Consider the following 144179-nt stretch of genomic DNA (forward strand, 5'->3'; position numbering starts at 1 on the left):
GTGTCCTAGCCAGTCTCCAGATCTCAACCCTATAGAAAACCTTTGGAGAGATGAAAGTCCGTGTTGCCAAGCGAAAAGCCAAAAACATCACTGCTCTAGAGGAGATCTGCATGGAGGGATGGGCCAACATACCAACAGTGTGTGGCAACCTTGTGAAGACTTACAGAAAACGTTTGACCTCTGTCATTGCCAACGAAGGATATATTACAAAGTATTGAGATGAAATTTTGTTTCTGACCAAATACTTAATTTCCACCATAATATGCAAATAAATTGTTAAAAAACAGACAATGTGATTTTCTGGATTTTTTTTTCTCAGTTTGTCTCACATAGTTGAGGTCTACCTATGATGTAAATTACAGACGCCTCTCATCTTCTTAAGTGGTGGAACTTGCACTATTGCTGACTGACTAAATACTTTTTTGCCCCACTGTAGATATGTAGATGAATATATATTACATAGATGCATAGATAGAAGAGTGGCCAGCAATTCTGCAGTCGTGTACTGTAAAATCAAAGCAGGAGCCAAAAGGATAGAATAGATGGATTACATACAGTATATATACATAGAATAGGTAGTTATACAGAGGTCAGAGACATATTCTATTAGTACACTGTGTGTGCAGCTTACTGTACATGTATTTAATAAAAGAATTTTTCTGAAAAAAATGGCGTGGGCTCCCACCTAATTTTGGTAACCAGCAGAGGGAAAGCCGACGGCTGGGGGCTGATCTTTATAGCCTAGAAAGGGGGTAATACCCATGGAGCTTCCCAGTCTACTAATATCAGCTCACAACTGTATACTTAGCTTTTCCTGGCTATTAAAATGGGGACCCTAAAAAAACTACGCAGGGTCCCCTTTAATTAATAACAGCAAAGGCTATGCAGACAGCTGAGGGCTGATATTAATAGCCTAGGAAATTGCCATGGATATTGCCCCCCCCCCCCATTTAATTGAAAGAATGACACAGACTCCTTTAATAAAATTTAATTAAACCATATGTATAACCTCGCCCATTTCCACTGACGCCCTTGTCATCTGCAAAAGAGTTAAAAATAAAAAAAAAACATTATTCCTCACCTTTCCGCAGAGATGCTGCTAATCCATTTGTCCCATGACGGGTCTAGCTCTGCTACATCTAGATGGTAGGCTGCATGGTTGCATGATGTGACCATACAGCTTGTGATGCAGCAGAGAGACTGAGCAGCGTGTTCTCAGTGTCTCCCTTTGAACTCCTACACACCTGGTCAAAATTGTTGGTACCTCTTGTTTAATGACAGAAAAACCCACAATGACCACAGAAATAACTTGAATCTGACAAAAGTAATAATAAATAAAAGATGAAAAAGAACAAATGAAAGTCAGACATTGCTTTTCAACCAAGCTTCCGCAAAATAAAAAAATAAATAAATAAAACTCATGAAATAGGCCTGGACAGAAATGATGGTACCCCTGAAAATATGACAAAAGGGACATGTTAAATCAAGGTGTGTCCACTAACTAGTAGCACAGGTGTCTACATTCTTGGAATCAGTGAGTGGGCCTGTATATAGGGCTACCTATACTCACTGTGCTGTTTGGTGACAAGGTGTATATCATACTCAACATGGACCAGAGGAAGCTAAGGAATGAGTTGTCTCATGAGATTAGAAAGAAAATTAGAGACAAACATGTTAAAGTTAAAAGTTGTAAGACCATCTCCAAGCAGCTTGATGTTCCTGTGACTACAGTTGCACATATTATTCAGAAATTTAAGATCCATGGGACTGTAGCCAACCTCCCTGGATGTGGCCGCAGGAGGAAAATTTATGACAAAAGAGACGAATAATATGAATGGTAACAAAAGAGCCCAGAAAAAACTTCTAAACAAATTAAAGGTAAACTTCAAGCTCAAGGAACATCAGTGTCAGATTGCACCATCCGTCGTTGTATGAGCCAAAGTGGACTTCATGGGAGACGACCAAGGAGGACACCATTGTTGAAAAAAAATCATAAAAAAGAGCCAGACTGGAATTTGCCAAATTACATGTTGACAAGCCACAAAGCTTCTGAGAGAATGTCCTATGGACAGATGACACAAAAATTGAACATTTTGGCAAGGCACATCAGCTCTATGTTCACAGACGGAAAAATGAAGCAAATCAAGAAAATAACACTGTCCCTACTGTGAAACATGGAGGAGGCCGTTATGTTCTGGGGCTGCTTTGCTGCATCTGGCACATGGTGTCTAGAATCTGTGCAGGGTACAATGAAATCTCAAGACTATCAAGGGATTCTAGAGAGGAATTTGCTGCCCAGGTCAGAAAGCTCGGTCTCAGTCGCAGGTCATGGGTCTTGCAACAGTATAAGGACCCAAAACACTCAGCTAAAAACACCCAAGAATGGCTAAGAGGAAAACATTGGACTATTCTGAAGTGGCCTCCTATGAGCCCTGACCTAAATCCTATTGAGCATCTTTGGAAAGAGCTGAAACATGTCGTCTGGAAAAGGCAACCTTCAAACACGAGACAACTGGAGCAGTTTGCTCTTGAGTGGGCCAAAATAGATGTCAAGAGGTGCAGAAGTCTCATTGACAGTTACAGGAATTGTTTGATTGCAGTAATTGCCTCAATAGGTTGTACAACAAAATATTAAGTTAAGGGTACCATCATTTCCGCCCAGGCCTATTTATTTCATGGTTTGTTTGTTTTTTTTAATTCTGTGGAAGCATGGTTGAAAAGCAATGTCTGACTTTCATTTGTTCATTTTCATAGATTTCTGTGACCATTGTAGGTTTTTCTGTCAACGAGGGGTACCAACAATTTTGACCAAGTATGTATTACCTATCTGTCGTCAGACAGGTCCTGCGAGTTCACAGCTAATGAATTAAAAATCGCATTGCACTCGGACCAATGTTAAGCTATGGGGCAGCTCCCAGCAGCCGACTTTTTGTCGGCCGTTTACCTCGGTCCGAGACAATCACAGCATGCTGCGATTGTCTCGGACCGAGGAAAACTCTCGGCTCACTCGCACCCATATAAGCCTATGGGTGCGAGTGAGACAGCGCACACCACTCGGATATCATCCGAGTGATGTGTGTTATAAGCGGACCCCAGCAATGGAGGAGATGGAGAAATTCATTTCTCCGCCTCCTCCGCAGCTGTGCTCCAATCCTCCCTGTGCGAGAGAATCGGAGCACAGACGCATGACACTCGGCTCCTGCTCTGCATATCGCATCCGATGATCTCGCATCGGATGCAATACGGTAGTGTGACCCCAGCCTAAGACTCGGTGTCTTGTGCCTCCTAATCAACTGCTCTATGTAACCCTGACCCCCCCACTGACTAGCAGCTTTCAATCAACGTAAAGTGTGCACAGAAAACTGCCAATCAGTGGTGTGGGCATCAGCGTATTTCCAATCTCCCAAAAACTGTGGGTCCAATTCTTCAAAGCTTTTACATCACAAAAATAAAAACTTTGAAAAATTGCTAAATTTTTGCACAATGCAGAGTTACGCAAAATTTTACAACGTGGCATTGTCGCCCAACTTTGGATCAGCTCTGCGGAAATGGGTTGTAGCCACAGTTGGGTCGTGGCTATGCCCCCCTGTCAAATTCTTCAAATCTGCCATTTTCTACACCAGAAATTCACAGAAGGGGACATGCCAAATTCATTAAGTGGTGTGTGCTTCTTAATTCGGTGCTCGAGTGCTCTGTCAAGGCTGACATAGTCCCCTGCATGTTTAAGACTACCCACCACATGATTAATGCTCAGAAAAGTCACGCAACAAAGACCATTTGTTTAACTTGTTTGCGACTTGCTGTCGTGTGACTATTTTGGTTCTCTGATTTTGCTGTATATAAAATATCAATTTGAAGGTAAGTCACATGTTGTTTGCAACTTGCATTAATGTGTATGGAAAGTAAGTCGCATGCAACCAACCAGTGCCACACATTGGAAACATTTGTGACTGTCGCAGGAAATCATTACATCCAAAATTGTAATGTGCTGCTGCGATTTCAGATGAACAGCATCTCGTATGTAGAGCTAGTCTTAGATTGCAGAGGGGAAAGAAGGATTAAAGTAAACTATCTGACCCATATCTGACCGATTTACACATCCATAATCTACTTCATACACGATTTCCCAGATTTCACTGGTAAAACATGAGCTGTAATAGATGTAATTCTATCTCCCTCCAATCTTACTTTTTCTTTTGAAATTCAATTTCTTTTTTTCAGAGCTAGAAAAAAGTACACAAAGAATGCATGGACCATATTTCTACTGGGAACATAATGACATGACCATTAATTGCTCCTTTAACAATTTGAACTCCAGTATTCAGACAGTGACTTGTTCAGGGGACTTTTTTTCTTGTGTAGTTTTCCTAAATAAAAACATGTGTAGGCCAGCCATAGTCTAGAGAACCGATGGAGGGAATTCTGTCAACCTCACGGGATTATGCTTACATCGCAATCCTCTAAATTGAAGGATCGGACAGGAAGGATTGTAGTATGCCCATTCCCTTGTAGTAACTGCAGCATCTCATTGCACGCTTCTTATTGAAATAAACTACTGGCTAATTTTTATGGCAATCTTAATACACATTTGTAAAGACGTCTTTGAAATGTACAAAGTTACGTCTTTCAATCGCTTTTAAAAACGATGTGTGTACTATCAGGTCTTGGTACAATGTCACAGACCAAGAACACTTTGTTTAATGACATAGGTATTCCTTAATGGCAGTGGCCGCCTTCAGCAGGATAATGAAGCCTCTCAGTGCAAAAATTGTCCCGGTATGGTTTATGGACCACAATGAAAAGTTCAAGGTGCAAGCTTGGGCTGCAATTTTTTGCCAGACCTCAGTCCAATCATGTATCTATGAGATTTGCTGGGGTAAAACAAACAAAAAAAAAAAAAAAATTCCAATCCTTGGAGACAGCACTTCGCAACTTCCAGGATGTAAAGCAGCTAAAGTTAACATCTTGGTGTCTTACCAGTGGACACTGTCAGTAAGGTGAATGCCTCGCCAAAGCACAATTGTTTTGGCAGCACCAAGGAGACGTGCACATTGTGATGTTAGTGTTATGTCTGATCAGTATGTGCTCAAAGTGATTTTCCTACATTGGACATAGATGACAACTATACGATGAGGGATTTCATTTTATTGTACTTGAAGATGTATTGCTGTACAGACATTTACATAAAACCAGGCATTTCAGTTATGTACAGTGACCGAACACCCAACAATGCATCACCGTCTTCCGCAAGATACAAAAGTATTTACAGTATAATTTTACAGTACAGTAAACACGACAGCAGTGAAATTTTTAACAATGCTGATTGACAAGTTGCAATCAAAATAAAAATATAAGTTATTGTAACTGTCACAATTTCACATTAGTGAATTAGTATCTTCCGCCTACAATTCAATATGGTAAAACCTCTACCATTTCACAATCTATATTAGTCAATATTCGCTTCTCTTCACAACGTCCCTCCTGACCTTCTACGACATACAGAAATCCCATCGAACTCACACGCTTGCCATAGGCATGGCCCATCAACTCTAGTCTCCTGCCAAAACACAGTATTCATTACTCTGCAGTGGCTGCAGCTCCTAAACCCTTCACTAGTGCCTACTTTTCTTATACACATCTACTTTCAAAACACCTTTTAAAAAAAATAAAATAAAAAAATAAATAAAAAGTGTCCAAATTTTCTTGAAGTCAACTGCCGCGTCTGGGGGGTGTGGGTGACTGCATCTGCGGAAGTTATTAGATGGTCTCTAAAAATCTTCAAACTACAATAAAATGGTCTTAAAAACCCTCTACACTACATAAAAAATTAAATACTTGTCACAAAAAAACCACATAAATGAAGGAATGTACAGTAAACAAAAGGAAAAAGAATTCCAGTAGGTAACATGGAAAACCTGCTAAAACAGAGTCTTTTTAAGGATTTGCTCAAACATGTTTCAGATGTAAAAATAACAAGGATTTGGGTATTTCTGACATTCTGAAAAAGTAAAGAACAAGTTACTGGCTCAGATTACAGTCTAAGTTTATTTCAAGACCTTCCAGCTGGAGAAATCCGAGGTGAAGAAAACAGCAAATATGGCCGCGGTTACTGACCTCACTTCACACTTGGATTCCCTCAACATTACAGGCATTATCTACCAAATGTACAGTCATGTAGACATTGTAATACCCTACACTTACATTTAAAACAGTTACTGTCGGGACATTAACCAAACATTACTTTGTAGTTGGTTTCTTATTCCCCTCTTACGGGGGTACGGTGGAGAAGACTCTACTTTAACAGTGTTGACTGAATACCAGTAGCTGCCACTGAAAGGGAACAAGGGGGAACAAATACAGTAGAATCCATGACAATCCCATTATACGCACATGGAAAAGGTTAAAAAAAAAAAAAATGTACATATCTATAAAACACAAGTCCAGCCGCCAACAGGCAATTTGCAAATTAAACCAACGTTTCTTTCCGCTTCATGCTTTGTTGTGTCTTCTCCCGAGTTTTCCGACTGCCTTTCTGTGTTTGAGTTTTGCCAGCCGTAGGATCCTCTGGCGAGTCTGCACTACAACTGTCAGCATTTGATTCAAAGTCCATGTCTACATTGCCGGATATGGTGGACGAGCGCCTCTGTACTTTGGCATTTGGCACAGGCGGGTGATTTTCTTCACATTCCTCATTGAGGTCGGGCAGCTCTTTTAATTCGGTTGGTGATGTGTGCTGGTATGGCGCGACCGCTGTTCTGATACAGTTCAGCCACTGCTGCTTGTGAAAGATGTCATTGGCTTGGAGCGTGTGACTCTGGCCGAGGCAAGCATCTTGAAACCGAACCCTGAAGATGTTTTTAGCTAAAAAGATAAAAGTTAAAAAAAAATTAATTATTTGCCTGTAAATGGGCATCTTATACATATATCGGCCAAAAAAAGAAAATTTGAGCCCACAGCTTAAAACTACTTTTACATATTCAGATCTCAAAACTGAGAACTGCATCAGTGGAACTGGCCTTCTTCAATTCTAGAGAGGACAAGAGGCCACATACAAGATATTAAATGACCGCTCTACAACCAGCACATTTATATATAGTTTGAATGGAGTCCTCCAAAGAGCAAAAATAATGGTGGTCACACACTTTACATAGCTGTCCCATAGACATGTATGCTTGGTGAAGGCTAGAAAGCATGGGTCTTAAGTGAGCAGAGGGGCGCCCAAATGTTTGGGCATGGGTAATTCATAATTAAAGCCTCTACAAAACAACATGTTGTTCAGGACAACAAAGCCTACAAGTGAAATACTAGAATACAGGTAAGCATACCTTTGTCAGAATTGGTGAACGCCCCCCTGAAGGAGCCTCCCATTCGCACATCACCATCCTGGAGGTCCTCTAACACCAATTCTTGGACAGGGATCGGCTGCCTGTAAACCTGGTAAGAGAGACGCTCGTTCCGTGTAACTGGGCGTGTTAAAACCAGAATGTCTTGAAAAAGGAACAGGTACAGTTTCTGCGAGGAAACAAAACACCAGATTAGATTATTCCTTTTCATGGGAAATCATTTCCTTCATCATAGAAAAATCACAACTATCCTCTGGACATCTACGTTGTAATTAGATTGTACAGCATATACTGAAGAGATTTTCTATTTTCTTGCTGTCGTATACAATTATAGCTTCTTAAAAAAACTGATGATCACCTCGCAGCATAAAAGCGTCGCTCATAAAGCAGGAGATAAAAATAGTTCTGAAAGTAAGCGAGAACTGCAAATATTTAATTTATACTTCCCGTCCTACAGTAATAATATACTAGCAATGCTAAAACTGCAGCCATTAGCCTGCCGTCCTGTCCTACCCACATGTGCAACATGTCATTTACATTGGTAAAACACATTTGAATGCGTGAGCTCATTGTTTACTTCTGTATTGTGAATGCCTCGCAGCAGAAGAATGCCACCCAGCCACATGGCATCATATTCGGTAGTTTCGAGGTGCAGTAAAGTCTCATTTCATTAGTAATTACGCTCTCAAAAACTTACATGGCCATTTTTATTCTTCAGTTCTCCATGACACAGTAGTGACTTGCTTGATTCTATCCGCAGGTCTCTCTGTTTATCGTCGAGGTACTCCAACTTGTCGATGTAATACTGGCATTCAGACTCGCCCTTTTTCAAGTTTATGTCTGCAAGGACACCTAGGATTAAGAAGAGCTGTAATGGAAAGAAAAGAAAAGTTAATTAAAATAAAATTGTAATCAAGCAGGGCAAAAAAAATGCTGGGAAGTAAAATGCTATCTAATCATCCAGAAGACATGAGTTGGATTGTAACACAGTAACTCAATGGCTTTTGAGGTCCACTTCCAGATTCAGTAAAAGGCACATTTTTATGTACAACACGTGGGCCACTTAGCAGACAAAACTTTACATGACTATCATGATGACTAGTGACATCATTCAGGGACTCCCAGCTAATCAGGAGACCTTCACCTTTAGTGATCCATGATGCTACACAACTTACCGCTTGCTCCAAACTCTTCACATCTGGATGGTCTTTGGGAGTGTGTCTCAAAATTTCCTTGAGTAGAAGGGGATACTTGACTAGACGGCTTCTTGGAATATCAAGGAAGCTCCACAGGTCTAACTTGCGACTGAAAGGGGACTCAAGACATCTCTGTAGAAAATCCTGAACTCTGCGATCGAGCTTTTTTTGATCTAGGAGAGCTTTTGCTGCCAACTGGTTACTGCAATAACCTTTATAAGCATTGAGTCGTGGCAACTAAAGAGAAAAAAATAAGAAAAACACAAAATTATAAAAATTACAATGATCTCTGGGTGGTATTTTTTCTTTACTATAATTGTTAAACGAAAAAAAAAATGATTTAGACAAAAAACTTAGCAGAACTTACCCAGTTCACAAGAATGGGACCAATGTGCTCAACCGTTCCATCCGGTCTTGTGGCTTCTCCTAGTTTAGTCAGAAGTTCTAAAATAAGAAGCATATGTATTAGAAATCAAATCCTAAAAAAATACTTGACAAAGGGATGTACTTTAGGTCGCACCAGAAATGGGTTCAGATGTACCTTCATGCAGGGGAATATAGGCATCCAGATCGCCAAATATGTGTGCCAGCTCTTCTTCAGACATAATTGATAACTTAAGCATTGGGTCATGGTAGGCTTTCCTTGCCAGCTTGAGGTCTTCAATAAGGTCTTTCTCTCCTCTCGTCATTTCAAATATAGCCTTTAAATACAGAAGAGAAAGGGTTTAAATATGGGGATTGCAGTCAAAATGGGTTTACCCTCTAAGCCCAGCTACACATTAATATATTTGTCTATCAGCTTTATATATGTATAGACTACAGATATATATTACACTTCAGGCTCAAAAATAAACCTGAAAGATCTCAAATTTGACTGGTTTCTCACTCAGACAACACATTATTAATACAGGATATATTATGCATATTTCGGGTACCTCTTGCCGTTTTATTTCCTTGGTGCTTAGAGATTCCTTCATGTTGACATCTAACATCTCAGACCATAGGACACTGTTTCTTCGTTTTGGAGGAGTTGGTGCAGCCATTTTGCTACAAGATTTGTGCGTACCGCCTGGAGACTTATTTTCAGCTCGCATTGCGAATGACTATTGGGGAGAAAACACAGGAACTGCTCAGTATTTGCAGAATTCTGGAGTAAATACTTTAGACACAGGCATATGGTCCATGAAGACATACTTTCTCATAAGCATGATGGCAAAAAACCGTATGCCACAACAAGGAAGCCTTATTGAGGTCAACGTTGGGGCAAAACACCAACGTGTCCATGTAACGTGAGTAATAACAGGGGAATACTGTGCAATTTATAAGTGTGACAACATAAATAAACTTAAACTTTGGAAAAAAAATAAATAAAGATCTTGTACTTGCGGGCATCTTAGCATATTTATTTACCTGGATAGTTTGGCCAAAGCGTCGGACGGCGCCATTTCGCACAGGAGATATTAGATTTGCGAGTGATGTTACACGTGCTAAAGGCCGTACTCTTTTATTGCTCGGCTCCTGAAAATGCAGAAAAATATATGCATTATAGTTAGCCTGAAGCCTTCCATTTTTTTTTTTTAAGTCTTGCTGCTACGTGAAGGCTATCAAATCACAGGCATTCTTCAACACAAAGCAAATATGAAATGCTAACTAGCATATACAGAGGAACCCGGACAATACCGGCTTACGTAGGTTGGTCTGTCTGCACGCAAGCTGCATTAGACAGAAAAACAAAGAGTAATCCAAGTAAATATTCAAAGGGCAAGCTCCTCAGAAATATACCGAGAGGGAGCAATCACAGATGATTATTTACCAGGGACTGCGCTAGTGAGGACTGGACTCCACTATGCCAAAGGCCAAAGCAAATCAAAACACTGATCAACCACTGATAAAGGAGACCTTTAATAGCCGAGACATTTTTTTAGATATGGGTCAAAAGTACTGAAGCCTGTAGCATATCAAGTTCACCTCATAAGCCTATATGAGCTTCTAGTCATTTTATGCAGCTTTGATGTGGCTGTGACCACCTTCCAGAACTCCATTGTTAAAGGCGTTGTCCGGTGAAACGTTATAATGCATCAATAGGATAGGTGGTATCTTATTGATTGGTGGGGACCCAAATGCTGGGACCTGCATCAATCGGTAGAACGGATGACCTTTATCCCAGTTATGGAATAGCACAGCAGCGCAAATGCTGCTCTAATCATTCTCTATGGGGCTGCTGAGCACTGTGTTTGGCTTTTTCCGGCAGCCCCATAGGGAACGAACAGTGCAGAGGTCGCGCATGCACACTATGGCTCCATTCTAGAGCGGGGATAAAGATGCCTTATTCTGCTGATCAGTGTCAGACTCCTACCAATCCTTAAGTGATCACCTATCCTGGAGATAGAAGGTAACTTATCTTTACTGGAAAAACACAGAAATCAGATCTGTGGGAACACACAAAAGCATCTGCTGACGGGTTTTACATTTCTCCACCCTGTATTAAACTAAGACGTTAATCTCATAAGGTGAAGCCATCACTTTGTGAACTTCTAGATATAAGTAATCGTCATCTGGAAGAAAAGCAAACCATCACCTCCATTCATCCCTCCACCACAGACCTCACTTCTACAACTCTTATCTTCATATTCTATCTTATACAATGAGTCACATCAGTATATGAATCGGAAAGGTAAAAACTTCCCTTCTGTGACCTGAGGCCTTCATCAGAAGTCAGAGTGAGGACAATAGGTTCCTATGTGCAAAGAATGGCAGGTGTGAAAGACATTATGTCTTCGCCTCATATTACAGGGCCACTGACTGCATCAGAAGTTAAAATGTGGCCACAGATGAAGGGACAATAGATGAAAACCAAGTGCCGGTGATGTGTAATCCATGTACTCACTATGGCAGTTTAGTGATACTGACAAACAGGTTATGCCAGAAAGTGCCGAGGCGCCAAGAGTCACCGCCTGCCTCACTGCAGTAAAGCCACCTCAATACGGCTACTATAACGTCACCTCACCTACAATGCTATGAGCGTAGGGCACACAGCTATCTGAGCTTACCAGCCATAGCAGCCTAGAAATCAGCAATCTTATCTGTACTGTTCTTCAGTGGGACAACCACACAGTAGTAGCCTGAAGGAAACAGCCCAGTGTGTCCTACGCTCCAGGGCAAAATGCCAGAAAATGCATTTACAAATCAGCATATAGATATTTATTCATCATATGCTAAAGACATTAGTCCCACACGCTGACCAGCACAATATCACACTTTGTTCTCTCCTGAAAGGATGCATTGAGGAAAGTCACTTCAAAAGATCAAATATACAAGAAGTGAACAGGAAGACAAACGGAGGAACAGATAAGGCTCAACCGTGGTTACAACTACAAAGAAGCGCTTCAGCAGCTCCTTTCTTGTAGGGCAAGCAGTTTTATTATAACTAAACCACACGGCTTCAGGCTCTTCATGGAAATGCGAGAGCGAACCGTGACTAAACACAACTCCATTATGTTATGTTGTAGGAGGGCCACTCATGAAGCACGAGGGGCTTAGCACCCTGGGCTGCTGCACTGTGGGGCCGGACAGATTTGTAGCTTTTCATAGCAATCCTGGATACAAGTCCGATACCAAGCATTGCTAGAAAAGTATAAAGAATGTAAGTAGATAACCATCAGCCAATATGAGGCACATACATGTATAACAAAGTCATATAGTAAACCATCAGAGCAGAACATACCTCTAATTCCTTGGATGCCTGATTCTGTACAGCTATCACCTGAATAGTCCTTTTAATAGGCAAGAGACCACCGATTTCATCATGAGCCACCATACTTTATAATATGTTCCTCACACGAGTAGTTACTAATCCACGTTAGATGCCCAGGCCCTTTAGGGGCTTCTGTGTTTTCATAGACGAGTCTCCGGTGTGCTAGGAAACACTCACAGCTCCTTCCCATACTGCATACTTCCCTTGCATCAAATGGAGTGAGCTTTCCAAAGTGCAGGGCAGGGGAGACTTAAAGCGGGGAGGAGCAGCCTCAGCTGCCAGGGGCGGCTCCTGTGGAATGCCAGCTCATGTGTCTGACAGCTGGGACAGAGAGAGAAGTGTGGGCCAGAGCCCAACATACAGCTGCCCCATGTACCCTATATCCCATTGGGAACTCTTACAATGTGCTACCCCAATACTTGGATGGAAGTGCTGTGAAAGAGGAGAAAAAATAAAATAAATTGTATAAGGAGACAAACATTTCAAGCAAAACTAAAAACCACAGACACAGGGCTCCTACTCACTTGTATGCAGCCGCACGCTCCGCTCCTGAGTGCCAGGTGCAGAGCTGGGCATTGCCGTGCGAGACTCATCCAAGAGTATGTCCCCCACCCACCCCAGGAGCCACCTGTTTGTAAGATGTGTGTACTACTAAGACAGAAGTTCCTATACATACATCATTGATCTTAAAGAGGTTGTCCACTACTTTTACACTGATGACTTATCCCGTGGATAGGTTATTAATGTCTGAAGGGCCGGGGTCTGACACCCAGCACCCTTGCTGATCAGCTATTATTGCTCTCAGTGGCCACCAGCAGAAAGTACTCACTTGTCGCGCTGCTCCGTCTATTTGTAGCAGCAGGGTACTGCACATCCAACTCCTATTCAAAGGCGATCATGTAGTACCCTGCTGCGGCCACTACAAATAGATGGAGCAGCTCCACTAGTGAGTACTATCCCTGAGGAAGGAAGCAGTTAGCTCCCAAAACGCGTCGGATTGAGACCCTTACATTACCCGATAGACCCGACCATAGGTACGGGAGTGACGCCACTACTTTATAACTAGTAGCGGTATCCACCGCATAGGTCAACTGGCAGCGATTCTTGCACGCTTGCCACCGGCCAGGGCAGCGTTCGCTCACCATCACTGCCCAAACAAAGCCCCATCTAGCACTTTTGAACTTCATCTCAATGGTCATCTTTGGACCAACATGAAGCAGGTAAGTGGATAGTATGTGCTGGAGTGATCGCCTGCTACAACCAGCAGCACAGTCATCGACACCACCACACCCAGCTCTCCACAGCAGTCTTCACGGTGTGGCTTTCCGAACAGCCAGTGCACCCAGCTTTTCCAACATTGATCGTTCCCCATTTTCTCTTTACAACCAACACACCACCAGCAGCACAGCCAGATCGCCACCACCACACCCAGCTCTCCACCGCACCCAGCTCTCCACCGCACCCAGCTCTCCACCGCACCCAGCTCTCCACCGCACCCAGCTCTCCACCGCACCCAGCTCTCCACCGCACCCAGCTCTCCACCGCACCCAGCTCTCCACCGCAGTCATTATGGTGTAGCTCTCCTCACAGCCAGTGCACCCAGCTTTCCCAACATTGATCGCTATCCATCTTCTTTCTACAACCAACGCACCGTGCCAGGAAAAACTTACATTGACTAAGGCAATTCCTTTATTGCAACCAATTGCATGGTATAAATATCGTTATTAGTAGTGGCACTTAAGGTACCAGATCATTGGAGGACTTAGGGACCTTATATATATTTTATCGGAGTCATTATATACAATTTTGTGTGTTCATTTTGTACTCCTGGAATTTCCCTGGACTCTTGGTGACACCACTGGCACACCGCTGCCCTAATCTATGCCTTTATTGTGTGGACCTAGTTGTTTCCACATCTTCCGCCATCCGGTGATATTGAATATACTTTCCCATAGCGTGGTTCCAAGAGCGGTATTTTCTTGTATACTGGCCCTCGGAATACTTCTATGTGAGGACACACGTTCTTTTTTTCTTGCAGGTTTGCTTTACCACTAGTGGCATAGCGACTGGTTTCTGAGCGCCGTTTCGGACTTTTACCATTTTTGGTTTAAGTTTTAGTTCATAAATCAATAGTACACAAGATATGTGACAAAATGTCTGATTTTCATATCGGTGAAATCTGCTTCTTTCTCTGCCAGGACTGATCATTTTCAAAATTCTCAATGTTGCAGTAAAATCTGTATTCAGGGAAGACACATTGTTACAATACTGAGATAGGAGATGGCAGGTACTATTGAGATGACCATTTTGAGGAAAGGGGAGGAGCTCTATCTCTAGCCCCTCCCTCCATAGAACCTTATTGGTACCAACTGTTCTCTTCCATCTTCACCGATGACAGATTGTACCCGTGAATTAAGAATTTTGAGACTGAATTATCAATCCTGGCAGTGAAAGGAACAGATTTCTCTGAGAAGATCTTACACAGTTGCATATTTTCTGTGTACTATTGATTTTTTAAATAATAATTGAAATGTCGGTTACTCATGTGGATTCTAACTTCTATTTAATTTCCATCTGATGTCACCTCATCAGGCAGGATGGGTGTTCTCAATTTAGATGTGGTAGCAACCATAACCCTAATACATGCATACACCATAAAGGTCTGACAAATAAAAACAAACTTTAAAGTGGGACTAATCATGCAATGGCACAGCAAGCTGAGTGACTCTGAAGGGCACAACTACCGTCCATCTTTATACAACTCTGCTTGGCTCAGTTATTTAGGTATTATTTTCAGTAACGCTCATTTAAAGAGGTTATTTATAACCACGGGTGAAAGGATTACTTTCTAAGCAATGGTATTACACACAAAAAGGCACACAAAACCCGACACACTCAGCACTGCACATGAACAAAGACGTGCTGTGGTCTAGTCAGAAGCAGCAGAACAAGGTTACTATCTGCCAGGCCTGCCTCTTACCAATAACCTCTGCAAAAACTTTAGGGCAAATCTCATCTATCCCACTACAGTTTGGCTATTTCTACAGATGCAATTGTATCCAATACGGCTCTGGAGACTCTACACCACTTTGTATCGGTACTAGAGAGATGAACACCTTGGGCAAAAGTGTCAGCTCAGATAAAAAAAAAAAAGTTGGTGGAGTGGGACATGCAGAAGTGAACCTGACAAGTTAATCAGAAATTTAGACCACAAATGAACAGCTGCACCTGTCTGGTGTACATTTCAGGCGATGGCGCACAACAGTTAGAAGATGCACGCCTATGAAATTAATTCATTTGGAGTATCCACGAGCACTAGATTAAAAGTATTGCACCACTTGCCTTTCAGTGTTTGCTTCCCTGCACAATCAACTTTGATGTGGTCATAAATCAGCTAAAAGGGAACTTAAACTGGAAAACAAAGTTACATTTTCCTTTTGAACCATCAGAATGAGCTGACTGACCAATTCTCAGTTAAGTAATTACAGGTCCTTCTCAAAAAATTAGCATATAGTGTTAAATTTCATTATTTACCATAATGTAATGATTACAATTAAACTTTCATATATTATAGATTCATTATCCACCAACTGAAATTTGTCAGGTCTTTTATTGTTTTAATACTGATGATTTTGGCATACAACTCCTGATAACCCAAAAAACCTGTCTCAATAAATTAGCATATTTCACCCATCCAATCAAATAAAAGTGTTTTTTAATAACAAACAAAAAAACCAACAAATAATAATGTTCAGTTATGCACTCAATACTTGGTCGGGAATCCTTTGGCAGAAATGACTGCTTCAATGCGGCGTGGCATGGAGGCAATCAGCCTGTGACACTGCTGAGATGTTATGGAGGCCCAGGATGCTTCAATAGCGGCCTTAAGCTCATCCAGAGTGTTGGGTCTTGCGTCTCTCAACTTTCTCTTCACAATATCCCACAGATTCTCTATGGGGTTCAGGTCAGGAGAGTTGGCAGGCCAATTGAGCACAGTAATACCATGGTCAGTAAACCATTTACCAGTGGTTTTGGCACTGTGAGCAGGTGCCAGGTCGTGCTGAAAAATGAAATCTTCATCTCCATAAAGCATTTCAGCCGATGGAAGCATGAAGTGCTCCAAAATCTCCTGATAGATAGCTGCATTGACCCTGCCCTTGACGAACCACAGTGGACCAACACCAGCAGCTGACATGGCACTCCACACCATCACTGACTGTGGGTACTTGACACTGGACTTCAGGCATTTTGGCATTTCCTTCTCCCCAGTCTTCCTCCAGACTCTGGCACCTTGATTTCCGAATGACATGCAAAATTTGCTTTCATCAGAAAAAAGTACTTGGGACCACTTAGCAACAGTCCAGTGCTGCTTCTCTGTAGCTCAAAAGTGGCTTTACCTGGGGAATGCGGCACCTGTAGCCCATTTCCTGCACACGCCTGTGCACGGTGGCTCTGGATGTTTCCACACCAGACTCAGTCCACTGCTTCCTCAGGTTCCCCAAGGTCTGGAATCGGTCCTTCTCCACAATCTTCCTCAGGGTCCGGTCTCCTCTTCTCGTTGTACAGCGTTTTCTGCCACATTGTTTCCTTCCAACAGACTTACCATTGAGGTGCCTTGATACAGCACTCTGGGAACAGCCTATTTGTTGAGAAATTTCTTTCTGGGGCTTACCCTCTTGCTTGAGGGTGTCAATGATGGCCTTCTTGACATCTGTCAGGTCGCTAGTCTTACCCATGATGGGGGTTTTGAGTAATGAACCAGGCAGGGAGTTTATAAAAGCCTCAGGTATCTTTTGCATGTGTTTAGAGTTAATTAGTTGATTCAGAAGATTAGGGTAATAGGTCGTTTAGAGAACCTTTTCTTGATATGCTAATTTATTGAGACAGGTTTTTTGGGTTATCAGGAGTTGTATGCCAAAATCATCAGTATTAAAACAATAAAAGACCTGACAAATTTCAGTTGGTGGATAATGAATCTATAATATATGAAAGTTTAATTGTAATCATTACATTATGGTAAATAATGAAATTTAACACTATATGCTAATTTTTGAGAAGGACCTGTATACCGCATGCAATAGACAGTGCAACACTAACCATGGACCTCAATTATAAATTATTTTTAATGAAAATAAATGCATTTAAGAAAAAATAAATGTGGCCTTTAATATTGACATATCAAATATTAGCCTTAGAGAATCGAGGTTTTAGTAGTTAACTTGGTCAGGTTTCGGAAAACCCCTTAAATAATTATACATGAAACATCACAGAAACTCTTTGGGGCAGGATTGTCACTCTGCAATATTCTTTTTAAATGGCAAAAAAAAAAAATCTGGCAAGCAAGGGTGGGACTTGCCTCTGCTTGCCGATGATCTCCTTTCAATGCACACTGACACTGTGCTCTCTTGCCAGCTGGTCACTTCTGATCATAGCCTGCGAGGGAGCGCACTGTCACTGTGCATTGAAAATACTGTACAGTGACAAGATCCTACTGAGCATACGTCAGAACTGACAACCAATGCATGCTCAGTAGAGTAGGGACTAGCCCAGCCACTGAAGCAAACATCACTGATGTCGCTTCATTTCAGGGTGGGGGCAGGGCCGGCGACCAAAAGGTAGTAGATAATAATAATAAAAAAAAAAAAAAAACACAACACGTAGTTAGATAGCGTAGTGCGTGAACGATAGGGAATTTTTAATTGAAGTATATAAAAAAAAAATAGATTAGGTCATTAAATAGACAGTAAGAATTAATTAAATGTTAGTTTCAGACCACCCCTTTAACGCCAGCTGTTTTTTTCCCCCATGTAAACAGATCCGTAACCGTATAATGACCAGGGAATTCCTTTTTTTGTGCTCTTTGGGTTAAGCTGCAGGCTAATAGTGTTAGGAAGGTGCAGCACCCAGGAAAAAATTTACTCTCTCCGAAGCTGTCAAAGTCCCAGAGTATGCTTACAGCCACAGTTCTCAGAGCTGTGAGCAGCGACTATAACCGCACTGGTATGCCTGTATGACTGAAGGCAGGCAGCTACTGGTAGATAAAACTCATTTTCTCCCAAGAGCACCGTGCTATCAGTATGTCAGTTGGTCACTTTTCTTCCCATTAACCCTATATCTGCATGTTAATAGCATTATCAGACCTGACAGGTTGCCTTTAAAGCACAGCAATTATAAGCAGCATGCTAGCACTACTGCCTTGCCGTATGTTGCTCGCTGGATTTCCTCTAGTAACAGACTGTAAGAAGCTGTAGAAAATATATTCAAGCAACAGGAATAAATAACCCCGTTAACAGAACATAGCCACAAAGTCAGACGGAGGGCATGGTGGGCAGGATGAATGTGACAATATGTACCATTACACTTCCTAGTGACGTTTGGACCATAACTAGTCTCTGACAATTCAAGAAAATTCACTATTTTTGCACATTTTTTATTACTTCATGTTACCTTCAGATCAAAGCTACAAAGGCTGAAAGTGTCGTCATCCTTTTCTTTGCGCTTCCTCTTCTGAAAGTAAAAAAAATAAAATACCAGTCAAAGTATCACTGAAAAACAGCAACTCAATAGTGCAAGATTAAAACACTAGTTCTCTACAGCAGTCAGACAGGCCCCAATGATATACTGTATAACAGGTCGCAAACCACTGATGAACATCCACTCACTATCACCCACCCATCATGACCTATAGCATCACGCTCTAGGTCAGTGAAAAAAAATCAGGGAGCACATGGAGGGCATCATGCCCAATAACTGGCATCCGTCTGCTGTCCGATATTAACATTGTAATGCATCGGAGAAGCTTTGCCATTCAATTATACAATTTACAGTGCCTTGCGAAAGTATTCGGCCCCTGGAACTTTTCAACCTTTTCCCACATATCATGCTTCAAACATAAAGATACCAAATGTAAATTTTTGGTGAAGAATCAACAACAAGTGGAACACAATTGTGAAATTGAACGAAATTTATTGGTTATTTTAAATTTTTGCAGAAATTCAAAAACTGAAAAGTGGGGCGTGCATTATTATTCGGCCCCTTTATCTTAATACTTTGTTGCGCCACCTTTCGTGTGATTACAGCTGCAAGTCGCTTGGGTTATGTCTCTATCAGTTTTGTACATCGAGAGACTGAAATTCTTGCCCACTCTTCCTTGGCAAACAGCTCGAGCTCAGTGAGGTTTGATGGAGATCATTTGTGAACAGCAGATTTCAGCTCTTTCCACAGACACTCGATTGGATTGAGGTCTGGACTTTGACTTGGCCATTCTAACACCTGGATACGTTTATTTGTGAACCATTCCATTGTAGATTTTGCTTTATCTTTGGGATCATTGTCTTGTTAGAGGACAACTCTCCGTCCGTCTCAGGTCTTTTGCAGACTCCAACAGGTTTTCTTCAAGAATGGTCCTGTATTTGGCTCCATCCATCTTCCCATTAATTTTAACCATCTTCCCTGTCCCTAGTGAAGAAAAGCAGGCCCAAACCATGATGCTGCCACCACCATGTTTGACAGAGGGGATGGTGTGCTCAGGGTAATGAGCTGTGTTGCCTTTACGCCAAACATATTGTTTGGCATTGTTGCCAAAAAGTTTGATTTTGGTTTCATCTGACAGAGCACCTTCTTCCACATGTTTGGTATGTCTCCCAGGTGAATTGTTGCAAACTTTAAACAACACTTTTTATGGATATCTTTGAGAAATGGCTTTCTTCTTGCCACTCTTCCATAAAGGCCAGATTTGTGCAGTGCACGACTGATTGTTGTCCTATGGACAGACTGTCCCACCTCAGCTGTAGATCTCTGCAGTTCATCCAGAGTGATCATGGGCCTCTTGGCTGCATCTCTGATCAGTCTTCTCCTTGTTTGAGATGAAAGTTTAGAGGGACGGCCGGGTCTTGGTAGATTTGCAGTGGTATGATGCTCCTTCCATTTTAATCTGATCGCTTGCACAGTGCTCCTTGGGATGTTTAAAGTTTTGGAAATCATTTTGTACCCAAATCCGGCTTTAAAACTTCTCCACAACAGTATCACGGACCTGCCTGTTGTGTTCCTTGGTCTTCATGATGCTCTCTGTGCTTCAAACAGAACCCTGAGACTATCACAGAGCAGGTGCATTTATACGGAGACTTGATTACACACAGGTGGATTATATTTATCATCATTAGGCATTTAGGACAACATTGGATCATTCAAAGATCCACAATGAACTTCTGGAGTAGGTTTGCTGCACTGAAAGTAAAGGGTCCGAATAATATTGCACGTCCCACTTCTCAGTTTTTGAATTTCCACAAAAATTAGCCAATAAATTTCGTTCAATTCACAATTGTGTTCCACTTGTTGTTGATTCTTCACCAAAAATTTACATTTGGTATCTTTATGTTTGAAGCATGATATTTGGGAAAAGGTAAAAGTTCCAGGGGGCCGAATACTTTTGCAAGGCACTGTATACACCAAAATTACTGATGGCAAGAAGTAACACTGACCGAACCAAAGTGAGCCATTTTTCGGGGTCCAAAAAAAGTTGATAAGGTGGTGTTCATACGCCGTGGCTTTTCCTACACAATTGCTTTAACCTTAATTCTGGTTAGAAGAAGTGACTTTGCAGAGTATCATGGCACTACGTAGCGGGCACTTCCACATAACATTATTAGTATTCTCCCTATCAATAGGAACAGATCACAATCAATTTTGTTAGGGAAACTTTATTGTGTTGTACTCTACTATAAAATAGCACAAGAAGTGTCACAGGGACAAAAAAAAAAGTGAACAAAAGGTCCGATAGTGCTGAACTAGACAGGAGAAAAAGAAAAGAAAAAAAAAAACAGCCTTGCTGCTGCAGTCAGACATCTGCAGATTCGGTTATGGGGAACAAAACGCTGATAGACAACATCTGGATTAGGTTTGGGTATTTAAAAGAATAAAGTGAGTCACTCCTGATGAGCGCCGTCTAGGATGAGGCTTTCAGCTACGGCGTACACATGTTTGCCATTAGGACACACACTGAAAGAAAACCCTTTCCAGGCCAGATTTACATGTATACAAAGCATGCGATCTCAGCACATCGTCTGCAGCGACTGCCACTAGCGTCAGAAAGTAAGGAGAATATTTACACGGTTGTTTACATGCAACAGATAATTCACCACAGAGATTAACGAATATACACACATTGCACACACAGATCTACATCAGTACTAACCAGTGTAAAATCCCATGGCGTGCTTGGAGTCAGAAAGGTGAAGGAGCTCCCTCTTTTGAGCGAATGGCTGGGAGAAGATACAAAGAAGCAGCAGTTTAGTAGTAAGAAGTAATGCTGGCACTTAGCAGAGAACAAGGTTTAGCAATCTTCCACATGAAAGTACTTCTCCGGGTGGATTAGCCATTTCCCACCTTCCTGTACAGGTTTTACTAATGAGAGACCCAGTATTTACGGTCAGTGAAAAAATTGTACTTGTGTGTACATGGTGAACATGGCAGGCAGATTTCTGCGTCTGACCCATTACTCTGAAAGGAGGTGGCAGAACCCATGTACAAGTTACAGACAATCCCATCAAATATTTGTACAAAGTCCGCCACTTGTGAGCATAGCATTACGGTCACTACATTAGTGCTGAAATTCATCCCCACCAGACAAACTTTAGGCCATGTAAACACATTGTGGGTTTTTGTTTTTTTGCTGCAGTTTATGCAGATTTTAAGCTGCGTTTTACAGTATCAGCAAAAGCTGTGACATTTCAGAAATCTCATGCACACACACTTTTTTCTCCTAAAGGTACCGTCACACTGAACGATATCGCTAGCGAACCGTGACGTTGCAGCGTCCTGGCTAGCGATATCGTTCAGTTTGACAGGCAGCAGCGATCAGGATCCTGCTGTGATATCGTTGGTCGCTGCAGAAAAGTCCAGAACTTTATTTCGTCGCTGGACTCCCTGCAGACATCGCTGAATCGGCGTGTGTGACGCCGATTCAGCGATGTCTTCACTGGTAACCAGGGTAAACATCGGGTTACTAAGCGCAGGGCCGCGCTTAGTAACTCGATGTTTACCCTGGTTACCAGTGTAAAAGTAAAAAAAAAAAAAAACACTACATACTTACCTTCCGCTGTCTGTCCCCGGCGCTGTGCTTCTCTGCACTGTGAGCGCCGGCCACCTGGAAAGCAGAGCGGTGACGTCACCGCTGTGCATTCCGGCCGCTGTGCTTACACAGTGCAGAGAAGCACAGCGCCGGGGACAGACAGCAGAATGTATGTATGTACTGTTTGTTTTTTTTTACTTTTACGCTGGTAACCAGGGTAAACATCGGGTTACTAAGCGCGGCCCTGCGCTTAGTAACCCGATGTTTACCCTGGTTACCAGGGAACCGGCATCGTTGGTCGCTGGAGAGCTGTGTGTGACAGCTCTCCAGCGACGCTGCAACGATCGGCATCGTTGTCTGGATCGCTGCAGCGTCGCTTAGTGTGACGGTACCTTAACTGATTTTGAAAACTGTTGCGCTTTTGAAAACTGCAGCTTGTCACTTGTGGAATGCATTAAAAATGATGGGATGCTTATGTATGCTTTTTTTAAAAAAAACTTTTTTTCCACAAAAAAACGACAGAAAAAAACGAGAAAAATCCTGAACGTGTGCACATAGCCTCAGTGTTTTTTCAACCATAGAAAGTAATGAGTAAAAACGCAGGGAACAGGTTTTGGTGCAGAAAACTCAGGATTTTGGGGGAGCCACTAAACCTTATCAGAATGTACAAGAGACAACAAAAACGCAACATGTGAACATAGCCTTACTGGGGCAGCCCTTCATTGTTCCTAGAGCAAGTGGAGGCCCGGAGCAGGGCTGACAGCAGGACACGGTGGAACGTTTCATGGATAAAGTGTGATCTGTTACATTCTATACACAATAGAAAATGTACATTTCTAATAAGCAGTCCTCCATTCACATTTTTATTGTATACTCTGGAAGATAGGAAAGTTTATAAATTGGAAAATGATAGTATTTATTACCGTCCTTCATTGCTATGGCGCCCCCTGATGTCGAGTTGAGCATGTGCGCTGCACCTTCCCTTTCTAGCAAGGATGAAGCTGCCCTGTTCTGTAAGTCGGTCAGTGGATGGACCCCACTGATCAATAAGTCACCACCCATCCTGCGGATCGTTGATCAAGGGGTTGTCCAGTGAAAACAAGTTAATAATCTGCACCGATCATTATTATTTAGCAGCTACCAAAAACACAAAGTGGGGGAGATTTATAAAGTATGGCTTAAAGTAAAGTCTTAATAAATCAGAAATGTCTTATGCCAGAGTGGATGTTCCTTAAGAAGTGCATGCCTTGTAATAAATCAGGTGCATTCAACAAACACAGATCTGCTCTGGCCATTGCCTGCTGTAGATTTGCCATTTTCTAGGAAAAATTATAGTACTTTTGCCACGTCACGTGCAGTGCCATCCATTTGTTTTCTCTCCCTATGTCATGAGAGGAGGAGAAAATAAAACTTGCAAATTACGCCATACATACGGCAAGCGCTAGTATTTGCAGCTTTGTTTTTTTTAACACACCATTGTCTAGATATAAATGTCCTAGTTTATGACTACTATGGTGCATCTTGGCCAATAGGCACTTGGCTGCCACGACTTCGTCCTGTAGGCACATAACTGGCACGGTCGTGGCTGTATACGGCTCACATAAGAAGGGTACCTAACTATGAACGTCTCGGACGCTCTCTATTAAGTAAAGACCCAACCTTTTGTCTTATGTTTGTTTTTAACTTGTGTTACAGTTTCAATAGCATCCCCTGGCGGAATTGCAAGTAACTTTATCCTATAAGGGTATTTTTTTTTGCTGCATTTTTGCCTTGATAATTTTATTGTCGCAACCAAGTAAAAGTGATTTCTGAAATCTTATGCACATGTTGCTTATTTTTTCCTTGCAGATATGAAGAACTATGTCAATTTTTTCACCTTTTTTTTTTTTACATATTCTAATCAATGCGAAAAACAACATGAGAAAATGCACCAAAAACATTTTTCTGCAGCGTTTTTTTCCTGCCAAGAGACATTTTTATCTAGAAATGTGGTCATCCCATAAGTCCTGTGTAACTGCAACATAATCTCTCACAACACAAAAGTGTTCTGCGCCAACCAAATACTGATTACAGTGAAACACTGCCATCTAGTGTCAAACAAAAGTACTACATCATGTAATGGGAAATCAATCACCTAAAAAAAATTGCCTAAATAAATTAGAATGGCTATTATGAATTGAACCAAAGTGATAACCAACTGGCCAGTATGAACAAAAAGATCAACAATGAGCGAGTGTTTGTTTCCGTATTCATCTTCAACAATTGTGGGACCCCATCAATCCACCGGTGAGACAATAAGTGTGCAGAGAAAAGCAGTCAGCATACAGAAAATTCATTAGGCGTTTCCACTTAACTACAATGACGGGCCCAGATAGATCTATATACATACACACACACACATATACATACATACACTAGATGGTGGCCAGATTCTAACGCATCGGGTATTCTAGAATATGCATGTCCACGTAGTATATTGGCCAGCCACGTACTATATTGGCCAGCCACGTACTATATTGGCCAGCCACGTACTATATTGGCCAGCCACGTACTATATTGCCCAGCCACGTACTATATTGCCCAGCCACGTACTATATTGCCCAGCCACGTACTATATTGCCCAGCCACGTTGTATATTGCCCAGCCACGTGGTATATTGCCCAGCCACGTGGTATATTGCCCAGCCACGTGGTATATTGCCCAGCCACGTGGTATATTGCCCAGCCACGTGGTATATTGCCCAGCCACGTGGTATATTGCCCAGCCACATGGTATATTGCCCAGCCACGTGGTATATTGCCCAGCCACGTAGTATATTGCCCAGCCACGTAGTATATTGCCCAGCCACGTAGTATATTGCCCGGCCACGTAGTATATTGCCCAGCCACGTAGTATATTGCACAGCAACGTAGTATATTGCCCAGCCACGTAGTATATTGCCCAGCCACGTAGTATATTGCCCAGCCACGTAGTATATTGCCCAGCCACGTAGTATATTGCCCAGCCACGTAGTATATTGCCCAGTCACGTAGTATGTAGTATATTGCCCAGTCACGTAGTATATTGCCCAGCCACGTAGTATATTGCCCAGCTACGTAGTATATTGCCCAGCTACGTAGTATATTGCCCAGTCACGTAGTATATTGCCCAGCTACCTAGTATATTGCCCAGCCACGTAGTATATTGCCCAGCCACGTAGTATATTGCCCAGCCACGTAGTATATTGCCCAGTCACGTAGTATATTGCCCAGCCACGTAGTATATTGCCCAGCCACGTAGTATATTGCCCAGCTACGTAGTATATTGCCCAGTCACGTAGTATGTAGTATATTGCCCAGTCACGTAGTATATTGCCCAGCCACGTAGTATATTGCCCAGCTACGTAGTATATTGCCCAGCTACGTAGTATATTGCCCAGTCACGTAGTATATTGCCCAGCTACCTAGTATATTGCCCAGCCACGTAGTATATTGCCCAGCCACGTAGTATATTGCCCAGCCACGTAGTATATTGCCCAGCCACGTAGTATATTGCCCAGCTACGTAGTATATTGCCCAGTCACGTAGTATATTGCCCAGCCACGTAGTATATTGCCCAGTCACGTAGTATATTGCCCAGCCACGTAGTATATTGCCCAGTCACGTAGTATATTGCCCAGCCACGTAGTATGTAGTATATTGCCCAGTCACGTAGTATATTGCTCAGCTACGTAGTATATTGCCCAGCTACGTAGTATATTGCCCAGCTACGTAGTATATTGCCCAGCTACGTAGTATATTGCCCAGTCACGTAGTATATTGCCCAGCTACCTAGTATATTGCCCAGCCACGTAGTATACAGCACAGAGCCACGTAGTATATTGCCCAGCCACGTAGTATATTGCCCAGCCATGTATGTCACAAGTTAAAAAATAAACACTCACCTTCCGATCCGAGGGCCCCTTGTAGTTGTAACATACTCACCTTCGGATCTGGCGCAGGCGATGAGCGTGCGGCTGCCGCCATCTTCCGTTCCCAGGATGCATTGCGAAATTACCCAGATGACTTAGCGGTCTCACGAACGGAAGATGGCGGCCGGCACGAGCGGCTCGGCGGACAGAGGGTGAGTATAGTAGGTTTTTTTGTTTTTTTATTATTTTTAACATTAGATTTTTTACTATTGATGCCGCATAGGCAGCATCAATAGTAAAAAGTTGGGGACACACAGGGTTAATAGCGGCGGTAACGGAGTGCGTTACCCGCGACATAATGCGGTCCGTTACCGCTGGCATTAACCCTGTGTTAGCGGTGCCTGGAGGGGAGTGTGGGTCATTCCATATCAAGTGATCCAAATATGAATATTTTTTTTTACCTTACGTCTTTAGATTTTTTTTATCTTTTGTTTTTTATGAAGTACAACTTTAATTACAAATTAAAAGTTTAGAATTTTTTTCTTCATCAGTCAATTTTTTACAGATTTTAAAAGTTTTGAAAAAGCGCAGATTATGGCCTGGTATGGCTTTACATTTTTAATCATATTTCGGGCTAGAATTAAGATAAAGAGGTGGGAGATGCATCATTTTTCTCAGAACGGTACCAGCTTTCATTTGATATGTCACAAGACTATGTTTCTTTATATTTTGTTTTGGAGAAATCAAATTAAAAATTTTGATGCGCAATTCTGAAAAAAACTTATGTTTTAAAATTGTGAAAACATGCATGTGTGTTACTCGTGTGCTTGTTTATATTTGTACAGGGATTCAACTTGGGATCTATCAAATTTGTATTTTTTTTTTTAAAGCCTTAAATCATCTGATTTTGTGTTTGTGTGAGTTTCTTCCTTTTTTCTATTCAAATTACAACTTATTGAATTCAATATTTATATGCAACAACAAAGAAACACAAAAAACAAATACCGAAGTGCCAGAATAAATCCATCTTAATCATAATAACACAACTTGCTCAGCATTTTCAACCTGAATTCTTTGAACAAGCCAAAAGATAAAAGGTGATCATATCCTCAAGTGTGATTTTCTAAATACAGTCTGATCCTAATTATATGTTAAAAGCAAGATTAAAAGAACCAATATTTCTACCACCTATTTATACATGGAACAATTTTTTTTCTATTATCACTAAACAGGTCATTTTTGAAGTGTTTAAGATGACTAGTACAGGAGTTAAATCCCCGTTTTATTAAATATGAACTAATCAAACAATTAATGGTAGGTTTTTACACTGGCCTGTTATCATCAATGTGTCCCTTCTAGTGGGTGAAATGTGATCTTGTCCATAAGCGCTTACTAGTAATGGCCATTTCCTTCTGTGTCAGAGTATGTGCGGCCGGTCATGGTGTCCGTCTCCACCTGAGTTATATCTGATTTTTGTAACTTTTACAATGACTGATTTTCTTGGATACACAAAGGACAGCGCTGGACGAGAAGCTGCATAAAAGTCACTTCTACGTCTTCATTTTCACAATCTTTGGAGAGTCCAGTAGCCGCCAGCGCCGATCATATTCACAGGTCACATAACCAGTTATGTCATCCATTGCCGATCTTGTGCCGCCTTCTACCACTTGATGGTCGTCACTGTCTATATTTCCACTACATGGGATGACAGTCCAGTATTGCTGAGTCCCTGTGATGGGTTGTGCTTCCTGTAACTGATGTTATAACAAACTCTCCTCCTCCTCTTCGTAGTCCTGGTTTGTACAATACATGAACTGGATGCTAAGAATATTTTTCTCCCTCCATTTGAGGAGTTGCATGGGTGATAAGATTTGGTGTGAATGTGGCCTCTGGAGGCTCGAGCTGCCGGCCGGTCATCTGACCAGGGGTAGACAGTGACTGCAGAGCATTCTCAGCCCTAACAAAGCTTTCTCCTCTGCCCTCTCCTGCTTCTAAGCTGTAACATAATAAAATAATACCGTAATATCTAAAAATCATGGATTATTTGGTAAATATAGACCCCACACTGAACAGATCTTAATTTGAGATTTTCGAACTGACACTAATATTTTTATTTTTTAAAATATGATCCCATCACGATCCCATCTTGTATTTTGGTACAGATGTGGCTAGGAGCGTAGCAGGCACATGTGCAGTTTTTGAAATCTTTAAATTAAACGTTTTTTTCGGAAATGCGTTTTAAAGTTTTGCGCTTGCATTCGCATAGGTAAAATATTATCAAAGATACTCTTGTGACATATCTGGTGAAAGCCTGTACAGTTCTGAGTAGAATGGTGTTTATTTTGTTTCTCTATCTCTTTTTTAGCCTGAGTTAGGGTATGTTCACACGTTCAGGATTTCCATCCTTTTTTTTTCAGGACTGTTTTTTTAAAAAACTGCAGCTCTTGGCAGAAAACGCAGGTCCTTTTTTTGGTCCTTTTATGATGCGTTTTTTGATGCGTTTTTTGATCCTTTTTTTTAATGCAGTTTTCTAACCCTAACCCTACCCCTAACCCTATTCTAACCTTAGTGAAAAAAAAAAAAAAATTCTTAATTTTTTTTATTGTCCCTACCAATGGGGGTGACAAAGTGGGGGGGGGTGTCATTTACTATTTTTTTATTTTGATCACTGAGATATAACCTATCTCAGTGATCAAAATGCACTTTGGAGCGAATCTGCCGGCCGGCAGATTCGGCGGGCGCACTGCGCATGCGCCCGCCATTTTGCAAGATGGCGGCGCCCAGGGAGAAGACGGCCGGACGGACACCGGGACGCCGGGTAAGTATAAGGGGGGTAGATTAGGGCACGGGGGGGGCATCGGAGCACGGGGGGGGGCATCGGAGCACGGGGGGCGGGATCGGAGCACGGGGGGGCAGCCACACTCCGCCCACGCACTTCCGCCCGCTCCCTCGCACTTCCTGCTGCAGCGGTTCTGCACATCAAATCGCAGTAAAACCCGCAGATATATTTTTGATCTGCGGGTTTTACTGCGGTTTTGACCTCACAATGGAGGTCTATGGGTGCAGAACCGCTGCGGTTCAGGAAAAAGAAGTGACATGCTCCTTTTTTGCCGCAGCTATTCTGCGCAGCTTTTTAAACGAAATTCCGGATCATGTGCACAGCAGTGACTGTTTTCCATAGGGTTACATTGTTATGTACCCTGCATGGAAAACCGCTGCGGAACCGCAGCGGCAAAACCGCTGCGGTTCCGCAGTAAAAAACGCACTGTGTGAACATGGCCTTATGGAGAGAAATGTAAAGACAGGCAACACCGAAATTTGCACTTTTTCCGAACTTTGAAAATCAATAAAAAAAAAAATCTAGAATTTTTTCTTCTTCACATTTTGCATTCTCTGACACACTGTTACCAAATAACAAAATCTCAAAAGAATTAAAAATATAGAGGTAAAAATCATTGGTTCACTTGACATGGAATGACCTGTATGCAGGCGCCGAGCACTGACTGCGGGGAGTTAAGAGCGGCCATTTTCTTCCGGACTGTGCCCGTCGCTGATTGGTCGTGGCTTTTTTTCCGCGACCGATCAGCGACTTGGATTTCCTTGACAGAAAGAGGCCATGACTAATGGATATCTGTGACAGACAGAAGGAGATATATATATATATATATATATATTATACATACACACGTGTGTGCATGTGCGTGCGTGTATATATAATTCTGTCAGATACTCAATACTCATTTTCTTCCTGAAAATGATGGCAAATACAAATTATTTGGTATTATCTTCATTTGTCTTAAATGAAAAAACACAAAAAGAATGGTCCTAAAGCCAAATTGGATATAATTCCACACCAAACATAAAAAGGGGGTGGACAAAAGTATTGGCACTGTTCAAAAAATCATGTGATGCTTCTCTAATTTTTGTAATTAACAGCACCTGTAACTTACCTGTGGCACCTAACAGGTGTTGGCAATAACTAAATCACACTTGCGGCCAGTTGACATGGATTAAAGTTGACTCAACCTCTGTCCTGTGTCCTTGTGTGTACCACATTGAGCATGGAGAAAAGAAAGAAGACCAAAGAACTGTCTGAGGACTTGAGAAACCAAATTGTGAGGAAGCATGAGCAATCTCAAGGCCACAAGTCCATCTCCAAAGACCTGAATGTTCCTGTGTCTACCGTGCACAGTGTCATCAGGAAGTTTAAAGCCCATGGCACTGTGGCTAACCTCCCTAGATGTGGACAGAAAAGAAAAATTGACAAGAGATTTCAACGCAAGATTGTGCGGATGTTGGATAAAGAACCTCGACTAACATCCAAACAAGTTCAAGCTGCCCTGCAGTCCAAGGGTACAACAGTGTCAACCCGTACTATCCGTCGGCGTCTGAATGAAAAGGGACTGTATGGTAGGAGACCCAGGAAGACCCCACTTCTTACCCCGAGACATAAAAAAGCCAGACTGGAGTTTGCCAAAACTTACCTGAAAAAGCCTAAAACGTTTTGGAAGAATGTTCTCTGGTCAGATGAGACAAAAGTAGAGCTTTTTGGGCAAAGGCATCAACATAGAGTTTACAGGAGAAAAAAAAAAAGGCATTCAAAGAAAAGAACACGGTCCCTACAGTCAAACATGGCGGAGGTTCCCTGATGTTTTGGGGTTGCTTTGCTGCCTCTGGCACTGGACTGCTTGACCGTGTGCATGGCATTATGAAGTCTGAAGACTACCAACAAATGTTTCAGCATAATGCAATGCCCAGTGTGAGAAAGCTGGGTCTCCCTCAGAGGTCATGGGTCTTCCAGCAGGACAATGACCCAAAACACACTTCAAAAAAAGTACTAGAAAATGGTTTGAGAGAAAGCACTGGAGACTTCTAAGGTGGCCAGCAATGAGTCCAGACCTGAATCCCATAGAACACCTGTGGAGAGATCTAAAAATGGCAGTTTGGAGAAGGCACCCTTCAAATATCAGGGACCTGGAGCAGTTTGCCAAAGAAGAGTGGTCTAAAATTCCAGCAGAGCATTGTAAGAAACTTATTGATGGTTACCGGAAGCGGTTGGTCGCAGTTATTTTGGCTAAAGGTTGTGCAACCAATTATTAGGCTGAGGGTGCCAATACTTTTGTCTGGTCCATTTTTGGAGTTTTGTGTGAAATGATCAATGTTTTGCTTTTTGCTTCATTCTCTTTTGTGTTTTTTCATTTAAGACAAATTAAATGAAGATATAATACCAAAGAATTTGTGATTGCAATCATTTTCAGGAAGAAAATGAGTATTATCTGTCAGAATTGCAGGGGTGTCAATACGTGTGTGTGTGTGTGTGTGTGTGTGTGTGTGTGTGTGTGTGTGTGTGTGTGTGTGTGTGTGTGTGTGTAATAAATTATATATATATATATATATATATATACAGTGGGGCAAAAAAGTATTTAGTCAGTCAGCAATAGTGCAAGTTCCACCACTTAAAAAGATGAGAGGCGTCTGTAATTTACATCATAGGTAGACCTCAACTATGGGAGACAAACTGAGAAAAAAAAATCCAGAAAATCACATTGTCTGTTTTTTTAACAATTTATTTGCATATTATGGTGGAAAATAAGTATTTGGTCAGAAACAAACAATCAAGATTTCTGGCTCTCACAGACCTGTAACTTCTTCTTTAAGAGTCTTCTCTTTCCTCCACTCATTACCTGTAGTAATGGCACCTGTTTAAACTTGTTATCAGTATAAAAAGACACCTGTGCACACCCTCAAACAGTCTGACTCCAAACTCCACTATGGTGAAGACCAAAGAGATGTCAAAGGACACCAGAAACAAAATTGTAGCCCTGCACCAGGCTGGGAAGACTGAATCTGCAATAGCCAACCAGCTTGGAGTGAAGAAATCAACAGTGGGAGCAATAATTAGAAAATGGAAGACATACAAGACCATGGATAATCTCCGTCGATCTGGGGCTCCACGCAAAATCCCACCCCGTGGGATCAGAATGATCACAAGAACGGTGAGCAAAAATCCCAGAACCACGCGGGGGGACCTAGTGAATGAACTGCAGAGAGCTGGGACCAATGTAACAAGGCCTACCATAAGTAACACACTACGCCACCATGGACTCAGATCCTGCAGTGCCAGACGTGTCCCACTGCTTAAGCCAGTACATGTCCGGGCCCGTCTGAAGTTTGCTAGTGAGCATTTGGATGATCCAGAGGAGTTTTGGGAGAATGTCCTATGGTCTGATGAAACCAAACTGGAACTGTTTGGTAGAAACACAACTTGTCGTGTTTGGAGGAAAAAGAATACTGAGTTGCATCCATCAAACACCATACCTACTGTAAAGCATGGTGGTGGAAACATCATGCTTTGGGGCTGTTTCTCTGCAAAGGGGCCAGGACGACTGATCCGGGTACATGAAAGAATGAATGGGGCCATGTATCGTGAGATTTTGAGTGCAAACCTCCTTCCATCAGCAAGGGCATTGAAGATGAAACGTGGCTGGGTCTTTCAACATGACAATGATCCAAAGCACACCGCCAGGGCAACGAAGGAGTGGCTTCGTAAGAAGCATTTCAAGGTCCTGGAGTGGCCTAGCCAGTCTCTAGATCTCAACCCTATAGAAAACCTTTGGAGGGAGTTGAAAGTCCGTGTTGCCAAGCGAAAAGCCAAAAACATCACTGCCCTAGAGGAGATCTGCATGGAGGAATGGGCCAACATACCAACAACAGTGTGTGGCAACCTTGTGAAGACTTACAGAAAACGTTTGACCTCTGTCATTGCCAACAAAGGATATATTACAAAGTATTGAGATGAAATTTTGTTTCTGACCAAATACTTATTTTCCACCATAATATGCAAATAAAATGTTAAAAAAACAGACAATGTGATTTTCTGGATTTTTTTTCTCAGTTTGTATCCCATAGTTGAGGTCTACCTATGATGTAAATTACAGACACCTCTCATCTTTTTAAGTGGTGGAACTTGCACTATTGCTGACTGACTAAATACTTTTTTGCCCCACTGTATATATGTATATATGTATATATGTGTATATATATATATATATATATATATATATATATATATATATATATATATATGTATGTATGTATGTATGTATGTATGTATGTATGTATGTATGTATGTATGTATGTATGTATGTATGTATGTATATATATATATATATATATATATATATATATATATATATATATATACACATATACACATATATATATATACACACACACCGTATATACTCGAGTATAAGCCGAGATTTTTGGGCTGAAAGTGCCCCTCTCGGCTTATACTCGAGTCAAGGTGGGTGGCAGGGTCGGCGGGTGAGGGCGCTGAGGCATACTTACCTGCTTCCAGCGATCCTGGCGCTCCCCGCCTGTCCCACGGTCTTCGGTGCCGCAGCTCTTCCACTGTTCAGTGGTCACGTGGGACCGCTTATTAGAGAAACGAATATGCGGCTCCACCTCCCATAGGGGTGGAGCCACATATTCATTTCTCTAATCAGCGGTAACGGTGACCGCTGATAGAGGAAGAAGCTGCGGCACCGAAGACCAGCTGTGTGGGAGAAGGAGCCGGACGCCGGGACCAGGTAAGTATAGCATATTTACCTGTCCCCGTTACAGCCGCCGGGCGCCGCTCCATCTTCCCGGCGTCTCTCCGCTCTGACTGTGCAGGTCAGAGGGCGCGATGATGCATATAGTGTGCGCAGCGCCCTCTGCCTGATCAGTCAGAGCGGAGAGACGCCGGGACTGGACGCTGGGAGCTGCAAGCAAGAGAGGGGAGTTTGTGTTTTTGTTTTTTTTATTGCAGCAGCAATGGCATTTTTGTGTTTAGATTTATGTGGAGCATCTATGGGGAAATAATGAACGGTGCAGAGCACTATATGGCAGAGCTATGGGGAAATATGAACGGTGCAGAGCACTATATGGCACAGCTATGAGGAAATATGAACGGTGTAGAGCACTATATGGCACAGCTATGGGGCAATATGAACGGTGCAGAGCACTATATGGCACAGTTATGGGACAATAATGAACGGTGCAGAGCACTATATGGCACAGCTATGGGACAATAATGAACGGTGCAGAGCACTATATGGCACAGCTATGGGGAAATAATGAACGGTGCAGAGCACTATATGGCACAGCTATGGGACAATAATGAACGGTGCAGAGCACTATATGGCACAGCTATGGGGCAATATGAAGGGTGCAGAGCACTATATGGCACAGCTATGGGACAATAATGAACAGTGCAGAGCACTATATGGCACAGCTATGGGACAATAATGAACAGTGCAGAGCACTATATGGCACAGCTATGGGACAATAATGAACAGTGCAGAGCACTATATGGCACAGCTATGGGGCAATAATGAACATGCAGAGCACTATATGGTACAGTTATGGGGCAATAATGAACATGCAGAGAACTATATGGCACAGCTATGGGGAAATATTGAACAGTGCAGAGCACTATATGGCACAGCTATAGGGCAATAATGAACATGCAGAGCACTATATGACAGAGCTATGGGGAAATATGAACAGTGCAGAGCACTATATGGCACAGCTATGGGGCAATATGAACGGTGCAGAGCACTATATGGCACAGCTATTGGACAATAATGAACGTGCAGAGCACTATATGGCACAGCTATGGGGCAATAATGAACAGTGCAGAGCACTATATGGCACAGCTATAGGGCAATAATGAACATGCAGAGCACTATATGGCAGAGCTATGGGGAAATATTAACAGTGCAGAGCACTATATGGCACAGCTATGGGGCAATATGAACGGTGCAGAGCACTATATGGCACAGCTATGAGGAAATATGAACGGTGTAGAGCACTATATGGCACAGCTATGGGGAAATAATGAACAGTGCAGAGCACTATATGGCACAGCTATGGGGCAATATGAAGGGTGCAGAGCACTATATGGCACAGTTATGGGACAATAATGAACGGTGCAGAGCACTATATGGCACAGCTATGGGACAATAATGAACGGTGCAGAGCACTATATGGCACAGCTATGGGGAAATAATGAACGGTGCAGAGCACTATATGGCACAGCTATGGGGAAATAATGAACAGTGCAGAGCACTATATGGCACAGCTATGGGGCAATATGAAGGGTGCAGAGCACTAAATGGCACAGCTATGGGACAATAATGAACGGTGCAGAGCACTATATGGCACAGCTATGGGGCAATAATGAACATGCAGAGCACTATATGGTACAGCTATGGGGCAATAATGAACGGTGCAGAGCACTATATGGCACAGTTATGGGGCAATAATGAACGGTGCAGAGCACTATATGGCACAGCTATGGGGAAATAATGAACGGTGCAGAGCACTATATGGCACAGCTATGGGACAATAATGAACGGTGCAGAGCACTATATGGCACAGCTATGGGGCAATAATGAACGGTGCAGAGCACTATATGGCACAGTTATGGGGCAATGATGAACATGCAGAGCACTATATGGCACAGCTATAGGGCAATAATGAACATGCAGAGCACTATATGGCAGAGCTATGGGAAAATATGAACAGTGCAGAGCACTATATCGCACAGCTATGGGGCAATATGAACGGTGCAGAGCACTATATGGCACAGCTATTGGACAATAATGAACGGTGCAGAGCCCTATATGGCACAGCTATGGGGCAATAATGAACAGTGCAGAGCACTATATGGCACAGCTATAGGGCAATAATGAACATGCAGAGCACTATATGGCACAGCTATTGGACAATAATGAACGGTGCAGAGCACTATATGGCACAGCTATGGGGCAATAATGAACCTGCAGAGCACTATATGGCACAGCTATGGGGCAATAATGAACGGTGCAGAGCACTATATGGCACAGCTATGGGACAATATGAACGGTGCAGAGCACTATATGGCACAGCTATGGGGCAATATGAACGTGCAGAGCACTATATGGCACAGCTATGGGACAATATGAACGGTGCAGAGCACTATATGGCACAGCTATGGGGCAATAATGAACATGCAGAGCACTATATGGCACAGCTATGGGGAAATATGAACGGTGTAGAGCACTATATGGCACAGCTATGGGGAAATATGAACGGTGCAGAGCACTATATGGCACAGCTATGGGGAAATATGAACGGTGCAGAGCACTATACGGGGCACAGCTATGGGACAATATGAACGGTGCAGAGCACTATACGGGGCACAGCTATGGGGAAATATGAACGGTGCAGAGCACTATACGGGGCACAGCTATGGGACAATAATGAACGGTGCAGAGCACTATATGGCACAGCTATGGGGCAATAATGAACCTGCAGAGCACTATATGGCACAGCTATGGGGCAATAATGAACAGTGCAGAGCACTATATGGCACAGCTATGGGACAATATGAACGGTGCAGAGCACTATATGGCACAGCTATGGGGCAATATGAACGTGCAGAGCACTATATGGCACAGCTATGGGACAATATGAACGGTGCAGAGCACTATATGGCACAGCTATGGGGCAATAATGAACATGCAGAGCACTATATGGCACAGCTATGGGGAAATATGAACGGTGCAGAGCACTATATGGCACAGCTATGGGGAAATATGAACGGTGCAGAGTACTATATGGCACAGCTATGGGGAAATATGAACGGTGTAGAGCACTATATGGCACAGCTATGGGGAAATATGAACGGTGTAGAGCACTATATGGCACAGCTATGAGGAAATATGAACGGTGTAGAGCACTATATGGCACAGCTATGGGGAAATATGAACGGTGCAGAGCACTATATGGCACAGCTATGGGGAAATATGAACGGTGTAGAGCACTATATGGCACAGCTATGGGGAAATATGAACGGTGTAGAGCACTATATGGCACAGCTATGGGGAAATATGAACGGTGTAGAGCACTATATGGCACAGCTATGGGGAAATATGAACGGTGTAGAGCACTATATGGCACAGCTATGGGGAAATATGAACGGTGTAGAGCACTATATGGCACAGCTATGGGGAAATATGAACGGTGTAGAGCACTATATGGCACAGCTATGGGGAAATATGAACGGTGCAGAGCACTATACGGGGCACAGCTATGGGACAATATGAACGGTGCAGAGCACTATATGGCACAGCTATGGGGCAATAATGAACGGTGCAGAGCACTATATGGCACAGCTATGGGGAAATAATGATCTATTTTTATTTTTGAAATTCACCGGTAAATGCTGCATTTGCACCCCAGGCTTATACTCGAGTCAATAAGTTTTCCCAGTTTTTTGTGGCATAATTAGGGGGGGGCGGTCGGCTTATACTCGAGTATATACGGTGTGTATATATATATATGTCTGTCTGTCACGGATATCCATTGGTCACGGCCTCTGTCTGTCAAGGAAATCCAAGTCGCTGATCGGTCGCGGAAAAAAAGCCACGACCAATCAGAGACAGGCACAGTCCGGAAGAAAATGGCCGCTCCTTAAAAGTTGTCAGCCTCTAGAACATTTTTTTTTCTTCTTAAAGGGGTTGTCTGGTCTTCCGATAAGACTGCAGTCACTCTACGCAACTGCAGACTTCTGAATTTCTGTGCATGGCATCGGGACTCTCCAGTATTGCTGGTGTGAACGGGCGGCCATGTGAGATTTGCATATTTCTGGCCTAATTCCGACTAGACGTACTCAGCCGCTCTCAATATAAGTGGTAGAGAGACTGAGCGTCTAATCAGCATGTGACTGCAGGCTTTCAGAAGACCGAACAACCCCTTTAAATGCATGTATTTTTTTTTATAAAAATTCACTCATTTCTGGTTCATATAAAATTTTGCAACATTTGCTTTTACAGGCTCTTTGTTTTCATGCACACTCAACTTTGATATGGTCTGTGGTCAGAAATCAGCTGAGGGGAGGTTAAAAAAAGAGATAAGATTTTACAAACTCTCCTACCAGAAACAGATCACTGATGGGTTCCCAGTTAACTCATTGTACCGCTTGCAAGAGACAGTGCAACACAAAGGCTTCAAAAGGAAAACAGGTTTAATGACCCCCAGTTGCAAAAATGATTTTTAGCCAAAATTACATGCATTTAATAAAAAAATAAATCAATCAATCTATCTAAAATCAATTTTTCATGCTATCCCCTCCCTCCAATCAGGCGACATTTTACACAGAGCTTACAGATACTGATATGTGCCCTCTGTCACATTGGGGACAGTCTCACACAGAGAGCAGCTTCTTTAGTAACTTCTACCAGAGACCATAAGGCCGCAACAAATCTGCCGCAAAATTGCAAATATTGATATCAATTTGTCTGTAGATTTGTTACTGCAGATTAAGTTTTAAAAAAAAAAATCCAGTATGCTTTGAGGGCGCAACAGTTAACCCCCTAGTGACCGAGCCAATTTTGACCTTAAAGGGAACCTGTCACCCCGTTTTTTCAGATTGAGCTATAAATACTGTTAAATAGGGCCTGCGCTGTGTGTTACTATAGTGTATGTAGTGTACCCTGATTCCCCATGTATGCTGAGAAATACATTACCAAAGTCGCCGTTTTCGTCTGTCAATCAGGCTGGTCTGGTCAGGTGGGCGTGTTCACAGCGCTCTTTTCTTCCCCAGCTTTCCGTTGGTGGCGTAGTGGTGTGCGCATGTCCAAGGTCCGAATTCCCTGCGCCCACGTGAAGACACAGCGCGCGATCTGCGCTGTAATCCCTTGCATCGGTGGGGGCGGCCATCTTCCTGGGGCCGCGCGTGCGCAGATGGCATGCTCTGCTGCACGGGGCTTCAGGAAAATGGCCGCTGGATGCCGCGCGTGCGCATTAGAGATCACGGCGGCCATTTTCCCAAAGCCGAGATGCAAACTCGGCTTTGGGAAAATGGCCGCCGCGATCGCTTGTGCGCACGCGCGGCATCCCGCGGCCATTTTCCTGAAGCCCCGTGCAGCAGAGCATGCCATCTGCGCACGCGCGGCCCCAGGAAGATGGCCGCCCCCACCGATGCAAGGGATTACAGCGCAGATCGCGCGCTGTGTCTTCACGTGGGCGCAGGGAATTCGGACCTTGGACATGCGCACACCACTACGCCACCAACGGAAAGCTGGGGACGGAAAGCTGGGGAAGAAAAGAGCGCTGTGAACACGCCCACCTGACCAGACTGATTGACAGGCGAAAACGGCGACTTTGGTAATGTATTTCTCAGCATACATGGGGAATCGGGGTACACTACATACACTATAGTAACACACAGCGCAGGCCCTATTTAACAGTATTTATAGCTCAATCTGAAAAAACGGGGTGACAGGTTCCCTTTAATGACCAAACTAATTTTTACACTGCTGACCACTGTCACTATGAGGTTATAGCTCTGGAACACTTCAACGGATTCCACTGATTTTGAGACTGATTTTTCATGACATACTGTACTTTATATTAGTGGTAGAATGTCTTTGATATGACTTGCGTTTATTTATGAAAAACACAAAATGAAATTTGGGAAAAATTCAGAAAATGTTGCAATTTTCAAACTTAATTTTTGTGCCCTTAAATCAGAGAACTGTGTCACACAAAATAATAAACAACATTTCCCACGTGTCCATTTTACATCAGCACAATTCTGGAAACAATTTTTTTTTGTTAGGATGTTATAAGGGCTAAAAGTTGACCAGCGATTTCTCATTTTTCCGACAAAATTTACAAAACTAATTTTCTTTAGGGACCACCTCAGATTTGAAGTGACTTTGAAGGGTCAATATGACAAAAAAAAAAAACCCAAAAGTGATCCCATTCTAAAAACTGCACCCCTCAAGGTACTCAAAATCACGTTCAAGAAGTTTATTAACCCTTCAGGTGGTTCACAAGAACTAAAGCAATGTGGAAGGAAAAAGTGAACATTTTACTTTTTCCCCAAAAAAATTACTTTAGGCCCAAACTTTTTTCTTTTTACAAGGGTAACGGGAGGAAATGGACCACAATATTTGTTGTACCATTTCTCTGAGTATGCCGATACACCATATGTGGGGGAAAGCCACTGTTTGGGTGCGTGGCAGGGCTCTGGAGGGAGGGAGCACCGTTTGACTTTTTGAACGCAAAATTAGCTGGAATCGATGGAGGGCACCATGTCGTGTTTGGAGACCCCCTGATGTACCTAAACACCTTCCAATTCTAACCCTAACCCCAACCACAAAGAATGGAAAAAATTAGAATTTTTTTATTTTATTATTTTCATCTAACTAAAGGGGTGATAACAAAGGTGGATTTCATTTACTTTTTTTTAAATTTTGATCGCTTTAAATTTTGGTCTATCATAGTGTTCAAAATGAAACAATAGTAAAAATATCCTATTCTTGCTGGGTGATGCGCCTGCCATTTTCTTCCAGGACGCAGCCGCGGGGGCCGGGGGATCCAATTTCTCTCTCCTCTGATATGCTAGATCATATCAGAGAAGACAGAATTCAATGGGGGAAAAAAAAAAAAAAAAAAATCAATACTTTTTTTTGTGATCACCATTATTCAGTGAATAACAGCAATAACGTGACAGGGGACAGTAAAAACCGACCTAAATCATGTTCTCCTGGGTCTCAGCTACCTCCAGTAGCTGAGCCCCTGGAGATTTTTCAACACTGGGGGGCGCTCTCGTACATTTATTTTTCAGCGCCGTTTAAAAGTGGCACTGAGGCAGCTCACGCATAAGTCATGCCCAATTAGACATAAAAATAATGGAGGAGCAGGTCTACCTGACTTACGAGCATATCATGCGACAAGTATTGGAAATTGCATACTAGATGTTTTCCATAATAAGGCATCTAAACGGTGGGTAGATATTGAACACAAATTCTCCCCAAACTTATGTCAAGGGGTATTGTGGCTGCCATATAAACTTAGCTTGAGGAAGATCAATATTTCTCCAACATTGTATACAACCCCTGGCAAAAATTATGGAATGACCGGCCTTGGAGGATGTTCATTCAGTTGTTTAATTTTGTTGAAAAAAGCAGATCACAGACATGGCACAGAACTAAAGTCATTTCAAATGCCAACTTTCTGGCTTTAAGAAACACTAAGGTTATGTGCACACATTCAGGATTTTCCACGTTTTTTTTCGCTAAAAAAACGCTTACATCAAGCATCCTATTTATTAGAATGCAATCAGCAAATTATTGTGCACATGCTGCGTTTTTTTCCGCGGCAGAATCGATTCCGGAAAAAAAACACAGCATGTTCATTCTTTGTGCGGAATCGCGGGGATTCCGCACACATAGGAATGCATTGATCTGCTTACTTTCCACATGTGGCTATGCCCAACATGCGGGAAGCAACCGGATCATGTGCGGTTGGTACCCAGGGTGGAGGAGAGGAGACTCTCCTCCAGGCCCTGGGAACCATATAATTGTTGGAAAAAAAAAAGAAAGAAAAGAATTAACCCTTTACCCCCAAGGGTGGTTTGCACGTTAATGACCGGGCCAATGTTTACAATTCTGTGAGAGAAAACACCGTGTGCACAGCTATACTGTGGTGCTTAGACTAGGTTCCCAGACCTTCAATACAAATAGAAAGAAGTCTAGCACTCAACTTAAGCGGCGAAAGATTTGATTTATTTGTAGCACTCGAAACGTTTCAGTCCATAAGGACTTTCATCAGTCACGTGCCGTTAGAAGCCCGTAGGGCTGGGTTCAGAAAGAGCAGGGATGCACAGAATGTGCAAAAAGCGCCGCCACAGCTTGCATTATAGAGAATGGAGGTAAAACTAGGAGTTAGTCATACCGGTAATGGTATTTCCAGGAGTCCATCATGACAGCACCACAGGAGGTTGCTCTTCATATCCTTGATAGGGACAGGAACACAGAAGAGGTTAAATAGCCCCTCCCAACCTCCACCCCTCAGTGATTTTACAAAGTACCACATCAGGATGGATACAACACAATTTTATTGAACTTCCTCTCTACATGTTCGTATCACATATTAGACAAGAGTTTAAGGGGGGGCAAATAATGGGTGCTGTCATGATGGACTCCTGGAAATACCATTACCGGTATGACTAACTCCTAGTTTCCAGGTCGTCCACATGACAGCACCACAGGAGAAATACCAAATAACTCCTATTAGGGCGGGATTACAGCTTGGAGGACTTTTCTCCCAAAGCTAGTCTGCTGCTTTGAGAGAACGTCCAGCTTGTAGTGCTTGCAAAAGGTATTTGAGCTAGACCAAGTTGCCGCCCGGCAAATTTGATCCATGGATGCACCCGCACTCTCTGCCCATGAAGCAGATACTGCTCTCAGTGAGTGGGCTTTTAGGTGATCTGGAGGAGATTCACCGGCTGAAATATACGCAGCGCAAATGGTAGATTTGATCCATCTAGCCAGAGTCGCTTTTGAGGCTTTTTTGCCTCTATTCTTCCCAGACACCTGGATAAAGAGATTTGAGTCAATTCTCCAGCTGTCTGCAAGTTTTAGATACTGCAATACTGTTCTCTTAACATCCAGGGAATGAAGAGAACGTTCTTTTTCGTTATTGTAGTTCTGGCAGAACGTAGGCAAAACTATTTCCTGGTTTCTGTGAAAGTCCGTCACAACTTTTGGAAGAAATGAAGGATCCAACTTTAAAACGATGCAATCTTCCTGTATCTTTAAGTATGGATCTGTTATGGACAGGGCTTGAATTTCGCCTATTCGCCTTGCTGTCGTTATTGCGACGAGGAAAACAGTCTTGAATGTCACAGATTTTAGGTCTGCCTGATCAAGTGGCTCGTACGGAGCTTTCCGTAGCTCATTTAGCACCAAAGTGAGGTTCCATGAGGGTACTGAGCTTCGTATTGTTGGTCTAAGACGTTGTGTAGCTTTGATGAATCTCATTATCCAGGGATGATTCGCTAGTGGATAGTCATAAAAGGCAGTTAAAGCTGAGATTTGTACCTTTAGCGTACTAGGTCTCAAGCCCATATCAAAACCTGTTTGGAGAAAATTTAGTATTTGAGGAATATCTGGTTGTTGGAGAATGGATATTGGAGTATTGGTCTGTGCACAAAATTTCTTCCAAATCTTCTGGTATATAGCCGAGGTCACCGGCTTTCTACTTTTTTTCATAGTTGAGATAACTGACTCAGACAGTCCCTTTGATCTCAAGATCTCCCTTTCAAGATCCATGCTGAGAGTTGTAGCATCTTTAGATTTTGATGGACCAATGGTCCCTGTATTAGAAGATCCCGTCTCTGTGGTAGTAACACTGGGTCCTCCACCGCCATCCACTTCAGCAGAGGAAACCAGCTCCTCTTGGGCCAATATGGCACTATTAGGATCACTACCGCTAGACTTTCCTGGATTTTCCTCAGAACTCTGGGAATTAGGGCTAGTGGCGGGAACGCGTATGCGAGTTCCATGTCCCAATGTTGAGCCAATGCATCCATGCCAGTTGGATTGTCTCTTGGATTTAGCGAAAAGAATTCTTTCGTTTTTGTATTGCTCCTTGAGGTGAATAAATCCATTTGTGGGGTGCCCCACTGTTGGATTAACTGAGTAAAGATTTCTTCGTTTAGAGACCATTCTGACGGCTGTACCTTCTCTCTGCTGAGAAAGTCCGCTATTTGGTTCTGTGAACCTTTTAGGTGTACTGCCGTGATGGACTTTACGGTATTTTCCGCCCAGGAGAATATTTCTTCTGCTAGTGCCTGAAGTGGACGGTGCCTTGGTCCTCCTTGATGTAGGAGAAAAGCTACCGTGGTCGAGTTGTCTGAGAAGACTCGGATGTGGTGTCCCTGAAGCTCGTGTTGGCACCTTTTTAGTGCTTCCCAGACCGTTCTGAGTTCCCTGTAGTTGGAGGAACTGTCGCGTATCAATGGAGGCCATGTCCCCTGAAGGTATCGACCTTCTATGTGGGCTCCCCAGCCCCTTGAGCTTGCATCGGTGGTTATATTTATGCATGGAGATATTTTCCATGGTTTTCCTCTTTTGAGGTTTTTTTATGTTGATCCACCATGAGAGGGACTGCTTTACCCTGCTGGATAACCACATCCTGTTGTCTAGTGAATCTTTTCTTCCGTTCCATACCGAAAGAACTTCCTTTTGAAGCGTTCTGGAGTGAAACTGGCTCCACTGTACACTGGGAATGCATGAGGTCATGAGACCTAGAATCCTCATTGCTTTCCTGATGGAGATGTATTTCCGTTTTTTTATTGATTGAAGTTCTTTTTTTATTGACCGTTGTTTTTGGTCTGGCAGGAAGGAGTATTCTAGTTCGGAATTTAGTAGTACCCCTAGAAATATCTTCTGCGTCTCTGGTTCGAGACTCGATTTTTTTGTATTTATTACCCACCCCAGACGTTTCAGGAGTGACGTGGTAATTCCTAAGGATTCTTCCATCTGTTGGGATGAATCTGCGATCAGCAACAGATCGTCCAGATATGGTGCGATGAGAACTTCCTTCTCTCTTAAGTAGGCCATGACCTCCGTCATGAGCTTCGTAAATATCCTTGGGGCAGAGGAGAGACCAAATGGTAGGCACTGAAACTGGAAATGAAGTATTTTCTTGTGGTTTCTTATTGCGAACCTGAGGAATTTTTGATCTGAGGGATGGATGGGAACATGATAGTAAGCATGTTTGAGATCTAGCGTGCACATTACAGAGTTTTTTTTTTTTATTAACAGTGTAATTGATTTGAGAGATTCCATCTTGAAGCGTTTGTACGCCACCCATTTGTTTAATGGTTTTAAGTTTATTATTGTTCGGTAATCTCCGTTTGGTTTTCTTATGGAGAACAGACTGGAGTAATGCCCCTGAAAATGTTGATGATGGGGTACCGGTATTATGACGTTTAATTCTAAGAGTTCCTGTATGTCTGTTATCAGCCTTTGATGTACTGCTGATGACTCTGTCTGTGTTACGCAGAATCTCTTGGGGGGTAGATGAGTAAACTCTATCCTGTAACCCTGTGCCACTGTCTGTAGAATCCACTGATTCTGAGTTATGTTCTGCCATCCTTCTTGGAAGTATTGTAGTCTCCCTCCTATATTGTTGGCGTCATTGTTTGCTGGGTCCTGTTGATTGGTCTCGAAAGGAACCTCTTCCTCTGCCTCCTTTAGGGTAGCTCCACCTACCGGACTTCCCCTTGCCTCTGTAATCCTGTCTTGGGTGGGAGCGAGTTTTTCGGAAGAATTGCGGTTTCTTTGGCTTCTCCTCAGGGAAACCTTTCTTCTTATCAGATGCTTTTTCAAGTAGCTCGTCAAGGACTGGACCAAAGACGTGAGAACCTGAGAATGGAATCGAACACAGCTTGTTCTTGGATTGGGTATCTCCCGTCCACGATCTCAGCCATAAGGCCCTTCTTGCTGCGTTTGACAGTGCATTATTCCGGGCAGCAAAGCGTACGGATTCCGCTGAAGCATCTGCCATGAAATCAGTCGCCATCTTTAAAACTGAAAAGGATTTAAGGATTTCTTCCCTTGGAGTTCTATTTTTAATATGACTCTCCAGCTCGTCCACCCAAAGACTCATGGACCTTGCTACAGAGGTAGCCGCTATATTCGTCTTCATAATGGCGGCTGACGATTCCCAGGCTTTCTTAAGAAGATCTTCTGACCTCTTATCCATTGGGTCTTTTAACCCTGACGAGTCCTCAAAGGGAATAGCCGTTTTCCTTGTGACTTTGGCCACAGGAATGTCGATCTTTGGAACCGACTCCCAGACCTTAGTCTCTTCTGGGTCAAAGGGAAGACGGTATTTGAAGTCTCTCGGGACTACTAATTTTTTCCCCACATCTTCCCACTCTTCCATTATCATTGCAGTTATGTGATTGTTGACCGGGAAAACTCTATTCCTGCGAGTTCTCAGGCCCCCAAACATCTCGTCTTGAACTGATAAAGGCTCAGACGAGTCTTCTATTTTCATAGTGCTTCTTACTGCTTTTAGCAGTATATCCGTATTTTCGGATGAGAACAAGTATTTCTTCCGTTCTTCCGGAAGCACAGTTAATGTATTGTCCTCTTCGTCCGAGCCCGGATCGGAATAACCTGAGACCTCTCCTTCCTCGGAACTCACATCCATATCCCATCTAGGCCGCGGAGATTGGGGTGGCACCATAGTAGACACTGTAGCTTGGACTTCGTCTCTAATCATAGATTTAATATTATCTAACAGCGAAGCCTGCTCGTCTTTGAGGAGTTTAGCGATGCATTTTTCGCATAATTTCTTGTTATAGCCCTCTGGGAGTTTGGTGGTGCACAGTGGGCATCTAATAGTCCTTTTTTTAGTAGTTGACCTCTCGGGAATGTCCTTATCCTGAAATGTAAAGGAGATCCCTGTAGGTACAGAATTAACTTTTTGGAATGCATCCCGTACCACATACTACTCACATGGTCCGTGTGCAGCTCTAAGGATTGGACGTCTGGGCGAGTAGCACCTTCCATGTTACTGGGTCAAGTGTGCTGTCAGATGTCAGTCATTAAGTAGCAATCTTACCCGGCTTCAAGACATCTGATTCGTCCTCCTTCCGAGCTCAGCTGCTGGCCTCCACGGTGATTTCAGGTTCCCAGCTGTACTGCGCATGCGTCATCTGGAACACATGCAGACCAGCCTGGGACCTGGAAACCGACGCATAATCTCAGCCATTGCGCTCTGATCTCCCCCTGCAGCTCCCAGGCGCCCCGGAAACAACCGGCGCCGCCGACCCCCGGAATCCGGCCACGCCCCCCGGAAGTTGTCACCCCCGGCTGGAGCGCCGGACCGGAAGTTAGGGGAGCGACGCCAGCACCGGCCGCACGTGGAGCCTGAGGGAGCGCCGGACACCGCCGCCGCAGCCGCTGCCTCAGCGCCCCCTTTGATGAGGGGATGAGGCAGCGCATGGGAGCAGACAGCTCGACCTAGTCGCAGAGGGACCTCCAGCGGTATCGTGCGACTTCAGGAGTCGCCAGACTCTCACGGCCAGAGCCCCCTCCAGGAGGATGGACCGCACTCCGGAGCTCCTGCTCCAAGACCTGACCTCGGATCAGGTAAAGAGAAAACCTAATCTTCTGGAGAATTCTCTCCTGCATCTGTCCCTGATAGGGACAGGAAAAACACTGAGGGGTGGAGGTTGGGAGGGGCTATTTAACCTCTTCTGTGTTCCTGTCCCTATCAAGGATATGAAGAGCAACCTCCTGTGGTGCTGTCATGTGGACGACCTGGAAATAGAGCTTAGTTAGAGTGCTGTAATGGTGGGGCAATGGCCGCACATCAGGATGTAGCACCCACAAGCTGAAAGCGCTGGTGTTCGGGGTGAGGGGCACTGCCTCCAGACACGGTATCCACCGCTAGTCTATCCACCGCTAGTCTCTAGGGACTAGCGGTGGATACCGTGTCTGGAGGCAGTGCCCCTCACCCCGAACACCAGCGCTTTCAGCTTGTGGGTGCTACATCCTGATGTGCACATTCACTACATTAAATCAAATCTTTCGCCGCTTAAGTTGAGTGCTAGACTTCTTTCTATTTTTATTAATGTTTACAATTCTGACCACTGTCCCTTTATGAAGTTATAACTCTGGAACGCTTCAACGGATCCCAGTGATTCTGACATTGTTTTCTCGTGACATATTGTACTTCATGATAGTGGTAACATTTCTTTGATATTACCTGCGTTTATATGTAAAAAAAAATAAATGGAAATTTGGCGAAAAGTTTGAAAAATTTTGCAATTTTCCAACTTTGAATTTTTATGCCCTTAAATCAGAGATACAGTACGGACCAAAAGTTTGGACACACCTCATTTAAAAAAATTTCTGTACTTGACTATGAAAATTGTACATTCACACTGAAGGCATCAAAACTATGAATTAACACATGTGGAATTATATACTTAACAAAAAAGTGTGAAACAACTGAAATTATGTCTTATTCTAGGTTCTTCAAAGTAGCCACCTTTTGCTTTGATGACTGCTTTGCACACTCTTGGCATTCTCTTGATGAGCTTCAAGAGGTAGTCACCAGGAATGGTCTTCCAACAATCTTGAGTTCCCAGAGATGCTTAGCACTTGTTGGCCCTTTTGCCTTCACTCTGCGGTCCAGCTCACCCCCAAACCATCTCGATTGGGTTCAGGTCTGGTGACTGTAGAGGCCAGATCATCTGGCGTAGCACCTCATCACTCTCCTTCTTGGTCAAATAGCCCTTACACAGCCTGGAGGTGCGTTTGAAAAATAAATGATGGTCCAACTAAACACAAACCGGATGGAATAACATGTCGCTGCAAGATGCTGTGGTAGCCATGCTGGTTCAGTATGCCTTCAATTTTAAATAAATCCCCAATAGTGTCACCAGCAAAGCACCCCCACACATCACACCTCCTCCTCCATGCTTCACGGTGGGAACCAGGCATGTAGAGTCCATCCGTTCACCTTTTCTGCGCCGTACAAAGACACGGTGGTTGGAACCAAAGATCTCAAATTTGGACTCATCAGACCAAAGCACAGATTTCCACTGGTCTAATGCCCATTTCTTGTGTTCTTTAGCCCAAATAAGTCTCTTCTGCTTGTTGCCTGTCCTTAGCAGTGGTTTCCTAGCAGCTATTTTACTATGAAGGCCTGCTGCACAAAGTCTCCTCTTAACAGTTGTTGTAGAGATGTGTCTGCTGCTAGAACTCTGTGTGGCATTGAACTGGTCTCTAATCTGAGCTGCTGTTAACCTGCGATTTCTGAGGCAGGTGACTCGGATAAACTTATCCTCAGAAGCAGAGGTGACTCTTGGTCTTTCTTTCCTGTGACGGTCCTCATGTGAGCCAGTTTCTTTGTAGCGCTTGATGGTTTTTGCAACTGCACTTGGGGACACTTTCAAAGTTTTCCCAATTTTTCGGACTGACTGACCTTCATTTCTTAAAGTAATGATGGCCACTCGTTTTTCTTTACTTAGCTGCTTTTTTCTTGCCATAATACAAATTCTACCAGTCTATTCAGTAGGACTATCAGCTGTGTATCCACCAGACTTCTGCACAACACAACTGATGGTCCCAACCCCATTTATAGGGCAAGAAATCCCACTTATTAAACCTGACAGGGCACACCTGTGAAGTGAAAACCATTCCCGGTGACTACTGAAGCTCATCAAGAGAATGCCAAGAGTGTGCAAAGCAGTCATCAAAGCAAAAGGTGGCTACTTTGAAGAACCTAGAATATAAGACATATTTTCAGTTGTTTCACACTTTTTTGTTAGGTATATAATTCCACATGTGTTAATTCATAGTTTTGATGCCTTCAGTGTGAATTTACAATTTTCATAGTCATGAAAATACAGAAAAATCTTTAACCCCTTAATCCCATATGACGTACTATCCCGTCAAGGTGACTTGGGACTTAATTCTCAGTGACGGGATAGTACGTCATATGTGATCGGCCGCGCTCTCAGGGGGAGCGTGGCCGAGTGTCAGCTGACTATCGCAGCTGACATCCGGCACTATGTGCCAGGAGCGGTCACGGACTGCCCCAGCACATTAACCCTCGACACACTGCGATCAAACATGATAGCAGTGTTCCGGCGGTACAGGGAAGCATCGCACAGGGAGGGAGGGGGCTCCCTGCGTGCTTCCCTGAGACGATCGGTACAAGGTGATGTGCTCACCTTGTACCGAGCGTTTCCTCCCTGCAGGCCCCGGATCCAAAATGGCCGGGGGGCTACTTCCGGGTCCTGCAGGGAGGTGGCTTACCAGCACCTGCTCAGAGCAAGCGCTGGTAAGCCAGGAGCAGTGCACGTCAGATCGCTGATCTGACACAGTGCTCTGCAAAGTGTAAGAGCGATCTGTCACTTTACAGTGATGTACCCCCTGGGACAAAGTAAAAAAAAAAAAAATTTAAATGTGTAAAAAAAAAAAAAAAAAAAAAATCCTAAATAAAGAGAAAAAAAATATTGTTCCCATAAATACATTTCTTTATCTAAATAATAAAAAAAAAAACAATAGAAGTGCACATATTTAGTATTGCCGCGTCCGTAACGACCCGACCTATAATACTGTCCCACTAGTTAACCCCTTCAGTGAACACCGTAACAAAAAAAAAAAAAAAACGAGGCAAAAAACAACGCTTTATTATCATACCGCCGAACAAAAAGTGGAATAACACGCGATCAAAAAGACGGATATAAATAACCATGGTGCCGCTGAAAACGTCATCTTGTCCCGCAAAAAAACGAGCTGCCATACAGCATCAGCAAAAAAATAAAAAAGTTAAACTCCTCAGAGTAAAGCGATGCAAAAATAATAATTTTTTCTATAAAAGAGTTTTTAAAAGCGGCAAAACATAAAAAAAAAAAATTTAAATGAGGTATCGCTGTAATCGTACTGACCCAAAGAATAAAACTGCGTTATCCATTTTACCAAACATGGAACGGTATAAACGCCTCCCCAAAAAGAAATTCATGAATAGCTGGTTTTTGGTCATTCTGCTTCACAAAAATCGGAATTAAAAGCGATCAAAAAAATGCTTTTTTTAGGGCTGGGGCTAAAGGTAGGGTTACAGTTAGGGTTGGGGCTAAAGTTAGGGTTTGGATTACATTTACGGTTGGGATTAGGTTTAGGGGTGTGTCAGGGTTAGGGGTGTGGTTAGGGTTGGGGTTATGGTTGGGATTAGGGTTAGGGGTGTGTTTGGGATAGGGTTTCAGTTAGAATTGGGGGTTTCCATTGTTTAGGCACATCAGAGCTCTCCAAACGCGACATGGCGTCCGATCTCAATTCCAGCCAATTCTGTGTTGAAAAAGTAAAACAGTGCTTCTTCCCTTCCGAGCTCTCTCGTGCACCAAAACAGGGGTTTACCCCAACATATGGGGTATCAGCGTACTCAGGACAAATAGGACAACAACTATTGGGGTCCAATTTCTCTTGTTACCCTTGGGAAAATAAAAATTTGGGGGCCTAAAAAGCATTTTTGTGGGAAAAAAATTAATTTTTATTTTCACGACTTTGCGTTATAAACTGTAGTGAGACACTTGGGAGTTCAAAGTTCTCACAACACATCTAGATAAGTTCCTTGGGGGATCTAGTTCCAAAATGGTGTCACTTGTGGGGGGTTTCTACTGTTTAGGTGCATCAGGGGCTCTGCAAATGCAACGTGAGGCCTGCAGACCAATCCATCTTAAGGTACTGTCACACATAACGATATCGTTGCTTTTTGTGACGTAGCAACGATATCGTTAAGGAAATCGTTAAGGAAATCGTTATGTGTGACAGCGACCAACGATCAGGCCCCTGCTGGGAGATCGTTGGTCGCTGAGGAAAGTCCAGAACTTTATTTCGTCGCTGGATCTCCCGCTGACATCGCTGGATCGGTGTGTGACGCCGATCCAGCAATGTCTTCACTGGTAATCAGGGTAAATATCGGGTTACTAAGCGCAGGGCCGCGCTTAGTAACCAGATATTTACCCTGGTTACCAGCGTAAACGTAAAAAAAAAAAAAAACACTACATACTTACCTTCCGTGTCTGTCCCCCGGCGCTGTGCTTCTCTGCACTGGCTGTGAGCGCCGGCCAGCCGGAAAGCACAGCGGTGACGTCACCGCTCTGCTTTCCGGCTGACCGGCGCTGACAGTGCAGAGGAAAGCAGAGCGCCGGAGGACAGACACGGAAGTTAAGTATGTAGTGTTTGTTTTTTTTACGTTTACGCTGGTAACCAGGGTAAACATCGGGTTACTAAGCGCCGCCCTGAGCTTAGTAACCCGATGTTTACCCTGGTTACCAGGGGACTTCGGGATCGTTGGTCGCTGGAGAGGGTAGCAGGAGAAATTGGACCCCAAAAGTTGTTGTCCATTTTGTCCTGAGTGCGCTGATACCCCATATGTGGGGGGGGGGGGGGGGGGGGGGGGAACCACCGTTTGGACGCATGGAAGGGCTCGGAAGGGAAGGAGCGCCATTTGGAATGCAGACTTAGATGGAATGGTCTGCAGGCGTCACATTGCGTTTGCAGAGCCCCTAATGTACCTAAATAGTAGAAACCCCCCACAAGTGACACCATTTTGGAAAGTAGACCCCCTAAGGAACTTATCTAGATGTGTTTTGAGCGCTTTGACCCAACAAGGGCTTCACAGAAGTTTATAATGCAAAGCCATAAAAATAAAACAAAAATTTTTTCCCACAAAAATTATTTTTTTAGCCCCCAGTTTTGTATTTTCCCGAGGGTAGCAGGAGAAATTGGACCCCAAAAGTTGTTGTCCATTTTGTCCTGAGTGCGCTGATACCCCATATGTGGGGGGGGGGGGGGGGGGAACCACCGTTTTGACGCATGGAAGGGCTCGGAAGGGAAGGAGCGCCATTTGGAATGCAGACTTAGATGGAATGGTCTGCAGGCGTCACATTGCGTTTGCAGAGCCCCTAATGTACCTAAACAGTAGAAGCCCCCCACAAGTGACCCCATTTTGGAAACTAGACCCCCCAAGGAACTTATCTAGATGTGTTGTAAGAACTTTGAACCCCCAAGTGTTTCACTACAGTTTATAACGCAGAGCCGTGAAAATAAAAAATCCTTTTTTTTCCCACAAAAATTATTTTTTAGCCCCCAGTTTTGTATTTTCCCAAGGGTAACAGGAGAAATTGGACCCCAAAGGTTGTTGTCCTATTTGTCCTGAGTACGCTGATACCCCATATGTTGGAGTAAACCCCTGTTTGGGCACACGGGAGAGCTCGGAAGGGAAGGAGCACTGTTTTACTTTTTCAACGCAGAATTGGCTGGAATTGAGATCGGACGCCATGTCGCGTTTGGAGAGCCCCTGATGTGCCTAAACAGTGGAAACCCCGAATTCTAACTGAAACCCTAATCCCAACACACCCCTAACCCTAATCCCAACTCTATCCATAACCCTAACTACACACCTAACCCCAACCACACCTCTAACCCGAACATGCCCCTAACAATAATCCCAACCATAACCCTAACCACACCCCTAACCCTGACACACCCCCAACCCAAATCCCAACCGTAAATGTAATCCAAACCCTTACCCTAACTTTAGCCCCAACCCTAATGGGAAAATGGAAATATATACATTTTTTATTTTATTATTTTTCCCATTTTTCCAATTATAACTGAAACCCTAATCCAAACACACCCCTAACCCTAATCCCAACAGTAACCCTAACCACACCTCTAACCCTGACACACCCCTAACCCCAACCCTATTCCCAACTGTAAATGTAATCTAAACCCTAATCGTAACTTTAGCCCCAACCCTAACCCTAACTTTAGCACCAACCCCAACGGTAGCCTTAACCCTAGCCCCAACCCTAGCCCTAACCCTAGCCCTAACCCTAGCCCCAACCCTAACCCTAGCCCCAACCCTAACGGGAAAATGGAAATAAATACATTTTTTTTATTTTTCCCTAACTAAGGGGGTGATGAAGGGGGGGTTCATTTACTTTTATAGCGGGTTTTTTAGCGGATTTTTATGATTGGTAGCCGTCACACACTGAAAGACCCTTTTTATTGCAAAAAATATTTTTTGCGTTACCACATTTTGAGAGCTATAAATTTTCCATATTTTGGTCCACAGAGTCATGTGAGGTCTTGTTTTTTGCGGGACGAGTTGACGTTTTTATTGGTAACATTTTTGGGCACGGCACATTTTTTGATCGCTTTTTATTCCGATTTTTGTGAGGCAGAATGACCAAAAACCAGCTATTCATGAATTTCTTTTGGGGGAGGCGTTTATACCGTTCCGCGTTTGGTAAAATTGATAAAGCAGTTTTATTCTTCGGGTCAGTACGATTACAGCGATACCTCATTTATATTATTTTTTTATGTTTTGGCGCTTTTATACGATAAAAACTATTTTATAGAAAAAATAATTATTTTTGCATCGCTTTATTCTGAGGACTATAACTTTTTTATTTTTTTGCTGATCATGATGTATGGCGGCTCGTTTTTTGCGGGACAAGATGACGCTTTCAGCGGTACCATGGTTATTTATATCTGTCTTTTTGATCGCGTGTTATTCCACTTTTTGTTCGGCGGTATGATAATAAAGCGTTGTTTTTTGCCTCTTTTTTTTTTTCTTACGGTGTTTACTGCAGGGGTTAACTAGTGTGCCAGTTTTATAGGTCGGGTCGTTACGACGCGGCGATACTAAATATGTGTACTTTTATTGTTTTTTTTTTATTTAGATAAAGAAATGTATTTATGGGAATATATTTTTTTTCATTATTTTGGAATATTTTTTTTTATTTTTTTTTTACACATTTGGAAAAAATTTTTTTTACTTTTTTACTTTGCCCCAGGGGGGGACATCACAGATCAGTGATCTGACAGTGTGCACAGCACTCTGTCAGATCACCGATCTGATAGAAGTGCAGGCTGCTTCACATTGCCTGCTCTGAAGCCACCTCCCTCCCTGCAGGACCCGGTTCCGCTGCCATCTTGGATCCGGGCCTGGAAGATGCAGGGAGGGAGGTAAGACCCTCGCAGCAACGCGATCACATCGCGTTGCTGCGGGGGTCTCAGGGAAGCCCGCAGGGAGCCCCCTCCCTGCGCGGTGCTTCCCTGCACCGCCGACACATCGCGATCATCTTTGATCGCGGTGTGGCGGGGGTTAATGTGCCGGGGGCGGTCCGTGACCGCTCCTGGCACATAGTGCCGGATGTCAGCTGCGATAGGCAGCTGACACCCGGCCGCGATCGGCCGCGCTCCCCCCGTGAGCGCGGCCGATCGCATATGACGTACTATCCCGTCACTGGGAATTAAGTCCCAGGGCACCTCGACGGGATAGTACGTCATATGGGATAAAGGGGTTAAAGAAATTAAGAACAAAAAATGTGGTAATCAGAATTGGCGCATCTAACAGATGTGCCTTTTGTGGGCAGCTGTGGGCTGCTATCTTTAGGCTGGGGGGGGGGGGGTCAAAATCCATTGCCCCTTACCAGACTAAATTATTTAAAAATATGGGATGGGGTCCCCTCTATTCTTGATATCCAACCTTGCAGAAGCTGACAGCTGAGGGTTGCAGCCCCCAGCTGTGAGTTTTGTCTGGCTGGTTATCAAAAAAATAGGGGGGAATCTACGCATTTTATTTTTTTAACTAGATGGTGGCCCGATTCTAACGCATCGGGTATTCTAGAATATGTATGTCATTTTCAGAATAATGTAATTTATACACAAGATTCGGCAGCGACCAATTAGCGAAGCGTGGTTCAAATTCCGCGTGGGTCAAATGTCGCTGATTGTTCGCGGCCACGCATGACCAATCAGTGAAGTCAAGGCCGGCTCCAGGTTTTTGAGGGCCACGGGCGAAAGAGTCTCAGTGGGCCCCCCTCTTTAACACATACCACGATTCATGATGCACAGCCACGTAGCATACAGCCCACGCAGCATCTAACACAGCCCACGCAGCATCTAAGGCCATGTTCACACAATCCTTTTTTTAATGCGGAACCGCCGCGATTTTGCCGCTGTGGGTCCGCAGCTGTTTTCCATGCAGGGTACATTACAATGTACCCTATGGAAAACAGGAACTGCTGTGCCCACATTGCGGAAAATCCCGAAAAAAGCCGCGCTGAATAGCTGCGGTAAAAAAGAAGTACCATGTCACTACTTTTTGCGGAACTGCAGCGGTTCTGCACCCATTGACCTCCATTGTGAGGTCAAAACCGCAGACAAAAAAAATATCTGCGGGTTTTCTGCGGTTTGTTGTGCAGAACCGCTGCAGCAGGAAGTGCGTGGGCGGAGTGTGGATGCCCCCCCGTACCCCAATCCCACCCCCCCGTGCTCCGACGCCCCCCCCCCCCCCCCGTGCCCTAATCTCCCCCCCTTATACTTACCGGGCCTCCCGGTGTCCGGCCGGCCGTCTTCTCCCTGGGCGTCGCCATCTTCCAAAATGGCGGGCGCATGTGCAGTGCGCCCGCCTAATCTGCCGGCCGGCAGATTCGTTCCAGGCACATTTTGATCACTGTGATAACCTCACAGTGATCAAAATAAAAAAAAGGTAAATGCCCCCCCCCCCCCTTTATCACCCCCATAGGTAGTAACAATAATAAAATAAAGAATTTTTTTTTTCCCCACTACAGTTAGAACTAGGGTTAGGGTTAGGGGTAGGGTTAGGGGTAAAGTTAGGGGTAGGGTTAGGGTATTTTCAGCCATTTTAACCCTCAAATAAACTTCCTAGAAAACACACAGACTCTGCAGAGAAAACTGCATAAAAAACTGCACTAAAAACCGCATCAAAAAAACGCACCAAAAAGCACCAAAAAACGCACCTGCGTTTTCTGCCAAGAGCTGCGGTTTTTAGTGCAGAAAAAACAGCAGGGAAATCAGGAACGTGTGAACATGGCCTAACACAGCCCACGCAGCATCTAACACAGCCCACGCAGCATCTAGCAATGTCGGCACCATATCCCTGTTAAAAAAAAGAATTAAAATAAAAAATAGTTACTCACCTTCCGTTGACCCCCGGATACAGCCCAGGCGTTTACCGATTCTCCTCGCGACGCTCCGGTCCCAAGAGTGCATTGCAGTCTCGCGAGATGACATAGCGGTCTCGCGAGACTGCTACATCATCTTGCGAGACCGCAATGCATGGACCCGAGCATCGCGAGGAGCGGGAAAGGCCTAGGCTGTATCCGGGGGCCGACAGAAGAGGAGTATAATGATTTTTAATATTAAATTTTTTTACTATTGATGCTGCATAGGCATCAATAGTAAAAAGTTAGTCACACAGGGTTAATAGCAGCGTTAACGGAGTGCGTTACACCGCGGCATAACGCGGTCCGTTAACACTGCCATTAACCCTGTGAGAGCGCTGACTGGAGGGGAGTATGGAGCGGGCACTGACGGCAGGGGAGTAGGGAGCAGCCATTTCACGGCCGCACTGTGACCGTCGCTGATTGGTCGTGGCCGCGACCAATCAGCGACTTGGGATTTCCGTGACAGACAGAAAGACGGAAGTGACCCTTAGACAATTATAGTAGATTACCGTATTTATTTACAGCGCAGGAGCGGCAGATAAATACTCCCATCCGCCGCTCCTGCTGTCACTGTTATTAGAAGCAGCAGGGGTAGGCTGATGGGAGTAATAGTCCCATCAGCCAATGCCTGCTATCTCTCTTATTACTTAAAATGTAACTCATCATCCTACCCTGCTCGCGCCGATCGCCGGCAGAGCAGGGGAGAATGATGAGAGGCATGTTCAGCACCCGCTGCCGGGGAACAGCACTTACTGTAAGGCTGGTTACACATTTGTGGTTGTGTCCACAGTGTTTCTGAAGCATACATCCGCATGCGTCTTGATTTCCTATCTTTAACATTGTAGACGCAGGTGCATGCGTTCGCCAGCGTTTGCTTACGCATGCATTTTTTTGCGGTGTGCGGCTAACGCACCATGTTGCAATTTTTGAGGCAGCAAATTTCCGTCAAATATGTGAAGGCATGAGCATGCGGATGAGTGCGTTAAAAAAAAAACGCATTAGGGTATGTGCACACGTTCAGGATTTCTTGCAGAAATTTCCTGACGAAATGTCCTTTTTTTTCTGCCAGAAATCCGCATGCATTTTTTTATGCGTTTTCTGTGCGTTTTTCCCCAATGCATTAAATAGCGGGAAAAACACAAAAAATCCGCAAAATTAATGAACATGCTGCTTTTTTTACCGTGATGCGTTTTTTCCGCGGGAAAAAAAAAAAGCATCACATGCACAAAAACTTCAGAATGCATTCTAAGGGTATGTGCACACGACCGGAATTTCTTGCAGAAATTTCCTGACAAAAACCGGACATTTCTGCCAGAAACCCGCATGCGTTTTTTTTTTTGCATTTTTCCCAATGCATAGAATAGCGGGGAAAACGCAAAAAATCCGCAAAATTAATGAACATGCTGCTTTTTTACTGCAATGCGTTTTTTTGGTGGAAAAAACGCATCATGTGCACAAAAATTGCAGAATGCATGTCTACGGTTTGTAATGCGTTTTTATAGCGTTTTTATCGCGAAAAACCGTGAAAAAACCTGAACGTGTGCACATACCCTGAATGATAGGATGCATATGTATGCATTTTTTATGTGTTTTTATTGCGAAAAAAACCTGAACATGTGCACATAGCCTTACTGTCTTTGGTAACGCATGTCTTTGCATACGCATGCGTTTGATGCGCTTGCGTACTTTGGACTGGGCATGCCCAGGAACTGATTTAGACATGCCCATTGAGACATACCCTCCTGGAAATATTGAACGCATGCGCATAAAAAGCGCAAACACAGCATTTTTTTCCATCAAGCGTAAGCTGATGCAGATAAAAAACGCTGCGTTATCATGCGTTTTTGCATAAGATACGCTGCGGACTCAACCGCAGATGTGAACCTAGCCTAACGCTTCTTCCCCAATGTTCCTCCTTGTGGTACTGATGCTGCACACGCATGCCGCAAGTATTACACACAGACATCTCCGGTACCGGAAATATCAGGACGTGTAAAACAGACCTTATGGCGATTTTTTATGTTTGGCTGCGGTCACACACTAAAAAACGTTTTTTATTGCAAAAAATTGTTTTTGCATCACCATATTTTGAGAGATTCTGAGGCAGAATGAACAAAAAAAAAAAAAATCAGCAATTCAAACTTTTTATGGGGGGGGGGGGGGGGTTTATACCGTTCCCTGTGTGGTAAAATTGATAAAGCAGCTTTATTCTTCGGGTTAGTACGATTACAGCAATACCTCATTTATATATTTTTAATGTTTTGGCTCTTTTACACAACAAAAGCATTTTAGATAAAAAATAATTATTTTTGCATCCCTTTAATTTTAAGAGCTATAACTTATTTTTCTGCTGATGGAGCTCTATGGGGGCTTGTTTTTTGAGGGAAAAGATGACGTTTTCAGCAGTACCATGTTTATTTATATCCGTCTTTTTGATCGCGTGTTATTCCACTTTTTGTTCGGCGGTATGATAAAAGCATTGTTTTCTGCCTTATTTTTGTATTGTGTTCACTAAAGGGGTTAACTAGTAGTATAGTTTTATAGGTCGGGTCGTTGCGGAGGCGGTGATACCAAATATGTGTACTTTATTGTTTAGATTTTTTCTTCATTGAAATATTTCTTTAGAGATAATAATAAAATCAATATTTATCCTATCTTTGATTTTTTTTTTAATATTTTTACAATTAATGGGAATTTTTTTTTATTTTTTTTTTACTTTTTTTTAACTTTTTTACTTTGTTCCACTATGGGACAATCATATTTTTGCAGGCTGATTGCTTCTATAGTTTGCAGATGAAGCAGAATCTGCCTGCCATATAAGCTGTCAGCGCTGCACTGACAGGGAGACTTGGTGATCATGCACTGCGCAATATCATGGCAATATCGGGACCCGACGTCACGCCACGGGGTCTCCGATGCAAAGGCAAAGGGTCTGCGCCAGCCTCCAGAATGCTGCAATCGTGTTCGATCGCAGTATTTCGGGGCTTAAAATGCCGGGTGCCAACTGTCAGAATCAGCTGACATCAGGCGGCGATTAGCCATGCTCCCCCGAAATCAAGGACGATCACTCAGACGTATTATTCCGTCCATGGTCAAATTGGCCCGGGTCACATGGATGGAATAGTAAGTCTGATGTCAGAAAGGGGTTAAAATGAACCTGTCAAGAGGTTTGGCTGGTACGAGTTACGGCCACTGCCTTTCAGGGCTTATCTACAGCATTATATAATGCTGTAGATAAGCCCCTGATCCGACCTGAAAGGGAAGAAAAATAACTTATTATACTCACCCGGGAGCGGTCCGGTCCGATGGGTGTCGCAGGTCCGGAGCCTCCCATCTTCTTATGATCGTCGCCCTCCTGCTGCTTCACAGGCTCCCTGGCATGGCGCTCCTGCACAGGCGTACAGCAAATTCCTGTAGTGCGCAGGGCCTCTGACCTTTAACGGTGCCTGCGCACTGCAGGGGAGCCCGTGTGGATGACGCGTCTGTGCGTCATCCACCTGAAGCAAGCAGGCCACGGCATCACAAGAAGATGGGAGGCGCCGGACCAGGACCTGCGGCACCCCTCAGACCGGACCACCCCCCAGGTGAGTATAATAAGTTATTTTTCTTATCTTTCAGGTCGGATCAGGGGCTTATCCACAGCATTATAGAATGCTGTATACAAGCCCTGAAAGGCAGTGGCCATAACTCGTATCAGTCAAACCTGGTGCCAGGTTCCCTTTAACTTATTTGATCCCATACATTTAATGAATGCCTATAGTTTTCTCACTTTACCAGCTTAGACTATTTACAGTAGTGCTGATGCATCACACACAAATAGGATTACAAATTATATACTGTATGTAACAAAATAGGTAAAAAGCCAAGGGGGCAAATACTTCTATATATGGAATAGAAATAAGATCTTCCCCCATAACAATGGACGAAGGAAGGAGCCAGGCATCAACAGTGATGGGTGTAGATGCCACCACAGGGTATGCTGGGAGGAGTTGTATCACACCACAATAATGACTACTACATTATCATAGTCCCACAGATGATGCTTGGTAGTAGTTCAGCAACTGGATGGTGGATACTGACAGAACGAGGATCCGCTCCCTACATATATGACAAACCGGATCACACCGCCCACAGCGCTGAGGACCCACACACCGGACACATAAAACCGGCCCACAGCGCTAAGGACCCGCACACCGGGCACATAACACCGGACACAGCGCTGAGGATCCGCACACCGGACACAGCGCTGAGGACCGGCACACCGGACACAACACCGGACACAGCGCTGAGGACCCGCACACCGGACACATAACACCGGACACAACACTGAGGACCCGCACACCGGACACAGCGCTGAGGACCGGCACACCGGACACAACACCGGACACAGCGCTGAGGACCCGCACACCGGACACATAACACCGGACACAGCACTGAGGACCCGCACACCGGACACAGCACTGAGGACCCGCACACCGGACACATAACACCGGACACAGCGCTGAAGACCCGCACACCGGCAAACAGCGCAGAGGACCGGCACACCGGACACAGCACACCGGACACAGCACACCGGACACAGCACACCGGACACAGCACACCGGACACAGCACACCGGACACAGCACACCGGACACAGCACACCGGACACAGAACACCGGACACAGCGCTGAGGACCCGCACACCGGACACATAACACCGGACACAGCGCTGAGGACCCGCACACCGGACACATAACACCGCCCACAGCGCTGAAGACCCGCACACCGGGCACATAACACCGGACACAGCGCTGAGGACCCGCACACCGGACACATAACACCGGACACATAACACCGGACACATAACACCGGACACAGCGCTGAGGATCCGCACACCGGACACAGCACTGAGGACCGGCACACCGGACACAACACCGGACACAGCGCTGAGGACCCGCACACCGGACACATAACACCGGACACAACACTGAGGACCCGCACACCGGACACAGCACTGAGGACCCGCACACCGGACACAGCACTGAGGACCGGCACACCGGACACAACACCGGACACAGCGCTGAGGACCCGCACACCGGACACATAACACCGGACACATAACACCGGACACATAACACCGGACACAGCGCTGAGGATCCGCACACCGGACACAGCACTGAGGACCGGCACACCGGACACAACACCGGACACAGCGCTGAGGACCCGCACACCGGACACATAACACCGGACACAACACTGAGGACCCGCACACCGGACACAGCACTGAGGACCCGCACACCGGACACAGCACTGAGGACCCGCACACCGGACACAACACCGGACACAGCGCTGAGGACCCGCACACCGGACACAACACCGGACACAGCGCTGAAGACCCGCACACCGGCAAACAGCGCAGAGGACCCGCACACCGGACACATAACACCGCCCACAGCGCTGAAGACCCGCACACCGGGCACATAACACCGGACACAGCGCTGAGGACCCGCACACCGGACACATAACACCGGACACATAACACCGGACACAGCGCTGAGGACCCGCACACCGGACACATAACACCGGACACAGCGCTGAGGACCCGCACACCGGACACATAACACCGGACACAGCGCTGAGGACCCGCACACCGGACACATAACACCGGACACAGCGCTGAAGACCGGCAAACAGCGCAGAGGACCCGCACACCGGACACATAACACCGGACACATAACACCGGACACAGCACTGAGGACCCGCACACCGGACACAACACCGGACACAGCGCTGAGGACCCGCACACCGGACACAGCGCTGAGGACCCGCACACCGGACACATAACACCGGACACAGCACTGAGGACCCGCACACCGGACACAGCACTGAGGACCCGCACACCGGACACATAACACCGGACACAGCGCTGAAGACCCGCACACCGGCAAACAGCGCAGAGGACCCGCACACCGGACACATAACACCGGACACATAACACCGGACACATAACACCGGACACAGCGCTGAGGACCCGCACACCGGACACATAACACCGGACACAGCGCTGAAGACCCGCACACCGGACACAGCGCTGAGGACCCGCACACCGGACACATAACACCGGACACAGCGCTGAGGACCCGCACACCGGACACAACACCGGACACAGCACTGAGGACCCGCACACCGGACACAGCACTGAGGACCCGCACACCGGACACATAACACCGGACACAGCGCTGAAGACCCGCACACCGGCAAACAGCGCAGAGGACCCGCACACCGGACACATAACACCGGACACATAACACCGGACACATAACACCGGACACAGCACTGAGGACCCGCACACCGGACACATAACACCGGACACAGCGCTGAAGACCCGCACACCGGCAAACAGCGCAGAGGACCCGCACACCGGACACATAACACCGGACACATAACACCGGACACAGCGCTGAGGACCCGCACACCGGACACATAACACCGGACACAGCGCTGAGGACCCGCACACCGGACACATAACACCGGACACAGCGCTGAGGACCCGCACACCGGACACAGCGCTGAAGACCCGCACACCGGACACATAACACCGGACACATAACACCGGACACATAACACCGGACACATAACACCGGACACAGCGCTGAAGACCCGCACACCGGACACATAACACCGGACACAGCGCTGAGGACCCGCACACCGGACACATAACACCGGACACAGCGCTGAGGACCCGCACACCGGACACATAACACCGGACACAGCGCTGAGGACCCGCACACCGGACACATAACACCGGACACAGCGCTGAGGACCCGCACACCGGACACATAACACCGGACACAGCGCTGAAGACCCGCACACCGGCAAACAGCGCAGAGGACCCGCACACCGGACACATAACACCGGACACATAACACCGGACACAGCACTGAGGACCCGCACACCGGACACATAACACCGGACACAGCGCTGAAGACCCGCACACCGGCAAACAGCGCAGAGGACCCGCACACCGGACACATAACACCGGACACATAACACCGGACACATAACACCGGACACAGCACTGAGGACCCGCACACTGGACACATAACACCGGACACAGCGCTGAGGACCCGCACACCGGACACATAACACCGCCCACAGCGCTGAAGACCCGCACACCGGGCACATAACACCGGACACAGCGCTGAGGACCCGCACACCGGACACATAACACCGGACACAGCGCTGAGGACCCGCACACCGGACACATAACACCGGACACAGCGCTGAAGACCCGCACACCGGACACATAACACCGGACACATAACACCGGACACATAACACCGGACACATAACACCGGACACAGCGCTGAGGACCCGCACACCGGACACATAACACCGGACACATAACACCGGACACAGCGCTGAGGACCCGCACACCGGACACATAACACCGGACACAGCGCTGAGGACCCGCACACCGGACACAGCGCTGAAGACCCGCACACCGGACACATAACACCGGACACAGCGCTGAAGACCCGCACACCGGACACATAACACCGGACACATAACACCGGACACAGCGCTGAAGACCCGCACACCGGACACATAACACCGGACACATAACACCGGACACAGCGCTGAGGACCCGCACACCGGACACATAACACCGGACACAGCGCTGAGGACCCGCACACCGGACACATAACACCGGACACAGCGCTGAGGACCCGCACACCGGACACAGCGCTGAAGACCCGCACACCGGACACATAACACCGGACACAGCGCTGAAGACCCGCACACCGGACACATAACACCGGACACATAACACCGGACACAGCGCTGAGGACCCGCACACCGGACACATAACACCGGACACAGCGCTGAGGACCCGCACACCGGACACATAACACCGGACACAGCGCTGAGGACCCGCACACTGGACACATAACACCGGACACAGCGCTGAGGACCCGCACACCGGACACAGCGCTGAAGACCCGCACACCGGACACATAACACCGGACACATAACACCGGACACATAACACCGGACACATAACACCGGACACATAACACCGGACACATAACACCGGACACAGCGCTGAAGACCCGCACACCGGACACATAACACCGGACACAGCGCTGAGGACCCGCACACCGGACACATAACACCGGACACAGCGCTGAGGACCCGCACACCGGACACATAACACCGGACACAGCGCTGAGGACCCGCACACCGGACACATAACACCGGACACAGCGCTGAAGACCCGCACACCGGCAAACAGCGCAGAGGACCCGCACACCGGACACATAACACCGGACACAGCACTGAGGACCCGCACACCGGACACATAACACCGGACACAGCGCTGAAGACCCGCACACCGGCAAACAGCGCAGAGGACCCGCACACCGGACACATAACACCGGACACATAACACCGGACACAGCACTGAGGACCCGCACACCGGACACATAACACCGGACACATAACACCGGACACAGCGCTGAGGACCCGCACACTGGACACATAACACCGCCCACAGCGCTGAAGACCCGCACACCGGGCACATAACACCGGACACAGCGCTGAGGACCCGCACACCGGACACATAACACCGGACACAGCGCTGAGGACCCGCACACCGGACACATAACACCGGACACAGCGCTGAAGACCCGCACACCGGACACATAACACCGGACACATAACACCGGACACAACACCGGACACAGCGCTGAGGACCCGCACACCGGACACATAACACCGGACACATAACACCGGACACAGCGCTGAGGACCCGCACACCGGACACATAACACCGGACACAGCGCTGAGGACCCGCACACCGGACACAGCGCTGAAGACCCGCACACCGGACACATAACACCGGACACAGCGCTGAAGACCCGCACACCGGACACATAACACCGGACACATAACACCGGACACAGCGCTGAAGACCCGCACACCGGACACATAACACCGGACACATAACACCGGACACAGCGCTGAGGACCCGCACACCGGACACATAACACCGGACACAGCGCTGAGGACCCGCACACCGGACACATAACACCGGACACAGCGCTGAGGACCCGCACACCGGACACAGCGCTGAAGACCCGCACACCGGACACATAACACCGGACACATAACACCGGACACAGCGCTGAGGACCCGCACACCGGACACATAACACCGGACACATAACACCGGACACAGCGCTGAGGACCCGCACACCGGACACATAACACCGGACACAGCGCTGAGGACCCGCACACCGGACACATAACACCGGACACAGCGCTGAGGACCCGCACACCGGACACATAACACCGGACACAGCGCTGAGGACCCGCACACCGGACACATAACACCGCCCACAGCGCTGAAGACCCGCACACCGGGCACATAACACCGGACACAGCGCTGAGGACCCGCACACCGGACACATAACACCGGACACAGCGCTGAGGACCCGCACACCGGACACATAACACCGGACACAGCGCTGAAGACCCGCACACCGGACACATAACACCGGACACAGCGCTGAGGACCCGCACACCGGACACAGCGCTGAAGACCCGCACACCGGACACATAACACCGGACACAGCGCTGAAGACCCGCACACCGGACACATAACACCGGACACATAACACCGGACACAGCGCTGAGGACCCGCACACCGGACACACAACACCGGACACAGCGCTGAGGACCCGCACACCGGACACACAACACCGGACACAGCGCTGAGGACCCGCACACCGGACACACAACACCGGACACAGCGCTGAGGACCCGCACACCGGACACACAACACCGGACACAGCGCTGAGGACCCGCACACCGGACACACAACACCGGACACAGCGCTGAGGACCCGCACACCGGACACACAACACCGGACACAGCGCTGAGGACCCGCACACCGGACACACAACACCGGACACAGCGCTGAGGACCCGCACACCGGACACACAACACCGGACACAGCGCTGAGGACCCGCACACCGGACACACAACACCGGACACAGCGCTGAGGACCCGCACACCGGACACACAACACCGGACACAGCGCTGAGGACCCGCACACATAACACCGGACACAGCGCTGAGGACCCGCACACCGGACACATAACACCGGACACAGCGCTGAGGACCCGCACACCGGACACATAACACCGGACACAGCGCTGAGGACCCGCACACCGGACACACAACACCGGACACAGCGCTGAGGACCCGCACACCGGACACACAACACCGGACACAGCGCTGAGGACCCGCACACCGGACACATAACACCGGACACAACACCGGACACATAACACCGGACACATAACACCGGACACAGCGCTGAGGACCCGCACACCGGGCACATAACACCGGACACATAACACCGGACACATAACACCGGACACATAACACCGGACACATAACACCGGACACATAACACCGGACACATAACACCGGACACATAACACCGGACACAGCGCTGAGGACCCGCACACCGGACACATAACACCGGACACATAACACCGGACACATAACACCGGACACATAACACCGGACACATAACACCGGACACAGCGCTGAGGACCCGCACACCGGGCACATAACACCGGACACATAACACCGGACACATAACACCGGACACATAACACCGGACACATAACACCGGACACATAACACCGGACACAGCGCTGAGGACCCGCACACCGGACACATAACACCGGACACAGCGCTGAGGACCCGCACACCGGACACATAACACCGGACACAGCGCTGAGGACCCGCACACCGGACACATAACACCGGACACAGCGCTGAGGACCCGCACACCGGACACAGCGCTGAAGACCCGCACACCGGACACATAACACCGGACACAGCGCTGAAGACCCGCACACCGGACACATAACACCGGACACATAACACCGGACACAGCGCTGAAGACCCGCACACCGGACACATAACACCGGACACATAACACCGGACACAGCGCTGAGGACCCGCACACCGGACACATAACACCGGACACATAACACCGGACACAGCGCTGAGGACCCGCACACCGGACACATAACACCGGACACAGCGCTGAGGACCCGCACACCGGACACAGCGCTGAAGACCCGCACACCGGACACATAACACCGGACACAGCGCTGAAGACCCGCACACCGGACACATAACACCGGACACATAACACCGGACACAGCGCTGAGGACCCGCACACCGGACACATAACACCGGACACAGCGCTGAGGACCCGCACACCGGACACATAACACCGGACACAGCGCTGAGGACCCGCACACCGGACACATAACACCGGACACAGCGCTGAGGACCCGCACACCGGACACATAACACCGCCCACAGCGCTGAAGACCCGCACACCGGGCACATAACACCGGACACAGCGCTGAGGACCCGCACACCGGACACATAACACCGGACACAGCGCTGAGGACCCGCACACCGGACACATAACACCGGACACAGCGCTGAAGACCCGCACACCGGACACATAACACCGGACACAGCGCTGAGGACCCGCACACCGGACACAGCGCTGAAGACCCGCACACCGGACACATAACACCGGACACAGCGCTGAAGACCCGCACACCGGACACATAACACCGGACACATAACACCGGACACAGCGCTGAGGACCCGCACACCGGACACATAACACAGCGCTGAGGACCCGCACACCGGACACACAACACCGGACACAGCGCTGAGGACCCGCACACCGGACACACAACACCGGACACAGCGCTGAGGACCCGCACACCGGACACACAACACCGGACACAGCGCTGAGGACCCGCACACCGGACACACAACACCGGACACAGCGCTGAGGACCCGCACACCGGACACACAACACCGGACACAGCGCTGAGGACCCGCACACCGGACACACAACACCGGACACAGCGCTGAGGACCCGCACACCGGACACACAACACCGGACACAGCGCTGAGGACCCGCACACCGGACACACAACACCGGACACAGCGCTGAGGACCCGCACACATAACACCGGACACAGCGCTGAGGACCCGCACACATAACACCGGACACAGCGCTGAAGACCCGCACACCGGACACATAACACCGGACACATAACACCGGACACAGCGCTGAGGACCCGCACACCGGACACACAACACCGGACACAGCGCTGAGGACCCGCACACCGGACACACAACACCGGACACAGCGCTGAGGACCCGCACACCGGACACACAACACCGGACACAGCGCTGAGGACCCGCACACCGGACACACAACACCGGACACAGCGCTGAGGACCCGCACACCGGACACACAACACCGGACACAGCGCTGAGGACCCGCACACCGGACACACAACACCGGACACAGCGCTGAGGACCCGCACACCGGACACACAACACCGGACACAGCGCTGAGGACCCGCACACCGGACACACAACACCGGACACAGCGCTGAGGACCCGCACACCGGACACACAACACCGGACACAGCGCTGAGGACCCGCACACATAACACCGGACACAGCGCTGAGGACCCGCACACCGGACACATAACACCGGACACAGCGCTGAGGACCCGCACACCGGACACATAACACCGGACACAGCGCTGAGGACCCGCACACCGGACACACAACACCGGACACAGCGCTGAGGACCCGCACACCGGACACACAACACCGGACACAGCGCTGAGGACCCGCACACCGGACACATAACACCGGACACATAACACCGGACACATAACACCGGACACATAACACCGGACACAGCGCTGAGGACCCGCACACCGGGCACATAACACCGGACACATAACACCGGACACATAACACCGGACACATAACACCGGACACATAACACCGGACACATAACACCGGACACATAACACCGGACACATAACACCGGACACAGCGCTGAGGACCCGCACACCGGACACAGCGCTGAGGACCCGCACACCAGACACATAACACCGGACACATAACACCGGACACATAACACCGGACACATAACACCGGACACATAACACCGGACACATAACACCGGACACATAACACCGGACACATAACACCGGACACATAACACCGGACACAGCGCTGAGGACCCGCACACCGGGCACATAACACCGGACACATAACACCGGACACATAACACCGGACACATAACACCGGACACATAACACCGGACACATAACACCGGACACATAACACCGGACGCAGCGCTGAGGACCCGCACACCGGACACATAACACCGGACACAGCGCTGAGGACCCGCACACCGGACACATAACACCGGACACAGCGCTGAGGACCCGCACACCGGACACACAACACCGGACACAGCGCTGAGGACCCGCACACCGGACACATAACACCGGACACAGCGCTGAGGATCCGCACACCGGACACATAACACCGGACACAGCGCTGAGGACCCGCACACCGGACACATAACACCGGACACAGCGCTGAGGATCCGCACACCGGACACATAACACCGGACACAGCGCTGAGGACCCGCACACCGGACACACAACACCGGACACAGCGCTGAGGACCCGCACACCGGACACATAACACCGGACACATAACACCGGACACATAACACCGGACACATAACACCGGACACATAACACCGGACACATAACACCGGACACAGCGCTGAGGACCCGCACACCGGGCACATAACACCGGACACATAACACCGGACACATAACACCGGACACAGCGCTGAGGACCCGCACACCGGGCACATAACACCGGACACATAACACCGGACACATAACACCGGACACATAACACCGGACACAGCGCTGAGGACCCGCACACCGGGCACATAACACCGGACACATAACACCGGACACATAACACCGGACACATAACACCGGACACATAACACCGGACACATAACACCGGACACATAACACCGGACACATAACACCGGACACATAACACCGGACACATAACACCGGACACAGCGCTGAGGACCCGCACCCCGGACACATAACACTGGACACATAACACCGGACACATAACACCGGACACATAACACTGGACACAGCGCTGAGGACCCGCACACCGGACACACACCGGCCCAGTCCCACGGTGCGGTGTATCCGCCCTCAGGACGCTGCGTTCTCCTACCTCCTGGGGCAGCTCTTCTCTGGAGTGCTCAGCCCGACGAGGCTAGTGACGGACGCTTTCCGTGTCGTTCCATTTCTTTTTTTGTTCTTCGCATTCCCGGGGGGTGGAGAACACTCCGCCGGCGGCGCCATTACCCCCTCCCCCTCCATGGTGGGCTCACTTATCACACGGTAGACGCACGAACGGTTGTCACTCACTGCCGCGCCAGTAGTTTGAAATGAGCAGACGTTGAACAACAGCCAATAGGATAGCAGCGACTCAGCGAGAATCTGGTTGCTAAGAGACGGTGAGGTCTTTTTAGTGACGTCACATCCTTTGCGCACGCTGCCGCCATTTTAGGTGAGGGCACGGGAGCCTCGGTGCAGGCAGCCGGTCACTGTTCTGCTGCTGTCATGCTGCTTTCTCCGACCTCCTCCATCTCGGTGAGACCCGTGCATCGGAGTTACGAGCTAATTCCCGGTGTAGAAGGCACGAGGCTCTGATTCACCGCTTGCAGGAGATTTTTTTTTAATCAGTTTTCTTTTTTGGCCGAACTCATCCAGATGTCAAGTGTGGCTCATGAATTTTGATCAAAGTTAAAAAAAAATGTTTTACTTTCATATTAAACTCATTTCTGCAATCCTTCAGTGCAAAAAGTTGCACGTTTCGCAAAGTAGCACAAACACCACACCAAAAATGGGGAAGGTTTGGATGTTGCAGATGTTCTGCGCCATTTCTGCCCCATAAAACAAAATAACTTGCATTTTTTTCAAAAGACGCAGCGTGAAAAACTCCCTAAAATCTCATGAGAAGGTGGTCTTGAACAAATTCATGAAATGTGACATTTAAAGGAAAAAAAGTCACTAAATTTGGTGCAACTCTACTCCAGTCCTTCTTCTTCGAATGATTTTATAGGGGCCAGGTTAGTGCATTTTTTTTAACATTTTTTGAATCATGATTTTTCCCAGTAAAAAGTCACAGTCAGGCCGGTTTCACACGTCAGTGGCTCCGGTACATGAGGTGACAGTTTCCTCACGTACCGGAGACACTGACTCACGTAGACACATTGAAATCAATGTGTCTCTGCACATGTCAGCGTGTTTTCACAGACCGTGTGTCCGTTTGGAAAACACGGAGATATGTCAGTGTTCGTGGGAGCACACGGATTACACGGACCCATTAAAGTCAATGGGTCCGTGTAAAACACGTACCGCACACGTACGTTGTCCGTGTGCAGTCCTTGTGCCCTGCAGGAGACAGCGCTACAGTAAGCGCTGTCTCCCCCACGTGGTGCTGAAGCCGCCATTCATATCTTCTCTGCAGCAGCGTTTGCTGTAGAGAAGATATGAATAATCCTTTTTTTTGTTTTGTTTCTTGTGTTTAAAATAAAGATCCATGCCCCCACCCCCCTCTCACCCCCTGTGCGCCCGCCCGCTGTAATTAAAATACCCGGCTCCCTCGCAGCTTCCTGTCCTGGCCACACCTTCTACTGTATGAGCGGTCACGTGGGGCCGCTCATTTACAGTAATGAATATGCGGCTCCACCCCTATGGGAGGTGGAGCTGCATATTCATGACTGTAATCGGCGGCCCCACGTGACCGCTCATACAGGAGAAGGTGCAGCGAGGACAGGACGCTGCCAGGGAGCCGGGTGAGTATTTTAATAACAGCGGGCGGGCGCACAGAGGGTGAGAGGGGGTGGGGGCATGGATCTTTATTTTAAACACGAGAAACAAAAAAAAAAAAGGCATATTCATATCTTCTCTACAGCAAACGCTGCTGCAGAGAAGATATTAATGGCGGCTTCAGCACCACGTGGGGGGGGACAGCGCTTATCTCTAGCGCTGTCTCCTGCACGGTGCGTGTGCTACCCAGTCGGCACACGTGTGCCGCACGTGTGCCACACTGATGTGCCACAGAAACGCACGGACACGGATAATTCTGGTACCGATTTTTCCAGTACCGGAATTATCTGGACGTGTGAGACTGGCCTAAGGCTACTTTCACACTAGCGTCGTACGACGCACATTGCAATGCGACGTACCGACGCATACTGTGCAAGCGCCGCACAACGGGGGCAGCAGATGCAGTTTTTCAACGCATCCGCTGCCCCATTCTGAGCTGCGGGGAAGAGGGGGCGGAGTTCCGGCTGTGCATGCGCGGTCGGAAATGGTGGACACGACGCACCAAAAAACATTACATGCAACGTTTTTTGGTTTCAACGGTCCGACGCAACACGAGGCAACCGTCGCACAACGGTTGCGACGTGTCGCAATGCGTCGCTAATGTTAGTCTATGGAGAAAAAACGCATCCTGCAAGCAATTTTGCAGGATGCGTTTTTTCTCCAAAACGACTCATTGCGACGTGCGTCCTACGACGCTAGTGTGAAAGTAGTTTAAGGCCTCTTTCACACTTCCGTCTTTTCAGATCCGTTGCAATGCGTCGTTTTGGGAAAAAACGGATCCTGCAAATGTGCCCGCAGGATGTTTTTTTTCCCATAGACTTCTTGTATTAGCGACGGATCGCGCCGGATGGCCACACGTCGCATCCGTCGTGTGACGGATCCGTCATGTTTTGGCGGACCGTCGTCTGGAAAAAGCGTTTAATGTAACTTTTTTTGTCTGCGTCGGGAAAACGTGTCGCGACGCATCCTGCGGCATGCGTCGTTGACTAGAATGGAAGCCTATGGACGCAGGATCCGTCGTGACACGTCGTATGACGGAATCCAGCACTGGAATCCGTTTTTTTACACTGAGCATGTTCAGAATCAGGAATATGTAGCCAATTGGCCAGACAGGCCCCAAATCTATATAAACCTAGCCTGGGGCGTCACCCCCAAATGTGCCAGCAAGACTCCTGCCAGCCTCAAGACAGCCAGCCAGTCAATATATTGGTTTCCCTATTTTCCAGTAGCCAATCACATTTGGGAGACTACCATTTTTAGTCATGGAAAATGGATCCGTCAAAAAAACGGATGGTAAAAACGGATGCAACGGATCCAGTTTTTCGATGGAACCGTCTAGCGGATCCGTTGAAATATTGGATGCGTTGCATCCATTTTTCACTATTTTTGACGTATCTATCGATACGTTGCACTGACACATTGTGACGGATTCAAAAAACAAGTGTGAAAGTAGCCTAAGGCCGGGATCACACACAGCGAGATATGGCCGAGTCTCGCAGGTTAAAACCCAGCTCTGGCACCGGCACTCCGAAGCGCAGCGTGCAGCTCCATTTATTGCTGTGCGGCTGCACGCTCCGCTCCGGAGTGCCGGCGCCAGAGCTGGGTTTTCACCTGCGAGACTCGGCCATATCTCGCTGTGTGTGATCCCGGCCTAAGGGTAAGTTCACACAGGGCGTTTTTTATGCTAATCTTCAGCTGCTTTTTACAGTACCAGCAAAGCCTATGAGATTTCAGGAATCTCATGCACACATTGGTTTTTTGTGTGATCAGGATTTTGTGCATTGCTGCGTTTTCTGGACATAGAGCATGTCGCTTCTTTCAGCGTTTTTGCAGCAATTTTTCTCCCATTGACTTGAATGGGTGTTGATAAAAATGCAGCAAAAACGCAGGTATCATTATTTGCTGCGTTTTTGCTGCTGAAAATCCAAGGACATTAGCATGGACAAAGAGGAAAAAAAATGCACCAAAAACGCACCTAAACCTGCGTTTTTTGACGCAGCTTCTTTTCTGCCAAGATGATCAGGTTTTGCTGCAGAAAAAAAAAAAGCAGCAAAAACGCCCTGTGTGAACTTACCCTTATAAGAAAAAGTCATTAAAGAATTCGTAATTCGTTTGTGGCCTTTTGATGAGTTTGGCACAAAACACCTCAACGAAAACTAAAACTGAAAAAAGCAGAAATGACTGAATAAAGAATGCACACGATGAATTGGGGCCTTAGCGGTTTTATTACAGTACTGGCCAGCTTCGCCAAAGTGGACATAGCAGGGGTGGGATAAAGTGTGGCAAAGCCAACCTGGGAAATTCATCAAAATGTACAGTGGTGTAAATCACTACAGAAATATACTCTAGTGCCTGACTGGAGTAACATTTCTGGCGGTGGCTCTTGACAGTTTTTAGGAGCTCCAAATTCATTAAAGGGGTTTATCTGGGACTTTTAATATTTTTTGCATAGAACTAACAGGCGGCCGGTTGCTAACTACCTGCCTGGTCCGTCCAGCAATGATTTCTGCCGGATCAGAGTAGTCACAGACCACCTCTGCTGGCGATTTCCCTACTTCCACTAAGGCCGGTTTCACAGGTGACAGTTTCCTCACGTACCGGAGCCACTGACACAGGTAGACACATTAAAATCAATGCATCTTTTCAGATGTCATTGATTTTTTGCAGACCGTGTCTCCGTGTGCCAAACACGGAGACATGTCAGTGTTCGTGGGAGCGCACGGATTACACGGACCCATTAAAGTCAATGGGTCCATGTAAAACACGTACCGCACATGGACGTTGTCCGTGTGCCGTGCAGGAGACAGCGCTACATTAAGCGCTGTCCCCCCCACTGGTGCTGAAGCCCCATTCATATCTTCCCTCGCAGCGTCCTGGCCGCACCATGTACTGTATGAGCGGTCACGTGGGGCCGCTCATTTACAGTAATGAATATGCGGCTCCACCCCTATGGGAGGTGGAGCCGCATATTCATGACTTTAATCGGCGGCCCCATGTGACCGCTCATACAGTACATGGTGTGGCCAGGACAGGACGCTGCTGCGAGGGATCCGGAAGCTAGGTGAGTATTTTAATCACAGCGGGGAAGGAGACGTGTGGGACTGGCCTAACATCATGCCGATAGAGCAGAATCTTTCTCTTCCATTCTGCTCCTTTGACGAGGAGTTTCTACCGAGGTCATCTTGATTGACAGCCGGCTCCCAATTGCGGGCAGACGGCTGTAAATCTGCGTGATGTGAGGAAGAGGAAGAGCTGCTCTGTTGACTAAAGATGAAATGAAGCATGGGCTCTACTGTGCAGAACAGGCAGGTTGTTAAAAGCTAACAGGCATGTTGTTGCATACACAGAAATAATAAAAGCCAAAGATAGCCCCTTTAAAGAGGTTGCCTACTACTCTTTCATTGATGACCTATCCTTAGGATAGGTGATCAATATGTGATCAGATAAGGTCCAGGCCCCCCGCCGCTCAGTTGTTCTCAATGTCAGCGGCAGGAATTGCTCTATTTATAGTGGCCATGGCAGAGTACTGCACATTCACTTCCTATGCAAATCAATAGGAGTCAGATGTGCAGTACCCAGCCGAGGCCACTATCGAAAGACAGAGTAGCTCCACATTCAAGCAGATCCGGCTGCCGACACCGAGAACAGCTAATCCAGGGCCTGCCTGGTGTCAGACCCCCAACCGATCAGATATTGATGACCTATCTTAGAGATAGGTTATTAATAATCCAAAAAATAAATAAGGCGCATCATACATGAAACACCAGCCTTAAAGGGGTTGTCCACTACTTTCAATTAACCCCCCAATGTATCCCCCCGGGGCCCCTAATGAATTGTGCGAATACCTTCCGTTGCCGCCTGTGAGCGGCGCTATTCCGGCAGCTGAGTCCGGGTCACGTGACCCCCAGGCTGCAGCCGCCGCTTATTTGCGCCGACGTCACGTCAATTTCCAGACTCTGGAAATTGACGTGACGTCAGCAGCAGGCGTGACCCAGCCTCCACAGACAGCGGTCACTCATCAAGAGGGGCTGTGGGCGGGGCTGGGGGCTGCCTGCGGGGCTGTGCTGGGGGCGGGCGGGGCTAGGCAGGGATGATTGTGCGGACGCCGGGGGTCTGGCTGCTGGCGCCGGTATATGTGAGCCGGCGCCGGTGGTCTCCGTGCCGGTATGTGCAGGCCAGCGCCGGGGGTCTGCGTGCCGGCGTCGGTATGTGCGGGCCGGCGCCGGGGGTCTGCGTGCCGGCGCCGGTATGTGCAGGCCCGGTATGTGCAGACCAGCATGTGCGTGCCGGCGCTGGGGTCTACTGCGGGGGGTGGTCATTGGTGTGTGTGTGCAGGCATTGTCCGATGGGACTACAAGTCCCTTCGGGCTATGCCTGCTACAGTGACAGTGAGTGACACATTAGCTAATGATGGGACAGTAGTAGTCCCATCATCCGGCTAATGTGTTGAATGTAAATAAAAAGAAAACCATATATACAGTACATACATACATACATACAACACACACCATGTAACATGTGACATCATGCAACACATGCACCATGCGGCGACATGCAACATATGACATGCAACATGCTGCAACATGCGATGACATGCACCTTGCGACGACATGCACCATGCGACGACATGCACCATGCAACGACATGCGACGACATGCACCATGCGACAACATGCAACATGCAGCATGCGACGACATGCACCATGCGATGACATGCGACATGCACCATGCGACGACATGCACCATGCTACGACATGCAACATGCACCATGTGACGACATGCACCATGCGACCTGCACCATGCGATGACATGCAACATGCAGCATGCGACGACATGCACCATGCGATGACATGCACATGTGATGACATGCACCATTCAACATGCACCATGCGACAGCATGCGACATGCACCATGCGACGACATGCACCATGCGATGACATGTGACATACACCATGCGACGACATGCACCATGCGACAACATGCACCATGTGACATGCACCATGCGACGACATGTGACATGCAACATATGACATGCAACATGCAATGACATGCAGCATGCGACATGCGGCAACATGCGATGACATGCACCATGCGACAACATGCGACATGGGGCATGCGACATGGGACGACATACGACGACATGCAACAACATGCGACATTGGGCATGCGACATGCGGCAACATGGGACATGCGACATACAGTACATACATACAACATACATACAGTACATATAACATAGAGTACATAATTACCATCACTTGTCACTTTGTTCCCCGAAGCCATTGTCACCTGTAAAAAATATTAAAATAATAAACAAACACTATACTCCCTGATCCACAGAAATCCAATTAACACGAGTGTCCCACGACGATCTCCCCTGGAGAGCAGCAGCAGCATCAGCTGATGTGACTGATCTCCAGGGACTCCAGGAATACAATGATGGAAGGTATCCTTCCACAATGTATTCCTCACAATGTATTCCTACGCCCCTGTGAGAAAATAGTCCCTAGTCTCACTTTATGACATTGCTGTGTGAGAAATTTTCCCACGCAGCAATTGCCATAAAGTGAGACCAGTGAACTTGAGTAACCTCAGTGATGCACTGCAGGAGCCATTGTCTCCTGTCAGTGTGTCACTGAGGGTCCTATAGAGCAGTGACATCACCCGATGTCACTGTTCTATAGGGGAGATCATCGTGGGACACTCGTTATTAATTGGACTACGGTGGACAGGTAGTATACGGTTTATTATTTCACGTTTTTTTGCAGGCGCTGAAGTATGGTAAGTATGGTTAAATGAAGAATATTAAAATACTTTTTTCCAAATGTATGCGTGTTTTATTAACCCTTTCTTACTATTGGATTAATAATGGATAGGCATCTCTCCGTTATTAACCCGGCTTAATGTCACCTTACAATAGCAAGGTGACATTAACCCCCTATTACCCCATATCCCACCGCTACACGGAAGTGGGAAGAGAGGGGCTAAGTGCCGGAATTGGCGCATCTTACAGATGCGCCATTTCAGGGGCGGCTGCGGACTGGTATTTGTAGCTGGGGGGAGGGAGGCAATATCCATGGCACCTCTCTAGGCTATGAATATCAGCCCGCTGTCTGCGTAGCCTTTCTGGCTATAAAATATAGGGGGGTCCCCCTATTTTAATAGCCAGTAAAGGCTACGCAGACAGCTGCGGGCTGATATTCATAGCAGGCTACAAATATTGGCCCCGGCCGTCGGCTTTCCCCCTCTGGCGCAGAAAATTGCGTGGGAGCCCATGCCGTTTTTTTCCGCTTTCTTTTAAAATTCAACGCTCATTAAGGCCTCTTTCACTCTTGCGTCGGTACGGGTCCGTCGCTTTACGTCGGGCCGACGTACCGACGCACATTGTGAAATTTGTGCACGACGTGGGCAGCGGATGCAGTTTTTCAACGCATCCGCTGCCCATTCTGAAGTCCGGGGAGGAGGGGGCGGAGTTTCTGCTAGTAAGAAAGGGTTAATAAAACACGCACACATTCGGAAAAAAGTATTTTAATAATCTTCATTTAACCATACTTACCATATTTCAGCGCCTGCAAAAAAACGTAAAATAAACCGTACACTACCTGTCCGCCGTAGTCCAATTAATAACAAGTGTCCCACGATGATCTCCCCTATAGAACAGTGACATCGGGTGATGTCACTGCTCTATAGGACCCTCAGTGACACACTGACAGGAGACAATGGCTCCTGCAGTGCATCACTGAAGAGGTTACTATAGTTCAAAGTCTTACCTTATGGCAATTGCTGTGTGGGAAAATTTCTCATGCAGCAATGCCATAAGTGAGGCTAGGGACTATTTTCTTTACAGCGGCGGAGGAATCCCTTCCTCCCGTCATTGTGTTTCTGGGTCCCCTGGAGAGTGGTTGCAACAGCTGTTGCTGCTGTTCTCCACGGGAGATCGTCGTGGGACACTCGTGGATTTCTGCGGACAGGTAGTATATTGGTTGTTAGTTTTTTTCACCATTTTTACAGATGACACTGGCTTCGGGGATCAAAATGACAAGTAATGGTGAGTATGAACTCTATGTTTAATGTACTGTATGTCATGTATGTACTGTATGGAGTTTTTTTTTTTTTTTCATTCAACACATTAGCCGAATGATGGGACTACTACTGTCCCATCATTGGCTAATGTGTCAATCACTGTCAGTGTAGTAGGCATCGTCCGATGAGACTTGTAGTCCCATCGGACGATGCCAGAACTGAGACACCCCACACAGAGAATCACCACACGCCGCAGAGACCCCGCACGCCCCGCAGAGACCCCGCACGCTGCACAGAGACCACGTCCGCCGCACAGAGACCACTCCCGCCGCAGAGACATCCCGCCCACCGCAGAGACACACCGCACAGAGATCCCGCACGCCCGCACACACACACCCAGTCTCCACCCACGCACCGCTAACACTTCATTATACTGCATAATTGCACTATAGGAACTTCCGATTCCGATTTACGATATCGCAAAAATATCGGAACTCGGTATCGGAATTCCGATACAGCGAATATCGGCCGATACCCGATATTTGCAGTATCAGAATGCTCAACACTAGTGATGACACAACAATCTGAAGCAGCTGTACACAAGCCTCCCGAAGAAGCAAATATTGCGAAACGTGCGTTGGAGCTACGTACTCAGCGGGCACCATACCCACATGAGTAAGCACTATATGTATCACCTTATCAGCACTATGCACTTTATCACAGCGTTAACACATGTTTCTGCCTTGTATTTTGCCATTTTGTTTTCAACTTGGAAACGCTGCGTGAATAAGATTTACTAGATGTTGGCCGGATTTTAACGCATCGAGTACTCTAAAATATGTATGTAGTATATAATACAGCCCACGTAGTATATAACAAAGCCCTCGTAGTATATTGCAATGTGGGCACCATATCCCTGTTAAAAAAAAAAAGAAATAAAATAAAAAATAGTTATATACTCACCTTCCGGCGTCCCCCGCATCCAGGCCATGTCGTGACGTTCCGTTGCTAGTAATGCCTTGCGGCCATAACACGTGATGATGTAGCGGTCTCGCGAGAACGCTACGTCATGTTCGGGCATTGCCGCAATGCATTATTTGGACCGGATCGTCGCGAGTAGTGTGAAAGGCTGGAGAGGAAAGTGAGAATATAATGTAATTTTTTTTTTATTACTTTTAACATCATATGTTTTTATTATTAATGCTGCATTGGCAGCATCAATAGTAAAAAATTGGGCACACTTAGACGATTAATGACAGCGTTAAAGTACTGCGTTACACCACGTTATGCCTCGGAGAAACGCAGTCCTAAAACGCTATGTGGGCGCTGACTGGAGGGGAGTATGGAGGGGGCACTGACTGGACGGAAGTAGTGGGGGGCCAATTTGCGGCCGGACTGTGCCTGTATATGAGCATAAATAGTGTAAAATGAGAACACACATAATATATACATGCACACAAGTGTAGGTAGATGGACATATATACCCACACATGTACTGTGTAATTTACATATTTAAGACATATACGCAGTGAGATCTCTTTACAGTATATCATATATGTATACTAAGGCTACATTCACATTAGCGTTGTGCGGGGCTGCGTCGGGCACAGCCGCGGCGACGCATGCGTCATGCGCCCCTATATTTAACATGGGGGGCGCATGGACATGCGTTGTCTTGCATTTTGCGACGCATGCGTCATTTTGGTGCAACAGAAAACGCTGCATGATGCAGTTTTTTCTGCGCCAAAAATCATGCAAAAATGAACGCATGCGTCACAAAAAGCTGCGTTTTGCATTCACCGCACAACGCAAATGTGAACATAGCCTAAGCTATACTATGAAATAGAAGAGAAAGAAAAAAAGCTCAAAGCTTGATCACCATGGTTGTGCAGTTCTTACAGCTTGTGACCAAGATGTGACCTCTCCTCATCAGTCTGAACATAGAGGAGGGAGAGTTTGGGTGTGTTTTGGAGTGGGTGTGCCAGGTGCAGAGTTACAGGCGAGTGCAATGCATCATGGAACTTGTAGTATTAGACCACAATAAGTCAGGAGAAAGGAAGTTGTCGATTAACCCCATGAGAGCTGGATCCAGCACTAAAGATGTGCTGCTACAGCATGATAACAGGTAATATTGCCGAAATAAACACAGTAGATGTTTTCAGTGGCACATAATAGCAAGATTTATGAAAAAAAACAAAACTTTATAGTAGGGGACAACTTCTTTAATAAATCAGGACCAGGATGAATAGGTCAAACTGCATTTTGAAAGGACGTCCGTTTTCCAGCATGCCCTTCTTAGACCTGTCCCACATGTCCAGATAATTCCGGTACCGGAAAAAAATCGGTACCAGAATTATCCGTGTCCGTGTGCTTACGTAGCACAGTGTGCCACCCGTGTGCCGACTGAGGACCACACGGACCGTGCAGGAGACAGCGCTACAGTGAAGCGCTGTCACCTGCGTGCGGTGCTGAAGCCGGTATTCATCCCTTCTTCCCAGCAGTGTTCGCTGGAAAGAAGGAATGAAAAATCTTTTTTTTTTTTTTTTTAAATAAAGTTGCCGGTAATCTGCCCCCTCCCACCCACTGTGCGCCCGCCCGCTGGCATTAAAATACTTACCCAGCGACATTACTTACTCTCAGCGTCGCAGCTCTTCCTGTATGAGCGGTCACGTGGTGCCACTTATTACAGTAATGAATATGCGGCTCCACCCCTATGGGAGGTGGAGCCGCATATTCATCACTGGAATGTGCGGTACCACGTGACCGCTCATACAGGACAAGCAGCGACGCTGAGAGGATGGAAGCGCCAAGGGAGCTGGGTAAGTATTTTAATGCCAGCGGGCGGGCGCACAGGGGTTGGGAGGGGGCAGATTACCGGCAACTTTCTTTTAAAAACAAAAAAAAAAAGATTTTTCATTCCTTCTTTCCAGCGAACGCTGCTGGAGAGAAGAAATGAATGGGGCTTCAGCACCACAAGCTGGGGGGACAGCGCTTACAGTAGCGCTGTTTCCTGCACGGCACACGGACTGCATACGGACAGCATCCTTGTGCGGTACGTGTTTTACACGGACCCATTGACTTTAATGGGTCCGTGTGATCCGTGCGCTCCCACGAACACTGACATGTCTCCGTGTTTTCCAAACGGACACACGGTCCGTGAAAACACGCTGACATGTGCAGAGACACATTGATTTTAATGTGTCTATGTGAGTCAGTGTCTCCGGTACGTGAGGAAACTGTCACCTCACGTACCGGAGCCACTGACGTGTGAAACCGGCCTTAGCAACTACTTTTAATTCCTATGAAATAACAATTCTGAAGCAGAGCTTTGCATTGTGTCTTTCCTCTGCTATTGCTACTGGCAACTGATTAATAAATTGGTACCCGAGTGTCACCATTATCCTTGTCAAAGTATGTGTGACTACACCAGCAGCAATGATTGGACTCTGTCAGACACGTCCCCAACTGGGAACCACCTGGGGTCAACGTACTCATTATTTCAAGGAGGGAAAGCAGAGGAACGGCACAACACAAAGGGCCCGATTCCTCATTTTCTTTGTGTTTGTACTTTTCTCTTGGTGAATGTGGTTAGTGAATTATGTGCCAATTCAAAAATTCCTTTAAAAAAAACGCTGCAGATTCACAAAAAAGAAGTGACATGCTACTTCTTTTAAACCACAGCGTTTCCGCAGCGGATTTTCCGCAAAGTGTGCACAGCATTTTTTTTCTCATTGATTTACATTGTACTGTAAATCAATTGCAGATCTGCAGCGTTTCTGCACCACAAAAAACGCTGCGGATCCGCAGAGAATCCGCAACATGTGCACATACGCTTAACCCCTTTACCCCCAAGGGTGGTTTGCACGTTATGGATCGGGCCAATTTTTACAATTCTGACCACTGTCCCTTTATGAGGTTATAACTCTGGAACGCTTCAACGGATTCCGGTGATTCTGACATTGTTTTCTCGTGACATATTGTACTTCATGATAGTGGTAAAATTTCTTTGATATTTCCTGTGTTTATTTGTGAAAAAAACAGAAATATGGCGAAAATTTTGAAAATATCGCAATTTTCCAACTTTGAATTTTTATGCAATTAAATCACAGAGATATGTCACACAAAATACTTAATAAGTAACATTTCCCACATATCTACTTTACATCAGCACAATTTTGGAACCCAAATTTTTTTTTGTTAGGGAGTTATAAGGGATAAAAGTTGACCAGCAATTTCTCATTTTTACAACACCATTTTATTTTAGGGACCACATCTCATTTGAAGTCATTTTGAGGGGTCTATATGATAGAAAATACCCAAGTGTGACATCATTCTAAAAACTGCACCCCTCAAGGTTCTCAAAACCACATTCAAGAAGTTTATTAACCCTTCAGGTGTTTCACAGGAATTTTTGGAATGTTTAAATAAAAATTAACATTTAACTTTTTTTCACAAAAAATTTACTTCAGCTCCAATTTGTTTTATTTTACCAAGGGTTACAGGAGAAAATGGACCCCAAACCTTGTTGTACAATTTGTCCCGAGTACGCCGATACCCCATATGTGGATGTAAACCACTGTTTGGGCGCATGACAGAGCTTGGAAGCGAAGGAGTGCCATTTGACTTTTCAATGCAAAATTGACTGGAATTGAGATCGGACGCCATGTTGCGTTTGGAGAGCCACTGATGTGGCTAAACATTGAAACCCCCCACAAGTGACACCATTTTGGAAAGTAGACCCCTAAGGAACTTATCTAGATGTGTGGTGAGCGCTTTGACCCACCAAGGGCTTCACAGAAGTTTATAATGCAGAGCCGTAAAAATAAAAAATAATTTTTTTTTTCACAAAAATTATTTTTTCGCCCCCAATTTTTTATTTTCTCAATGGTAAGAGAAGAAATTGGAACCAAAAAGTTGTTGTACAATTTGTCCTGAGTACGCTGATACCCCATATGTGGGGGTAAACCACTGTTTGGGCGCATGGGAGAGATCGGAAGGGAAGGAGCGCCGTTTGACTTTTCAATGCAAAATTCACAGGAATTGAGATGGGACGCCATGTTGCATTTGGAGAGCCACTGATGTGCGTAAACATTGAAACCCCCCACAAGTGACACCATTTTGGAAAGTAGACCCCCTAAGGAACTTATCTAGATGTGTGGTGAGCACTTTGACCCACCAAGAGCTTCACAGAAGTTTATAATGCAGAGCCGTAAAAATAAAACAAAAATGTTTTCCCACAAAAATTATTTTTTAGCCCCCAGTTTTGTATTTTCTCGAGGGTAACAGGAGTAATTGGACCCCAAAAGTTGTTGTCCAATTTGTCCTGAGTGCGCTGATGCCCCATATGTGGGGGGGAACCACCGTTTGGGCGCATGGGAGGGCTCGGAAGGGAAGGAGCGCCATTTGGAATGCAGACTTAGATGGAATGGTCTGCAGGCGTCACATTGCGTTTGCAGAACCCCTAATGTACCTAAACAGTAGAAACCCCCCACAAGTGACCCCATATTGGAAACTAGACCCCCCCACGAACTTATCTAGATGTGTTGTGAGAACTTTGAGCCCCCAAGTATTTCACTACAGTTTATAACGCAGAGCCGTGAAAATAAAAAATCTTTTTTTTCCCACAAAAATTATATTTTAGCCCCCAGTTTTGTATTTTCCCAAGAGTAACAGGAGAAATTGGACCCCAAAAGTTGTTTTTTTTCACAAAAATTATTTTTTCGCCCCCAATTTTTTATTTTCTCAATGGTAAGAGAAGAAATTGGAACCAAAAAGTTGTTGTACAATTTGTCCTGAGTACGCTGATACCCCATATGTTGGGGTAAACTCCTGTTTGGGCACACGGGAGAGCTCGGAAGGGAAGGAGCACTGTTTTACTTTTTCAACGTAGAATTGGCTGGAATTGAGATCGGACGCCATGTCGCGTTTGGAGAGCCCCTGATGTGCCTAAACAGTGGAAACCCCCCAATTATAACTGAAACCCTAATCCAAACACACCCCTAACCCTAATCCCAACAGTAACCCTAACCACACCTCTAACCCAGACACACCCCTAATCCTAATCCCAACCCTATTCCCAACCGCAAATGTAATCCAAACCCTAACCCTAACTTTAGCCCCAACCCTAACTGTAGCCTTAACCCTAACTGTAGCCTCAACCCTAACTGTAGCCTTAACCCTAGCCTTAACCCTAACCCTAGCCCTAACCCTAATGGGAAAATGGAAATAAATACATTTTTTTAATTTTCTAATTTTTCACTAACTAAGGGGGTGATGAAGGGGGGTTTGATTTACTTTTATAGCGGGTTTTTTAGCGGATTTTTAAGATTGGCAGCCGTCACACACTGAAAGACGCTTTTTATTGCAAAAAATATTTTTTTTTGCGTTACCACATTTTGAGAGCTATAATTTTTCCATATTTGAGTCCACAGAGTCATGTTAGGTCTTGTTTTTTGCGGGACGAGTTGACGTTTTTATTGGTACCATTTTCGGGCACGTGACATTTTTTGATCGCTTTTTATTCCGATTTTTGTGAGGCAGAATAACCAAAAACCAGCTATTCATGAATTTCTTTTGGGGGAGGCGTTTATACTGTTCCGCGTTTGGTAAAATTGATGAAGCAGTTTTATTCTTCGGTCAGTACGATTACAGCGAGACCTCATTTATATCATTTTTTTAATGTTTTGGCGCTTTTATACGAAAAAAAACTATTTAATAGAAAAAATAATTATTTTTGCATCGCTTTATTCTGAGGACTATAACTTTTTTAATTTTTTGCTGATGTTGCTGTATGGCAGCTTGTTTTTTGCGGGACAAGATGACGCTTTCAGCGGTACCATGGTTATTTATATCCGTCTTTTTGATCGCGTGTTATTCCACTTTTTGTTCGGCAGTATGATAATAAAGCGTTGTTTTTTGCCTCTTTTTTTTTTTTTCTCTTACGGTGTTTACTGAAGGGGTTAACTAGTGGGACAGTTTTATAGGTCGGGTCGTTACAGACGCGGCGATACTAAATATGTGTACTTTGTTTTTTTTTTTTTAGATAAAGAAATGTATTTATGGGAATAATATTTTTTTTTTCATTATTTAGGATTTTTTTTTTTTTTTTTACACACTTGTAAAAAAATTTTTTTAACTTTTTTACTTTGTCCCAGGGGGGGACAATACAGATCCATGATCTGACAGTTTGCACAGCACTCTGTCAGATCACTGATCTGTCTCAGAGCGCTGCAGCGTTACCAAGTGCCTGCTCTGAGCAGGCACTTGGTAAGGCACCTCCCTCCCTGCAGGACCCGGATCCGCGGCCATCTTGGATCCGGGACTTGCTGCAGGGAGGCAGGTAGGAGACCCCCGGAGCAACGCGATCACATCGCGTTGCTGCGGGGGTCTCAGGGAAGCCCTCAGGGACCCCCTCCCTGCGCGATGCTTCCCTGCACCGCCGGCACATCGCGATCATGTTTGATCGCGGTGTGCCGGGGGTTAATGTGCCGGGGGCGGTCCGTGACCGCTCCTGGCACATAGTGCCGGATGTCAGCTGCGATAAGCAGCTGACACCCGGCCGCGATCGGCCGCGCTCCCCCCGTGAGCGCGGCCGATAGCCTATGACGTACTATTCCGTCCTTGGGAAGTAGGGCCCACCCCACATGGACGGAATAGTACGTCTAATGGCAGAAAGGGGTTAAAAGTCACAATTGATGCATAAGTGGAAAACATTTGGATACCAAAAATGTTGGCCATAATGATGAGTGTTAAGGCCTCTTTCACACTTCCGTCGTTCGGGGTACGTCATAATGCAGTGAAGTATCGACGGATGTTGTGAAAATAGTGCAAAACGAGAGAGAGAGAATCTTCTGACTTGGAATATGGTTCCGGGCATGCTCAGAATGAAAAACAGGATACGTCACTGGATTCCAGTGTTTGACGGTCAGCAGTGGATCGTGCGTCCATAGGCTTCAATTATAGCCAGTGACGGACAGCACAGGACCCGTCGCTGAGCGATTTTCCGACGTGCAGAAAAAACGATCTTCTGAATGTTTTCTCCGAACGACGGACCGCTATTTTCCGACGGATCCAGTGTACGACGGATGAAAGGATGGCCATCCGTCACAATCCGTCGCTAATACAAGTCTATGGGAAAAAACAGGATCCTGCAGAAAAATTTGCAGGATCCTGTTTTTTCAAAACTCGACGGATTTCGACGGGAGAAAAAAGACGGAAGTGTGAAAGAGGCCTAAAAAAGGCCAAATACTTAAAATACATTTAAAAACAATTCGCAAACCAAAAACAAATGAAAAAATTAAAAATATCGTAAAATGCAATTATGAATGGGACCCATAGTTTTAAGAGCAGATACTTCTGATCTACTACAGTATTATGGAGAATGCAATGTTTAACCAAGATATATCAGAACTGGAGACAGGTCCTCTAAAGGAACTTCCCCACCATAGGCGGGTGTATCTTCGGACCCCCACTGTTGCCTTAAGGCCGGCGTCACACTAGCGAGTTTTACGGACGTATGAACGCATAAAATACGTCCGTAAAACACGCCTAACAAACGTCCCAATTATTCTCTATGCCCCTGCTCCTATCTGCCGTATTTTACTGATCAGTATTATACGGCTTTCTACTGCCGTAGAAAATCGCAGCATGCTGCGTTTGTCACCGTATTGCGCAAAAAAACGCCAATGAAAGTCTATGGAAGCCAGAAAAATACGGATTACACACGGACCAGCAGTGTGACTTACGAGAAATACGCAGCGATGTTAGAGAGAAAATCCGGCAATTCAGTGCGGTGTACAGTAAAATCACACTGACAGCTTACATTAGAATAGGTAGAATAAATGTGTACACATAGAATAGGTATATATATATATATATATATATGTCAGTGAGACACATATATGTATATATATTATTATTTCATACAGCGCTAGATAGCTTTAAAGCCGGTAATTCAATTGCCGGCTTTTGCTATCTCCTTCCTAAACCCGACATGATAAGAGACACGGTTTACATACAGTAAACCATCTCATGTTCCCATTTGTTTTGCATATTCCACACTACTAATGTTAGTAGTGTGTATGTGCAAAATTTGGGCGTTCTAGCTATTAAATTAAAGGGTTAAATGGCGGAAAAAATTGGCGTGGACTCCCACGCAATTTTCTCCGCCAGAGTGGTAAAGCCAGTGACTAAGGGCAGATATTAATAGCCTGGAGAGGGTCCATGGTTATTGCCCCCCCCCCCTGGCTAAAAACATCTGCCCCCAGCCACCCCAGAAAAGGCACATCTGGAAGATGCGCCTATTCTGGCACTTGGCCACTCTCTTCCCATTCCCGTGTAGCGGTGGGATATGGGGTAATGAAGGGTTAATGCCACCTTGCTATTGTAAGGTGACATTAAGCCAAATTAATAATGGTGAGGTGTCAATTCTGACACCTCTCCATTATTAATCCAATACTAGTAAAGGGTTAAAAAAAAAACACAAACATTATTAAAAATTATTTTAATGAAATAAAAACAAAGGTTGTTGTAATAATTTATTCTACGCTCAATCCATCTGAAGACCCTCGCTCTGTAACAAAAAAAATAATAATAAACCAACAATATACATACCTTCCGAAGATCTGTAAGGTCCCACGATGTAAATCCATCTGAAGGGGTTAAAATATTTTGCAGCCAGGAGCTCTGTTAATGCAGTGGTGCTCCTGGCTGCAAAACCCCGGGGAATGAAGGTAAAGTAGGTCAATGACCTATATTTACCTTCATTTGCGGTAAGGCGCCCTCTGCTGGTTGTTCCTCGAGCGTGGGAACTTTCCTACAAAGCTCCCAGGCTCGAGTTCATATGAGGGCACCCTCTGCATTTTCTGCATTTTCCACTTTGGATTTTGAGTATCATTCTAAATTCAGACCGCTATGGGATATTAATTTTAATTTACATTGATCATTTATGTTTTATTGTTCAACACATTCCATAATAAATAAATATTTACAACTGGAATATTGTATTCAGTAATATTTAGGATGTGGTATTTTAGTGTTACCTTTATTTTTGGAGCAGTATTTTAATGCTCAAAAAAAAAAAAATAATAATAACAATACCCACTTAATTTAATGTCCCAATTCTCCCCCTTAGGCCGGCATCACACTCGGCGTAAGACAATACAGTCCGTATATTACGGCCGTAATACGCTGAAAAGTCCCCATGCTGGTTGTCCTCATATGAACTCGTGCCTGGGAGCTTTCTAGGAAAGTTCCCACGCTCGAGGAACAACCAGCAGAGGGTGCCTCACCGCAAATAAAGGTAAATATAGGTCATTGACCTACTTTACCTTCATTCCCCGGGGTTTTGCAGCTAAGAGCACCGCTGCTTTAGCAGAGCTCCTGGCTGGAAAATATTTTAACCCCTTCAGATAGATTTACATCGTGGGACGTTACAGATCTTCGGAAGGTATGTATATTGTTGGTTTATTATTTTTTCTTTGTTACAGAGCGAGGGTCTTCAGAAGGATTGAGCATAGAATAAAATATTACAGCAACCTTTGTTTTTATTTCATTAAAATACTTTTAAATAATGTGTTTGTGTTTTTTTAACCCTTTACTAGTATTGGATTAATAATGGATAGGTGTCATAATTGACGCCTCTCCATTATTAATTTGGCTTAATGTCACCTTACAATAGCAAGGTGGCATTAACCCTTCATTACCCCATATCCCACCGCTACACGGGAGTGGGAAGAGAGTGGCCAAGTTCCAGAATAGGCGCATCTTCCAGATGTGCCTTTTCTGCGGTGGCTGGGGGCAGATGTTTTTAGCCAGGGGTGGGCCAATAACCATGGACCCTCTCCAGGCTATTAATATCTGCCCTCAGTCACTGGCTTTACTACTCTGGCAGAGAAAATTGCGCAGGAGCCCACGCCAATTTTTTCCGCCGTTTAACCCTTTAATTTAAGAGCTAGAGCGCCCAAATTTTGCATATACACACTACTAACATTAGTAGTGTGGAATATGCCAAAAAAATTGTGATATGAGATGGTTTACTGTATGTAAACCATGTCTCATCATGTCGGGTTTTAGGAAGGAGATAGCAAAAGCCGGCAATTGAATTACCGGCTTTAAAGCTATCTAGCACTGTATCTATATATATAATTGCCTAAGGGTTTTTCTGTCTGTCTGTCTGTCTGTCCTGGAAATCTCGCGACCAATCAGCGACGGGCACAGTATTGACGTAGAAATCCCGCGTCTCTGATTGGTCGAGGCCGCCAGGCCTCGACCAATCAGCGACGGGCACAGCGACGATGATGTCATAATGGTTGCCATGGCGATGATGATGTCATAAAGGTTGCCTCGACCAATCAGCGACGGGCACAGTCTGCCGCGAATTCTGGAATCATCATTGTCCATATACTACGGGGACATGCATATTCTAGAATACCCGATGCGTTAGAATCGGGCCACAATCTAGTGTAATAATAATTTATATACATATATGTGTCTCAATATATATATATATATATATATATATATATATATTCTATGTGTACACATTTATTCTACCTATTCTACTGTAAGCTGTCAGTGTGATTTTACTGTACACCGCACTGAATTGCCACCTTTTCTCTCTAACACCGCTGCGTATTTCTCGCAAGTCACACTGCTGGTCCTTGTGTAATCCGTATTTTTCTGGCTTCCATAGACTTTCATTGGCATTTTTTTTGCGCAATACGGTGACAAACGCTGCATGCTGCGATTTTCTACGGCCGTAGAAAGCCGTATAATACTGATCAGCAAAATACGGCAGATAGGAGCAGGGGCATAGAGAATAATTGGGACGTTTGTTAGGCGTGTTTTACGGACGTATTTTATGCGCTCATACGTCCGTAAAACTCGCTAGTGTGACGCCGGCCTTAGGCTGCTTTCATACATCAGGTTTTTTGTTTCAGGCTAATTCCGGCTCTTCCGCCAAAAACCGGAATTGGAAACCGGAGAAACCGGATCCGGCTTTTCCCCCATTGAATAGTATTGGCGCCGGATGGCCCAGCGTTCCTTACGGTGTCATGCCGGATCCGGCGTACAATCGATTCCGGCGTCTGGAAAAAACGTCTACTGTAACGTTTTTTGTCTCCGGCAAAAAAGCCGGAAAGGCAGGATCCGGCCTTTCCGGCTTTTCGCGACAATGCATGTCTATGGACGCCGGATAGTGCCGGATCCGGGAAAATGCGGATCCAGCTTTTTACACTGAGCATGCTCAAAAAAATATGGGCCAGCCCCCAGGACTATATATAAAGCAGTGCCATTGAGGCCTTCATTCATTTCCAGCCATACTGCAGAAGAGCCAACACCCTGCCACGACGGAAGGAACCAGAGAGCCTGCCACAGAGCCAGAAACCTGCCACAGAGCCAGCTCTCCTGCCTGCCACAGAGCCATAAACCTGCCACAGAGCCAGCTCTTCTGCCTGCCACAGAGGCAGACCTGCCACAGAGCCAGCTCTCCTGCCTGCCACAGAGCCATAAACCTGCCACAGAGCCAGCTCTCCTGCCTGCCACAGAGGCAGACCTGCAACAGAGCCAGCTCTCCTGCCTGCCACAGAGCCATACCTACTACAGAGCCAGCTCTCCTGCCTGCCACAGAGCCAGACCTGCCACAGAGCCAGCTCTCCTGCCTGCCACAGAGCCAGCTCTCCTGCCTGCCACAGAGCCAGACCTGCCACAGAGCCAGCTCTCCTGCCTGCCACAGAGCCAGCTCTCCTGCCTGCCACAGAGCCAGACCTGCCACAGAGCCAGCTCTCCTGCCTGCCACAGAGCCAGCTCTCCTGCCTGCCACAGAGCCAGACATGCCACAGAGCCAGACCTGCCACAGAGCCAGCTACCTACCGCAGAGCCAAGCCGTACTAGAGCAGCAGCCATGCCTTCTGGGAGCCCTCCTCCTCATCGGCAACGCACAGAGGTAAATATGAACATAATTTAGCTCTCTTGCTCCATCGTTGTTGTCGTGTGTGTGTGTGTGTGTGTGTGTGTGTGTGTGTGTGTGTGTGTGTGTGTGTATCTTTAATGTATTTTGTAATCTTTCATCTTTGTAGGAAGCTGCTTCCCCAGTTGAAGAGGTGCTCCCCGAAGAAGAGGGAAGGGGTGGAGAAGCACATGGAGAGGGCTCACAATTGGTATGTATCTGTCATGTATTGCGGACACTACACATAACACAAGATACTTAGAACACAACACTTAGAAACTGATACTTTCAAACCTCACAACACGTACAAAACTTAATATAGATATCACATGGCACACAACACATAGAAAGGCTACCAACAAGCACATAATTTTTGTTATATTCCGGAATCTGGTGCTCAAGCAAGAGGTCCTTCCAGTGGCTCCCAGGGTCGTCGGCATGAAACTCGTGGCGGCTGTCGTCGTGTAGGTTTTTTGTTTTTTTTCCTTGGAGGTTAGCAATGTTTCAATTTTTGTGTTAATTTTTTTTCCCCTTTTCAAACAGGTTTCACGGCGTGCTCCCGATTCGGACGGTGAGGAAGTTGGCCTTGATATTGACCTCCTCATTGATCTTGTCCGAGACAGGGAGCCGCTGTGGAATATGGGTGACCACCCCATGCTCATTGAGCTGTCGACTCTGGGAGCAAATCTGCCGAGAACGGATAGCGAGGTGGGAGGACCTTGATGATCAGGCCCAGATTCAAGAACGTAAGTATCCTCAGTTCAGTTTTGGTGATGCATTCTAAAATGCTGTTTCTAACCAAGTTGTTTCTCCTTTTTTAAACAGGTGAGCGGATTGTGAAAAGGTGGCGGTCGATCAGGGATCACTTTAAGAAGGAGTTCAACAAAGAGATGCCGGCCCCGAGTGGATCTGGAGGACGCAGGAGCACGTATAAATATGCAAGGGCCCTGTCGTTCCTCAGGTCAACGATGGTTACCCAAAGGTAAATATTACCCACCACATGCACTAACAAATGTTTAACATGTCTAAACCTCTTTTACTCTTTCAGCCAGGGCCATGCAATGACAGTATATTAATTGTTTGTTTTTCTCTTTTGTTCCCCAGCACCGTCGGGAGCACTCGGGAGCCTGCAGCACAGTTGAACCCTTCTAGAGCGATCCCTCAGGAGGCCGCCACTGAGGGACACTTTGACAGTGAGCAACCCTCTGCACCTTCCCACACTTCTGATCCCTCTGTCCCATCCACGAGCGCTGGAGCATCCTTGCCGGTTCCATTGCATGTATCTGCTGGTGATGATATAGCGTTTCCTGTACCCCACCCCTCTGCCGCAGCCACCTCTAGTACACCTGTAGCATCGGGGTGCCTTCGGCAGAGGGGTCAGGTACAGAGTTATGCGCCCGAGTTCTTACATCTGAACGCATCATTCCAGAACTGTCTGAAAGTTTTGTCTGAGCAAATGGCTGCAGGTTTTAATTTCATAAATAAAAGTATACTTGAGATGCATACACTTATGGTAACGATGTGTTCAGAGGCAAGACAGTCACCGAACAACACTCTTTTTCCAATCGGTACTTGAGCAAATGGAGACGCTATCTACTTCTCAGCAGATGCAAGTAATGGAATCCTGCCAGTCTACTCTAGCGCGCATTGCCTCAAGAGCAGATACTCTTGCCACCCATGCTGCAACTGACCCCCTTCCTCCACTACAGCCACTACCATCCTCCTGACCCATACCACCAAACTGACCTTGCCCCATCCCACAAACATCACCCACATCGTGCCCGTGCCCCAACAGCCACAACACTTCCAGCGTTCCCGTGCCCCTCCCCACCAGCCACACTACAAGCCTCCCACACATGCCCCTTCCCACCAATATGATGATCCCGATCCATACAACTTCCCATCTACTTAATCCTCGCCTCCTCTCCCTGCCCACTTCCAACAGCCTCCATCACCCTCTTCTCTACCCATCACTCCTTCTGCCTCCCAAAACATAACCTACACCCCTCCATCCTACCAAATTCCTAACCCCAATCCCACTTTCTTGTCCACCCGCTCAATTGCTTTCTCCACTCCTTCACCACTACCTATTGATCATTCCCCACCACCAACACATTCCTCTATCCACACTCCCACTGTCGAAGTGTCCCTATCCGACAGCCCCTCCAACAGTATCTCCACCCCGATGTACGAAAACCTTTAATGTTCTGTATGCTGCATATTTTTTTGTGTTTCAAAAAAAAGTTCGGTTGATAATGAAAACTTTTTGGTTGAAAACTATCTTGTATTTATTCATTAGGGACAAATAACAATTTGGTTAAACAAGGTTTTTTGGTAAGAGGTAAAATACTTTGGGTACAACCCAAACAGATGCACATCTTGGTTAGAAGGTAAAACCAAACAGGTACACAACATGGGTAAAGGTAACAGTTATTACTATGTTACATACAAAGTGTTTAAACTCTCTCCTCCTGCCAGTGTATTCTTCCTTCGGGTGAAAAAACATTCTGCAAAGTGATCCCGTATTCTGGAAACAGTGGCAGAACTTCTGTACGTCTGGTTGCTATAATCCGTCAAGGTGGTTTCGGCAGAGTGGTCCTCAATGGAAAGCTGTTCCTTGGATATAACATAATTGTGTAGGACAACGCACGCTTTCACTACCTCATCCACAGTGTCTGTCTTCAAGTTAATGGATGTCAGGAGAACTCTCCATTTGGCGGTTAGGATCCCAAACGCACACTCCACCATTCTCCGTGCACGTGTGAGTCAGTAGTTGAAAATTCTTTTAGTATTGTTTAAACCAGGGCTGCCACTAGAAATTTCGGGGCCCCATACTGGCAAAATTTTCGGGGCCCCCTTGAGACTCCGCCCAGGCTCCACCCCAGCCCCGCCTCCAGGCTCCACCCCTCGAACTGTCCACAGTCCCACCGCTCTCTCTTGGAAAAACTCCACTTCTCACCAATCACACATTAACAGTTCCCATCACCAGATCACACATATAGCAGGCAGCTTTTGTTTTGGCCAAAAGATTTTTTAAGCCGCCACCATAACACGGTAGACACTTTTGGCCAGGCCCTACTCTGCTGTAACCTATTAAATATTTGTTAAAATATGCAATACAATTTAGGTATATTTTTATTTATTTTTCAATTTTTAAAATGCCCAATAATATCACATAGAAGGAACAAATACCACAACACCATGACCAGATGACATATTACCACCACAGTGATCGAATAATATCACATACAAGGAACAAATACCACAACACCATGTCCAGACCACATATTACCACCACATAGTGACTGAATACTACAATTCTGATCAGTAATTTTTAAAAAAGCACCATACTATCACCATAAGTGCCATTATACACAGGAGATCTGTACTTACTATGCAGTGTCTGTGTACAGATAATATAGTGATCACTAGTGAAATTATACACAGGAGCTCTGTATACAGTGTATAGTGTCAGTGTATAGGTAACACACTGACTCACCAGTGACGTCTCTAGGTGAAGTCCTTCATCTTTCATCCAGCACAGACCGCCATCATTTCATCCAGCCAGGACTTCTCTCTGCAGGAAATAACACAGTTATCTCGAGCTCCGCTTGCAGAACACATTACTTAATTTTTCACAACTTCTACATTACACCACATGAAGAAGGCGACATAGTATCACTCTATACAGTAACAGGACCGCCCCCCATTTAAAACAGTATACTCAAAAAATAAAATAAATACATCACTGCAGTAATAATATCCCTAAATTAGCCCCTATGGTATTAATAATATCACCCAGCCTGGCCCCGTGTGTCTCATTCCTGGTGTCAGCCAGATATTCTCCCATCCTGCCCTCATGAGTATCCATTCTGCCCCATATGATCTCCTTATCCTGCCCCATATGATCGCCCCATGTGATCTCTCCATCCTGCCCCATCTGTCTCCATCATATCCATCCTGCCCCATGATCCTGCAGGATCTGTCTCCAATTCTGCCCCCAGTGTCTCCAATCATGCCCCATGTCTCCATTCTGCCCCCTATGTCTCCAACCATGCCCCCATGTCTGCAATCCTGACACTTGTCTCCAATCATGCCCCCTGTGTCTCCATTCTGCCCCATCTGTCTCTAATCCTGCCCCATCTGTCTCCAGTCATGCCCCCATGTCTTTCATCCTGCCCCGTGTCTCCAATCATGCCCCGAATCTCCATTCTGCCCCGTGTCTCGCATTCTGCCCCTGGGTCTCACAGTCTGCCCCTGGGTCCAGCATTCTGCACCTGTCACAGTGTCCAGCATTCTGCCCCTGTCACTGTGTCCAGCATTTCTGCCCCACTGTGTCCAGCATTCTGCCCCACTGTGTCCAGCATTCTGCCCCACTGTGTCTCGCATTCTGCCCCAATGTCCAGCATTCTGCCCCTGTCACTGTGTCCAGCATTTCTGCCCCTGTCTCCAGCATTCTGCCCCACTGTGTGTCCAGCATTCTGCCCCACTGTGTGTCCAGCATTCTGCCCCACTGTGTGTCCAGCATTTCTGCCCCACTGTGTGTCCAGCATTTCTGCCCCTGTGTGTGTCCACCATTCTGCCCCACTGTGTCCAGCATTTCTGCCCCACTGTGTCCAGCATTTCTGCCCCACTGTGTCCAGCATTTCTGCCCCACTGTGTCCAGCATTTCTGCCCCTGTGTGTCCACCATTCTGCCCCACTGTGTCCAGCATTTCTGCCCCACTGTGTCCAGCATTTCTGCCCCTGTGTGTCCACCATTCTGCCCCACTGTGTCCGGCATTTCTGCCCCTGTGTGTCCACCATTCTGCCCCACTGTGTCCAGCATTTCTGCCCCACTGTGTCCAGCATTTCTGCCCCTGTGTGTCCACCATTCTGCCCCACTGTGTCCGGCATTTCTGCCCCTGTGTGTCCACCATTCTGCCCCACTGTGTCCAGCATTTCTGCCCCACTGTGTCCGGCATTTCTGCCCCACTGTGTCCGGCTTTTCTGCCCCTGTGTGTCCAGCATTCTGCCCCACTGTGTCCAGCATTTCTGCCCCTGTGTGTCCAGCATTTCTGCCCCTGTGTGTCCACCATTCTGTCCCACTGTGTCCACCATTCTGCCCCACTGTGTCTGGCATTTCTGCCCCACTGTGTCCAGCATTTCTGCCCCTGTGTGTCCAGCATTCTGCCCCACTGTGTCCACCATTCTGCCCCACTGTGTCCGGCATTTCAGCCCCTGTGTGTCCAGCATTCTGCCCCTGTGTGTCCAGCATTTCTGCCCCTGTGTGTCCAGCATTTCTGCCCCTGTGTGTCCATCATCCTGCCCCCCGGGCCCCCCTGGATCGCAGCAGCTCTCAAAGAAAAAAAAAAAAAACACAACTTCTTACCTGGCCAAGCTCCAGCGCCGGGTGAAGCTCCCTCTCCAGGCTCCACACAGACGCACTCGCCGCCGGGCCCGGCGGCTGACAATGACGTCAGACGCCGGCGAGTGCGCACTGCGGCCCTATTCAGCCGCCAGCCTCAGACTGGCTGGCGGCTGTTAACAATTGACGTGCGGGCGCGGGCCCGCACGTCAATAGTGTGCCGCTGCCACAGCGCCTGCAGGGGGGGCCCGGTGACCAGATGAGACGGGGCCCGATGCGGGCCCCCTCTGCTCACCGGGCCCCATACGCCAGTCACGGCTGTCATGCCCTGATGGCGGCCCTGGTTTAAACCACGGCTGGAGTAGGGATTCAAAAGATGCTCAGAAAGCTGAAAAGCTTCATCCCCAACACAAACAAATGGCATTGGTGGCTCTGAGGTTTGAGGCAGTGGTCTTGGGGGGGTAGGTTAAAATTGAAAGGTTTGTCCATATAAAAGGCGGCCCCATAGAAGACAGCTTGAAAACTTGCGAATCATGAGAACGGCCATACGCCCCAATGTCCACCGCTACAAATTTGTAATCCGCATCAGCGATGGCCATCAGCACAATGGAAAAGTACTTTTTATAGTTGAAAAACTGAGATCCAGAACCAGCCCGTTTCACAATACGGATGTGTTTCCCGTCCACCGCACCCAAGCAATTGGGAAACACACTTCCAGGAATTTGTCAGCTACTTCCAACCATGTCTGCATTGTGGGATGTGGAATGTATTCTTCATGCAGAGAGTCCTGCAGTGCACGGCAAGTGTGCCTCACTATTCCAGATATGGTTTAAATGCCCAGTCTGAACTGAAAATGTAGTGAAGACAGGGATTCACCAGTTGCTAGGAATCTGTGAACAAAAGCAAGGCAGAAATTACTGCAAATTCAAAATATCAACGAAAGTGCCCTACAAGAGTGGATCCAAAAAGAATGCTTACCGAAGAGTGACCATCAGACGCTCACCCGGGGTAATGGAGAATCTGCAATCGGTATCACTCCTTATTAGATGTTCAACCCGCTACACCAATACATCAAAGTTCTCAGCTTTCATCCGCACATAGCTGAAAAACTTGTCAGGGTCACCTTGTAGCTCCATGTACAAAGTGGAAAAGACTCCCCGGGTCATTCTCTGTGCCGTGATGGGGTGGATCCACAAACGGAGTTGTCGCAGACGCATGCCACGCTGTCTCTCTCGCTCCTTCTCAACAACAATTGCTTTCAAGCGATTCGCCTCCATGAGGAAATCCACGTTGTTCTGCAGAATCTTCACAATAATGCTGTCCATCTTGCTCCTCTCCAACCTGTCACTTATGTTAGGAACACTATATATAGTTTTCAGCGAGCCAATCACCTTTTTAGCCTTTCAGGGGGTGTTTTTACAAGCTGGATCCGTAAAAAAAGGGATAGAAAACCGGACGAAATGGATGGTAACCGGATGGGACGGATCTGGTTTCTCGCCTGATCCGGACACCTGATCCGACTGAAAACGGATCCGTCTCATCCGGTCCCTACAAAATAAGCCGGATCTGGCGCGACGCCGGAACCGGCGAAAAACCTGATGTGTGAAAGCAGCCTTACACAGTAAAGTGACCTCTGCACTGTGTAGTATCCCACACAGTATGCAGACCCCCTAGTAGCCCTTAACACGATACGGTAGCCTCCATACAGTATAATGCACTCCCATAAAGAACTCTTACAGCAGGCACCATGTAATATTGTGTATTGTGGTGAGACCTAGGATGCATGGAGGAAAGAAGGGAGAGGTAGCATCAACTGATGGTCCGTCTCTCATCATTGCTTTCAACTGTATCAGCATCTAGGATGCCAATACAGTTGAACTTTTGATGACTGGTTGGGGCCCCGATGCTGGCCGACCCTGGCTCACAAGCCCCATAGTGTCCACATGGCCCTACATGTCTCGCTGTTCTGCCAGAGAGTTTAACTGTATCAGCACACTGCGCACGCCCATACAGTTAAAGTAGCATAGCTCCAGGTGGGCCCCTCAGAGCATTGAGCCGTAGGGCAACCACATCCTCTGCTGCCATTATAAAATCACTCAGTGATTTGCTAATACCTCACAGTGCAGGTAAGCAGTGTCTCACCCAGCTAGTCTTCAGTGCAGGTCCAAGTGCTGTAAAGTCCTATGAAGCTCTGACACTGAAGATTGTAGACTAGAAGGACACTGCTTAGTGTATTGTAGGCAACAGCACGGACTTAAAAAAAAAAAATAAAAAAAATAAAAAAATAACCACCCATACTGCGAGTTATTGGAGAAGAAAAAAAATTATATATTCCACACAGAGCCACCATATAAAATCAGATTTTTATTGTGACTTCACAGAGGAACCATGTTTAGTCTTGCAAATTTGAAAGGCTGCTGTCACACTAGCAGTTTTTGGTCAGTATTTTACATCAGTAATTCTCAGCCAAAACCTGGGGTGGGTGATAAAAACAGAAGTGGTGCATATGTTTCTATTATACTTTTCCTCTAATTGTTCCACTCCTGGTTTTGGCTTACAAATACTGATGTAAAATACTGACCAAATACTGCTAGTGTGACAGCAGCCTAATAGCTGCTACAGACTGATTGCATGCAGCAGATGACAAGTGAGAGAAGAAAATGAGAGTCTGCTGGATGAATCTCAGACTTGATACGCTTTTCTGAACCTACCCTTAGGACAAAAAAAAAAAAAAAAAGCATTCAACTATAGTCACATTCTTGTGAAACTGTAGGTGTACCTTCACTCTCACCGGCTTCCATTCTTTAAGCATCTTAAAAAAAAAAAAGTGACCCACCCCATGTCCAGCACTTTGTGTATTAGCATTACATGCCAAGCCCGTTATGTTGCATACTAATCGCCTTTACGGGAAGGCCATGTGATCAGATTAATGAATACCAGACTGATGCATCACATTTTATTGATACAAAAGAAATGCTCTTTTAGCCATCAGTACAAGATCATCATACGGTCTATGTATTCAGCAGGACATAATTATACAAGACCCTATATATATCTGAAACCATTGTTAAAACATACAAGACAGTGGCAGTTAAATATTACTTCTGTACAACAACAGGTAATTGAATTCCAACATTTACACAGTGGCAAATATCAAGCTGAAGCTGTTCAGAATTCATCCTCCTCATCATCATCTCTAGATTCTGTGCCCACCTCTTCATAATCCTTTTCTAGAGCAGCCATATCCTCTCTTGCTTCAGAGAACTCCCCTTCTTCCATCCCCTCACCCACGTACCAGTGTACAAAAGCCCTCTTAGAATACATGAGGTCAAATTTATGGTCCAGTCTAGCCCAGGCTTCTGCAATTGCGGTAGTATTACTCAGCATACAGACAGCACGTTGCACTTTGGCCAAGTCTCCTCCTGGGACCGCAGTGGGAGGCTGGTAATTAATGCCCACTTTAAAGCCAGTAGGACACCAGTCCACAAACTGGATTGACTTCCTTGTTTTAATAGATGCAATGGCAGCATTTACATCCTTGGGCACCACATCACCCCTGTACAACAAGCAGCAAGCCATGTATTTACCACGACGGGGGTCACATTTTACCATCTGATTTGAGTATTCAAAGCACGCATTAGTAATCTCTGGCACAGACAGCTGTTCGTGGTAAGCCTTCTCTGCCGATATTATGGGGGAGTAAGTGACTAACGGGAAATGTATTCTAGGATAAGGCACCAAGTTAGTCTGGAACTCTGTCAAGTCAACATTCAATGCACCATCAAACCTCAGGGAGGCAGTAATTGAGGAAACGATCTGGGCAATTAATCTGTTAAGGTTAGTATAAGTAGGACGCTCAATGTCCAGGTTACGGTTACATATATCATAAATTGCTTCATTGTCTACCATGAAGGCACAGTCTGAGTGCTCCAGAGTTGTGTGGGTTGTCAGAATTGAATTGTATGGCTCCACCACTGCAGTCGATATCCTGGGGGCAGGATACACCGAGAACTCAAGCTTGGACTTTTTCCCATAGTCAACAGAAAGACGCTCCATCAATAGTGAAGTAAAGCCTGAGCCTGTGCCACCTCCAAAACTGTGGAATACCAAAAACCCTTGAAGACCACTACATTGGTCAGTCTGCAAGATAAAAGTGGGAAAATAAAAATATCAAAGGTCTGCTAGATATGCATATGGAGTATCAAAGTCAAGACCAACATACATTAAAGAGGCTTTCTCAGATTTAAACATTGTTCCCCATCCATAGTACAGGAGATAAATTTTCCAGTTTTTGGAGGTCCGACTGCTGTGGCCCCCCCACTGATCCCAAGAGACAGGGATTTGAAGAGCCCTGTATGAACGGAGCCAAAGATGATCACACATTGCCTCTCCAATCATTTTAATAGCACCAAATACTAGCAATAGTCAGCACTCCCATTAAGAATAAGTGCAGCGGTAGTGTGCATGATTGACCTCTGCTCCATTCACTCTGGATCAGTGGAGGCCACAGCCATCGAAAAGTTATCCTTTATTCTGGAATTGGGGGATAAGCTTGAGATAACCCCTTGAAGGTGTATAGTTTAATGATAAGGCATGGCTTAAGGATGTGTGTGTGGGTGAGGGTATGTTTCCAAGTGCAGGAAACGCTGCGTGTTTTACGCTGCATAGAGCCGCAGCGTCAAACACGCAGCGTCCAGATGTTACAGCAGGGGTGTCAAACTGCATTCCTTGAGGGCTGCAACCAGGTCATGTTTTCAGGATTTCCTTGTACTGCACAGGTGATAATTTAATCACCTACACAATGATTTCAGCACCTTGTGCAATGCTAAGGAAATCCTGAAAACACGCATGGTTTGCGGCCCTCGAGGAATGCAGTTTGACACCCCTGTGTTACAGCATAGTGGAGGGGATTTAATGAAATCCCATCTCCACTATGCGTGGTAACACGCACGCGGCGGCCCTGCGACTCTGGACATGCTGCGCATCTTTTAAGATCGCAGCATGTCCGTATACCTTGCGGCGATGCTGCGTCGCCGCAAGGTATAGCACAGGGCCCTATGGTGGGGTGCGATGATCCCGGATGTGTGCTATGAACACATCCGGCATCATCACGTCCCAGAAAGGGGGCAGAGCGGGTTTGCCGCTCCGACGAAACCGCCGGCCATCCTGATCGTGGAAACATACCCTAAGGGAGGGAGAAAATAGAACAGACAAATGATAGTATAAAAGTTTAAGACATGACTGCCTCTTCTATATACAAAAATAAATGTCAAACTTGTCCACAGGATGTATGCAGCATGGCAGCTATATTTTTACTTTGACTACCAATAAGTGAGTATATTATCTAAGTGACCAAATTCAACATTATGAGTACTTGCCAGCTTTCGCACTTTGTCCAGCACAGAATCTATTAACTCTTTGCCTATTGTATAGTGCCCACGAGCATAGTTGTTAGCAGCATCTTCTTTTCCGGTAATAAGCTGCTCTGGGTGGAACAAGGCTTTATATAGTCCAGTCCTAGTCTCATCTAGAAAGAAAATGGCTAGATTGTTGAAGTTAAATCAAAAGTTAAGTGATTGCTCATCTCAACTACACCTCCAAAATTAGCTTGACAGCTTCTGTCACAAACATTGTTGTTCCACAAGTGGCCCATTTTCTGCTTATGCTGGGGACCTCTTCTGGCATTGCCTCCCCCTACTGTAAATACATCTCATATGGTCAGTTACTCATCTTTATTGTTTGAACTTCACAGTTTACCATTAACCCAGATGATGGTTACTGTAATGTGCATTTTTTTACAGTGAGAATGTATACAGGAGTAGATACCTGATTTAATAGCTTCTACAGAACGAATGTCATCACCTATTTCTATGACTGGGGCCACCACAGATCCCAAAAACAAGGCTCTAGAAGGTCTTCAATTACAGTCTATGAGACTGACAGATTAGCTACAGCATTCAACCATCTCTGGCAGTTCTATAGACAACTAATGGAAAAGTCGTGTGCATGCTCAACCATTGCTACAGCCAGACGGGGCTCTGCAAAGCCCTGTTCTCTGGATAAGGGGGGACCCAGCAATGGGCAAGTTATAGCCCATCTTGGGGGCAACCCCTTTAAACTTAATATCGCTTAAACCAAGGATACTATACCTATGACAGTTTCTTCTAAATCAACAAACACTGCTCTTGGTACATGCTTTCCAGATCCAGTCTCACTGAAGAAGGTGCCAAAAGAAGAGTCCACGGAATGTGCGTTTCTGTTAGATTCTATTACCCCATCTGGTTGGATTCCATGTTCCAAGCAGTACAGCTCCCAGCAGGAGTTTCCCATCTGAACACCTGCCTGGCCTACATGGACAGATATGCATTCCCTCTGAAAAATAAGATCAGCATTATTGTTCACTTCTGTTATTATTCATCTCCCATAAGGTAGGTGCAGACGTCTGTATTTTCGGTCCAACAAAACATCAGATTGCACTCTGACCAATATTAGGCTATGACACCTTTCACATGTTAGATTTTTTCCCGTAGACCGAGCTGATCCAAGGAAAAATTTGCTGCTTGACCGAGTTTGATCTGATTTTCAGACCGCACTCTGCCATGCAAGTCAACCAATCATCTGAGTGTTGTCCAATTTCCCCTCACAGAATGAAGACGATGGAGACTCACACACCCACACCGTTTTCTCAATAGGATCCTACTACGCTCACACTCGAGTTAGAGCGATTCGCATAATCGACCTGATTCTTTGAGAGAATACATAGTCATCGGCACCTGCTCATATAGCACTTTACAGACATCACATCCCCACCATCAAGATTCACCATCAGTAGGTTTTTTGTGTGTGAAGAAATTAGACATTTCTTCAATTGATACTCTTTCTACAAGTAAGCTTGGGGCTTTTATCTAGGTCGGCTGAAGTCAATGCTGTGGATCATCTGCCCAGTAAAGAGGTGTTAATTCCGTTGGGGCTCAACACCCTGCAAAACCCCCACTTGGCTGTTAGCAGCTGGATATAAACATTGAACAGAGCTGTAGTTTTGCTAAAAGTGTAGCAGTTGCCACCAAGTCCAGCACATAAGCTCCTGCATTGGGTTGTACCCAGCAGCAACCGAGTGCAGCTCCATTCAGTGCCAACATTCAGCCGCTGCCAAGAATTTATCAGTAGTGTGTTGGAACCATTCCCCCCCCAGGTCTGCACCCCGAGACCTGGATTGTGTGATATGGCAATAATGGCCTTAGAGTCTGCCGGTTACAGTGAGTGACCTATTCAGCAATTAAAGGCATTTACTTGGTAAAAAAACAAAAAAACAAAAAAAAAAAAAAAAAACAACAACTTTTCTTCCCCATTCCCGTTATGCCACTTTGCATCAATTCCTGAAAGGCACCTGGGGGGTTAATAAACTACCTGAAAACAATTTTGAACATGTTGAGGGGCACGGTTTTTAAAATGTTATCACTTATGGGGGTTTCAAATATAATATAGTACATCCAGAGAGTCTTCAAAACTGAATAAGTCCCCCCCCTGATAGTGTGACGGCAGCCTTCTAGTTCTAAAATTGGACTCCATTGCACACTTCTCAGGCGTCCCTAACAAATAAATCGGAATTAGAGTTATATCTCTAGACTGCAGGGTACATCAGGACCCATCTTCAAACCCTATTGTTGTGATCAGCATGCATAGTGTAGCCTGTGGAGTCACCACGAGTCTGCAAGATGAAACGTCCCTTTCAGCTTTATATTATATCACACCCCGAGGAACCACATACAATAAAACTTACGTTACATCCCTGAATAAAAGTCAGTGTATTAAAAAAAAGAAAGAACACCCTGCATACCATGATTTCCCCGTTGGCTTTTCACCTCCACACAGCCGCCTTCCCAGCTAGTCAAACTACCAGTACTAAAGAAAACCGTCCGGGTGTCTCCCCACACCATGATATATATAAGGCCTAATAATGTCACCTGATGGGAAATGCTGCCGTTTAACACTTTGAAGACCAGGCCAATTTTTGGTTTTGGACTAAAGAATTTTCCTTGTTTATGGCTGCAGGAACTTTTTTAAGTGCACAGTCTAAACTTAAAAAGGATTGTTGTGATTTTGAGCTGTGAAGTTTTTACAGGCAAAAAGTTTTCGTTTTTTCACGTGGAAAAAAAAGTTCAGTCAACAACCTCATCAGAATTCACAGCACAACTGCTTGGTCAAAAAACCTACATGTAAATGTACACTTTGCCTCCAAATATTCGACTTCTTTCTTTTGGCACGATTTTAGGTACAAATATGTTACTAATAGCCGTTATTTATATTACGTTATATTTTGATGTAACAGCAAAAATACATTTTTGTACTTTGCTTCATTTTTACACCATTCATCAATCACCCTAAATAACGTGATCGATTTGTAGTAATCGCAAACGCTACATCTTACTGCATGCAACCAAATCTCCACCCGCTGTGATGCCCAATGACCACACAATTTTGTTTCAAATTTGTGCACCCAGTGGACACCATGGTGGGCAGCTTCTCAGACTCATGAACCATGGATTTGAGTTTAGGACACATGGAATCTATGGGCTTACACGTGCAATGAAATCGAAGGAGTGCAATCCGATAGAAAATCGGATCTCAGGCAACCATGCAAGTCTATGGGTGAGTGTGAAACATTGCACTGCACTCAGACGTCACCTGAGTGCAGCGTGATTCCCGCAGATGCCGACTGTGGAGGAGATGAGAAATGTCTTTCTCTGCATCCTCTGCACCTGTGCGAGACCATGGGAGCACAGTAGCATCACACTCGGCTCCCCTCGCAGCAGAGCCAGTAGAACTTTCTCATCTTTATGTATCTTTACTATATGACATTTGGCTTTTTGGTGTCTGTTCATGTTCACACGATGCATAAATACCGTGTTTTTTGTTTTCTGCAGCATCCGCAAAAACTACATTATAACAATCTTTGCTGATTATTGCTTCATTTTTTAGACCTTTTCCCCCTGGATGTGTTTTTTGTGCAAATGTGAAGCTGCGTTTTTAATGTTTTTGCTTTTAGGGTATGTGCACACGATGCAGATTTAGTGCAGAATTGGTGCAGAACTGCAGCAGATTTTTCTGCGGCAGAAACGCTGCAGAACTGCACTGTGATTTACAGTACAATGTAAATCAATGAGAAAAGAAAAAAGCTGTGCACATGGTGCAGAAAAATCTGCGCAGAAACGCTGCAGATTTCAAAGAAGTGCACGTCGCTTCTTTTGTGCAGTTCTGCAGCGTTTCTGCGCAGATTTTTCTGCACCATGTGCACAGCTTTTTTCTTTTCTCATTGATTTACATTGTACTGCACAGAAACTGCACAGAAACTGCATAGAAACTGCATAGAAACTGCACAATAACTGCACAGAAACTGCACAGAAACTGCATAGAAACTGCGCAGAAACTGCATAGAAACTGCACAGAAACTGCACAGAAACTGCACAGAAACTGCATCAAATCTGCAGATGCAGATTTAGGGTATGTTCACACGTTCAGGATTTCCATCCTTTTTTTTTTCAGGACAGTTTTTTTTAAAAACTGCAGCTCTTGGCAGAAAACGCAGGTCCTTTTTTTGGTCCTTTTTTTGTCCTTTTTTGATGCGTTTTTTGATGCGTTTTTTTATCCTTTTTTTATGCAGTTTTCTATGCAGAGACTGTGTGTTTCCTAGGAAGCTTTTTAGGGCTAAAATGGCTGAAAATACCCTAACCCTACCCCTAACCCTAACCCTACCCCTAACCCTAACCCTACCCCTAACCCTACCCCTAACCCTAACCCTAACCCTACCCCTAACCCTACCCCTAACCCTAACCCTACCCCTATTCTAACCTTAGTGAAAAAAAAAAAAAAAATTCTTAATTTTTTTATTGTCCCTACCAATGGGGGTGACAAAGTGGGGGGGGGTGTCATTTACTATTTTTTTATTTTGATCACTGAGATAGGTTATATCTCAGTGATCAAAATGCACTTTGGAGCGAATCTGCCGGCCGGCAGATTCGGCGGGCGCACTGCGCATGCGCCCGCCATTTTGCAAGATGGCGGCGCCCAGGGAGAAGACGGCCGGACGGACACCGGGACGCCGGGTAAGTATAAGGGGGGGAGATTAGGGCACGGGGGGGGGGGCATCGGAGCACTGGGGGGGGCATCGGAGCACGGGGGGGGGGCATCGGAGCACGGGGGGGCGGGATCGGAGCACGGGGGGGCAGCCACACTCCGCCCACGCACTTCCGCCCGCTCCCCCGCACTTCCTGCTGCAGCGGTTCTGCACATCAAATCGCAGTAAAACCCGCAGATATATTTTTGATCTGCGGGTTTTACTGCGATTTTGACCTCACAATGGAGGTCTATGGGTGCAGAACCGCTGCGGTTCAGGAAAAAGAAGTGACATGCTCCTTCTTTTTTGCCGCAGCTATTCTGCGCGGCTTTTTAAACGAAATTACGGATCATGTGCACAGCAGTGACTGTTTTCCATAGGGTTACATTGTTATGTACCCTGCATGGAAAACAGCTGCGGAACCGCAGCGGCAAAACCGCTGCGGTTCCGCAGTAAAAAACGCACTGTGTGAACATGGCCTAAGTGCAGAAAATTCTGCACCACATTTCCTACGTGTGCACATAGCCTTAGAGTACAGAAAAGCTTTGATTCCACACTTAAAAAAGTAGCTGCAATTTTTTACATGTGTTTTTTTTAGGCTCCACATACCCAAAGTACCCAAACCACGCAGTTCAGCTGTGTCTTTAGACCACAGGGGGCGCAGTTCTCATGAAATCACATCCACTTTGCTTGGACAGTAAAAAGAGCAGAATTTCAGAGCAAAAAAGCAGCAGAAAAAAACACAGCATTTTCGCTAGGTGTGAACATGGCCTAAATGTCCAAGCAAAGTGTATGTGATTCCATGAAATCTCTGTCCTCAGGGCGTCTAAAGACGTTGTTGAACTTTGCAGTCTTGGTTCATTTTTTTTCTATAGGTTTCCATGTGGAGCCCGAAAAAAATGCAAGTAAAAAAAATGCTTTTGCATTTTAAACGCAGAATCAAAGCTTTTCTGTAGTATTACAAACTCGGATACATGTCTGCACCAAAAACGCATCAAATATAGGGGAACATATTGTTACTGCATCATGGGGTGTGGACTCCGGCAGAAAAAAAGCAGTAGAAAAAACGCAGCATTTACTCTACATGTGAACACCGCCTCAGCATTAGGCCAGGGTCAGGCTATGTGCACACGTTGCGGATTTACCTGTGGATTTTTCCGCACTGAATCCGCACCTCTTGGCAGAAAACGCAGGTGCGTTTTTATGCAGTTTTGGTGCGTTTTTTATGCGTTTTTTATGCGTTTAATAAAGATCTTTTATTGAACAAAAAAAAAGATTTGAGATGTCATTTCTTGTCCAACCTCCTTTTTTACATTTGTCCAACCCACACTCCATTACACACAGATAGAAAGATAGATAGATACAGTAGATAGATAGATAGATAGATAGAAGGAATGAGAGATAGATACGTAGGTAGGTAGATGATAGATAGATAGATAGATAGATAGAAGGAATGAGAGATAGATAGATAGGTGGAGAGATAGATAGATAGGGGGGACCCCCCCCCCCCGAAAATGACATGTTGTCCCCCTATATTTTATAGCCAGAAAGGCTACGCAGACAGCTGCCAGCTGATATTCATAGCCTAGAGAGGGGCCATGGTTATTGCCCCCCCCCCGGCTACAAATACCAGCACCCAGCCGCCCCAGAAAAGGCCAATTCCGGCACTTACCCTCTCTCTTCCCCTTCCCTGTGTAGCGGTGGGATATGGAGTAATAAGGGGTTAATAGCACCTTTGTATTGTAAGGTGACATTAAGCCCGATTAATATCGGAGAGGCATCAATAAGACACCTATCCATTATTAATCCTATTGTAGTGAAAGAGTTAAAAAAAAAGACACAGCCAGAATAAAGTATTTTAATATTCTTAATTTCACCACACTTACCATACTCGATCGCCTGCAAAAAATGAAAAATAATAAACCAGCCATATACTCCCTGTCTGACGCAGTCCAATTAATAACTAGTGTCCCACGACGATCTCCCCTATAGAACATTGACATCAGGAGATGTCACTGCTCTATAGGGCCTCCAGTGACACACCGACAGGAGACAATGGCTCCTGCAGTGCATCACTGAAGAGGTTACCTGAGTTCAGGCTCTCACTTTATGGCAAAGCTGTGTGGGAATTTTCCCACACAGCAGTGCCGCAAGTGAGAGTAGGAACTATTTCTCACAGCGGCGGATGGATTCAGTGCAGAAGAATACCTTCCATCATTGTAATGCCAGAGCCCCTGGAGAGTGGTCGCATCAGCTGATGTGGCAGCTCTCCATGGGAGATCGTCGTGGGACACTGGTATTAATTGGATTTCTGCGGATCAGGGAGTATATTGTTTGTTTATTATTTTAATAAGGAGAAGGGAGCAGTGCGGGCACAAGGAGAGGTGAGGAGTGTGTTGTTTTTTTACTGGACTGTGGGGCCATTTTCGGAGGGGGTGAGAGATGTGGTTTGTGCTATATACTACTATGTGGGCTGTGCTATATACTACTATGTGGGCTGTGCTATATACTACTATGTGGGCTGTGCTATATACTACTATGTGGGCTGTGCTGTATACTACTATGTGGGCTGTGCTATATACTACTATGTGGGCTGTGCTATATACTACTGTGTCGGCTGTGCTATATACTACTATGCGGGCTGTGCTATATACTACTATGTGGGCTGTGCTATATACATCTATGTGGGCTGTGCTGTATATTACTATGTGGGCTGTGCTGTATACTACTATGTGGGCTGTGCTGTATACTACTACGTGGGCTGTGCTGTATATAACAACATGGGCTGTCCTGTATACTACTATGTGGGCTGTGCTGTATACTACTACGTGGGCTGTGCTGTATACTACTATGTGGGCTGTGCTGTATACTACTACGTGGGCTGTGCTGAATACTACTATGTGGGCTATGCTGTATACTACGTGGCTGTGCTATATACTATGTGGGCTGTGTTATATACTATGTGGGCTGTGTTATATAGTACGTGGGCTGTTTTATATACTACTATGTGGGCTGTGCTATATACTATGTGGCTGTGCTATACACTACGTGGGCTGTTTTATATACTACTATGTGGGCTGTGTTATATACTACTATGTGGGCTGTGCTATATAATACATTGCTGTGCTATATACTATGTGGGCTGTGCTATATACTACGTGTACTGTGTTATATACTACATGGCTGTGCTATATACTACATGGGCTGTGTTACATATTATGTGGGCTGTGTTATCTACTACGTGGGCTGTGCTATATACTACGCAGGCTGTGCTATATACTATGCGGGCTGTATTATACTATGCCGACTGTGCTATATACTATGCAGGCTGTGCTATATACTATGCGGGCTGTGCGATATACTTTGGGGGTATATTATATTCTATGGGGGAGGTCATGTTATATACTATGTGGCTGTGTTATATACTATTGTGGGGGTATATTATATTCTATGGGGGAGGCTGTGTTATATTCTATGGGATTATATTATATTCTATGAGGGAGGCTGTGTTATATACTATGTGGATGTGTTTTATACTTGGGGGTACATTATATACTATGGGGGAAGCTGTGTTATATACTATGGGGGTACAATATATTCTATGGGGGAGGCTGTGTTATATACTATGGGGGGCTGCATTATATTCTATGGGGGGCTACATTATATATTATGGGGAGGTGGGCTGTATTATATTCTATGGGGGGCTGTATTGGATTTTATGAGGGATGATTGCATCATACTCTTTGATGGGGCTACATTATATTCTATGGGGAGGTGGGCTGTATTATATTCTATTTGGAGCTACATTATTTTCTATGAGGGGCTGTATTATATTTATATTCTATGAGGGGTGATTGCATCATACTCTATGAGGGGGCTACATTATACTATGAGGGGGGCTGCATTATATGCTATGGGGTGGCTGCATTATACTCTGTAGGGTGGTTGCATTATACTCTGTGGGTGGATGCATTATACTCTGGGGTGGCTGCATTATACTCTGTAGGGTGGTGGCTGCATTATACTGTATGTGGGCTGCATTATACTGTATCGAGGACTATGGGGAATGCATTATACTGTAAGAAGAACTATGGGGTGCATTATATTATGGGAAGTGAATTGTACATGGATGACTATGGCGGTGCATTATACTATATGGAGCACTATGAGGAGTGTATTATGCTATATGGAGGACTATAAGGAGTGTATTATACTATGTGGAGGACTGATCAGTGTATTTTAATATATGGAGGACTATAAGGAGTGTATTATACTACTAGATGGTGGCCCGATTCTAACGCATCAGGTATTCTAGAATATGTATGTAGGTTATTTATGAAGTTTTCAGAATAATGCAATTTATACAAAGGATTCGGCTGGCCGAGCGCGACCAATTAGCAAACCGTGGTCGTGGTTCAAATTCTGCGCCAATTTGCGGGCGGACTGCGACTGTCGCTGATTGTTTGCAGCCGGGCGTGACCAATCAGTGCCAGGGCCGGCTCCAGGTTTTTGAGGGCCCTGGGCGAAAGAGTCTCAGTGGGCCCCCCTATTTAACACATACCACGATTCATGATGCACGGATACAGCAGAGAAATATAGCACAGCCAAATAGCATATAACACAGCCCACATAGTATATAGCACAGCCACTTAGTATATAGCACAGCCACGTAGTATATAACACAGCCCACGTAGTATATAACACAGCCACGTAGTATATAACACAGCCCACGTAGTATATAACACAGGCCACGTAGTATATAGCACAGCCCATGTAGTATATAACACAGCCCCTCGTAGTATATAGCACAGCCATGTAGTATATAACACAGGCCACATAGTAAATAGCACAGACACGTAGTATATTGCCCAGCCACATAGTATATTGCCCAGCCACGTAGAATATTGCCCAGCCGCATAGTATATTGCCCAACCACATAGTGTATAGCACAGACACGTAGTATATAGCACAGACACGTAGTATATAGCACAGACATGTAGTATATTGCCCAGCCAACGTAATATGTTGCACAGCCAGGTAGTATATTGCACAGCCACGTAATATATTGCACAGCCACGTAGAATATAGCACAGAAACATAGTATATAACACTGCCAATGCAGTATATAACCCAGGCCACGTAGTATAGAGCACAGCAATGTAGTATATTGCCCAGCCACGTAATATATACCACAGCCACGTAGTATATAGCACAGCCCACATAGTATATAGCACAGAGATGTAGTATATAACACAGCGCATGCAGTATCTAATACAGCCCACGTAGTATGTAGCAATGTGGGCACCATATCCCTGTTAAAAAAAGAATTAAAATAAAAAATAGTTATATACTCACCTTCCGTCGGCCCCCGGATCCAAGCGAGGCATTTACCAAAGCTCCTCGCGACGCTCCGGTCCCAAGAGTACATTGCGGTCTTGCGAGATGATGACGTAGCGGTCTTGCAAGACCGCTACGTCATCATCTCGTGAGACCGCACTGCATGGACCGGACCGTCGCGAGGAGCGGGAAAGGCCTGGGCTGGATCCGGGGGCTGACAGAGATTTTTAATTTTTTTATTATTTTTAACATTAGATCTTTTTACTATTGACGCTGCATAGGGTCAGCATCAATAGTAAAAAAGTTGGTCACACAGGGTTAATTGCAGTGTTAACGGACTGCGTTACACCGCGGCATAACGCGGTCCGTTAATGCTGCCATTAAACCTGTGTGAGCGCTGAATGGAGGAGAGTGTGGCACCCCTAGGGGTATTTGCCACAAAAATAGTTACTGACAGTAAATGCAAATACTAAAATAGCAAGACTGCACTACCACCTCCGGCCAGAAGGGGGAGCTCCAGAGACTCCCCTTGATCCATTCTGGTCTGAGAGAAGAACTGGCAGTTGGGCTAAGGAGCTGATAGTGAGAGGTCATACAGTTGAATCTCTAACAGCCCTGTGACTGTTACCAGGCCTAAATCACCGGCCTGAGGAGAAGAGGGATAGAGAAAAAGGACATTGTGAGAACCGGGTAGCATTAATCACTACCCAGAACAGGCGCAAAGACGGATACCGGATCCGTGGCTGTATTCATTACATATAATACAGCAACCGGAAAAACGTGAGGTGATATCAGCTTCACTAGGGTCGGACGCAGCAACAGACACAGAGTTCAGCGGTACTCCTGGAGGGGGTAAGCCGATAAAAGGACTCGGGTTGCCCGTCGAACCAGGACCCGGAGGGGACAGATTGGGCCGGCAGCCAGTTCACATACAGCAGCAGGGCCACACAGATATTGCGTACAATAAGAGGCGAAGACCCCGGCAGGGTCAAAGTAACTCAGAGTTCCCATACAGACTCCGGTGACAGGACTGGTTGTAAATCCTTTTTTGTTAAAGTAAACTGGTTAAACGTTTCAGTGCCTCAGCCTTTCATTTGGACAATAGCCATCTATCCAGGATTGGGATCATCACCGCTGGGAGAACCTGCTGCTGATCAAGTAAGTGCCTGTTCCCTCACGATACCCTTTACACTGTGCATTGCCTGAGGCCACAGCACCGGGTCAAGCCACCCGTGACACCCCCCTCAAGAGACAGACCCCATTGGTCCGGTGCTGGGTACCCCGGTCTCTTGGGCGTCACAATTGGCGTCACGAACAGGATCTAGCCAGCCCGTATACCGGGTATTGTGTGCCGTGATTGGAGCCCAAAACTGTGAAAACTTGGATGAAAAATCTTGAAAATTGACTTTATTAAAGAAAAATCCATTCTCCATTGAAAACTATTGAAAGTGACTTTTCCCCATTGGTTATAATGGAGTAAAGATGGCCGCCATCCCCTGAGGTAATCACCTCATAACCGTTAGGCACGAGACTGTTAATTGAGCTACGCCATCACCTGAGCCTCAGTCTAACTGAAAAACTTCAGAATCCGCCATTACAGAGCGTGGTGGGTGGGAGCAGCAGGGGGCGTGTCATTGTGGGCGGCACCAAGCTGAGCGCTCTGACATCAGAGCAAGGGGAAAATCGATCCTGCTGCACAGCGGAACGAATCTACACTATCCCGACGGAAGCGGAGGACCGGAAGGGTCCGGATTAACTAAGGGGGCACAGTATGTCGCAGCACGGAGACGCCGCAGCACCCGGCGACGCTAATGCAGCTGAAAGACAGAGTGTCGATAGAGAGTCCGGTAGCGCAGCGGTGCAAGGAGTGGCGCCCATCATGCCGGTGCTGATGCCATATACCCCGGGTGGCCGATGGCTTCCAATGTATGAAGGTGAGCCTAATACCCTTGACGATTTCAGAGAAAAGATGCTGGCCCATTTTGACATGTTCCCTGTGGGTGAAGTTCAGCGTGTTAGTCTCCTGATGATGCAGTTAAGTGGCCATGCTAAGCGAGAAGTCACAGCATGGGCAGCTGATCTAAAAGGCACTGTTGAACGCATATTTGCTGGATTAAAAGCTACATTTGAAACCACTGCCAGCAGCAAAGCTAAAGTACGATTCTTTAATTGCAAACAAAAAGTTAATGAGGGCGTGAGAGACTTTGCCTTAAACCTGCAGGAAGCCCTTAAATCACTTACACTGGCTGAACCCATTTTTAACACCGGAGCGGATAAACTGCTAAGAGATCAATTTATTGAGGGACTCTACACCCCTTCTCACCGGGGGCATGTGAGCATGCTTGTTTTTAAGAACCCTGAATTGACATTTGCCCAATTAAAGGAGAGCGTTATACGTCTCCAGCTGGCAGAGGCACCTCGGGATCAGGATCCTGCGCAACTCATGGCAGAGGCTCCTCAACAACATGGAGTACCAGTGACATCAGCTATGTCCGGGGCCATTGCTAAGCCCCTGGGGCCCAGTACTAATGAGGCTCTTCAACAAAAGCTTGACTCTTTAACTGATGTTGTTGCTTCAATGGCTAAAACCATGCAGGAGATGAGAGGACCCAAGATGGAGTTGTCAAACCGTAGAGAAGGTGTTCCATGGATGAGACCCCGGAGATACCCGACATGGAGAGGACGACCCCGCGACCGCTACCAACCGGATGGACAGCCCATTTGCCGCCGTTGCCAGCAGCCAGGCCACTTTGCACGAGATTGTGATTTAAACGGGAATCCCCTGGGAATGCGGGCCGCTTCGCAGGAATGAACTTTCAAGGCCCAACACCCTGGCACGACAGGTACATCGGAGGACGACCCATTATCCCTATCGTGCTGGACGGAATGCCCCTCAACGCTTTGCTGGACACAGGTTCCCAGATTTCATCTATACCGTATATCCTTTATAAGAGGTACTGGGCTGATGCAGATATTGATAAGGGGCCCTCTGATGTTGAACTAGATATATGGGCCAGTAATGGTAAGTTGGTACCGAAACTAGGATTCAGGGAGATGACCATAAAGATTGGTAAAGTAGAATTGAAGAAACAGGGTATAATTGTTGTTGATGTTGACCGGCGGAACTGTGAACCAACTGTATTGATAGGAATGAATGTGTTAGAGAACTGCTTTTCCGAAGTCATTTCTGTCTTACAGCAAATTGCTGAAACTGCCCAATCCTGCCAGCAGAGAGTTCTCCGGAGGGAAATAAAAGTATTGATGTTAAGGCAACAGGTAGAAGTTGCAGGTGGAGAAATCGGCAGTGTGAGGGTAAGTGATCCAACATCTATTGTAATCCCACCAAAAACAGAAATGCTGGTATGGTGTAGAGCAGCCATTGGTACTAAGGGACGAGATTATCAAGCCTTAATAGAACCAGTGTACACCGACAGCAGGCCCACTATACTCACAGCACGAGGGATAGTCGAGGTACACCGGGGACGAGTGCCGGTACGACTTTTGAACTGTGGAGAGGAAGAGGTCACTTTGCCAAGGTATGCTACAATGGCAAAGCTATATACTGTTGACAACAATGCCATCACAACCATTGAGCCCTTAGAACCAACCTGTCAGGTGGAAGGCAATGGCTCAGATGGAGAAATGGAGGATTGGTGCCAACAGCTACACGTGGGCATAAATTCAACACCTACCCATCAAAAACAAGGGGTGTATAGGCTAGTGACGGAATATGAACAAGTCTTCAGTAAACACCCATTGGACTTCGGACGGATAGAAGGGGTAGAACACACAATCCCCACCAGTGACCATCCCCCAATAAAAGAAAGATATAGACCCATACCGCCCGCTCACTATCAATGTGCAAAAGATATGCTGAGGGAGATGAAACAGGCCGGGGTAATAAGAGACAGCTGTAGCCCCTGGGCGGCCCCTCTAGTGATTGTCAAAAAAAAGGACGGAACCATGAGAATGTGCGTAGACTACCGGAAGATTAATAACATCACCCATAAAGACGCCTACCCCTTGCCTAGGATAGAAGAGTCCTTAACTGCTTTGAAATCTGCTAATTATTTTTCCACCTTAGACTTAACAAGCGGGTATTGGCAAGTCCCTGTGGCTGAGCGAGATAAGGAAAAGACGGCATTCACCACACCAATGGGTCTATGTGAATTTAATCGCATGCCGTTCGGACTCTGCAACGCATCCGGTACCTTCCAGCGGCTGATGGAATGCTGCCTCGGACACAAGAACTTCGAGACCGTCCTCCTGTACCTAGATGATGTGATCGTCTACTCAAAGACTTACGAACAACACTTAATAGACCTGGCAGAAGTGTTCGAAGCCTTATCCAGGTATGGCATGAAAGTCAAGCCATCCAAATGTCACCTTCTCAAGCCAAAGGTACAGTACCTGGGACACATCGTGAGTTCGGAGGGAGTAGCACCAGATCCCGAGAAAATAAGCGCCATAAGGGATTGGCCAAGACCTACCAGCGCAAAAGAAGTGAGACAATTCCTGGGATTGGTGGGTTACTATCGCAGATTTATAAAAGGATTTACCAAGTTGGCAGCACCCTTGCAAGACACCTTGGTAGGGCAGACGAAGAAACCTTCAAACCGAAACCCTCCTTTTCAGTGGAACGACGAAAGGGAAGACTCCTTTGAACAACTAAAGAAGGCACTAACCGGAGAAGAGGTTCTGGCATACCCAGATTACCATCAACCTTTCATCCTCTACACCGATGCCAGTAATGTGGGACTAGGAGCGGTGCTGTCACAAAAGCAAGAAGGTCGGGAGAAAGTCATCGCCTTTGCAAGTAGAAAGCTCCGGCCTACTGAAAGAAATTCAGAAAATTACAGCTCCTTCAAATTGGAACTACTGGCAGTAGTTTGGGCTGTGACTGAACGTTTCAAACACTATCTGGCCGCTGCAGAATTTATTGTCTATACTGACAACAATCCGTTGACCCACCTGGACACAGCCAAATTAGGTGCGTTAGAACAGCGATGGATAGCCCGGTTATCTAATTACAACTTCAAGATCAAGTATCGAGCAGGTCGCAAGAATGGAAATGCCGATGCCCTATCCCGGATGCCACATTTGAGAGATGTAGAAGAAGAAATGGGGGAGCTTGAAGAAATTGAACTACCAGCCTTCCATCATCCCAAGGCAAAACATCATCAGTCAAGTACCTATCAGAAACAACAAGAGGTGAATTTAAATCCGTTAGCACACCATAGCTGGGCTGACACCCAAGACAGCAATCCGGCTGTGAAGTTGGTGAAGGAACTGTTAACTGAGCAAAGTGCATATCCCGATGAGGATGCCCCAGAAGAGACGCATCAACTCTGGAAAGAGAGAGGCAAAATGTTCCTGTATCAAGGGAAGCTCTGTAGAAGGTACACCAATCCGAAAACACATGAATTGGTTTGGCAGATTATCGTGCCTAAACAAGATGTCAAGATGGTCCTCGAAGCTTACCATAATGGTGCTGGTCACTTCGGTTGGAAAAAGTTAGAAGTACTTCTAAGAGAAAGATTTTATTGGGTCGGGATGAGAAAATCAATCGAACAGTGGTGCAGAAATTGTGGCCCGTGCAACCTCAGAAGAAACGATCAAAAGAACCAAAGAGCACCACTGCAGCCCATAATCACCAAACAACCACTTGAACTTGTAGCCATGGACCACGTGAAGTTGACACCAAGCCGGTCTGGCTATGTCTATGCCTTGACCATCGTGGACCATTATTCACGCTTCTTGGTAGTAGTACCCGTAAAAGATCTGACAGCAAAAACAGCAGCCAAAGCGTTCCAAACGTACTTTTGTAGACCCCATGGATATCCGGAACAGGTTCTCACCGACCAAGGTACAGCCTTTGAATCAGAGATCTTCAGAGAATTCTGTAATATGTATGGTTGCAAAAAGATCCGGACGACGGCCTATCATCCACAAACAAACGGCTTATGCGAGAAGATGAACCATATTGTAATAGAACTACTAAAGACTTTACCTGAGGCAGAAAGGAATCAATGGCCAGAGAAATTGCCTGACTTGGTGGATCTGTATAATCATGTCCCGGTGAGTTCCACCAATTGCACCCCAGCTTACCTTATGCGTGCAAGACCCGGCCAATTACCAATCGATCTAGAAATGGGAATTCTGAAACCAGACGCAGAAGTCCAAGACTCCAATTGGGATATCATACGGCAAAAGCAGTATCGCCAAATGCAAGAGAGTGTGGAAAGAAGCCTTCAGCAAACTAGAGAAAGACAAGAGCGAACTTTCAACCAGAATGCTCTAGCGACCCCATTAAGACCAGGTGACCAAGTGCTCAAGAGAAATCGTCGAACCAATAAACTGGACAATCAGTGGGAAGCCGTACCCTACACAGTTTTACCAACAAGAGTGGATAATCCTAAAATGTGTCTCATTAGCAAAAACGGAGGCTTAACATCTGTACTAGTGTCAAGAGACAATCTTAAATTATGTCCGGAAGCATTGAAAGAGCCAGACGTTGTCCAGCCAGGACCAGAAGTTATTCAACCCATACAGGTTCAACCAGTAAAGGAAAAAGAAGAGGAAGTGTATCACACCTGTATAGGAGACTTTCCCAAAACCCTACTAACATACCATGGTGCAGTAGTGGTTCCCATGGTGGCCTTTTACCCAACACCAAACCCAATACCAGAAGTCCCAAGACAGGAAGAGGCTGACCCCGTACTACAGGAGGTTCCAGGCCAGGAAGAACAGATTCCTGGTCAGAGTAATCCCATTCACGGTGGACTTGCCAACTCCATAGTTATGGAATTATCTTTAGCAGAGCGGGCAGATACTACATCCGCAGTAGACAGTAGTACACCACATGAAGAGACACCGCTATTACGTAGATCACAGCGTAGTACCCAGGGTCAATTACCGGCCAGGTATGCAGATTACCAACTATAAAGCTCATAATGTGAATTGTATATATGTTATGCCGTATATAGTTAAACAGAAAATGTAGTATAGTCATTGTTATCAGTCTGCAACGTTTAAGCCCAGTGCCTACAGAGACTTGTCTGTATGAACTTCTTGCATATTCTTGAACTTTTTATCAGCCCGGAGGCACTAAATCAAAGCTCCGGAAAGACTGCTTTTTGAACTTTGCTCCTCACTCTTTTTGAACTTTCTTTAGACTTTATATTGATAACTCCGTTGGAAAAATGGAACTAAATTCCTGGACACAAAGTGCAGTGCCTTTCCTAGTACCTTCAAGGATAGAACTGTATTAATGGACGCTATTTGAAGTGACTTTGTACAGAACTATATTTTTGTTTCCTCGAGTGGTTTTTGTAACTTTTCATTTTTAAGACTGTGTACATATTAATTGTTATTTCAAAATGTTATTGTCCCACAGTCCCGGAGTACTGTTCTTAACTAAGGGGGAATGTGGCACCCCTAGGGGTATTTGCCACAAAAATAGTTACTGACAGTAAATGCAAATACTAAAATAGCAAGACTGCACTACCACCTCCGGCCAGAAGGGGGAGCTCCAGAGACTCCCCTTGATCCATTCTGGTCTGAGAGAAGAACTGGCAGTTGGGCTAAGGAGCTGATAGTGAGAGGTCATACAGTTGAATCTCTAACAGCCCTGTGACTGTTACCAGGCCTAAATCACCGGCCTGAGGAGAAGAGGGATAGAGAAAAAGGACATTGTGAGAACCGGGTAGCATTAATCACTACCCAGAACAGGCGCAAAGACGGATACCGGATCCGTGGGTGTATTCATTACATATAATACAGCAACCGGAAAAACGTGAGGTGATATCAGCTTCACTAGGGTCGGACGCAGCAACAGACACAGAGTTCAGCGGTACTCCTGGAGGGGGTAAGCCGATAAAAGGACTCGGGTTGCCCGTCGAACCAGGACCCGGAGGGGACAGATTGGGCCGGCAGCCAGTTCACATACAGCAGCAGGGCCACACAGATATTGCGTACAATAAGAGGCGAAGACCCCGGCAGGGTCAAAGTAACTCAGAGTTCCCATACAGACTCCGGTGACAGGACTGGTTGTAAATCCTTTTTTGTTAAAGTAAACTGGTTAAACGTTTCAGTGCCTCAGCCTTTCATTTGGACAATAGCCATCTATCCAGGATTGGGATCATCACCGCTGGGAGAACCTGCTGCTGATCAAGTAAGTGCCTGTTCCCTCACGATACCCTTTACACTGTGCATTGCCTGAGGCCACAGCACCGGGTCAAGCCACCCGTGACACCCCCCTCAAGAGACAGACCCCATTGGTCCGGTGCTGGGTACCCCGGTCTCTTGGGCGTCACAAGAGTATGGAGCGGGCACTGACGGCAGGGGAGTAGGGAGCGGCCATTTCGCGGCCGCACTGTGCCCGTCGCTGATTGGTCGTGGCCGTTTGACCGTGACCAACCAGCGACTTGGGATTTTCGTGACAGACAAACGGAAATGACCCTTAGACAATTATATAGTAGACTAGATGGTGGCCCAATTCTAACGCATCGGGTATTCTAGAATATGTATGTAGTTTATTTATGAAGCTTTCAGAATAATGTAAATTATACACAGGATTCAGATGGCCGTGACCAATTAGCGAAGTGTGGTTCAAATTCTGCGCCAATTCACGGGCGGACTGCGACTGTCGCTGATTGTTCACGGCTGGGTGTGACCAATCAGTGAAGCCAGAGCCGGCTCCAGGTTTTTGAGTCTCAGTGGGCCCCCTCTTTAACACATACCACAATTCATGATTCACAGATACAGCAGAGAAATATAGCACAGCCAAGTAGCATATAACACAGCCCACATAGTATATAACACAGCCACGTAGTATATAGCACAGCCACGTGGCATATTGCCCAGCCACGTAGTATATAGCACAGCCCACGTAGTATATAACACAGCCACGTAGTATATAGCACAGCAACGTGGTATATTGCCCAGCTACATAGTATATAGCACAGCCCACGTAGTAAATAGCACAGCCACGTAGTATATTGCCCAGCCACGTAGTATATTGCCCAGCCACATAGTATATAGCACAGACACGTAGTGTATAGCACAGACACGTAGTATATTGCCCAGCCACGTAATATATTGCACAGCCACATAGTATATTGCACAGCTACATAATATATTGCACAGCCACGTAGTATATAGCACAGCCACGTAGTATATAGCACAAAGACGTAGTATATAACACTGCCCATGCAGTATATAACCCAGGCCACGTAGTATAGAGCACAGCAATGTAGTATATTGCCTAGCCACGTAACATATACCACAGCCACGTAGTATATAGCACAGCCCACATAGTATATAGCACAGAGATGTAGTGTAGAACACAGCCCACGCAGTATATAACACAGCCCACGTAGTATATAACACAGCCCACATAGTATATAGTAATGTGGTCACCATATCCCTGTTAAAAAAATAATTAAAATAAAAAATAGTTATATACTCATCTTCCATCGGCCCCCGGATCCAGCCCAGGCATTTATTGATGCTCCTCGTGATACTCCGGTCCCAAGAGTGCATTGCGATCTCGCGAGATGATGACATAGCAGTCTCGCAAGACCGCTACATCATCATCTCGCGAGACTGCAATGCATGGACCGGACCGTCGCGAGGAGCGGGAAAGGCGCCGGAAGGTGAGTATATAATGATTTTTTTATTATTATTATTATTTTTAACATTAGATCTTTTTACTATTGATGCTGCATAGGCAGCATCAATAATAAAAAGTTGGTCACACAGGGTTAATAGCAGCGTTAACGGACTGCGTTACACCGCGGCATAATGCGGTCTGTTAAGGCTGCCATTAACCCTGTGTGAGCACTGACTGGAGGGGAGTATGGAGTGGGCACTGACTGCAGGGGAGTAGGGAGCGGCCATTTTGCGGCCGCACTGTGCCCGTCGCTGATTGGTCGTGGCTGCTTGACCGCGACCAATCAGCGACTTGGGATTTCCGTGACAGACAGACAGACAGAAAGACGGAAGTGACCCTTAGACAATTATATAGTAGATATGGAGGACTGTGGTGCACATTATAATATATGGAGGACTATGGGGTGTATTATACTAAACAAGTAAAATGCTGCATATTCAGATTGTTTTGCCGGAACAAAAATCATTGTTCTCAGCAGCACATCGCTGGTGTAAACTGTAGATGTGCTGCTGATAACATGATACGGTATGGTGATCTGTTAGTGATCAATTAGTGATCGTTCTGTCCCCATCATTCTTTCTCAGACAATGGAAAGAGGCCGGGAAACGAGCGTTGAACGACTTCAGTATTGTCGATCAAACTCATTTACCGGCCTGAACTCAGCGCATGTAAATACAACCGAAATGCTTCTGTGTGATGTGCAATATGTTAGCATTTGGGGCCCCATTATAAACTTTGCCTAGGTCCCCACTTTGCCTAAAACCAGCCCTGTATGGTTTCTGTCACACTAGCAGTATTTGGTCAGTATTTTACATCAGTATTTGTAAGCCAAAACCAGGAGTGAGTGATAAATGCAGACGTGGTGCATATGTTTCTATTATACTTTTCCTCTAATTGTCCCACTCCTGGTATTGGCTTACAAATACTGATGTAAAATACTGATCAAATACTGCTAGTGTGACGGCAGCCTATGTGTGTATGTGGTTTTTTTTTTGTACTGTCCCATCATCCGGTTAGGCTACGTTCACATTAGCGTTGCGCCGCTGTTGCGTCGGCGACGCAGCGGCGACGCAGCGGCGACGCGCCCCTATGTTTAACATAGGGGACGCGTGCGTTTTTTGGGTGGCGTTTTTCGCCACGTGCGTCGTTTCCGACGCTAGCGTCGGACGCAAGAAAATGCAACAAGTTGCATTTTCTGTGCGTCCGATTTTTGTCAAAAACGACGCACGCGTCGCAAAACGCGCGCGTTTTTGCGCGCGTTTGCGCGCGTTTTAACATGCGTCGCGCGTTGCGTCGCCGACGCAGGGCGGCGCAACGCTAATGTGAACGTAGCCTTACCTGTCACTGTAGCAGGCATAGACGTATGGGACTAGTAGTCCCTACGGACGATGCCTGCCTACATCCAGACCCGCACACACACAGCCCCGCACACACCCACGCACAGACACACACAACCCCGCGATCCCCGCAGACCCCCACAATTGCTGCACAGCCCCGCGATCCCCGCACAGCCCCGCGATCGCCGTACAGCTCTGCGATCCCCACAGACCCCCGCGATCACCGCACATCCCCACGTTCCCGGCACAGCCCCAGATCCCCGCAGACCCCCGCGATCCCCGCACACATACACACAGCCCCGCAGACACACACAAACACCTGCACACAGATACGCACATCTTCACCGCCCACACACACAGTGTCCGCCCACACACTCTTGCCCCTCCCGATCTACAGCGTCTCTCGCACCCAACTCCACAGCAAAACCGCAGATCTTTTTTAAACCTGCAGTTTTGCTGCGGATTGGCATGACGCAATGGAAGTCAATGGGTGCAGAAACGCTGCAGATCCGCACAAAGAATTTACATGCTGAGGAAAAAACAACGCTGCGCTTCCACGTGTCCAAAAATGTTACCAATAAAAACGTCAACTCGTCCCGCAAAAAACAAGACCTCAGATGACTCTGTGGACCAAAATATGGAAAAATTATAGGTCTCAAAATGTGGAGACGCAAAAACTTTTTTGCTATAAAAAAGCGTCTTTTAGTGTGTGACAGCTGCCAATCATAAAAATCCGATATAAAAAATGCTATAAAAGTAAATCAAACCCCCCTTCATCACCCCCTTAGTTAGGGAAAAATAATAAAATTAAAAAAATGTATTTATTTCCATTTTCCCATTAGGGTTAGGGTTAGGGCTAGGGTTAGGGTTAGGGCTAGGGTTATGGCTAGGGTTAGGGCTAGGGTTGGGGCTAGGGTTAGGGCTAGGGTTAGGGCTAGGGTTAGGGCTAGGGTTAGGGTTAGGGTTTGGGTTGGGGCTAGGGTTGGAGCTAAAGTTAGGGTTAGGGTTGGGCTGCAGATCCGCACAAAGAATTTACATGCCGAGGAAAAAACAACGCTGCATTTCCACGCGTTTTTTCCGCAGCATGTGCACACTGGATTTGGTTTTCCATAGGCTTACATGTTACTGTACAAAGCATGGAAAACTGCTGCGAATCTGCAGCATCAAAAACACTGCGGACCAGCAGGCAAATCCGCAACGTGTGTACATAGCCCCACACTTTCGAGTGTGATGTGAGAAACGCGCGCGTCTCTCGCATCAATACCCGGCACTGCCGCCGCCACTCGGACCGCAGTGCCAGGTATTGATACAAGAGACTCATGCGAGCTTCTCACATCACACTCGAAAGTGTGACCCTGGCCTTACATTTTTATTACATTTCTGTATGGGTTTAACCCCTTAATCCCATATGACGTACTATCCCGTCGAGGTGGGGTGGGCCTTAATTCCCACTGAGGGGATAATACGTCATAGCAATCGGCCGTGCTCACCGGGGGAGCGCGGCCAATCGCGGCCGGGTGTCAGCTGACTATCGCAGGGAAGCATCGCGCAGGGAGGGGGCTCCCTGTGTGCTTTACCTGAGACGATCGGTACAAGGTGATGTACTCACCTTGTACCGAGCATCTTCACCCTGCAGTCCCCAGATCCAAAATGGCCACGGGGCTGCATCCGGGTCCTGCAGGGAGTACTTCCGGGTCGACTGCAGGCGCTGGTAAGCCAGGCTAAGCCTGCAGCGATGTGAGTGAGATCACCGATCTGACAGAGTGCTATGCAAACTGTCAGATCGGCGATCTGTGATGTCCCCCCCCCTGGGACAAAGTAAAAAAAGTAAAAAAAAAATTTCCACATGTGTAAAAAAGAAAAAAAATTCCTAAATAAATAAATAAAAAATATTATTCCCATAAATACATTTCTTTATAAAAAAAAAAAAAACAATAAAAGTACACATATTTAGTATTGCCGCGTCCGTAACGACCCAACCTATAAAACTGTCCCACTAGTTAACCCCTTCAGTGAACACCGTAAGAAAAAAAAAAAAACGAGCCAAAAAAACAATGCTTTATTATCATACTGCCAAACAAAAAGTGGAATAACACACGATCAAAAAGACAGATATAAATAACCATGGTACCACTGAAAACGTCATCTTGTCCCGCAAAAAACGAGCCATTACACAGCATCATAAGCAAAAAAATAAAAAAGTTATAGTCCTCAGAATAAAGCGATGCCAAAATAATTATTTTTTCTATAAAATAGCGTTTATCGTATAAAAGTGCCAAAACATAAAAAAAATTATATAAGTGAGATATCGCTGTAATCGTACTGACCCGACGAATAAAACTGCTTTATCAATTTTACCAAACGCGGAATGGTATAAACGCCTCCCCCAAAAGAAATTCATGAATAGCTGGTTTTTGGTTATTCTGCCTCACAAAAATCAGAATAAAAAGTGATCAAAAACGTGTCCGAAAATGTTACCAATAAAAACGTCAACTCGTCTCGCAAAAAACAAGACCTCAGATGACTCTGTGGACCAAAATATGGAAAAATTATAGGTCTCAAAATGTGGAGACGCAAAAACTTTTTTGCTATAAAAAAGCGTCTTTTAGTGTGTGACAGCTGCCAATCATAAAAATCCGATATAAAAAATGCTATAAAAGTAAATCAAACCCCCCTTCATCACCCCCTTAGTTAGGGAAAAAAAATAAAATTAAAAAAATGTATTTATTTCCATTTTCCCATTAGGGTTAGGGCTAGGGTTAGGGCTAGGGTTAGGGCTAGGGTTATGGCTAGGGTTAGGGTTAGGGCTAGGGTTGGGGCTAGGGTTAGGGCTAGGGTTAGGGCTAGGGTTAGGGCTTGGGTTAGGGTTAGGGTTTGGGCTAGGGTTGGAGCTAAAGTTAGGGTTAGGGTTGGGGCTAAAGTTAGGGTTAGGGTTGGGGCTAAAGTTAGGGTTAGGGTTGGGGCTAAAGTTAGGGTTAGGGTTGGGGCTAAAGTTAGGGTTAGGGTTTGGATTACATTTGCGGTTGGGATTAGGGTTGGGATTAGAATTAGGGGTATGTCAGGGTTAGGGGTGTGGTTAGGGTTACCGTTGGGATTAGGGTTAGGGGTGTTGTTGGATTAGGGTTTCAGGTAGAATTGGGGAGTTTCCACTGTTCAGGCACATCAGGGGCTCTGCAAACGCGACATGGCGTCCAATCTCAATTCCAGCCAATTCTGTGTTGAAAAAGTAAAACAGTGCTCCTTCCCTTCCGAGCTCTCCGGAGCGCCCAAACAGGGGTTTACCCCAACATATGGGGTATCAGCGTACTCGGGACAAATTGGACAACTTTTGGGGTCCAAGTTCTCTTGTTATCCTTGGGAAAATAAAAATTTGGGGGGCTAAAAATCATTTTTGTGGGAAAAATACGATTTTTTTATTTTCACGGCTCTGCATTGTAAACTGCAGTGAAACACTTGGGGGTTCAAAGTTCTCACAACACATCTAGATAAGTTCCTTGGGAGGTCTAGTGTCCAATACGGTTTCACTTGTGGGGGTTTCTACTGTTTGGGTACATCAGGGGCTCTGCAAATGCAACGTGATGCCTGCAGACCAATCCATCTAAGTCTGTATTCCAAATGGTGCTCCTTCCCTTCCGAGCTCTGCCATGCGCCCAAACAGTGGTTCCCCCCCACATATGGGGTATCAGCGTACTCAGGACAAATTGGACAACAACTTTTGGGGTCCAATTTATCCTGTTACCCTTGTGAAAATACAAAACTGGGGGCTAAAAAATCATTTTTGTGAAAAAAAAAGAATTTTTATTTTCACGGCTCTGCGTTATAAACTGTAGTGAAACACTTGGGGGTTCAAAGCTCTCAAAACACATCTAGATAAGTTCCTTAGGGGGTATACTTTCCAAAATGGTGTCACTTTTGGGGGGTTTCAATGTTTCGGCACATCAGGGGCTCTCCAAATGCAACATGGCGTCCCATCTCAATTCCAGTCAATTTTGCATTGAAAAGTCAAATGGCACTCCTTCCCTTCCGAGCTCTGTCATGCGCCCAAAAAATGGTTTACACCCACATATGGGGTATCAGCGTACTCAGGACAAATTGCACAACAACTTTTGTGGTCTAATTTCTTCTCTTACCCTTGGGAAAATAAAAAATTTGGGGCAAAAAAATCATTTTTGTGAAAAAATATGATTTTTTATTTTTACGGCTCTGCATTATAAACTTCTGTGAAGCACTTGGTGGGTCAAAGTGCTCACCACACATCTAGATAAGTTCCTTAGGGGGTCTACTTTCCAAAATGGTGTCAGTTGTGGGGGGTTTCAATGTTTAGGCACATCAGGGGCTCTCCTAACGCAACATGGCATCCCATTTCAATTCCAGTCAATTTTGCATTGAAAAGTCAAATGGCGCTCCTTTCCTTCCAAGCTCTGCCATGCGCCCAAACAGGGGTTTACTCCCACATATGGGATATCAGCGTACTCAGGACAAATTGTACAACAACTTTGGGGGTCCATTTTCTCCTGTTACCCTTGGTAAAATAAAACAAATTGGAGCTGAAATAAATTTTGTGTGAAAAAAGTTAAATGTTCATTTTTATTTAAACATTCCAAAAATTCCTGTAAAACACCTGAAGGGTTAATAAACTTCTTGAATGTGGTTTTGAGCACCTTAAGGGGTGCAGTTTTTAGAATGGTGTCACACTTGGGTATTTTCTATCATATAGACCCCTCAAAATGACTTCAAATGAGATGTGGTCCCTAAAAAAAAAATGGTGTTGTAAAAATGAGAAATTGCTGGTCAATTTTTAACCCTTATAACTCCCTAACAAAAAAAAATTGGGGTTCCAAAATTGTGCTGATGTAAAGTAGACATGTGGGAAATGTTACTTATTAAGTATTTTGCATGACATATCTCTGTGATTTAAGGGCATAAAAATTCAAAGTTGGAAAATTGCGAAATTTTCAAAATTTTCGCCAAATTTCCGTTATTTTTCAAATAAACGCAAGTTATATCGAATAAATTTTACCACTAACATGAAGTACAATATCTCACGAGAAAACAGTGTCAGAATCGCCAAGATCCATTGAAGCATTCCAGAGTTATAACCTCATAAAGGGACATTGGTCAGAATTGTAAAAATTGGCCCGGTCATTAACGTGCAAACCACCCTCGGGGCTTAAGGGGTTAATTGAGAAAAATATCAATCACGGCCTTTTTTCATGGCATTTACCAATCCTGGTAAATAATCTGACCTCTGTGATGTGCAGGTCGTTACGATTAGGCCTGGGTCACACTTGCGAGTGTGATGCAAGAAACTCGCGAGAGTCTCTCGCATCAATACCTGGCACTGCCACCGGCACTTGGGACCGGAGTGTGCGGATGCATGTATTTCTATGCAGCCGCACTCTCCGGTCCGAGTGGCGGAGGCAGTGCCGGCTATTGATGCGAGAGACTCGCGCGCGTTTCTCACATCACACTCGAAAGTGTGGGGCTATGTACACACGTTGTGGATATGCCTGCGGGTCCACAGCGTTTTTGAAGCTGCAGATTCGCAGCAGTTTTCCATGCTTTGTACAGTACCATGAAAACCTATGGAAAACCAAATCCGCTGTGCGCATGCTATGGAAAAAACGCGCAGAAACGCAGTGTTGTTTTTTCCACAGCATGTCAATTCTTTGTGCGGATCTGCAGCATTTCTGCACCCATTAACTTCCTGCCAGCACTCGGGACTGGGGGATGCGTCTGCATGTATTTCTATGCAGCCGCACACTCCGGTCCCGAGTGCCGGGTATTGATGCGAGAAATTCGCGTGAGTTTCTCGCATCACACTCACAAGTATGACCCCGGCCTTACAGGGACTCTTAATATGTGTGTTATTTGCTGATTTGTGATGTTTATTATTTTTAAATATAGCAAATTAAAACTGACATTATTGTAATTGTTTTTCATTATATTTCAGTAATTTTATTGGAAGAAAAAAATCTTTCTTTTATTTTTTGCTCTAGAATCCAGGCAAATAGGAATACACTGCTGTTTACAATTTATCAGTACAATCTGCCTGTGAAATCAGAGCGTGCAATACAGATCAAGTATGCAAAATTCTCCTTATCTCCCTAAATCCTGTGGGTCAGTAGCTTTATCTACAGCCTGTAATGTTTAAGGGTACCGTCACACAGTGACAGTTTGATTGCTAGGACGGCACGATCCGTGACGTTCCAGCGATATCGTTACGATCTCGCTGTGTCTGACACGCTACTGCGATCAGGGACCCCGCTGAGAATCGTACGTCGTAGCAGATCGTTTGAAACTTTCTTTCGTCGCTGGATCTCCCGCTGACATCGCTGAATCGGCGTGTGTGACGCCGATTCAGCCATGTCTTCACTGGTAACCAGGGTAAACATCGGGTTACTAAGCACAGGGCCGCGCTTAGTAACCCTGTGTTTACCCTGGTTACCAGCGTAAACGCAAAAAAAACAAATACTACATACTTACATTCCGTGTCTGTCCTCCGGCGCTGTGCTTCTCTGCACTGGCTGTGAGCGCCGACCAGCCTGAAAGCAGAGCTGTGACGTCACCGCTCTGCTTTACGGCTGACCGGTGCTGACAGTGCAGAGGAAAGCACAGCGCCGGAGGACAGACATGGAAGGTAAGTATGTATGTTTTTTTAACGTTTATGCAGGTAACCAGGGTAAACATCGGGTTACTAAGCGCGGCCCTGCGCTTAGTAACCCGATGTTTACCCTGGTTACCAGGGGACTTCGGGATCGTTGGTCGCTGGAGAGCGGTCTGTGTTACAGCTCTCCAGCGACCACACAGCGACGCTGCAGCGATCGACATCGTTGTCGTATCGCTGCAGCGTCGTTTCAGTGTGACGGTACCCTAAGGTTGTGAGTTTGAGACCTGGGGAGACTCATGAAAAAATGACATTTTTGTAATTGCTTTTTACTATTTTATAAGTAGTTTTATAGGATCAAAAAAATCTGACTTTTTCTACACTTCAGTATACAAGTGCAAAGAAATACATTGAGGAACAGAAGCCGCTATCTGCTGAGCGGACATTACCTCACGATAAGTTTGCTGTCTTCCAAGTGCCCAAATCAAAGATGTGTCTGATAAGGTTTCAAGACTCTTCAGTGCTACAAATGACTACCAATGTCTACTAATACAAGCAGGAACAAATGATACAGCAAAAAAGGACCTGGAAACTATATGCAGAGACTTTGAGGACCTAGGCCAGAAAGTCAAGGAACTGTGAGCACTGGTCGTCTTCTCAACCTTCCTCCCAGTGGATGGAAATGGACCAAGGAGAATGAACACGATTCTACAGGTAAACAACTGGCTATGTCGATGGTACCATGAGCAATGTTTTGGGTTCGTTGACCATAGAGTGAATTACCTGTATGATAAACTCCTTGCTAGAGATGGGTTGCATCTTGTGAAAACAGGAAAACACATATTTTGTAGATGCCTTGCTACACTCATCAGGAGAGGTTTAATTTGAAACCATATGGGATGGAAAATACACGGTCCCGAAAAAAATATGCAGCTGTTAGAAGTGGAAATAAAGAACAAAAACAACAAATTCTGAATGAATAGAGCAAGAGAAATCGACTACAAACTAAAATGTGTCTATGCAAATGCACAGAGCATGGGAAACAAACACGGAGAACTGGAGCTGCAAACACTGGAAGAGAGATATGATGAAACTTACACATGATTGGAATACAAACCTTGAAGACTACAACTTATTTATTATAAACAGGAATAACAAGAGGGGAGGAGGTGTTACATTGTATATTAGGAAAACATATACAGTGGGGAAAAAAGTATTTAGTAAGCCACCAATTGTGCAAGTTCTCCCACTTAAAAAGATGAGAAAGGCCTGCATTTGACATCATCAGGTAGACCACAACTATGAGAGTCAAAATGAGAAAACAAATCCAGAAAATCACCTTGTCTGATTTGGCAAGATTTATTTAGCAAAATTTGGTGGAAAATAAGTATTTGGTCACCTAAAAACATGCAAGATTTCTGGCTCTCGCAGACCTGTAACATCATCTTTAAGAGGCTCCTTTGTCCTCCACTCATTACCTGTAGTAATGGCACCTGTTTGTGGTGCGCCCCCAAGGACAATGGGGTACTCGGAACCGGGTCACACAGTTCTTAAAAGGGATTTGTCACGGCAGCAATGACCCGGTCTGTGGCCCTGGGCGTCCAATAAAAGGAGAAATAAAGGGGAAATAAAGTTTATGTGGAATTGTTTATGTGACGCCACCTGTGGTACTCTGCAAATAAGAGATGTTAGCCGACGCTGCATGAAGAGTCCACCGGGGCTGATGGTGGTGCAGCAGAGTTGGTACAGCTCTCCACAGGTAGAGCTTTAGTCCCAGAGCACTTAGGTTGTAAATGATGGAGATGCTGATGGTGGATGTTGTGCAGGGTGGATGGCGCACTTAATAAATGTGAGGACACAGTGGGGTGCAGTTTCCAATGTTTTACTCACAGTTCTTAGTTGCCCTAGCCGGGGTGCTGTGCCCTCCGAGTAAGTGGTTCAGCCAGCTCTCAAGCAATTTGCGTGCACTTTCCAGAACCATCTTTCTATGTTCCTTTCTCTGGCCGTCTCTCTGCACTGGCTTCGCCTCTCCTGCCCTTCACCTGCCACACAGTGTCCAAAGCCAGCAGCCTCGGATCTTGTCAGGCGGCGAGCTCTAAGTCTCCTTGGATCCTATATGGCTGCCTTTTCAGCAAATATGTGCAGATGTGACTGTGCTTCCTGCAAAAGCCACAGTCTCCGGTTATTTAGCCAAGTCCTTAGTTTCTCCACTAGAATGGGGCCGGTTCCCTGACTGCGACCTGGTCCCTCCACCCGACTATGGTCAGCGTGAATGTGAGCCCAACGGTTGGACTTCTCACTACCCGTGCCTATAGGACCCCTTCCTTCTCTTCTTTCATTAGCTTCACTTTCCTTCAGTTTCCTCTCATTGGGAACTCCTTTCTCTCTGTCTTTTTCCTTCTTCCTGCACTCACTGTCTGTCAGGAGCAGCAGACCCACATGTCTGCTCTCCTTCAGTGCTCCCACAATCTAACTAACTTTCCCTCCTAATTAGCTCCTCCTCTACTCTACCTACCCCACCTACTCCTCCAACACACTTTTCTATACAGTCTGGGATGAGGCCTTCCCCCATTAGGGTACGCCCTGACTGAAGTGTCTAGTGTTGGATGCAGGTGTAGGGTTCTGTGCTGTGCCCGTTCTTTACCTGAGAGTGGAATACCACACCTCTGGGTGAGGTGCAGTACTCTGTGGTGACTGGACCCCAGTGGCGCCACATTTGAACTTGTTATCAGTATAAAAGACACCTGGCCACAACCTCAATCAGTCACAGTCCATACTCCACTATGGTGAAGACCAAAGAACTGTCGAAGGACACCAGAAACAAAATTGTAGCCCTGCACCAGGCTGGGAAGACTGAATCTGCAATAGGCAAGCAGCTTGGTATGATGAAATCAACTGTGAGAGCAATAATAAGAAAATGAAAGACATACAAGACCACTGATAATCTCCCTCGATCTGGAGCTCCATGCAAGATCCCACCCCGTGGGGTCAAAATGATCACAAGAACGGTGAGCAAAAATCCCAGAACCATACGGGGGAACCAAGTGAATGACCTGCATAGAGCTGGGACCACCGTAACAAAGACTACCATGAGCAACACATTACGCCACCAGCATGGGGGTGGCAACATCATGTTTTGGGGCTGTTTCTCTGCAAAGGGACCAGGACGACTGATCCATGCACATTAAAGAATGAATGGGACCATGTATTGTGAGATTTTGAGTGCAAACCTCCTTCCATCAGCAAGGGCATTGAAGGTGAAACGTGGATGGGTCTTTCAGCATGATAATGATCCCAAGCACACCGCCAGGGCAATGAAGAAGTGGCTTCGTAAGAAGCATATGAAGGTCCTGGAGTGGCCTAGCCAGTCTCCAGATCTCAACCCCATAGAAAACCTTTGGAGGGAGTTGAAAGTCCGTGTTGCCCAGCGACAGGCCCAAAACGTCACTGCTCTAGAGGAAATCTGCAAGGATGAATGGGCCAACATACCACCGACAGTGTGTGCCAACCTTTTGAAGACTTACAGAAAACATTTGACCTCTGTCATTGCCAACAAAGGATATATAACAAAATATCTAGATTAACTTTTGTTAATGACCAAATACTTATTTTCCACCATATTTTGCAAAATAAATCTTGCCAAATCAGACAAGGTGATTTTCTGGATTTGTTTTCTCATTTTGACTCTCATAGTTGTGGTCTACCTATGATGTCAATTACAGGCTTTCTCATCTTTTTAAGTGGGAGAACTTGCACAATTGGTGGCTGACTAAATACTTTTTTCCCACACTGTATGTGCCCGACAGTGGGCTTGTGGCGATCTGCGGTGAACTCACTGAGCTGAACTGCAGGGAATTCTCACAGTGCGGAGGTCACCGCAGTTCAGCTCGGCTGGGACGCAGCATCGATGAGGTCGATGAGGTCACCGCTGGTCACTCATACTGCGCTTGTAGCAGCTCATTCTTCAGTGGTTTTCAGCCTGAACGGTCGCATCTTCACAGCGTACAGGTTGAAAACTGTTTATCCTCAGACATGGATTACAGCATGGAACAGAACGATGGACAGGTGAGGGATATGATTGTTTTTTAATTTTGTTTTATTACAGGAGACCATGGCTTCTATGTTCAAAGTTTTTATTTCAAATAAAGGACTTTATTCTGTCTGTATGTTTATTTACAATAACTATAGCATTAGATTAGTAATGGAAAGGCGTCTTATAAATGCGTCTCGATTACTAAGCCGTGGACTTTATGTCAACAGACAATACAAATGTGACCCCACAAATATAAACCCCACTTGCCACCGCCACAGGGCAAGTGGGAAGAGCTGGTCAAATTGCCAAAATTGTCTGGCTATCAAAAATACAGGGAAACCCCTTGTCATTGTTTATTATGATTTATTTATAGCACACGTGGCAGCTGATGAATACTCTCTTCAGCCACTGCCTGCTCCCGCTGTTATCAGCTGAATACAACTCTCAACATTGCAGGTGTTTCTATTAGGGTACATTCCCACAATCAGGAATAGTGTATTTTCGCTGCGTACAAAACACTGCGTTCTATATAAAACGCATGTGTTTGGGAAGTATGCAGATTTACCGCATCTAATGACAGTCTATTGGGGGAAATGAGCACACGAGACTAGCGTCTCCGCTACAGAAATTGAAATGCTGCAGCTTGGAAACTCGCATCACAGGTAAGTCTACGCAGCGTTAAAAAGAAGCACAGTGGGCATGAGATTTCTATAAATCCCAACCACTGTTCTTATAGAATCAAAACCAAAAAACAATATAAAGCTATATATTAAAAAATATAAATTTTGTTTAATCAGTTTAAAATTCCGTTTACATTTTTTTTTCAACAGATTAGAAAAAAACAGAAAAATAGCAAAGCACCCTCATGCAATCACTTTGACCAAGGTATAAATGTTCAAGATATATTGAATTACATAAAACAATATTTTGCAAGTAATGGCACACATATAACCCTGGGTTCAAGGAGAAGAAAGTATAAGTAGAATGCAGTATTTTGGACGCAGCGAAAATACACTGCATCCAAAACACTACTATTCCTGATTGTGGGCACGTTCCCTTATACTTGTCCTCTGATTGTTCCACTCCTGGTTTTGACTTAGGCTACTATCACACTAGCGGGCCGACGTACCGACGCATACTGTGAAATAAAATCACAACGGGGGCAGCGGATGCAGTTTTTCAATGCATCCGCTGCCCCATTGTAAGGTCCGGGGAAGAGGTGGCGGAGTTCCGGCCACGCATGCGCGGTCGGAAAAAGGGGAACTGACGGACAAAAAAAGTTGCATGCAATGTTTTTTTGTCCCGACGGACTGCAAAAACACGACGCATCCGTCACATGACGGATGCGATGTGTGGCAATCCATCGCAATGCGTCGCTAATAAAAGTCTATGGTGAAAAACCCATCCTGCGGGCAGCTTTGCAGGATGTGTTTTTTCTCCAAAACAATGCATTGTGACGTGCGTCGAACAACGCTAGTGTGAAAGCAGCCTTAGGCCGGTTTCACACGTCAGTGGCTCCGGTATGTGAGGTGACAGTTTCCTCACGTATCGGAGACACTGACTCACGTAGACACATTAAAATAAATGTGTCTCTACACATGTCAGCGTGTTTTCACGGACCGTGTGTCCGTTTGAAAAACACGGAGACATGTCAGTGTTCGTGGGAGCGCACGTATCACACGGACCCATTAAAGTCAATAGGTCCGTGTAAACACGTACCGCAGACGGACGCTGTCCGTGTGCCGTCCGTGTGCCGACTAGGTACCACACGGACCGTGCAGGGGACAGCGCTAGAGTTAAGCGCTGTCCCCAGCGTGTGGTGCTGAATCCAGAATTCATTCCTTCTCCCCAGCAGCGTTCGCTGGAGAGAAGGAATGAAAAATCATTGTTTTTTTTGTTTTTTTGTTGTTAAAATAAAGTTCCCGGTCAGCTCCCGCCTCCCTCCCCCTGTGCACACGCCCGCTGGCATTAAAATACTTACCCAGCTCCCTCGATGCTTCCTCTCAGCGTTGCAGCTTGTCCTGTATGAGCGGTCACGTGGTGCCGCACATTACAGTGATGAATATGCGGCCCCACCCCTATGGGAGGTGGAGCTGCATATTCATCACTGTAATGTGCGGCACCACGTGACCGCTCATACAGGACAAGCTGCGACGCTGAGAGGAAGCATCGAGGGAGCTGGGTAAGTATTTTAACCCCTTAATGACAACCAATACGTCTTTTAACTGACCTGACATATAAGAGAATATCCTCCCCATACAGTTAACAATCCAGCAGCTGTCAGCTGTACACTATAGCTGACAACTTGCTGTATCAGCCACGATCAGTGTTTGCATTGTCCAAATCTGTTTAACCCCTTAGATGCTGCTGTCAATAGTGACTACATCATTATAAATGGTTAACACAGTGTGGGGGCTTCCTCTTTATCCCAATTGGTGCCCTCAGATCATGATTGTGTGGTCCTGATGTTTGCCGTGGCAATTCATGACCAAATAGCGGCCATAGAGTCTGATGGCTGTAGTAATCTGTTCAGAAGTTAGAGGCATTTAGGTAATAAAAATACACATTTTTACTTCTGTCATACCACTTTGCATTAATTCCTGTAAAGCACCTGATGGGTTAATAAACTACCTGACAGCAGTTTTCAATATGTCAGGGGGTGCTGTTTTTAAAATGGTATCACGTTTGGGGGTTTCCCAATATATGATACCCCTAAAGTCACTTCAAACATGGATAAGTCCCTAAAAAAATAAATTTTGTAAATTTCCTTGAAAAAATTAAAAATTGCTGCTACATTTTTAAACCTCTTAAAATGCTAACAAAATAAAAAAACATTTTACAAATGGTGCTGATGTAAAGCCGACATGTGGAAAATTTTATTTATTAATGGTTTGCTGAGGTATGACTATCTGGATTAAAGGGATAATCATTCAAATTTTTAAAATTGCTAATTTTTTAACATTATTATCAAATTTTTGATATTTTTTATAAATAAACACAAAACATAGTGACCTAAATTTACCATTATCATAAAGTGTAATGTGTCACGAAAAAACAGTTTCAAAATCACTGGGATTTGTTGAAGCGTTGCAGAGTTATTAGCACATAAAGTGACACTGGTCAGATTTCAAAATTTTGGCTCCGTCACTAAGGGGTTAATGCCAGCAGGCGGGCGCACAGGGGGTGGGAGGGGGGAGATTACCGGGAACTTTATTTTAACAACAACAACAAAATAAACAATGATTTTTCATTCTTTCTCTACAGCGAACGCTGCTGGGAAGAAGGAATGAATTCTGGATTCAGCACCAAAAGCAGGGGACAGCGCTTACTGTAGCGCTGTCTCCTGCACGGTCCGTGTGGTACCCAGTCGGCACATGGCTGCCGCACATGTGCCACACTGATGTGCGACGTGAGCACACGGACACACGGACACGGATAACTCCGGTACCGATTTTTCCTGTACCGGAATTATCTGGACATGTGAGACAGGCCTTACAAATACTGATCTAAAATACTGACCAAATACTGAACGTGTGAACATGGCCTTAGATGTTGCAGATTTTCTGCACCATTTATGCACCCATTAAGTAAAATAGGTTACTTGCATTTTAAAAAAAAATGCGCAGTGTAAAAACTCAACAAAAACTCATAACATAGAGGAGACATAGCTTAATATGTTTACCTGAACGAGCCCTTATGGCTAATTCATATGAGTGTATCAGGCCACGTGCAATATTTAGTCAGTATTTTACATCAGAATTTGTAAGCCAAAACCAGGAGTGGGTGATAAATGCAGAAGTGGTGCATATGTTTCTATTATACTTTTCCTCAATTTGTTCCACTCCTGGTTTTGGCTTACAAATACTGATGTAAAATACTGAACAAATACTGCTAGTGTGACGGCAGCCTAAGTGTGCAATGCAAGAAACTCGCAAGTGTCTCTCGCATCAATACCCAGTGCTGCCGCCGGCTCTCAGGACCGAAGCATTCAGCTGCATAGAAATACATGCAGCCGCACACTCCGGTCCCGAGTGCTGGCGGCTGTGACGGGTATTGATGCGAGAGACTCGTGCGAATTTCTCGCATTGCACACAGAAGTGTGACCCCGGCCTATTTCACATTGCGTAAACTCACCCGCGGTACGGGTTTACAAGTTGCAGCATGTCAATTTCTGTTGCGGAGATTTTAGTCTCCGCAACGGAAATTTCCACAATAGAATGTATTGGATGCTGTAAATCCGCAATGTTCAACAAACACAAATGGATTTAACCACGTGATTGAGCGCAGTGTTTTGTCGCAATGAAAATAAGCTGCATCCAAAGTGCTGCTATTTCCGGATCGTGGGCACGCACCCTTAAACACAGACCGAGTACCCGTGTGAAAAAAGTTGGAGCTAGTTCTACTCTTTTCCATCTTTCAGATGAGATTCGCCTATACAAGTCTACGGCTTCTCGAAAATATTTGGATCCCATACAGATACATTGCCATTATTAACATGGGAAACTTTATTTGAACATGTACATTTTAAAATGTTGATGTAAAAATACAGATGTCGCATGAATGTAAAATACAGACACACATGAGAATACGGATGAAAATTAGATAATTTATCATACAATTGTCTGACCACTGCCTCAATCTCACATAATGGTATATTCACACATCAGTGGCTCCGGTACGTGTGGTGACAGTTTCCTCACGTACCGGAGACACTGACTCAGGCTCACACTCAGCGTATAAAAATACGGTCTGTAATTTACGGCCGTGATACGCTGAAAAGTCCCCAAAATAGTGGTCCGTATCTCATCCGTAGGCAGGGTGTGTCAGCGTATTTTGCGCATGGCATCCTCGGTATGCAATCCGTATGGCATCCGTACTGCGCGATTTTCTCGCAGGCTTGCAAAACCGACATACGGACATAAAATGGATCCATGTGCTCAAAAAATCGTAAAAACATATATACTGTCTATATACATATATATATATATGTCAGTGAGACACATATATATATATATATAAATATATATATATATTCATATATCATACAGCGCTAGATAGCTAACAGCGCTAGATAGCTTAAAAGCCGGTAATTCAATTGCGAGCTTTTCCTATCTCCTTCTCAAATCCGACATGATATGAGACATGGTTTACATACAGTAAACCATCTCATATCGCTTTTTTTTTTGCATATTCCACACTACTAATGTTAGTTGTTATGACCTGGTGGTCAGGACAATAATGGACCTGGTGGTTAAGAGCACACGGAATGACCTGATAGTTACTGATAATATAGGACGAGCTCTGGGACGTGGGAACTCTGCTGACCGCAATCCCTAATCCTATCAACCACACTAGAAATAGCCGTGGATTGCTCCTAACGCTCCCTATGCAACTCGGCACAGCCTAAGGAACTAGCTAGCCCTAAAGATAGAAAAATAAAGCCTACCTTGCCTCAGAGAAATTCCCCAAAGGAAAAGGCAGCCCCCCACATATAATGACTGTGAGTAAAGATGAAAATACAAACACAGAGATGAAATAGATTTAGCAAAGTGAGGCCCGACTTACTGAACAGACTGAGGATAGGAAAGGTAGCTTTGCGGTCAGCACAAAAACCTACAAAAAGACCATGCAGAGGGCGCAAAAAGACCCTCCGCACCGACTCACGGTGCGGAGGCGCTCCCTCTGCGTCCCAGAGCTTCCAGCAAGCAAGACAACAATCAAAATAGCAAGCTGGACAGAAAAATAGCAAACCAGAGAAAAACAAGCAGTCACTTAGCTTCTGCTGGGAAGACAGGTCACAAGAACGATCCAGGAGTGAACTAGACCAATACTGGAACATTGACAGGTGGCATGGAGCAAAGATCTAAGTGGAGTTAAATAGAGCAGCCAGCTAACGAATTAACCTCGTCACCTGTGGAAGGAAACTCAGAAACACCCACAGCCACCAAAGAAAGTCCATGGACAGAACCAGCCGAAGTACCATTCATGACCACAGGAGGGAGCCCGACAACAGAATTCACAACAGTACCCCCCCCTTGAGGAGGGGTCACCGAACCCTCACCAGAGCCCCCAGGCCGACCAGGACGAGCCAAATGAAAGGCACGAACCAGATCGGCAGCGTGAACATCAGAGGCAAAAACCCATGAATTATCTTCCTGACCATAACCCTTCCACTTGACCAGGTACTGGAGTTTCCGTCTCGAAATACGAGAATCCAAAATCTTCTCCACCACATACTCCAACTCCCCCTCAACCAACACCGGGGCAGGAGGATCAACGGATGGAACCACAGGCGCCACGTATCTCCGCAACAACGACCTATGGAACACATGGATGGCAAAAGAAGCTGGAAGGGCCAAACGAAATGACACAGGATTGATAACCTCAGAAATCTTATATGGACCAATGAAACGAGGCTTAAACTTAGGAGAGGAAACCTTCATAGGAACATAACAAGACGACAACCAAACCAAATCCCCAACACGAAGTCGGGGACCCACACAACGCCGGCGGTTAGCGAAACATTGAGCCTTCTCCTGGGACAATGTCAAATTGTCCACCACATGAGTCCAAATCTGCTGCAACCTATCCACCACAGTATCTACACCAGGACAGTCCGAAGACTCAACCTGCCCTGAAGAGAAACGCGGATGGAAACCAGAATTGCAGAAAAACGGCGAAACCAAAGTAGCCGAGCTGGCCCGATTATTAAGGGCGAACTCAGCAACGACAAAAAGGACACCCAATCATCCTGATCAGCAGAAACAAAGCATCTCAGATATGTTTCCAAAGTCTGATTAGTTCGTTCGGTTTGGCCATTTGTCTGAGGATGGAAAGCCGAGGAAAAAGACAAATCAATGCCCATCCTAGCACAAAAAGATCGCCAAAACCTCAAAACAAACTGGGAACCTCTGTCAGAAACAATGTTCTCTGGGATACCATGTAAACGAACCACATGCTGGAAAAATAATGGCACCAAATCAGAGGAGGAAGGCAATTTAGACAAAGGTACCAAATGGACCATCTTAGAAAAGCGATCACAAACCACCCAAATGACCGACATCTTTTGAGAGACGGGGAGATCCGAAATAAAATCCATAGAATTATGCGTCCAGGGCCTCTTCGGGACTGGCAAGGGCAAAAGCAACCCACTGGCGCGAGAACAGCAGGGCTTAGCCCGAGCACAAGTCCCACAAAAGAACGCACATCCCGTGACAAAGACAGCCACCAAAAGGATCTAGCCACCAAATCTCTGGTACCAAAGATTCCAGGATGCCCAGCCAACACTGAACAATGAATCTCAGAGATAACTCTACTAGTCCATCTATCAGGGACAAACAGTTTCTCTGCTGGGCAACGGTCAGGTCTATCAGCCTGAAATTTTTGCAGCACCCGCCGCAAATCAGGGGAGATGGCAGACAAAATTACCCCCTCTTTGAGAATACCCGCCGGCTCAGGAACACCCGGAGAGTCAGGCACAAAACTCCTTGACATGGCATCAGCCTTCACATTCTTAGAGCCCGGAAGGAACGAAACCACAAAATCAAAACGGGAGAAAAATAACGACCATCGAGCCTGTCTCGGATTCAACCGTTTGGCAGACTCAAGATAAGTCAAATTCTTGTGATCTGTCAAGACCACCACGCGATGCTTGGCTCCTTCAAGCCAATGACGCCACTCCTCGAATGCCCACTTCATGGCCAACAACTCTCGATTACCAACATCATAATTGCGCTCAGCAGGCGAAAACTTTCTAGAAAAGAAAGCACATGGCTTCATCACCGAGCCATCAGAACTTCTTTGCGACAAAACAGCCCCAGCTCCAATCTCAGAAGCATCAACCTCAACCTGAAACGGGAGCGAAACATCTGGCTGGCACAACACAGGGGCAGAAGAAAAACGACGCTTCAACTCCTGAAAAGCCTCTACAGCTGCAGAAGACCAATTGACCACATCAGCACCCTTCTTGGTCAAATCAGTCAACGGTTTAGCAACACTAGAAAAATTAGGGATAAAGCGTCGATAAAAATTAGCAAAGCCCAGGAACTTTTGCAGGCTCTTCACAGATGTCGGCTGAGTCCAATCGTAAATGGCTTGGACTTTAAAAGGGTCCATCTTGATAGTAGAAGGGAAAAAAATGAACCCAAAAATGAAACCTTCTGAACTCCAAAGAGACACTTTGACCCCTTCACAAACAAGGAATTCGCACGAAGGACCTGGAACACCATTCTGACCTGCTTCACATGAGACTCCCAATCATCCGAAAAGACCAAAATATCATCCAAATACACAATCAGGAATTTATCCAGGTACTCTCGGAAGATGTCATGCATAAAGGACTGAAATACTGATGGAGCATTGGAAAGCCCGAATGGCATAACCAGGTACTCAAAATGGCCCTCGGGCGTATTAAATGCTGTTTTCCATTCATCGCCTTGTTTAATACGCACAAGATTATACGCCCCTCGAAGATCTATCTTGGTGAACCAACTAGCCCCTTTAATACGAGCAAACAAATCAGACAGCAACCGCAAAGGATACTGAAATTTGACTGTAATTTTATTGAGAAGGCGGTAATCAATACAAGGTCTCAAAGAACCATCCTTCTTGGCCACAAAAAAGAACCCTGCTCCTAACGGTGATGACGACGGGCGAATATGGCCTTTCTCCAAGGATTCCTTTATATAACTCCGCATAGCGGCGTGTTCTGGCACAGATAAATTGAACAATCGGCCCTTAGGAAACTTACTACCAGGAATCAAATTAATTGCACAATCGCAATCCCTATGAGGAGGTAGGGCACTGGCTTTGGGCTCATCAAATACATCCCGATAATCCGACAAAATCTCTGGAACTTCAGAAGGAGTGGAAGACGAAATAGACAAAAATGGAACATCACCATGTACCCCCTGGCAACCCCAGCTGGACACAGACATAGATTTCCAGTCCAATACTGGATTATGAACCTGTAGCCATGGCAACCCCAAAACGACCACATCATGCAGATTATGCAACACCAGAAAGCGGATATCCTCCTGATGTGCAGGAGCCATGCACATGGTCAATTGGGTCCAGTACTGAGGCTTATTCTTGGCCAAAGGCGTAGCATCAATTCCTCTCAATGGAATAGGATACTGCAAGGGCTCCAAGAAAAAACCACAGCGCCTAGCATACTCCAAGTCCATCAAATTCAGGGCAGCGCCTGAATCCACAAATGCCATAACAGAATAGGATGACAAAGAACAAATCAGAGTAACAGACAATAGAAATT

The 144179-nt window shown here is 45.9% G+C and overlaps 2 protein-coding genes across 3 annotated transcripts; both read right to left on the minus strand.

Annotated features, from left to right (window-relative positions):
• Positions 1 to 5129: 5129 nt before the first annotated feature.
• Positions 5130 to 71037, minus strand: NET1 (neuroepithelial cell transforming 1). 2 transcript variants are annotated; one of them, XM_069765343.1, is made up of 11 exons: positions 70830 to 71037; positions 21487 to 21553; positions 18741 to 18800; positions 9950 to 10057; positions 9475 to 9642; positions 9081 to 9240; positions 8907 to 8983; positions 8519 to 8776; positions 8041 to 8211; positions 7326 to 7512; positions 5130 to 6861 (listed from the first exon to the last, which is right to left on the minus strand). In XM_069765343.1, exons 1-11 carry the CDS (start codon positions 70976 to 70978, stop codon positions 6467 to 6469), a joined length of 1800 nt encoding a protein of 599 aa, XP_069621444.1. In that variant the 5' UTR covers positions 70979 to 71037; the 3' UTR covers positions 5130 to 6466. The 2 variants fall into 2 exon arrangements, with proteins under 2 accessions (XP_069621444.1, XP_069621447.1); XM_069765346.1 differs by lacking the exons at positions 18741 to 18800; positions 21487 to 21553; positions 70830 to 71037 and adding an exon at positions 12264 to 12729.
• A 29938-nt stretch (positions 71038 to 100975) lies between these two features.
• Positions 100976 to 104137, minus strand: LOC138674143 (tubulin alpha chain-like). The gene is made up of 3 exons (XM_069762062.1): positions 103957 to 104137; positions 103186 to 103334; positions 100976 to 101947 (listed from the first exon to the last, which is right to left on the minus strand). Exons 1-3 carry the CDS (start codon positions 104135 to 104137, stop codon positions 100976 to 100978), a joined length of 1302 nt encoding a protein of 433 aa, XP_069618163.1.
• Between the last annotated feature and the right edge of the window lie 40042 nt (positions 104138 to 144179).

The sequence above is a fragment of the Ranitomeya imitator genome, chromosome 4, assembly GCF_032444005.1.
Source record: "Ranitomeya imitator isolate aRanImi1 chromosome 4, aRanImi1.pri, whole genome shotgun sequence".
NCBI lineage: Eukaryota > Metazoa > Chordata > Amphibia > Anura > Dendrobatidae > Ranitomeya > Ranitomeya imitator.

Excerpts from the sequence above, each read along its gene's own strand:
- LOC138674143 (XM_069762062.1), bottom strand. The coding sequence starts at position 104,137 with ATGGGAAACTCCTGCTGGGAGCTGTACTGCTTGGAACATGGAATCCAA. Across the intron at positions 103,335-103,956 it reads TTTAGAAGAAACTGTCATAG|ATGAGACTAGGACTGGACTA; the intron begins GTATAGTATCCT and ends TTTTCTTTCTAG. Across the intron at positions 101,948-103,185 it reads TGGACAAAGTGCGAAAGCTG|ACTGACCAATGTAGTGGTCT; the intron begins GCAAGTACTCAT and ends TTTATCTTGCAG.
- NET1 (XM_069765343.1), bottom strand. The coding sequence starts at position 70,978 with ATGGAGGGGGAGGGGGTAATGGCGCCGCCGGCGGAGTGTTCTCCACCC. Across the intron at positions 21,554-70,829 it reads GAGAAGAGCTGCCCCAGGAG|CCATTCGCTCAAAAGAGGGA; the intron begins GTAGGAGAACGC and ends ATCTTCTCCCAG. Across the intron at positions 7,513-8,040 it reads TGAAGAATAAAAATGGCCAT|AAACTGTACCTGTTCCTTTT; the intron begins GTAAGTTTTTGA and ends GTTTCCTCGCAG.